At 40.8% G+C, this 121,174-nt stretch overlaps 5 protein-coding genes and 1 pseudogene across 10 annotated transcripts; 3 read left to right on the top strand and 3 right to left on the bottom strand.

Annotated features, from left to right (window-relative positions):
- Positions 1-20,625: 20,625 nt before the first annotated feature.
- On the top strand, positions 20,626-24,777 carry si:ch211-199f5.1 (protocadherin-8). 2 transcript variants are annotated; one of them, XM_050048836.1, is made up of 3 exons: positions 20,626-23,234; positions 23,337-23,535; positions 24,091-24,777. In XM_050048836.1, the coding sequence occupies exons 1-3, from the start codon at positions 20,769-20,771 to the stop codon at positions 24,402-24,404; spliced, it is 2,979 nt and encodes a 992-aa protein (XP_049904793.1). In that variant the 5' UTR covers positions 20,626-20,768; the 3' UTR covers positions 24,405-24,777. The 2 variants fall into 2 exon arrangements, with proteins under 2 accessions (XP_049904793.1, XP_049904792.1); XM_050048835.1 differs by having other exon boundaries at positions 23,334-23,535.
- Positions 24,778-25,810: 1,033 nt separating this feature from the next.
- Positions 25,811-30,836, top strand: LOC126393080 (leukocyte cell-derived chemotaxin 1-like). Its single transcript, XM_050048935.1, has 7 exons — positions 25,811-25,929; positions 26,091-26,228; positions 26,779-26,919; positions 27,037-27,150; positions 27,288-27,441; positions 27,895-28,082; positions 28,619-30,836. The coding sequence occupies exons 1-7, from the start codon at positions 25,858-25,860 to the stop codon at positions 28,844-28,846; spliced, it is 1,035 nt and encodes a 344-aa protein (XP_049904892.1). The 5' UTR covers positions 25,811-25,857; the 3' UTR covers positions 28,847-30,836.
- Positions 30,837-39,448: 8,612 nt separating this feature from the next.
- LOC126393490 (endothelin receptor type B-like) lies at positions 39,449-43,077 on the bottom strand. The gene is made up of 7 exons (XM_050049677.1): positions 42,661-43,077; positions 42,377-42,489; positions 41,983-42,187; positions 41,531-41,671; positions 40,634-40,767; positions 40,435-40,543; positions 39,449-39,598 (listed from the first exon to the last, which is right to left on the bottom strand). The coding sequence occupies exons 1-7, from the start codon at positions 43,075-43,077 to the stop codon at positions 39,449-39,451; spliced, it is 1,269 nt and encodes a 422-aa protein (XP_049905634.1).
- Positions 43,078-46,908: 3,831 nt separating this feature from the next.
- Positions 46,909-68,185, top strand: LOC126393489 (uncharacterized; annotated as a pseudogene).
- A 248-nt stretch (positions 68,186-68,433) lies between these two features.
- On the bottom strand, positions 68,434-83,076 carry cog3 (component of oligomeric golgi complex 3). Its single transcript, XM_050048542.1, has 23 exons — positions 82,866-83,076; positions 82,433-82,579; positions 82,271-82,332; positions 81,049-81,214; positions 80,383-80,457; positions 79,893-79,985; positions 79,554-79,679; positions 78,252-78,332; positions 78,123-78,166; positions 77,887-78,013; positions 77,125-77,216; positions 76,629-76,768; positions 74,960-75,120; positions 74,510-74,618; positions 74,276-74,394; positions 74,069-74,158; positions 73,317-73,437; positions 72,939-73,027; positions 72,660-72,794; positions 72,086-72,161; positions 71,815-71,942; positions 71,066-71,164; positions 68,434-70,893 (listed from the first exon to the last, which is right to left on the bottom strand). Exons 1-23 carry the CDS (start codon positions 83,031-83,033, stop codon positions 70,864-70,866), a joined length of 2,478 nt encoding a protein of 825 aa, XP_049904499.1. The 5' UTR covers positions 83,034-83,076; the 3' UTR covers positions 68,434-70,863.
- A 3,477-nt stretch (positions 83,077-86,553) lies between these two features.
- mid1 (midline 1) lies at positions 86,554-120,862 on the bottom strand. Of its 5 annotated transcripts, none has more exons than XM_050048544.1 (11): positions 120,646-120,862; positions 107,133-107,854; positions 104,245-104,307; positions 97,877-97,972; positions 97,196-97,303; positions 94,156-94,304; positions 93,945-94,072; positions 90,488-90,631; positions 89,727-89,888; positions 89,430-89,637; positions 86,554-87,638 (listed from the first exon to the last, which is right to left on the bottom strand). In XM_050048544.1, the coding sequence occupies exons 2-11, from the start codon at positions 107,796-107,798 to the stop codon at positions 87,290-87,292; spliced, it is 2,073 nt and encodes a 690-aa protein (XP_049904501.1). In that variant the 5' UTR covers positions 107,799-107,854; positions 120,646-120,862; the 3' UTR covers positions 86,554-87,289. The 5 variants fall into 5 exon arrangements, with proteins under 5 accessions (XP_049904501.1, XP_049904502.1, XP_049904500.1 ...); XM_050048545.1 differs by lacking the exon at positions 120,646-120,862 and adding an exon at positions 118,030-118,488; XM_050048543.1 differs by lacking the exon at positions 120,646-120,862 and adding an exon at positions 116,295-116,683.
- Positions 120,863-121,174: the final 312 nt, after the last annotated feature.

The following is a 121,174-nucleotide window of genomic DNA, read 5'->3' as shown; positions in this document are numbered from 1 at the left end:
TTGACATTAAATTTGTTTGGGATGTCCTTATAATGACAATTTGACATGAACCAGGATGACATTACCAGAAGATGTCTATGTCATAACAACTTGGCATTAACAAGAAATGCACCTCTTTTTGTGTTTATGACAAGTAGACATAATGATTATTATTGTCATGACAACGACATCTTCTGGTAATGTCATCCTGGGTAATGTCAAGTTGTCATTATAAGGACATCCCAAACAAATTTAATGTCAACTTGTCATGACAAAGACAGCTTCTGGTAATGTCACTTTGATTAATGTCAAGTTGTCATAATCAAGACAACCCAAACAATGTCAACTTGTCATTACAAAAACCAAATGACACTTAATGACAGCAGTCATAAACGTTTATGACATGTACATAATGTTTATGACAAGTTCATGATTATGACCGTGTCATGTCATAGTTATAACAGTGTCATGTCACCCTTATGTAGATACCTTCAAGTAAAGTGTTACCACATCTCCCTTAACACAGCGAGCCCCCTTCACAATTGCTTCAAGTTCACGAAATGAGGTCTACTTCATCCTAACCTTGCCTTTTACTTGTATGACTGGCCACAACATATAATTAACATATCATTTTCATATGTGCCAATAGTGGTGTTCAGTCAGGCAGATGGTTTTGAGTTTTTCTGGACAGGTGTATACATTAGCCAGATTTACATAGGCACTGTCTATGTGTCTATTACACTGTCTCTGGAAAGACATTAGAAAAGAAATACAGAGACAAAGAATTTGGAAATAATTTTTCATAATGTGATTTTTCAGCGATGTGAGCTCCACCAGGGAAAAAATGATCTCTATTTAATTAGTGTGGAGGCAGAGATTTCAGCGATGGATGTCTCCAAACTTTGGCAAATGAAACCAAATCTGTCTAGACTGGCAATCAAACACTAATTCTGGTGGTAATATGTATACATTTTTTACAAGCCACGGCAACGTTATGACAGCAGTTTCATCATGGCAAAATGTGGCACCCAATACGTGTCTCCAGGACCCAATCTTTGCCTTGTCAGTCTATCTGTGGACAGATTTTGCCACTGCGATAGCATCACAATGGTGCAAGATGCAGTCATGAAACTTTACAGTTGACATCGAAATAAAGGCTGAGTTTGAAGATGGTTGTGGTCCAAACATGGGGCCGGAAGTTTTCACAGGAAATGTACAGTTTCCGCTCATCAAATACATGCAGTCTCCTCGAAATAAACTTAGAACATTGGTAAAAAAAAAACAACAACTTTGGTTCAGCCTAAAATACATGTTTGTAATTGACCTGCCCAAGACACAGGCTAGCCAAACGAGCCGACTCAGACCAGGGTCCGACAACAACACAGCTGTGCTCCAATGACTCTAATGCAGTCGTTTCAGATTTCCTTCATTTTCAGGCTGGTTTTGAGGATTTGGAGCTAAATGTTGTGTCTGGGGCACGTCGTTTATTAATGATACTCGTTACCTGTAGAGGTTGGAAAAAGATATACGTTTCTTCCCTGTTCCAAAACCAAAATCAGACCCTGAAAAGTGTACGGTTAGCTAGCTAGCTACTGAAGATATAGCCTACTGAATGTATACACATGCTGCTTTTGCTCTTTAATGATTATAACAGTGAAAAAAAGACCGACCCTGCTGTACAGGAACCAGTGAAGGGAAGCAGGGAAACTTTGCTGATATTCAACCAGCTGTGTGTCATCACATTGTGCACAGAAGAACGTTGGAGATCCCTGCTGTCCACCGTTCATCTGCACACACTGTGATGCCACACAGCTGGTTCAATATCAGAAAAGTTTCCCTTTATATTCATTGTCTTGTGTGGCGATCAGCAGTGATGTGGTGGTTCACTTTTCGACTGTGATCTGTAGCCTATAGTTCGGCTTTAGCTTCTAACCTGTGATCTGTAGCCTATAGTTCGGCTTTAGCTTCTAACTATCTTTGTTTTTTTAACCTGCTGAGTCAGTTTGACATCCTGGATATATCCTTCAAACACAGACTGTAGACCCCTCTGTCTGCTTCTCTCTGGAATCACTGTTTCATTTGTCCATATTTCTTCAGGGAATGCAGTTAGTTACAGTGTGGGCTCCGTGCTTACTCTGACAGCTTGTTGGACCAAAAAAAAGGGGCGGGGCTTAGTGAAAGGTCAATTAGCGTAATGTAACATCATGTGACATACATCACATATTTCACATGGCAAAGGTCACTAGCATAGTATGCCACACATACTGGCACACTACGTTATTATTAAAATGACTTCATTGACTTCACATGGGACACGACCAGTGGTCTTTTATACATTAATTTTGAATCATTGCTACATTGCCCTAAATATTTGCAAGTGTACCAAAGCTGTGAATGTAAATAGTCCCCAACAAATCTACACTGTATTGTGGTTTATATGAGGTTTGCCAAAAACTACATTGTCCAGTTGTTTAGGTAAATTATTTGGCTATAATGTTGACCTGTTTATGAAGATTTCTGTGCTCTGGGCTGAGCACTGCAGACACAGCTGAAAGAAGGACTAAAGCCCTGTTGGTTTTGGTCTTTTCATGGGATATCTTGACAAAGAAAGTTTTTCTTTCATGATTTCTGGTGAAGTAATCCCTTACAGTGCCACACAATCCTTTCAGTTCATGTATGGCAACAAGTATTCTTTGTAAGAATACTCAAGGCAGATTTCTCTACTGTTGTTCCCTACCTGAGCACTGTCACAGTCTGTCACCGCAAAAATCAAGCAGAGAACTCTCTTGTCAGCCTAAATCACTTTCTCTGATGCTCCCTCATGTTCAGCGTCTCTCTCTCTCTCTCTTGGCTCCATGTTTCCATACAAACTGCTGTGCACAGCTAGATACCATGGAATCTGTGTGGTTTGCTTAGGCTATGTGGACACACTGTCAGAAGTGTTGTGTTGAATCAAACTGACAATTCAGACTTACAAAAAAATACCCCAAGATTTTGTGGATAAAGGACTGATCGTCCTCAAATACTAGTTGGTGTAAGTGTTGATAAAGCACTCTAACCAGGCTGGAGGAATGGTTGTATAAACTCATATCTCCGTGCCCTCCAATGTTTTCCCTCATAGCTTTTTGAAGAGCACGCAAATCTTCTCAACACCACAAGACATTTCAAATAAATTCTTCATTGGCCTGTCAAAATGCTTTTCCTCTCCCTTCAACACCAGCAAGAGACTACCGTGATCTACTATGAAATGGCCTCATTGTGCAGGGCATCAAGGATTTCTACGGCTCCATCTCCGGGTGTGCTCTGAACTGTGAATTTCAGATTCAGACAGCCCAAGGCCCAAGGCCATGAGCCGCTAGCGCTGCTGAAGCACTCTGTTGCTTCACACATCTGAAATTGGCTGACATGTTTAAGTTTGCCGCACCTTTGCTCAATCTTTGTGTGATTGCTCTCTGGAAACCATGCAAAGCCAAGTGACTCAAGACCTACATGTGTCAGGGCAATGAACTTCTCCCTTCTCTAATTTTAGTCTGCATTTCCAGAACTGCCATATACGCACATTTTGATGAGATTTATGGTACATACAGAAGGGCTGTTAGACACATCAGCATGTAACGTGGTAATCTGAGGGAGGATATTTGACAGATAGTTTTCCATTCGCTCTCAGTATCCCATGGTGCTTTAATCCCTTAATATCTTACCAATAACTATTAAGGATTTAATGTCACTCGTACTCTGTCGGGGTCTGACTTGATTCTCTCTCAGTTTTCCTGAACCCAGGACACAGCTGAGACTGACTGAGCCCATAAAATCTTTAAAGTCTCCACTCATGGGTCACAGAATCAGCCTTGCAGAGACAGGATGTTCAGAGGCTGTATAACAGGAAGTCAAGGTGACCGTTTTGACACATCCATGTCAAGTTGGCCTCTTTTGACTTGCTTCTGTGTGAATATGAGAATAAGACAAGAGGTAATATTCAACTGTCACATATTAAAGTACAGTAGAAGGGGACTCAGAGAGAGCAGACCTCTACCAAAGCCAATAGTCCAGTTTTCTATGATATGAAAATCTGCAAGCGCAACCGCTATATGTCCAGATATATTTCCAAGACTATTAGAATTTTGTCAGACAAGTCCTTGAAGTTCATGACTGCTTTCTGTATGAAGGTGGCTTATTGACCAGTTGTATATCAATTACTCACAGCGTGTTACTTTGAATTTGTTGAGAAAGCTTCTTTGTTTTTCTCCCGTGTCACAGTAAGGTGAATATTTTTCATGAATTAAAGTAAACAGGGTCTACGTTTAACAACAGCTATATCAAAACATCAATTTACAAACTCTCATACAACTTATGCAGTATAATCCAAGTCTGATTTATCCAGGCGTATGGATAAATGGCTCAGTACTTCCCAAACACAAGTATTTTCACTAAAACGTTAAAGCAATACTATGTAGTATTTTCACCTTAAAATATCAGTTTCAAAATCTATCTATTGGTGTGCTGGATTATTACAGAGAGAATGGCACCTCTCGCATTCCCACAGAGCGGCCCCGGTGGCCTGCATTTAGACTATGTAACTTTTGGCACCGGGACGCGGCTCTCTCGCGAGAAGTACGTTCTGCTTTACAGCACACACGGAGCTTTTGGATAAAGAGAAGCCGGCTAGCCCGGCTAGTTAGTGTTTAGAAAGATGGCTGAGGCGCAAGAGGACGATGTCGGAGGATGCCAGGAATCAAAAAAGAGAGAGTGACCGAGCACGGAACAAAACCAGAGTTAATATAGGACGGGCCTTTTCACACTGGAGAGAGCTAATGGAAAAAGAGGGCTGCAAGTCTGACGCCGAGATGGCTATGTTGCTGATTGAGAGGTGAGTTATATTGTATGCTCGTTTTCATGCCTTTTTTAATTTGTCACACATTGTTTTTGTTGGCTCTGTTATCGTGTGTAGTGACAGTCACTATATATAGTTACCAAAACGTCATTGTTTCAACCATAACCCCATTCAGACATCAAGCCAGCATTTTGTTTACATACTAACATGCTCCACATGCAAACATTATGCTAATAACAGGCTAAAAAGGCTAGGAAAGTCATATTTGTGCCAAAATCCAGTAATATTACTGTACCTTGTCGGTCGACATTGCTCCTCTTTGTATTTAGAGCTTCGTAAGTCTCAGGTTGCAAACAAATACACGGTGTTTCTGAGTGGGAGGCGACGTCTCAGCCGGCAACAGCACTCTGTGTGTTTTACGACAGTGGTGTTTTACGACAGTGGTGTTGCACTTGTACTTGCTCTAGTGGCCTTTAGTGGCCGCTAAAGCGCACGGAACTGGATTTCTACATAATGGGGCTTTAAGATTTAAAACACTTCCGCCAACAAGTAGCACACCCTGAGCGTGGCTATGTGCGTCGCTGTGTTGCCTAAACCAAAAAAAGTAAACCTAAAAATATATTTTTGTTTTTACCAGCGTTCTAAGTTTATTTTGAAAAAACACAGTGCATGTAAAAAGCCTAATATTACACGTCGTCCTTGAGGGTCATAAACTGACGCAAGGGGGGTACCTAGTAGGGCCACTCGGCTTTGGTGTTTATCGAGTTGGGAGTGAGAACTTATTGATTCAATGTATTGATATACAAATGGTCATTTTGTGGGAGAAGCAGAAGTACAAACTTCACATGTTAGGAAGTCACTTGCGGTCCATTCAGAATGGACCCACAACCCACTTTTGGGCCGCAACCCACCACTTGGGAACCATTGCCTTAAAGCTACTACATGTGTAGGCTACCCCAGAGGATTACTGGTACCTGTGAATGTGCATTGTGAAATGGAGTCAACATATTTCTACAATTGGCTGTTTTATCATTATTAAAGTTTACTACCATCTGGATTTAATTTCCAAGGACAAAAGACCTATCTCGCAGCATTAACAAAAGTAAAAAAAATAATAATAATGTGTATCTGCCCTGTGATTTGGATCCGCTCCAAAATTTAATGGGTTCTTCATTGGCCCATGCTACACTTTTCCACCAAGTTTCATGAAAATCGTGCCAGTACTTTTTCCAAAATCAACAAACAGACCGAACTGAAAACATAGCCTCCCTGGTGGAGGTAATGAAAGAAAAGAAATGACCTTAATATCGTCTGGAATAAAGAGTTTCAAAATTCACTTTGTTAGAGTTGCCACTGAATGAAGCTCTGTCATCCAAATTGTTTGTCTTCCAGCTCAGACTAAAGCCAGCCACACTGTGAAAAAATGTAGATCACACCGGCTGAGATAGATGGAAAAAAATAAAAACTCCACATTTTAGGTCTCCTCAAAAATCCTGCAGTTAATTTTTCATGGCCGTACCTTTTAAGAGACATGTCAGTTTGATTTAATGTTCAGCTGACAGTTATTGGTTTTTGGTGTTTACCTCTTATCACTTCAGAAACTGGGGAGGCCAATTTATACTCTGGATGCACATAAAGCGGCATCAAAAATTAAGATCTTGACGCCCTGGAAACATTATAAAAGCTTTCTATAATGCAGCTGTGTGTGTAATTGTGTTGTGCTCTTTGTGTGTGTGTGTGTGTGTGTGTGTGCTGAAAGGATGGCAGGCGTTTGAAATTTTATCAGTATTTCCTGTATTCTGTGTTTAGACTGACATATCCCCACATACTGTAGAGACATTTCTAATGCTCCCCCTTTTTCTCTTCCCACCGCCTCATCTTCAGCTCCACTCTCTCACACGCTGGACAGTTTGCAGCCAAGTGATGGAAGCACAGGCGGGATGTTGTTGTTTTTTATTCTCCCATTACTGATGCCCAGAGTTTGCCTTTGTCAAGTTTGAATTTTGCTTAATAAACAACCAAGCTGCAATAAGTGTTCATTGACACATATGCTGGCGCGTTTGATAAAGAAAATCTTTAAAGGGGGGTTTACAGTGAAGAAATTGTCTCAAGTGGTTGAAAGGATTTGAAGTGGAAGAAGAGAGGATTGATGTTTGCGCTGCAAGCCCCTGAGTAGAACTGGCCCAAGGTCTAATCAAAGACCAACAACGCACCCCTCCCCAGCCTCCGCCCCTCCCTCCACGCAGCCATAGGATTTTCTCTCACTATTCAGGGGCTGATAGATGAGCCTCTCTTTGTATTTCAGCCATGCACTTTCTTAAATCTGAAAAGCCAATTCATCTTGGGCAAACGCAAGAGGAGGAGGGGAGTAAACGAAAAACTTCAAAAGTCATTTTTTCACTCCTTGCCAGCGCTCAAGTGTCATTCACGAGCTCTCTAAGCACTTTGTCTCTCCTTCATTAATTGTCCCAGCTCTGCGCCCACGTCACGTGCCTTGACTACAACCGAAAGCCGAGGAGATCTTAACTCGGCTATTCCCCTCTGTCTTGTTCTCCATGTTGATAAGTTGACAATAGATACGGAGCAGTCTGCATGGACTGTTTCATTGGGGGAAAGATATCACACAAAAAGGAGGGATTGTGTTTATGTTTCCTGATGGACTGGATTAATCTTTGCTTTTCAGGTACAGTGCTTTTCAGACATTTGGGCAAAGTAGTTTATCTACGCTTGCTGTCAAATAGAATTCAAGCATTTAGTGGGGCAGACAAATAACCAGTGTAATAAATCATCCTTTTTGTGTAGTAGGGCATCAGAAGGCTGCTGTGCGGACAGGCTGTTTGAAGTTTAGGCACTTTCATTACACACATGTCAACAACATGTACAAAGTTTAATGGTCCTGTAGTGAACTCTGGGGCAATTTTTTTTTTTACACTTCCAGTGGCAGAATGAAAGCCTATTTTTCCAAGAAGATTATTTTTCAGGCAGCAACACAATGTACACCACAGTATTTCTTTTTTAAATCCCACAGTGTTTCACTGAGCCCATGTGTTGAGAGAGAAACGGTGTCATGTTTAATTAGCAAATTCTCACAGTGAATGTGGACACCTTGTTGACACATCCATTCCACATGAGCTATTGCTGATTCCTTTGAATGCAATTTACATAATTATACCTCATCCAGTCCTGCCGAGCACATGCCTCAAACACCATGTTGCTCGCAGCAAAACAGCACGGGGAGAAACAGCCATATTAACGCTTGTGGCAAGAAAACATAAATGTTGAAGCTGCCGCCGCCTCCTCCATCTGCATTGTATGAGACATGATGGTCTCGCTGCATTTACAGATATGACCCCCAACCCCCCATATGTGCACACACAAACACACACTCGCAGACAAACACAACACCGCCTCCTCTTAAAACATACACACAAAGAAAGAAAATCTCACTGGCTGAGAAAGATGACCTACATTTCTACAACGCTTTGCACTTACTGTACATATTTAAGTTGATCTGCCTCCAATATGCAAAACCCATAGTGTACCACCTCATTCCAAAACATAAATTCTAATTTACATGCACAATATTGCAAAACGAGACTCACCACCAGTGAGTCCATAAGCTCTATGGTAACATTCAAAGTCAAACAACACCCATCTTCCCCAAAGAACAATGAAGCATGACAGTCTGAATTGCCAGAACGTACTGTCAGAGGGCTCCTCCAAAGCTCTCAGCATTGAATTTCCCTCTGAATCTTGTCTTGCTCATCTAATAACTTTGTTTATGTCTGCTGTGGGACATGTCTGGAGAGACACCTTGAACACTGGGATACAGCTCTCAGTCCAAACATAAAGAGAGAAATGAAATATTCACCCGCCTGATTGTCTCCAAACTCCAGGAGAAGAATCAATAAAACATAACATTGGCTTCTCTCTGAGTTTAAGACTTCCGATGGGGTTTGAAACCCCCATGTGACATCGGAGGCTTTACTCTCGCATATAAAAACACCAGAGTTTTATTTTGATGTTTGAATTAATCAGCAGAGAGCATCTACAGAACAAAAAGATCTGATGTTGCCTGTGGGATCTGCGGCCATCTGAGATTTCACAGTCTGTATTTAAAAGCATGTTTTGAAGAATGCATTTCAACAGCCCATAATAAGCTAAGACGATCCATAGTGCCTCTCGTATCTGGTCTACAAAACTCAGCCAATCTTTTTCTCCTTATGTACCACATATTTTTAATGTCCTGATCTATCGCCTTGGTGAGTAAAACTGACTTCAAAGACGCGTGTTGAGAATGAGTGTTGACTCGATAAACTCCCTGCATATTGTGTTTAAAACCCACTTTCATGTGAAGGTTAAGCCCCTGTGAAGTGTGTCACTTGTGCCAATACAATGGGGCAATTATGCGGACCGGGTCAACATATGTACCAATGGAACACAAAGGACACAGCTAAATAGGAGGGGACTGTGACCCCATTACTGTGTTATCTCAGAGGTAAAAGAAATCCTTTCAGCCCCAACTCTATAAATAACAGTTTAACAAAGACAGAAGACAACAACACTCTGGCTTTGTTCACACAGGCGTTAGCTGCATAAATAGCTACTGTGAAATGTCTTGATATCTTTTCTGTTAAAGGGATCGTTTGGGACTTTGGAAATGACTTGCTTTATTGCTGAGAGTTAGATAAAAAAGATCAATACCACTCTTAAATGTACACTAAATAAGAAGCTACAGCCAGGAGCCGCTTAGCTTAGCTTAGCATTTAAGACTAGAAACAGGGGGAAACAGCTAGCATGGCTCTGTCCAGAGGTAACTAAATTCAACCCACCAGCCCCTCTAAAGACCATCATGTCTTATCTTGTTTGTTTAATCCTTACAAAAACTAAAGGCTAGCTGGTTCCCCCTGTTTTCAGTCTTCATGCTATGCTAAGCTAAGCTAAGCTAAGCTAAGCAGCTGCTGGTAGTGGCTTCATATTTAGTATACAGGTTTGACAGTGGTATCTTATCATCTGACTCTCTGCAAGAAAGTTAGTAGGTAACGTTATTTCCCAAAATGTCAAACTATCCCCTTAAAGCTACTCTTACCTTTCTTGCATTTCACACAGCCCCATCCCCCTCTTCCTGCAACTCCACCTCCCTCCAAAGGCCTACTCCCCTCTCTTCCATTATGTCCTTGTTATAGACATAGGCGTTGGCAAGGTAACGTGAGATACACGGAAGAGGAGAGCGAGGGTAACGTTACAACCAAGACAGTCAAACAAAACCTCGGAGTTTTAAAACTCAACAGGAGTCAGTGATGACTGATGAGTTTTAGCATACAGTGCTAACGTTAGATAGTAGTGTTAACGTTTCTAGTAAGTGCAAATGCACAAGGAAGATAACGTTAATGTTTCAGAGGCTAACTACAGTAGGCTAACGTTAGCCATTAGCAACTGGATGCTGTGTTGTCATATATAACGTTATATGTTATATTAGAAACAAACTAAACATAACGTTAACTGTCCTGCACAGTCAAACGCAACCCATGGGTTTTGAAACTTATCCGGAGTCAGTGATGCCTGATGAGTTTAACGTAAACGCTAACGTTAGATAGTACTGGTGACCTGCAACAAACAAGACAGTAGGCTAACCGTTAGCAACTGGATGTTGTGTTGTCATAGATAACGTTATAGCCTGTGTTACATTAGAGGCAAACTAAAAATACCTGTCCAGCAGAAACTCTGCGACCATCTCGTCCCTTTTTAGCTCAGGATGAAGCTGATGTTACGCAAGCAGTTACGTCAGTCCGAGGCCTCTACGAGGGGAAGACAGACAGGACGCTCGACCGAATGCAATGATTGGTTTTTCTTAGAACCATATGAGAATGGTATAATTATGAGGGGTTTTTTTATCTTTGGTGGAATTCACTTACATTTTAGTGTGCCATTAGCTTATTAATAGCATTTTAACCTAAACAAAGAAAAGCATAACATTTCCAGAAAGGTAAGTGTCGCTTTAACATAAAGTAATCAAAGCATTTTAAAGTAAAATTTAGCTTCCTCTGCAATATGTAACATTACATGCTGGGGTGTAGTGCTCTTTGTCTGCACACTTGAGCACACCTATAAGGCACACTCATGCATGCACAGGCTCATTTTGAAGGTTATGTAACCACTGTTCCGACAGAGGCAAGCTTCTATACATTATACAACTATAAGTATGAAATAAAAGGATGCTGCCTTGTCATCTAGACGAGTTAGCAGTTGACAACTAGTCTGGGAACAAATGATTTAATTCACTGTGCTGTTCAAAGGCTACCACCTGCAGCTACTGGCAACTTTTAAGGTGGAATTCTTTCTTGCATGTTCCTTTGTGTCATTCGTTTTATAGGTTCTCTTGCATGACATACACTGTAGTGATGATCGGATCTCCAAAGGCTTAAAAAATGTAGGCCTGTATGAATTTCAACCGGATTATGTGAACTGTGAATATTTTATTTCCTCTTATGGAGAAAAAAAAAAGATAAAGCATTGTTCTGGTGCGCTCCTGCAGCACTACATCCTCTGTTATATGTGAGCAAAGCCTGAGAATTGTTGCGCTCTCTCCAATAGCTGATCTTCCTATAGGTAATGTAGGGCAACCTGCTAGGGCAACACCCTGAGGGGGGTGCCACATTAGGTAAAAATGTTCCAAAGATCTAATGCCAACAGCTGGTCTGTATAAGGGACACCACATCTAGTCCAGGCAATGCAGTCCACCTTTATGTCTTCATTACATCAGGGGCTGCTGTGGTTCAGTGGAAGAGCGCGTTGTCCCCTAATTGGAAGATTGGCATTTTGATCCCTGGCTGCTTCAGTCTGCATGCCGAAGTACAATAGCACGGCCACCAGTGTGTGCGTATGTATGTGTGAATGGGTGAACGTGACAGGTAGTGTTAAAGTGCTTTGAGTGGTTGGAAGACTAGAGAGGGGCTATACAAGTGCAGTCCATTTACCATCAGTAAGTGATCATCTAAGTCACAACGTGCAAGAGCATTGATGGGTAGAGTGGAGTGGACTGTATGTGGACAGCATTAGAGTGAGAAAGTGAAAAGGTGAGAGCCATCTAGGACGCAGTACCAAAAGGAAAAAGAAGATTTCTTTTTAATTTGCACATACCATATTCTTTATTGTTTATTTATTAATATTGTCCATTAGCTAAGTTTGTACTTATTTCCCATTAGCTCTTTATATATTAAAGATAATAATTATAATGCATGGGGGTTGGGGTGTGTGGGGGTGCCCAGGGCCCCAAATGTGCTAGATCCAGCACTGTCCAGCACAATTACCTTGAAGAAAAAACAAAAATCAAAATCAACACAAAATTACCACAAAAAGAAACAAAATGACCAAAATTGACACAAAATTACCACAAAATGACCAAAATCAACACAAAATTACCACAATCAGAAACAAAATGACCAAAATTGACACAAAATTACCACAAAAAGAGACAAAATGACCAAAATCGACACAAAATTACCACAAAAAGAAGCAAAATGACCAAAATTGACGCAAAATTACCACAAAAAGAGACAAAATGACCAAAATCGACACAAAATTACCACAAAAAGAAACAAAATGACCAAAATTTACACAAAATTACAACAAAAAGAGACAAAATGACCAAAATCGACACAAAATTACCACAAAAAGAAGCAAAATGACCAAAATTGACGCAAAATTACCACAAAAAGAGACAAAATGACCAAAATCGACACAAAATTACCACAAAAAGAAACAAAATGACCAAAATTTACACAAAATTACAACAAAAAGAGACAAAATGACCAAAATCGACACAAAATTACCACAAAAAGAAGCAAAATGACAAAAATTGACGCAAAATTACCACAAAAAGAGACAAAATGACCAAAATCGACACAAAATTACCACAAAAAGAAACAAAATGACCAAAATTTACACAAAATTACAACAAAAAGAGACAAAATGACCAAAATCGACACAAAATTACCACAAAAAGAGACAAAATGACAAAAATTGACACAAAATTAACACAAAAAGAAACAAAACAACCAAAATTGACACAAAATTACCTCAAAGAGAAACAAAACGACCAAATGTGCTAAGCCTAGCACTGATTCAGTCCTTGTTAAAGTGTTAATTTTATCTTTCAGCAAATAAACACATTTCCCAAAATGTCAAACCATGCCTTTAACAGTTCCTCCTAAGCAGAAAGTACACTTTATTGATCTGTAACGTACAATTAAGTATACAATTTGCTTACGTAAAAGTATGCACTAATAGCTTTTGCTGATGTGTCAGAAAGCCCACTTCAACTAAAATGTAACTTGAATGCCACATTTTAAGGTCAACTTGAACATGCATAGAAACACAAAGAGTGTGAAAGAGAGAGGGAGACAGACATACAGAGACGGAGGAGAGTCTGGCTTCTCAGAGACATAGAATATTGAGTTCTTTAAGGCAAGCGATCTCCCACTAGAGCAATATTCGGCTGAGCTGAGCTGTACCACAGTATAATTTGCCTCTGATTTCTAATCTTTGTAAAAGAATGCGAGGCTAAGTGCCTTCCACAAATGCAGACTATCATGGCATTTCTTCAGGCACATTATGGACCAGAGTGATTAGAGAACTTAAAATGCAAAGGCATCCCTTGAAACTGAATGCATTTACAATCCCATTAAATATGGAATTGTGTCTGTGGGCCAACAGTAAATTTGAAATATCTTTCCCTGCAACAGTTTTTTTTTCCTCTCATACATTTTCCGTTTGCCGCTTGCTTCCTTCGCTCTGTTGGCGAATCTGTTTGAGGCTGTGAATAATTTGCCAGTAACTTTCATGGAAATAGCGACACTCGACACAATTATATAACATTAATCATGAAAATGCTATCACGATTTTCCATCAGCATCATGCAGACATTTTTTATGACTGATGGGTTTGACAGTTGGTTGCTTTCACCCTGAATAAAAAACAGATACAGAAATTGCTACAAAGATATAAAATCAAATATTAATACGAAATGCAGCTTGAATTCAGAGCCTGGGATGCAGCATTGTGGAAGTGACCTTGAGCTCATGTATTAGAATATAGTTTGGGTTGCTTTTTTTAAAGTATCAAATTCTGCTCTCTGCTATTTTCATTTTTAACACTAGAGCACTGCCTATCTGAAAGTCAGACATGCACACAGCTTGAATCTCTGACAGGTCATAATGAGCAGAAAATCCATCGCTGCGAAAACATTCAATATATTTTATGTTTCTCGATCGCAACACAATACAATTGAATGTAATATGCAAATAGAGCTACTGCCAACTGTGGAATTTGCACACCACAATGAAAGCAACCATCTGCTAAATAACCTTCTCAACCATAAACAACCATTTACTTATCATAAATTCACATAAACTCCTCCGCGTCCCAGTTCAAACTAACGCTGCATTGTAGTATAATAATCCATCTATCACAACAGCCATTTGACCTGGTTTAATGTAATCCCAAAGAGAATCGCCCACACTGAATCTATGATCACCTCTGTTCTCATTAAAGTAAAAATCAGCCTACGTAACATGTGGCTGTAAATTACGCTGAAAGAAAAAAAACAAGTGTTTATCAAACTGTTTAATGAACCGTCCTCAATGGTTTCCACTCATTTCTTTTCTGCATTAGAAATACATTATGCTCCTGTTTTGCCACTTCAGCACTGGGTCTCATCTACACTATCAGCTGTATTAATTTGTCTGGGCATGACTAGACCTTGGTGTGTTATCATAGATATGCAAAAATATCTTCTATATTCATTATTTCGATAAAGATAATGGTAAACCAACTCTCTGCTGCAATGTAAATGCAAAATAAAGTCAATAGGAGAGCTGAGGTTATCTTTTTTTTTACTTGGGCTGCGTAAAAAACTGAAAACACAACAATGACATATTATCACCTCACAAAGCTGATTACATATTAGCAAACACTTGCCTGGATGGATTACTGAACAGGCTTACCAGGCACCAGCCTAGTGCTAGGGTCCCCCCTGACCTTCACCTGTAAAATGACACTCAAATTAACACGTACTGATCAGCAAGCCTTAAAATGACTACAAACAGACACAAACAGACCACAAAGAGAAAGAAAATAACTACAAAGAAACACAAAAAGACCACAGAGAGATGCAAAGGAACTGCAAAGAGACACAAAATAACTACAAAAAGGGGCCAAACAACCAATAAAGACACAAAGTTATGATGAAGAGACACAAAATAACGACAAAGAGAAACAAATTGCCTTCAAGGAGATACAAAATGACTGCATAGAGACACTATTACCTCGAAGAGAAACAAAACAGCCAAAATCAACATAAAATTATCTCGAAGAGGTATATAATGACCAAAATTGACACAAAATTACCTCGAAGACAAACTAAATGACCAAAATTGACACAAAATTACATCGAAGAGAAACAAAATGACCAAATTTGACACAAAATGACCTTGAAGACAAACAAAACGACCAAAATCTACACAAAACAACCAAAATCGTCACAAAATTACCTCGAAGAGAAACAAAATGGCCAAAATCTACACAAAATTATCTCAAAGAGAAACAAAATGGCCAAAATTGCCACAGAATTACCTCAAAGAGATGCAAAACAACCTAAAGAGAATTACCTCAAGAGGCACTGACCTGACTAGGGACTCAAAACAACAACAGAAAAGAGGCAAAACCACCACAGAGTCTGTTTTTCTTGCTGCTATGTAGAAGAGGTGGTGGGGCCTCTGCACGTCTGTCCCCAGGAGCCCAATATCTCATAATCCGCCCATGCCTACTTACAGTACACATCCAGCAGATATGCAGCAGCTTTAGCCTTCATTTTGAGTCATGTTTGTGTCCACCTGATGAATGTAAACAATATTCACTTCCCTTTCAGCTCTGTTTTGGTCTCCACCATCTCCCAAAGAGAATATCTGTAACTTAAGCTGTTAAATGCTCCGCCATGTTCACCAGCTTATTGCTAACTGTGTCTCTCTGCTGTTTGCTTTTGCTCTAAATAGCCACCTGCTGCTGCTGGAAACAACAAAACACTGCATAAAGCTGATGGGACTGAAGAGTCAGCTGATACATTCCCTGTCTTGTCACTACACGCAACACCTTCTACATTGCACATGGTCATTTGATTCATTGTTACTATTAAAATACTGATATATGCAGCTTTTGTTGAAAGCAGTATTCTCATGAAATCCCCCTGAGTGTGCAGTTCACTCTGCCATTTTTCCTCAATTTAATCCTCAGTGGAGCACCTCCAAATTTAGCCTCCTAATGACAGCATAAGTTAAGGAAAACATCACACATGGACCCTGGTGAGAACTGGGACCCTCACAGAAACACAAAGCCAGTGACAGGAAGAATGAATATTTTAACTCCAGACTGACTGTATTATATGCTGGGCGCTTAAAAATATACCTAGCGCTATGCGGCATTGGAAGAAACTGATTTGAGGATGAGACAAAAACAGGTGACAGCAAATTTCATGCATTTCAGTCGCAGGCCTGAATGAATGTACTGTACATTTCTCGAGTTTTTTTTTTTCAAATATGAAGTTGCTAGACTCAAGCTTGTAGGAAGTTTCACATTCCCTGTCAACATATTTTAACCTCTGCACGCTAGTTACACAGCACTCCAGTGAAAATGCAGAACATATATGCAAATAATTCATTTTAAAATCAGGCAGCTTGCTTAGGTCCATTTTTTCAGTGAATAATTTCACTATATGTTTCAAGAAATGTTGGCAGCCTTGGTGTAAATCTGATTAAATGGTGAGAAAAATCAATCATTGTATGTATGTAGAGCAATTTTAATATATTGCCTTTTTCCAACACAAGGTCTAAATAGAGTTGCCTTGCAAATGTGATAGTCTCTGCTTCAAGAAACAATCTGTCACAGTTGTGCTGTCCATTAGTTGGAAAGCTCGCACTGTAAAATTGCCCACCTACCTTTGTTGTTAACTGCAGCCCTTTTCTCTTTCAATGTGTCTCTGCGGGCTTTTCACAATGTTTCAGATCATTATTGCTATATTGTTAGCGTTGTCTTTCGGATTATTGTTAGTGCTTCAACCGCGGCACGCTGTGGACTCAATGGCTGACTAACAAATCGTTCCGAGCAAAATACACACAAACTGTCAACTCCTCCACGCCACATTAAGATATACGGTAGATGGAGGAGTTGGAAGTAAATAGTGACTTTGATCCAGATGCTGGGTGAGTAGAACAGTTATACTCCGGGTGTCTTGATAATCCTATGTAGTCTCCACAGCAGCACAACAAAGAAGTGCAAAAACATATAATTATACTGGAGGGGAAAAAAATCACTCTATCAAATCTGATAAGCTCCACTAGAGGTTGGACAGAACATCTGAAAAGAAGGGATGGGCATGCACACAGATTTGGTGGAAACTAAGTCAGATCCTTGGCAAAGATTTATTTTCAGTATCAGTGCTTAGATTTAGTTCACACCACAAATTCCAGGTAGCAGTTTTGAATTTATTGTTGACATGCACCAGTGCCTAGATACAACAAAATGGGAACATGTGTTGTATTCCAAAACAGTAGTCCAATGAGTCAGAGAAGCACTGATTCGGTACAGTGGTGGTCCAGCTTTGCCACATAAGAACATGTAAGTCCATAGAGTTCACTACATGGCCAAAAGTATGTGGACATGATGAGATTTTGGAACCTGGCTGCAGAGATTTGCTCCTTCTCAGCCACAGGAGCCTTTTCCCTTTGGTTTTATGTGTATCATGTCATGTAATGTGATTGTATGTTATGTTTTAAGTGCTTGTGCTGATTGTCTATTAAACACTGTTTTGTATTAATTGCCTGCTTTTTCCATGCCCCACTTTGCACGATGCAGCCCCACTCCTCTAAGCTTTTTATCCTGTTTTTCTGTTCATGTTTTGCTTTCTCTGGTTCTTTTATATACTTGTTTTCATGGCCAATTGAACATCAGGCCAGGGGGCAACAGTTGAATATTAGCCTTTTGGCTAACACTGGCACATTTACAGTGATGTTGACCAATGTGAGCTGTCCCTGAGAATAAATGAAGGAATAGATAAATAAATTAGTGAGTTCCAACACTGATGTTGTGTGATAAGACTTTGCTAGCAGTTGTCATCCAATGTAACCTAGAGCTTTTGGATGGGGCTGAGTTCAGGGATCCTTATTAAACTCTGAAAACCATTTCTGTATGGACTTTGTCACGTTGAAACAGGAAGTCTCTGTCAGAAAGTTGGAAGCACACTATAGTATTGAATATTGTTGTATGATGTGTCATTGTATGTTAAAGGGGAACTACGCCCATTTTCAGACTTCATGCATGTCACTCTTGTGGTCTAAGACAGTCCAACAATATTAGCAAACATGAAAAACTTTCCCAAATCCAAAAACTAGACTGCTAAAACTCAAATTTGTGATGTCATCAAGTATAACATCTGGAACTGCCCCATAGACAATGACTAGACCGAATCACAATGTTACAATAACTTCCGAGTAGAAAGTTCTTGCGTCGTCAACATAAAATCAAACAGCATGGAGCAAACACTGCCTCAGCTAGTGAGATATTAACCACCTAAAAAGGCCCACCAAAAAAAAAAAAAAATCAGTATCATTATAACTGTATGCTATAGTTTGAATATTTTCACCGCTTTACCTTGCTGTCAGACAGCATTTTTCACAGGGAATTGAAGTCGTTATATCAAAGCCACCAGACTCAGATTTAGCAGAGCTGCTGGTCTACCGCTGCCATGATTGGTTCGTGAGTAAGGTAAGCAGAGCAAATATTCTAATATAGCATACACATACACCAATATTGATTTTATAGGTGGCTAAAATACGTTTTGCTGCAGCCCCATCCACAGCTGTACATTGCTTAGCATCTGTGCCGATAGTTTTGGTTTGTCAAAGATGCTAGCAAAGCAAAAACGTATGTAAAATGAGCACAGTAGACACATCAGATAGGTCAGACCACTGTGTTTAACTTTATATCTTTAAACGTTATAGGTAAGGCTGAAAATGACAGCAGATATCAACAAGTTTTCCAATTTTACGTATCTCCATAATGGTAATCAACTGCAGGCTCCCATTCACTGTCTATGGAGCAGCTCCAGACTTTTGGTGTGTCTCATATCACATCCGTTAGAGTACTTCTATGTAGTATACTGTGTGCACTGTGTACTCATTGGCATAGTGCGCAGATTTCAACAGGGTAGTGTTGTCTCAAACCAAACACAGCCGTTGTGCACTTACCGGAAATGACGACCGCAAATTAGCTAGTTAGCAAACTAGCATTAGCATTCTCGTTATCGTTCGCGGTACCAAATCATTACAGACTGCTAAATTAACCCAATAAACATACTGCTGGCTTATACCCGACAACAGTATAGTGGTGCTTAGTGCACAAAACATGTATTTGTACAATGCAGCAACGTTCACGGTCGCACAGTCCTCAGCCGCCATTTCCAGTTTGAAAAGTGGTCCCTCCCCTTCCGCTACGTAGCCAAGATGGCGACCATTGAGGGCGAGAAGTGTCCATAGTTCCACACTCAACTTCTTGACCGTTTTGAGTGCGCCATCTGGGTACTCACAGTGCACTGCATTTTTCCATACTTCTCAGTGTGAACGCACTTATGCACTCAAAATATTAAGTGTAAGTACAGAAGTACGCGATTTGAGACACAGCATTTATACTTGATGACATCCCAAGTTTGGGACTTACTTCTCTGGTTTCTGCCTTTGAGAGTGAGTAGGTCATGTTCACAAATATTGATTGAACCTTCCTGGGCCGTGGAAATAACATATCAGAATTCTCAATAAAGGTGGTGTTCTCCTTTAAGATTCCCCTCACCTGGAACTGAAGAGCCAAAATAGCCCTGAATCCAAAGTGCACAAAACTACAACACATAGACAGGGCTGTCCACATACCTGTAGTGTTCCTGCTAACGTGTAAAGGTGCGAAACTAAATCCTCATCACAGCGTTCAGAATCTAATGTGATTTGAAATTCAAAGCAGTTGGACATTATGTTTTCAGAGTGGGAGGTTTTATAGTCAAAACCCAGGAGATAAGCCTGCATAAGTAGCTTACAAATCCCATAAACCAGGAGAGAGGAAAGATGTATGGTCTAAAGTGTGATTGAAAAGATAAACAACCTCTTGATCTCATATAGGAGAACATTTTCTCAGGGAGACTCTTGACAGCATCCCTTTATTTATTAGTTGTTTTTACATGCAGGCTACAAAGTGAGATAATACAGACCATGTTTTTAAGTAAAATCAACTATTGCTGTATCAAGTGATCGATGTGGCATCACTGCTTCTTTGGAGGGGATGTGGATGCTTTCAGTAATCAAGCTGCACCCTCCCTGAACAAAACATTGCTCAGCTCACCAAAAAAACAACAAAAAAACAATTGAGCTGGCCTTTGCAGTGCACGCGCGCACACACCTACTCGTGCCAATAGACAATGGAGTAAACATCAAAAGAAGAAGAAATAGGCTTTTGCTAAATAAAACCATCAGTCTGTAATGGCTGTAAAAAGACGATAAACAGAGCAGGGACTATCTCCAAGCATTGCCATATCTGTGTGCCCTTTTCTTCTATTTTGCAACTTCCCTCAGTGTACACTCTCCAAAACAGGCTTAGAGCTTCTCCTCTTTTTTTTCATAAGGGGGTATTTTTAATTCTAAAGCGAGGGATTGGTCACACTTCGTCTCATTAGCATGAGGAGCTGTATAAACCCCGCCACTGCAGAATTTTGAGCTGTGTTGAAGGCGAGGCAACAAGCGTATCTGACTGGCTGCGCGCGCGGAGCGAGTAACTTTCACTTCCAGCACAGTTCAGTTCATAAAAGCGGGAGGCTGTATGGAGAGCTCACTCCAGAGGTGAACTGGTCTCATCTGTTCAGCACACAATGAGGCTGCTTACCGAGGGAAAGATTACTACGAAGATGATACGGGGCAAATGTCTAACTTATTGGCACCGGTGGATTTTAATATTCTCCATCCATCAGTTTTTATTTGCCTCACTGGCTCAGTCCGAGGGAAATACTATTCGATACCAGACCAATGAGGAGGACGCACCAGGTACAGTCATCGGAAACCTTGCCAAGGACATGTCCTTGAGTCTGTCTCATTCCTCCAAGACCAATTTCAGGATGATGAAACAATTCAATGATTCATTCATCAGGGTGAGAGAAAGCGACGGGGAACTCACTGTCGGGGAACGAATTGACAGGGAGAGAATCTGCAGACACACTCTACAGTGTCTCATCACTTTTGACGTGGTAAATTTCTCTAAAGACCGCTACAAATTGATTCACGCCGAGGTGGAAATAAAGGACATTAATGACAACTCTCCGGAGTTTCCAAACAAGGAATCTATAGTGGAGATCTCCGAGAACGCAGCAGTGGGCTCCCGCATCCCTTTGGACCCGGCTGCAGACGCAGATGTGGGGTCAAACTACATCCAAAGCTATCAAATTTCTGTCAACAGTCACTTCACCATTGATGTGCTCCTGAGAGCCGATGGGGTTAAATATGCGGAATTGGTGCTAATGAAAGAGCTAGACAGGGAGACTCAGTCATCATACACTGTGGAGCTGGTCGCCACAGACGGAGGGAACCCTTACAGATCAGGGTCAACAAAAATAACTATTAAAGTGACTGACTTTAATGATAATAGTCCTGTTTTTGACCAGAATAGTTTCTCAGTCAGTTTGCCAGAGGACGCACCGGTGGGCGCTGTGATACTGGACTTAAACGCAGTTGATGCTGATGAGGGTCTGAACGGAGAGGTCGTCTACGGGTTCGGGAAACAGGTTTCTCATGAGATCCGAGAACTTTTCCAAGTGGATAATAAATCAGGTCGCCTGACGCTCAGGAGCCCTGTGGATTTTGAGGACAAAAGCACATATGAGCTAGATGTGCAGGCGACCGATCTGGGACCCAACCCGACCCCCTCCGTGTGCAAAATCATAATTCACGTCACAGACATTAATGACAATGCCCCAGAAATTAGCATCACCCCGATGACCTCCATCACGACGGGCATTGCATACATCAGCGAGGCGGCAGACAAGGACAGTCTGGTGGCGCTGATCAGCACCTTGGACAGAGACTCGGGTGTGAACAGCCAGGTCCACTGCACACTGTACGGCCACGACCACTTTAAACTCCGGCAGGCTTACGAGGACAGCTACATGATAGTTACAGCTGCGGTCCTAGACAGAGAGAGGATTAGTGAGTATAACTTGACGGTTATGGCTGAGGATTTTGGGTCACCTCCGCTGAGAAAGATCACCCAGTACACCATTAGACTCAGCGACGAGAACGACAACGCCCCTCACTTTACCAAAGCTGTCTATGAAGTTTCAGTGGTGGAAAACAACGCCCCGGGCGCTTACATCACCACAGTTGAGGCCAGCGACGCGGATCTGGGCATAAATGGCAAAATCACTTACAGACTTGTGGACAGTGTTATCATGGGCTCCCCAGTGAACACCTTTGTGTCTCTCAATGCAGTGTCTGGCTCCATATATGCACTGAGGAGTTTTAATTATGAAGTGATGAAACTGCTAGACATACACATCCAAGCGAGTGACGGGGGGTCACCACAGCTGCAGAGCACAGCTGTCATCAGACTAAAAATAGTTGATCAGAATGACAACCAACCTTCTATCACCGAGCCACCCCTTTACAAAGGATCTGCTGAGGTTTTCCTGCCCAAAGATGCACCTGCAGGTTATGTGGTAACCCAGATAAAGGCCACAGATGCTGATGAAGGCATAAATGCACAGCTGTCCTATAAAATCACCGAGGGGGGACACCTGGGTTTCTCTATCAACAAAGACACAGGGAAGGTGCACGTGAGCAGACAGCTGACGTATGATCTCACAGACAATGTCAAAGTCACAGTGTCGGTCAGTGACAATGGATCCCCTGCGCTCACATCCACAGCCATTATACACTTCAGCTTCATAGAAGGAACTCTACCCAGTATGCCTTCTTTGGCTCAAAATGGCAGCGAGGAGCTCTTTGAATGGGACATGTCCATTGCCATAATCATTGTCCTGGCAGGGAGCTGCTCTCTCCTCCTGCTGGCTATCATTCTCATCACAACCATTTGCAGCCGCCGGAAAAAAGAGACAAGGGAGGGAGGGTATGATGAAAAAGAAGACATACCAGATGTGGAGAAAGTGGAAAGTGGTCATGTTGATTCATTGATTGCCAACCACAAAGGGAAAGTGTTTGATGCCCATCCATTTCCAGAGAAACCTCCGTTGGCCAGCAGCAACACAACAGAGACCGGCTGTGAGGATGGCAGGCAGACAGCAGGCATCTTTGAGTCAAACAGCAGGGTGATGGAGGGTAAATTGAAGGTAAGTCATTATTTTGTAGAGATGTTGAAAGTTTGCGCCGACTTTGTTCGCCTTTTGAATCTTGACTCACAATCTGTGTTGAACGTGTTTGTGTCCTAGCAGGGTTACTCCACGCTGCCGGGATATGGGAAAGAGACTGTCAGACCAATAACAATATGGAAGGGTAATTCATTCACGACCATCTCAGCGAGAGATCCTCACATCAGCGGCAAGGACAGTGGCAAAGGGGACAGCGACTTCAATGACAGTGATTCTGACATAAGTGGAGATGTGCACAAAAAGGAATCGCCGCCAACAAACAGTGAGTGTCAGAAAAACACTAGGAAATAATAATAAACAGGGCCAGACCTAGCACTTCTGGGGCCCTGGGCCAGCTCCTAGTGGTCCCCCCTCCCCCCTCTCTTTATTTTTGGTACTGCACCTTGGATGGCTTTGATCTTCTGAGGATGTAATCAGATCTTACAGTAGATCTTTAGATCATTATTTGCTTATGTTCAATTTGTTTGACTGAAAAAATAAATAAGAAATTAGGTGGGGGGTGGGTTTTGGCCTCCCACCTCTGGGTGAAATTTCAGTTCAGTTCAATGACAGGATGCAAATTAAATCAAATGAGAGGATGTAAAGGTGAAATCGAAGCAGTGTTGTGACATGTATTCCCTTTTCCTTCGTATATATTTCAATCTAAGCCATGTACCAGACTGTGCCCAGTTACAGCAATGTGGTTTCTGCTACACTGGACACATGATGATAGATGTTACCTCGGCTCACTGAGGTCTTTCAACACCAAAACACCCTCAACTGGGTAAGCCAGCAAATTCATCGTATTACACTCTGACAGCACTGCATTTTTCCACAGGTCTCTGGGCATGTACAAGCGAGTGCAAAGTGCTGGGACACTCGGACCGATGCTGGAGCCCTTCGGCTACAAGGCCCAACACGAGCATGGCCTGCGGACCGCATCTGTCGACATTCAACAAGACAGCTTCACTTCCCCGGAACACCGGAAGGGAAAACTACTACCCAGCTCTCTTACCCAAAACCAACGGTCTGCAAAGCGTGTACGAAAAAGTCCAACATCAGGAATTTGATTACATACTTGTCGGCCCTCCGACGCCGGCCAGAATACAGGAAACAGACGAGGTGTCAATTCCAGAGTACACAAACTCTTAAAGATCACAAAAAAAAGTCACCAAAAGGGATCCTGTCTTTATACTGTACAGTGCTTTTATCTTAATTGACTCTATGTTGGATTGTTGCAGTGTTTTGTAGTATGTCATGTGTCTTTTGGCTCATATACGACTGTTCATTGTATCATGTGTAATATGCAAGATTTTGTACATTAATAATATATTTTTCATAATGATTCAATGTAAAAAAGACTTTTATTATGAATTTTCAAGAGCATGTGTTACTATTTAAGGGGCATGACCTATGGACATTTGGGCTGAAAGGGGCCTTTCTGCTGTGGAAAACAATCAATATGAAAGATTACCATGTTTGTGGTAGATTTTGTCACATTGTTGCACAAATAAAACAGTTAAAAGCTAAATTGTTTTGCTGTTGTAAGACAGTATGAGCTATATCTGGTCTTACAGGACTCCAGTGTAATCTTATAGGAAGAGTACAACCTATTGTCCCGAGGAAATATTCAGAAAAGCACACAGAATAACCTCAATTAGTCAACTGAATGCATTTCATTTGCCTTCAGGGCTTATAAGCTGCAATAAATAAAATGTGGTCCTCCAACGATCACAGTTAAATTGAGAGAAAGCATAAGCCAATGTCATATTCTTTTCATAGAACATAATGCAGTTACTGGGCTGCCTCAATTTGCATGTAAATACTGCATTGCTGATCAAATGCTCCCACAATTACATATTTTTTCGAAGGTCAAAGAATCTCCTCACCTTTTCTGATTGCCTCCCAGCTTACCAATTATCCAAAAATGTGGTTCAATCTGTTTCCAAGCAACAGCAGCACTGCACATTTGAATCTCTTTTCTTACTGTGTGTCTTCTTTTCAAGTTGTGATAAGGAGCGAGTAACCTTGACCACAAAACTACCTTTCTCCCATTGTCAGAATCTGAAAATTAATAATTAAGCAAAGGTTACGTCTGCGTGTGTGCCTCTGATTGTGCGTGGCATTGCAAGTCAGTGCTGTCTTGTAGCATAATGTAGGAATATAAAGACCTAAGAGGACTCGCTTCTGCATACAAGTTTGACTACAGGGAGTGCAATCTGTGCTTTACACACCTGTAACCAGAGAGAAAGTGGAGCAGATTTGTAGTATTTAAATACATTTGCAGCATAATTGAAAGAGGTGGGTGATTAAATGAAAGGCCTTCAGTGTAACTCACTTATTTGTAAGCATGTTGACAGAGCAGTTAACAGTCTTTCTACCACCTATTACATCAATGCCTGTATTTAATTTGGTACCACAGGATCGCCACTTTGCTTTAGGCGAACTGGACCCTACAGGTAACATTCAGACGAAGAATTTAGCTCAAAGAATTTATATTGACTGTGCGTCATTCACACTCAAATGTCAGAAAGCCTCCTGGTGGATAACCTGATCCTCCAAAGAGAAGCATCAGTATTAGAGAGGGGGAATTATAGAGGACATCATGAGAGAGACTGTGGAAAAAATCCAAAATACCACTCATGGATCTGGCTGTTTTGAACACTGCACGCCTCCGGTAAGACAGGCTTAATAATAACTTTTTGATTAGAAATATAATTGACATCCATGACATGTAAATAAAACTCCAGACTCCGCAAACTCTTAAGGTTTCCAGGAGCATTAGTTGTTGTTGTTTAGTGTCATTTACTGACTTTGCATCTTCTGAACTCCGTGAAGGAGCAAAGCAGCACGCCGGTCTGTGCTGCGGGCAGTCGCCTCCTGAGATTTGGAGCCGTGGCTCTTATTGTTGGTGCAGTGTTGATGTTGTGTGCATCCGTGGCTGCTCTCTACCTGTGGAAAGTCAGCGATAAAAACGTAAGTGTCGACTGAGGATTATGCTGTAGTTATTACAGTGCTCCTTCAATCACAGATAGCGAATGCAAGGATGCTTTGGGATGCTTTTAGTGGGAAATGGATCCAAAGTAGATCCTCTGATGATACAAATGTTTCTATCATAGGCATTATTGTACAAAAGGTATTTATGGTAATGACTGAGATACCCTATCAGTAATCATCAGTGCAAGACTGCGCAGTTGCATCTTTAATTTACTTACAAACAACATGAATTGTTCCTGTTGCTCTACTCCATCTTATATAAAATAGCATAATGTTCATGTGTCCTATTGAGCTCACCTGTAGTGCAAACATTCCCATCAAGGTCTGTAACAGCATCTCCTGTGGTGCTTTGCTCAGCTCTCCCTGTGCTTAAAATACACGGGATTTCTGTAAGAGAAGCAACACATATAATTACTGTGCAGGGGGATTGCATGAAGCTTGTTTTTCTGCGTCTATTGTGTTTGCTACAGTGTGATTTACATAACTTGACTAATCAGTCACTTTAACGTTCCACCTTGAATGTTGCCAGGTTTATAATGTTCGTTACAGCATGAACATCAATGGGGAGGTGAGGCAGGGCTCCGTGGAAATTGATTCAGACAACAACCTGCAGAGATTTAAAACCGGGAGTGGAGCTGAGGAAGCTGTGGAGATTCATGACTTTCAAATTGTGAGTGAGTTTGTCCTTGTTCTCTCTTCCTGAGGTAGTTCAGCTGAGACTTTCTGTGTGCTTAGCAAAGTAGCAAAGCTGTGAGTGTAAACATGGCATCTCTGTGATTTGGTGCAGGGAATAACCGGAATCCGCTTCTTTGGAGGAGACAAGTGCTATATAAAATCCCAAATCAAAGCCAGCCTTCCCCACATGGGAGCTCACAACAAAGAGTCGCTGATGTTTGACCTGGTATATGCACACTACTTGATACAGAACGTTGCAAATTGGAAAGAGAAAACGAAATGACTTTAAAGCAAGCGTCGCTTCTGCTCATTTCTTTTACAATCTTTAGTAATTCAAGGGCATTATCTTTTTCTTCTTGCCAGACAGATGAAGACATTCCAGTGAGGTTTGATGAGAGGTTCGTCATATGGGTTTCTGCGGAGCAGCCGATGAAGGACACCAGCTTTCTGAGTGATAAAATTCTGGGTCTTTGCGGGGAACTTCCCATTTACTGGCTCCAACCAATCTATCCTAAAGGTTACTCTCTTTCTCTTCTTTCTATCTATTGCTGTAAGCACTGATTCCCTCCATCCCTCCAAGTCTATAAAACCGGCCTGTTATCACAGAGAATGGTCTATCCCATTTGGATTATTGTACATTCTTTTCACAGTTTATTCAAAGCATGGTTGCGAGTGCCCTGCTTTTCTGCTGACACACTTGTAAAATGCACAGCCTTGTCTCAGAAGTTGGTGAAGCACTTGAAACATCTCGAACATAGTCTACATTTAGAGTACACCAAAAAAGGCTCCGGTCTTGTATTAAAAAAGAATGATCTTGAAATATGCAAGACTGCTTGAAATCACTGCTGCTAATTTAATTATTCAGGACAACTGAGACAGCTCCAGCTATGTAGGATTGAGCTCTGAGGACATGTATGGCGTCTTGTGGATGTTGACCCAATACTCTTGCCTCTCGTGGCTGCTGGAACAGATGGGGAGAGGAGAAAGAGAGACGCACAGCGAGCCAAACGGCAGTTTAACATAGAGGAGTTTGAGGCAGCTGCAGAGGAGAAGGACCCGGTGAGTCACGCAGAAGACGACACCTCCAGAGTCGTGGAGGAAGAGGAGGGGGCGCAGTCTGCTGCGGGGTCAGCATACAATCCCGAAAACCCCTATCATGTGAGTAGCAACTTCATCAACAACACTGTTTATGATAAACAAGATTCCAGAGCTGGTGAATTTTTGATTAACTATCAAGAGGCACATGCTGAGCCCCGGAGCAACCCTTAAAGTAACATTAGGAACTGAAGTTTCTCTGTTTTGTCAACACTTTTTCAGATGACTGCACTACAGCAGGCACAAGATGCCAGCCTTGTTAAAAAATGTATTTTCACAGAAATAGAAGTGCATAGTGTGGGAATGTGTTAACCTGGATTAAGTGCCTCTGCCAGCTGATATACTGCCGCTGCTGTTGAGTAGGTATCATATTAGTGGCTATGATTACAGGTCACTGGGGTAACAGCTGCAATTCCAAGTTGATGAACTTTTGAACTGAAGTGAAAATTCCCATCGGTTATAAAAATTCATGCCGCCTAAGAGAAGTGAAGTCACATGATCAGGGGGATGGGAAGTTTTTGAAAACATCTGAATTGCAAATGAGTATAGATTAAAAAAAAAAGATTGCTCTTCATATTAACATTGCTTCAAAACTGCAGCGCAGCGGAGCGGCCGGAGAGGAAGGAGCCCTGACCTTTGACACCATGTTAGACCACCAGGGGATCTGCTGCTCAGAATGCCAACGCAGCTACACTCACTGTCAGAGAATATGCGAGCCTCTGCGTGGCTACTGGCCCTGGCCCTACAACTACAGAGGATGCCAGGTAGCTTGCAGAGTCATTATGCCCTGTCGCTGGTGGGTGGCACGCATTTTAGGTGTCGTGTAAGAAATCACGCTACACTTGTGAGATAACATATCCTCTTCTGTTTTTTCCCCAAAGACCCCTGAGGTCTCTAAACTTTCTGCTTCTACGCAGTTATTCATGCAGATATTTATTTCCTGAGTTTGACTGCAAATACATTCAGAAAGCTGTTAGCATGAAATGCAGATCATGATGTGTGATTATCTATACTATAATACCTACACTATACTATAGGGCTGCATGTATCATGATACAGGGGTTACGATTCAATATACTGCAACATATAAATCTGTGTAAATCTGTTTTTTGTAAAACATAGTATAAAAAACAGACCACCATATGAACAGTGGGATCTGCACTTGCATTTATCAGTCCCTGCAACATTCAACATCATAGCACTACTTTTTGTGGAATCAGAGCAAAAGAATTTCAACCAGCTTTGTATCATAACAATGTGGGAACTGAGTGTCTGAGTATCTTACCAGTGCCCAGATAGCAAATTTGCGAATCCTAGGATGGTGAAGGAATGACCTGCCCTACTCTCCCTATGACTGGCTAGTACTTGTTGCCTTTGGTGGTTGGATTTGTTACATTTAGGCAATAGAAGTGGGATTGGTAAAGGTTAGGGGAAGAATGTCAGGGTAAGGCAGAGTAAGGTGGGCCATTCCTTCACCATCTTATTCGCAAATTCGCACCCAGATCTCCGTGCTCCTCTCCACGTTGCTAGCTGGAACCAAAATAATACAGATTGTACTTCCGTTTTTGGGAGTTTTATATGCCAGTGAATACATCCATGGCCACCACAGACACAAAGAGTATAGAAGTGGATCAAGAGAGACACCCACTTGTTACTCTGAAACTCAGACCAAATGGTAAAACTAAGCAGCAAATATCAACCAAAATTCAGTTGCTGTGTTGTCTATTTTTCGCTTAAAATATCCTCAGAAACATCTTTCAGTGGAATGTTTGGCTGTTATGTAAGAATATGTGATCAGGAAGTGGCCACCATACTGTTTCCTGTATTGATCAAACAGTAAAACTAAGCAGTGTTGATAAAATATGAACCAAGATTCGGTTACTGTGTTGCCTATTTCTCAGCTAAAATGTTTTCAGAAACATATTTAACCTACTGTTTAACTGATATTTGAGATTATTTGTTCCCTGCTGCCCACCATATCGTTTCCTAGGGAAAAACATCACCCACCAGCGGTAGCAATTATAGAGAGTCTGCCAGGAATGAGTCCTAAAACCCAGAAATGAGTTCGCAGTATACTACTCCTAGTTCCCTGCTCTCAAAGTTATTTTTTGTGTATGGGTTTTTGGTTGGATGCTCGATAGGGAACCAATGCAATGCTCACTTCCGCATCAGCCTACAGAAAAACATCATCCCTGGTGGACTCTATTTGTCGCCCGTGGGTGCAGTGCATTCTGGTAATCATAGGTTTTCTACCTCTTGAGCAAAAGCAAATGCCATATTCCTTTTCCTCAGTTTTCTCTGGTCGCACGCACCAATTTCAAAGGAACTTGCATCTTTCTACTGCATAGAAAGCCTTTTTTTTTAAAAGACCGTCTTTCCAGTAGTAAAATATTGCTTTAACATTTGCCTACATTAGTAAAATATAAATAAATGAATGTATTAAAGTGCTTGCAGGATGCTTAAGCTAAAGATATTAAGGAACTAAAAAACTGTAGCAATTAAAAATTGATAGTGTTTTTCAGATGTGATATACAGTAGTATTTCAAAATATAATGTCCTGATATTCAAGTTTATCAATATTTTCTTACACCCCTAGTATACTATGGATATTATACTATAATTCTCATCCAGATGAAATATTTAACAGGTTATTTCCCTTTGTAGGATACTTCTTTACATACAGTAGACCTGGAATACATAAATGCCATTTTCCTATTTGCAGCAACAGACTCACAAATGAGCACATTCATTTTTGCATCATGTAATACCAAAGCTTAATGCGCTGTACTATGTTTAATGGAAGGTATGGGACTGAATCCAGAGGCTCAGCAGATCATGTACCTTTTCTGACTGAGTAGGCTTCAATAAATTCTAATTACAGTATATGCTGGCTTTGATGTCGATGTTTTTTTGTGTCACATCTTGTTTCCATGGTTCCACTGGGTGCTTTTCTGATAAAACTGAAGTGACAGCAATGGTTGCCATAACTTCCATTCACAGCTCAGAATCAGTTTGAGGGCAATGCAATTTGTGCACACTGACATCTGCATTGGTGTGAACTAATGTGAGATGAGTGTCATGGCAATGATGGAAAATATTTCCATAAAAGTGACGTTTTTATTAAATAAATAAATAAATCTATATTTTATTTTTTTCTGTGAAAAGAGAGGAGTGTGGATGCTAAGCTACCAAATAACATGATCATAGAGACAGGCTTTTTTGCACAGCTGTTATTGGGGCTTGTGGTGTAGGCTATTCTGAATACCTCAAAATCAAAAGAAATCAGATTACGATCTCTAAAGCCATATGCCAACTTTCTAAATAATTGAAAGGAGCCATGTTGCGATCAAGACGATTTCACAGAGGGTGATCCAGGCACATCAAATTACAACAGATGTGAAATTGCACCATATCTGCCACTAAAGCCGCATTGAAACTCTGAAGCAGTGTGAGCAAACAACACAAAGAGATGCTTGTCTCTTTGCTTGGAGATCTTTCCTGGTTTTCATGGGGGTAGAGGTGCTTATCACATCTGCAGTGCTGATAAGACGGCCTCTGTGCTTCCGTAGGCTATATAATATTAATCCCTCTCCCACGTCTGCAGATGCACTTAAAGGAAGGTGACAAGCATGACATATCCAGGACCTCCTGATGGCTCGTGCTCTGGAGTGCAGCCGCTAAAAGAGCCCCAAGTACCCTCAAGTGATGTAAATTTGCAGGGGGAGTCCAATTTCCATCACAGCACTGTCACTGCCATGGTCATTAAACTAAATCATCCCGCTGTGTGTCACACAGCTCCCATTTTAAAGTCCCCTCAATAATGGAGTTATACTTGGACTGCAGATTGCAGCACAACAGTGAATGTCTGACCTGACAGCAGCTGTAAAAGCACCCTGCACAATATTTCATCTTTAGAAATCACAGACAGACAGTGCATATGTGGACGTAAGAGATACCTTGAAATTATGAATTCATTGAGGTGCCTTTTTTTTTTTTTGTATCTTCGCCGCACCGTCTGTGGTTCAACGGGACTCTGCTGTAATCTCCAAAGTTAGTAACTGCAGCTGAAATTTAAATACGATGTGTTATGTGCCTGTTGCTGTCGGCGGTTTCCTTGGGTTTCACTCAGAATTTGTTGATACAGCAACACAAGACAAAGAGCTCTGAGTCTAAGCTAGACAAAAGGAGATGAAAAACACAAAGCAAAAAAGCAAAAAAAGCAACAAAAAAAAAAACATATCACCACAAGCAACAACTCAAAATGGCATTTAAACTGAGAAAAAATACATAGCTCAGAACAACAGCAGTTTTGTTATCCTCAGGCCCTGTTTTTTTTAAAAAAAAAAAAACTTGTTTCCTTTTGCCATTCCTCTCCTAAGAAGAGAAATGTACCCCCATTGAGTAGAAAAGGCGAATGTGTTGGAGAGCAGCTTCAGTGTGTGAGACAGTGGTGTCTTTTTGTTTGTCTCCCCTCTGGAGCCAAGCTTACCCTGGGAGCCCTGCAGGCCAGGGAACAAACAGAGCTTTGTGAGCACTGACCCACTGTGCCCAGCAGCCAGACTGCAAACCTCCACTCTTGTGCTAATAGGAAACCACAGAAGAGGAGTCCGCCGCGGCCGAGGGAGGGGAGCTTTCTCGCATCCACCTGTGCTTTCATCATTGCCCATCAAAACAAGCACAGTCAGGCAGGGGTCTGTGGTACTCCGGTGACCACTGAATCAAAAGCTTTTTTCACCAACATCCTCTTGGCACCAACACTCAGCACAACACATTTGGGGTACCTTAGCTGCTGTTTTATTTTGCGGCATGGATTTGTGCTAATCAAGCTCATGCACTCACTAGAGCTGTCCATAAATACGTCAATAGCCTGTCATAAATTTGCCCGTTGTTGCCCAAGAGGCATTAGAAGTGTGAATAGAAGTGTGAAGTGAACCACTCTGGTAAACGTGTCCTACATTTGATTGCATGTTTTTCCATTACATCCAGACATGAATGAAATAAACAGTAGTGACAGTCCATTTTGCACCTTAACCAGAACACAGAAACCCTTTTAGGCTAGCTCATTATGTTTTTCTGCAAGAAAGCACTGCAATACGTTTATAGATGCTGGCGTCGTGAAGAACCTGTAACCCCGCAGTTTTGCACCGGCAATAACAACCCAGGCACCCAACATTTGTCTTTTCTTTTCTCCTGAATGGCCAGAAATAACATGGCTGGGTGAGGAGAAGGAGGAGGAGGTGCTGGTACAAGGCTTAAATGCTTTTTAATCCCATGGTTGAGTGACCACTTGCAGCTCTGCCCAGTAGTCTGACTCTGCCTGCCATTTGCAGGTCTCTCTGAAGTTTCCTTGCCATTGGCTGGAGTGTCCGCTTGACTCCCTCTCCCTCTCTCTGTATCTCCCTCTCTGTATCTCTCTCTCACCCTCCTGCTTAGTATGCAAGCCCCTAATGGCCATTAATTAAATGCCTGCTGCTATTGTGTAAGGAAGTCTGTCTTGTTTATTTCGCCGAGTTAAGACTGTAAATATTGTCTATAGACGTACCTGCATTCCTTGAATAACACTTTATGAAACATTATAGCAATTCTCCCGGGTGACTCAATTACTCTGCACACACTGCAGGGATTTTTTTTCCCTGTGTATTGCACTTGGTTGCATGGTGTCCTTGTTACACTCAAATAGAGAACCTGTAGTGTGGTGTAGGTCTAAATTGGACACAGTGCTGGAATTTGCACCATTGTTTTCTTGGGGACACACTGTATATGTGACAGTTAGTGCGGTGGAGGCATCCAGCCTGGAGTGAATGTCAAGAGTTCCTCACGAGAGGTGGACAGTTATCTTTACAACACAGCAGGCATGGGCTCCCTCAGAGGACGCTGTATAACCAACAATGTAAATTACACTTCCTGACCCATATCAGCATGTGTTTTTTTTTTTACTCTGACGGTTAAATTTAATTTAAAAAGCCATGCCATGCCTGATGGGATCAATATTAAAAGAAATTCTATCAAAATACGGCATTTGTGAAGACTTCAGTCACCGTAGGATGTACCCCAGAACGTACACGTCCTCTGGTGGGGTGCTTAAAAAGAGCTATAGATAGCTCAAAGCAGAATCAAATCAAGACTTCACATCTACAAACTGTAAGGGGAAAAAAAATAAATAAAAAACGGCTCCTCCACAAAGCAATGTCAAGAGGCTTGCCACATGAAAGCAGAAGTTGTCCAAAGAGTTGTGGGAAGTACTGACAAAGTTTATGAGGAAAAAAAGTAAATGTGTTTTTAATCCTCAGCAGCACGTGCAACAATGAGGGAGCCTGAGCCCTTAGATATGCCACCCCGGGGGCAGGCTCTATACTTAAGGCTTACAACAGCCTCATTATCTCCCTCAACTCACATCAGATCCTAGCAGCAGTTTGTCACAGGCAGGCTCCTCTCTGCCAGTAGGCATCAGACCAATCCTCCTGCAACACTACTGTACATAATTGCCATATGGACAGCATTTTGAGCCAGACTGAAGACTAAAAAGCCCTCCAGGCAGATTCCCCAGATAACTAAATGAATATTTTATCTCATTTCCATCTAATTTGCACCACATTATTATACAGAACTGAAATTTTTAATTAATTGATAGAACAGATCAAACACAGGTTTACACTTTGATTTTCGGGAGCTGTTATTTTGATAATTTGCATGACTTTTTTCCCATGCCAAGCTTTTTAATCTCCCAGAATTTCAGCATCTCTATATAGAAACACTATAATAAAACATACTGCAAATTAATAACTGTCAGCGCACATGAAATGCTTGTCTTGGTTGTGTGAGCAGTTCCAGTGAGAAGTCCTTTTACCTGCCACCCCACTGATTAATTAATTTCACACTGTTTAATTAAATCCACAGTCTGGGGAGTCTGGGCAGCACCGTGGGGAGCCCTATCTGAGCCTTGTGTGTACAGAGATTACTAAAGAAGGTCTCAGACACCCCGCTCTCTCGCCGATGTTGACACTGACGTCACCCTTCTCTGGATACCGGAGCATGATTGTGTCAGTGTCATCTGGCAGTTGTGAGCTTTTACTGCTGGGGATATGATAGCGCAGCACCATTTGTTGATTATCTGCTGGCATTTACATTAACTAAGGAGACTGGAGCATTTGACAGCATTTGACTCAAATTAGTATTTGACAGAGGCGTCTGATGAAGTCTGCTGCTGCGGTATGCAAACCTTGGATTTCCATTAAGTCATTTAACTGTACAAATAAAATTAAAGCCATCTAACGTGCTGTAAAAAAATAATGGACATTTTTTTTAAAAAAGAGTCTAAAAGAAACACAAAATGAGAAGAATAGGTGGACCAAACTGGACAAATTCAAAAATATGTACATACATATACATAAATGGACCCTGTTGTGCGAGATCAAACAAAAGTGCAAATTGGCGTTAGCACAAATGAGCATATTGAACTCCCATATCCTGTCCAACAAAGCTGTATCCAACAGTCAAAGCCTGAGAGACACAGAGACACTGTCTCTCTTATGTCAGAACAGAGAGAGGTGCACAAGTGTGCGGCGCAGCAGGCAATATGACTGTGTGGGCTGGAAAGCACGCATGTTACTCTCTCTGTTCTCTTGAAACATATTTTTGGCATCTCTAATCACAAACACATTCCGAGTCAGATGGCTCAAATTTGCCTTTACAGTACAACTTTGAAATGATTTGATTCGTGGCTAAATATACAGTTTTGATATATGTACACACGAATATTTGAAAGGATTACATTAATTCTTGCTAATCTGTCATAATAACAAACCCTAAACCTGATTCTTACTGTCGTTTGCTCAATCTAGCGTTTGTGTGTGGAGGAAAGCAAAGATAATCGATTAGGTACATAAAGATGGCAGCCTGCTGGTGTGATGTGATGTGATGTGGAACCAGTGTTTCCTTGTGCTCTCTATTTGATGTGCCAAGAGCTATTAGAGCAGCAAACACTTTGCACAATGGTGCTCACATGAAAAAGTGTAGATAGAAAACCAAATTGCTATGATTGTATATGTGGTTTCATTTTAAATTATAAAAGTTTAACTGCATTTATCAAAATCCTTAATTGAAAAATGAAGGTATAAGGGTTTTTTTGTGATCAGTGTTTTATTGACACTATTCATTCAATACAGGTATATTAGCTACTGATACAGAGTAGCTATCAAATGGTGTGAACAGTCCCTCTCCCACCCACACCCACCCACATAACGCCCTCCCGACACCCCTTCAACCCCTTGCAGTCTCTATTCAAATTAAACACATCACACTTTGCTAGTGGAGCACTGATTCCTGAGGCACTGAGATTATTAAGGTTGGAAATCTATGATGCTGCATCTCTCCAAAAAAGCTGAGAGTTGAGGACTTTGCTTTGTTGATCTTTGCTGTGGATAGTTCAAGCAGCACTATATCACGAAAAGAAGCTAACCACTGACGAATGCTGAGCGAGTGAGGAGGGAGCCAGCGTCGGGCTATCGTTTTCTCGGTTGTGGTTAGGTCAGCAAGCCAGATTTTTCCCTCTGCCTTTCAAACAAGTTGAGTTTAGAATCATCATTTACTAACAGAACAGCTGGGTCTGTAGGGATTTCATGCCCAATCCTGTTGCTTTAACACAAAATTCATACACTTTTTCACATAGTGTAAGGAAGTTCTAATTTTTTCAGGCTGGCAGAAAGAGCAAGAAGGGTGAAGAGTAGCTTCAGTGATGTATTCCTCTGAGGGGTCTAATATGTCTTATGCCATATGCTGAAATGGATTGACTGAAGGTTTGGGTTCTTTGAACTTTTAAAAAATATTGTTTCAAACTGCATCCCAATCAATTGTGTTTTCCTCAGAGGTTCAAAATTTCTCCCATTTTCTAACTATTGGAAGTACAAATGCATCTGTTGGATTGGCATAGATCCCAGACACCACTCTTCAGAGGGGGGGAATCACAGATCCAATTAATGACTGGGTGTGCCTCAAGACCTTTTCCCAATGGGGCTCCGTAACATTTAAAGGTTCTGTATGTAACTTTCAGAAAGTCCTTGGTAGTGACACCTCTCTGAGGCTGTTAAGGGAACTGCAGTCAGCATCCTCCGTAGCCATGACCTGCTTCAGCCACAATGGTGACACACACAAGATTGATATAGGCTACTTTATGCTCCCAGATTTCATTTGGACCATTAATTTCATGATAGTAACTAGCTTGTCATTTGCAAATTACTTTATCAGCTGACATTACAAAGCAACCAACAGATCCTTGCAGCATAGCTTTACATCTAGCTAGGCTAACCCCAGCTTACAGTTGTTAGCCGCCCAGTTAGCTGTAACTTAGCTTAGCTGCATGGATCTGGTGTTAGTTGCTTCATAGCCGCATGAAGTCAATTGCAAACCAGGCCCGGGAGGCTGGATGAATTAGAAATAGAAATATTATTGTGCTTCATTTGCTAACTAGCCATTTGCCTGCATAAGGCAAGCCAACGAACGCTAACATTAGCCTGCTAAATCTGCAATATCACAATATATTTCACGTCAGTGTTTCCTCAGGGATTTTTTTAGCACCATGGGCTCTGAGTTTATGATATGAGGCACTAAATTTGATGAATTCGCTGTTTATCAGACCACAAATGAGACGAGAATCAGCTAGCAAACCCTGTGGTACTTCCCCATCACTCGCCGCCACTTGCAGCCGAACGCTGATGGCAGCTCCGGAGATGGACCCTCAGTCAGCTGATGTAACAACTCAAATTCAGCGAAGTGAAGGCCCATCTCTGAGCTGCCTCTGCAAAATGCATAACGGAAACACAGCATTTGTGGAGTGCCAGTCGTTCATTGACGCCGGTGGACACCTTTGCTAAGCTAACTTTAGCTACTGTTGTACACTGTAGCACTGTAGCAGAGCTGAAGAAAGATGCAGCAAGCTGTTGGGAGAAGTTTGTCTTGAGGGCTTTCTGCCAGAAAAGGATTTCTTATTGAAGATTTATCACATCCTTTGGATTGTCCAAGAAAGTCCTTCAAGAAAGTCGAGGTAGGTCTCAGTTTTTAAGTTATGTTACAATCTGTTCCCTCATTTTCGATTAAAAAAACAATTAATACATGTAAAGAAAACCCACATACAGAACCTTTAAGAGCAGAGCGATAACATAGAAAAAAGAAAAACGAGGTCACTGGGATGTTAACAGGCTCTTAAGTGATCGAAGGCTAAAAGACCTTTTGAGTTGTACGTGCAGTAAATAAGATATTTTTTAATGTCACATGTGCTTGAAAAAATATTTGTTACCATAATTACACCCAGTACTTTTTGAAAAGTTTAATTAGCTTTAGAAAATATCACAAGGTCTTGTTCCTATTACACGTCTTTGTAAGCATCACAAATCATCCCAAGCATTCACATGCTTTTATTCAAACAAACAACTGAATCTTCAAACAGTTGAGGGCTGTGCTCTTTACTTAGACAAGATAAACTTTTAATAGGCATTCCGGCGCTGGGTAGGAAGACAGTTTTGCAGACTGATACAGCATTAGCTGGGAGAACAGCGCTCTATTTGTGCTTGCCTTGTCCTGTGACAGGAAGACCTATCAGGTGCTCATCTCTACCCCCCCACCCGCCCCCCCAACACCCCCCTCCCATCCCTCTCTCCTCCTGACCTCATTCTGTCATCTTCGTTTTCCTTCTTCCCCACTCTCAGGTCTTTTATAAAGTGTCTCCATGCATTACACATTTAACAATGCATTAAAAATAGGCCACCATCAATCAGTCATTCAGTGGCAGAGACAGAATCTACTTGTGGCACCAATTTGATTTGTTTCTCAAGGTTCAAGAACGAAAGCAGCGCTATAAACTCTTTGTGTACAAGAAACTTAACAGAGATGAAAACATGCATTTTATGTGCTAATAATACACCGTACCCCATAAAACCCCAGCGTAATAATTCTGAATTCCCATTTGCTTGATTTCATATGGCACAGTGTCTTTCCAGAATCCAGAAACAGAATCAGAATAATACATATGCAGGCGGTAAGCTGTGACAAGATTTCTGTTGATGGCTGCCAGGTTAACATCGTGCCCAAAACAGTGATTTGAGAACGGTGATGCATGATACAGGATAGGTACTAGGTAAAATCTGATGTAATGGTTGGGAGTGAGTCAAGCCCCGAGGGCAAATAGTCTGAACAGTCTGACTCCAGGTTGCTCATACCAAAGCAGATGTTCAACTGACGACAGCAGTACAAAAGACAGCGCTTCATGTTATTCACAAGGTATTTTATATCATTAGGACGACGTGTCATGGTTGCTGAGCTACCGATACAGCTGCTTTGGTATCAGCTTTGATAGCCATATATATATTTAATAAAGCAAGACTAAAGAACTCACAAAGTATTTTCACCGAGTTTTGTTAACACAGTGAGGTGTTCTCCTACTCAGGTGGAGGTGTGGAAGTCTGCTTGTGAGCTTTGATGTTGCTGCTCTGCTCTGAGACTTGATCCTGCGTTCTGGACTTCAAAACAGACTGCACCTCGTCATGGGTAACAGCTTGAAGAGGTAGACACCAACTGCACAGACATGCCTGACGGACCACACGCACACACAAAAGACATTTGGTCAGAGAACAACAAACATTTACCATCAGCTTTACGTGATGAAAACGGCACATTATGAGGTTTATCTGTGTGTGGAGTGTAATCTGAGTGGGATGCATTTGTATGTCTTTGAATAATGACCTACAGTAAAAGCCTTGTTGCTTCAGTGCCGAATTCAGAGAGGGTATAACAGAAAGCTGTTCTGCTTTATTTCTCTGTGTAGAGACATTTGTTGAGAGCAATCTCGAGTCTGGATTGTCTTTTAATTAAAGAAGGGATATATTAAAAAGGGAAAATGCATTCAATAAAGTGTAAAATAAATAAATAAATGCGATATAAAGACATTATTGCAGGGGGAGAGTAGTTCTTCATGTGCTGTGGTGCACACAAACTCAGTGACAGCCCAAACAAATCAAAGTATGTTTTAGACATGTCCTTCTGAGCTAGTAATACAATAAAGGCTTTTTAAGAAATTTTCCCTTGAAAATTGCCTTGAAGCCATGTTTTCTTCTTCCTCATAACACATCGCTCTGATTCAGTGACAAACTGTCTGGTAGATTGCCAAGTGTCTTTTTTTTTTCGTCTTCTTCTTCAAACGATGTTTTTCCAGACCATTTTCACTTATTACCCCCTCGGGTCATTGCTCGCTCCGGTCTGGCCATTTTACAGACATGACTCCATATGTCCTTGATGACACATATGATAGCTCATCCAATGAGAATCACAATGCGTTCACCCCCACTAGATTTGTCTAAAAGTGAATTGTGCCCTACTTAGGAAAAACTAGGGGGAAAAAAACAAAGAGTGCATGACAGTGTCTTACCTTGAAACATTTTTTAAATCTCTTGCTGACGATGTACAAAGCAATGGGGTTGATGCACGAGTTGAGTGATGCCATATTAATGCCAAAATAGTCCAGGACAAGAAAGACACTGGGAAAGGATGATAGATATTTGTGAGACAAAGGGCACAAACCAGGTGCTAAACAATGAAAGAAAGGGTGCTAAATTCTTAATGCTCACCTCAGTAGCTGACACCTATTCGGGTCTTTTTCATCATATATGGTTAATTTCAAGATTCGGCTCAGGTAGAGTGGCAACCAGCAAAGAGCAAACACAATCACCAGGCAGAAGACGGTCTTTGCGACTTCTCGTCTCTTAAAAAGAAGAGATTTGATCAATGTTAGAGATGATGTTGCACCAGAATATGAGAAAGGTGCAAAAAAAGTTGTGCTTCAAGTAACAAAATGATCATTTGTATGCCTGTATTACATTGAATTCAATTAGAAAACAGTTTTTCTTGCATGCCTTAACAGTGAACAAAGAATCCAGAAACTTCTTAACGAATATAACAGAAGTAAAACTATGCCAAAACATCCATTTACAAACTCTCACACAACTCCTGCAGTATAATCCAAGCCCCATTTCCCCAACACTATAGCTAACATCTTACTATTCAAAACACCTATGCATCAGAGCTGCATGCCTGGGCTAGCGCGTGCAATTACACTCCGCTCAGTCATTCCACCGTGCAGAGTCAAAATGCACGTGCTCTCCCAGGTGTGCTACTGATTCATATGTGTGCCTGTTGATGCATAAGCGTTTTAAATAGTGAGGTTTTAGTGAAAATGCATGTGTTTGGGGAGTGCTCAGCATACAACTAGATAAATGAGACTTGGGTGATAGTGCACGAGATGTGTAAGAGTTTCTAAGACAATGTTTTGATGTAGTTTTGCTGTGTATAAACGTGGCCCCTTCTACTGAAATTCATCAAGAATTTTCTGTTTTGGGATTCTTTGTTCACCGTAGAGGCATGCAAGAAAAACTAACTTTTCCTCACAAATTCAGCATAACACAGGCTGACTAATTGATACACAAATTATCATTTTGTGGGTGAAGTATTCCTTTAAAACCAATTACCTGCTTGGTGTAGTCGCTTAATGTATTCTCAGTGTTTCGCAGCATTTTCCTGGTCATCAGCGTGTAAAAGACGGCGGTCCAAGCCAGTGGCATGCAAAAGTAGAATCCAAAGAGCCACCAGTCCTTTACTGATTTATAAAACTGTTGATTAAACATGACAGAAGCCCACAGTCAGTCGGTGCAGCGGATGACACGATGATGCCCGGTTGCCACGTTACGGCATGTACAAAACAATATCTGACAGACACATCTATAGGTTTACACGGACGTCTACAAGAATGTGTGGGCATCTGTTGGATGAAGTTTTGAGTAATAACACGAGAGCAGTTATTCATTTCATTGGCTGCCAACGCTTAGAACTATTGCTATATGTTAGGTATTAAAAGAGAAATCAAACACATGTTGATCTGTTTGTTTTATCCTGTTGCATTGGCCGGTGACTATTACAGTACCTGCATGAATGACGAGGTTTGCATGGGATGAAGCAGACATATTCTCAGATGCTTGTCTTTATAGTCCATTGTTATCATATCAAAGCCGACAACTTCAGGCACAGCCAGCAGGATAGAAATAACCCATATCAGAGTTATTTCGATTGCAGTCCACAATGAAACCCCAATGCCTTTGATTCGATTCCAGGATACTACAGCCCGGTATCTGCAAAATCAATGGGAAAATGTTATGGCTTGGGGGACTTTTTGTCTGAAATAATAATACTTTTTTTTCAGTTAAAGAACATTTCAAGGGCTAATACTAAACAAATCTATCTGCATGATGAAATACAGATAGCAGCCAGCAAACAGTGTTTTCTTGTAGGGCACAGGACAGTGCTGCTTATCTCCGTACCTGTCAACACTCAAAGCACATAAGCTCAACACAGTAATTCCGACAGAGGTTTTCTGTATGAAGGGGACGAGTTTGCACAGCACCAAACCGAACGGCCAATCTTCTGCCATGAGCTGAAGGGAAAAAAACAACAGAACATTTTCAGTGAGAAAGAAAAAACCCACCCACAATCAATTCAAGGTGAGATTGAAGTTTTAAAAATGGATAAAAGAGCAGAGAACAGGATAGGGTGCAACAGTGTTTTCTCATTGTAATTGTAACACAGCGCGAGGTGAACAACTCACCCTGTATGCGTTGATTGGAATGTCTATCACAATGTGGATTAGATCCCCCAGAGCAAGACTCGCAATGAGAATGTTTGGGCCACTTCTCATGCATTTGTTTACATATATGATTTTCAGTAAGGCCGAATTTCCCAGTATTCCAACGACAAAAACAACAACAGACACCACCGTATGGACATATTTGAAGGCAACTCTGATTCCAGCTGACTCCAGGCACATAGGAGGGTGTGGGGTTTTCGGTCTGGCTACTTGGGGTGGATGAATTGAGCTGTTGGATTTCTGTTTTTCCAGTATTAAAAGACCAGGGGAGGCCGTTTGAGAGAGTTCAATTACAGGGAACAGCTCTGAATGCTGATCACTGGCCTCTCCTCCGATGAGAATATTTCCCAAACAAAGAACGAGAGCAACGGTCCACATTGTTGATGATTTCCTCAAAAGGCCCTGAAATGTTTTCGCCGGCACTGGAGTGAAAATGAGAGTGAAAATAATTAGCGCAGCATCTCAGCCTTGAGATTTGCATCAAAGCATTTAGGTGAGGTAAAGGATTCATTTAATTCACTGATCAAAAGGCAACAATAAAAAAAGAAAACAGCACTGATACAATATGATACACTGAATTATGCCAGCTTACCTTCAGATGCATGCACGTAAACTCTGCATGAAATGAGTCTCTAATACCTGAAGAATGGGCTGTATATTCAACACAAAGCACTGCTATACTACTACTGTGTTGCGGCGCCTGCTATAAATGTAAAAACCCTGCAGAGGGAAATCAGGGTTTTATAGACTAAGGTATTGTTGTCAGCATTAGTCATCGATCTGTCAGTAGTGACTGTAATTACTTCCCTTGATGCATCATCCTCAATGAAAGGATGGCATTGAAGTGTACTGTCTGTTATCACAGAGTGAGATCATTTTATAGGCTTCAGGAGGGATATTATGTTACCGTTGTTTCCCACTCTAAAAAGTTGGTCGTTATCTTGTTTGACATAAAACTTCCACACATAATATTAACGACCCAACTGCCAGAAAGAATGTTGGCACTGTACGTCTCTGCAAGCCACAGATATGTTTAATTTGTAGCTACTTTCATATATGTTGAAACTTTATGTTTCTTTTTTTACATTTCAATTTTCAATTTTATGCTGTGGTAATGTGTGGTTTTGTTTAGGCTAGGAAACATTATGTTTTGGCTTAAAATTCCCAATTGGGTTGCCTTGTTTTACCTTTGTTTGTCCAGCTTTGTTGTCCTTGTTCCTAAAGTGTCATGCCATTGTTCACACAACCCAAAAATTCCAAAGCCCCTGGACTGAAAGCATTTCAGCCCGTTACAGCCCATTATCCCCCCCAACACAAAACAAAACAAAACAAAAAAAAAAAAACGCCCATTGCTCCCAAGTCCCATTTATTCAAAAATACACATTCTCTACAATTAGTTTCTGTTTCCTGGCAGCATTTGAGCCACTGATCACAGTCGTTTGTACCAACCCATTGCAGTGTTTCCCAGTGGTGTTTGAGCCACCGAACCTGGGTATTTTCCACCAGCCCATTCCTGCTTTTCCAGCGGCTTTTGTGCTACTAAAGTGCCATGCCATTGTTCCCACAGCCCAAAATTCCAGAGCCCCTGAAAAATGCCCCATTGGACTGAAAGCCCATTTCAGCCCGTTACAGCCCATTATTTCAAAAACAAATGCCCATTGTAGAGCTTAGATTCTCTGCCCGAGCCTGAGCCCGACCCGACCCGGCCTGCAGGCCCAAGCCGGGTCGGGCCGGGAGCCCCCCTCCCTCTGACGGGCCCAGGCCGGTCGGGCCGGGAGCCCCCCTCCCTCTGACGGGCCCAGGCCGGGCCCGGTCAGATATGACGTTTTTGGTTTTTTTTAAAGCTATGATTTGATAATGTTATAGGCTATGTATTGTAGCGACCCTGCAGTAAATGTTCTGTTATAATGTCAATGTTCTGTGAGTTAATGGCATGTTTGGGATTGAATGAGGTGCGGGGTGCGAGTGTGACGGGGATGAGGAGAGCTGTGTGAGTGCGCGTGCTGGTGTGTGTATGAGTGAGCTGGAGGAGAGAGCAGGAGTGCACAGATGGAGTTACAGCTAAGTTGTTGTTTGTTGGTTGTTTTGGCGTGGTTACGGCCAACAGTAACCTGTACTGTTCAGTAATAAACGGTGGTTTAATTGCTGAATAACTGCGTCATCCTTTCCACACGTCCAATGTTGCAACATTGTGCGCGCACAGCCCTTCACCACCTGGATCCTAAAATAAACACCTGTTTTATTACATAATCATGCTTCCGTGTTGCGCCATTCATTAAGATCCTATATTTCTGTCATTCAAATAACAAGAATTGTGGTTTAATACTCTTAATTATAACAGCCAACTTATTGAAAAATGTCGGGTTTAAATTGGGCTCGGGCCCATAATTACAGTTAATTGGACGGGACGGCCGGTCCCGGACATAACGTGCACGGGCTCAGGCCGGGTCGGACTGGATTTTTTGGGCCCGATCTAAGCTCTAGCCCATTGCTCCGAAGACCAGTTTATTCAAAAATACACATTCTTTGCAGTTAGTTTTTGTTTCGCAGAAGCATTTGAGCCACCAAATACGAATGTTTATATTGACCCATTGTGGTTTCTTCCCAGTCATGTTTGAGCCACTGAACCTGGGTGTTTTCCACCAACCCATCCCTGCTTTTCCAGCGGCTTTTGTGTTACCAAACATGGGTGTTTTACACCAAAACGTGACCTTTTCTGAACCATAACCAAGTGTTTTTTGCGTACATCTAAGCACACCATCACCACAGTATTGTTGAGAAACAATAAGTTACTTTCATATATGTTGAAACTTTACATTTCTTTCTTACATTTCAATTTTCAGTTTTCTGCTGTAACAACACTGTGGTTTTTGTTTCCTTGCCCACTTGGTTCGGCAAGGAAAACATTATGTTTTGGCTAAAAATACCCAGTTTTGGTTGCCTGTTTTACCTTTATTTGTCCAGCTTTGTTATCCTTGCTCCTAAAGTGCCTTGCCATTGTTCCCACAGCCCAAAATTCCAAAGCCCCTGAAAAATGCCCCACTGGACTGAAAGCCCATTTCAGCCTGTTACAGCCCATTATCCCAAAGACAAACGCCCGTTGCTCCGAAGTCCCGTTTATTCAAAAATATACATTCTTTGCAGTTAGTTTTTGTTTCCCAGAAACATTTGAGCCACCAATAATGGACCAACCCATTGTGTTTATTCCCAGTGGTGTTTAAGCCACCGAACCTGGGTGTGTTTCACCAACCCGTCCCTGCTTTTCCAGTGGCTTTTGTGCTACCAAACAACGGTGTTTTATGCCAAAACATGACCTTTTCGAGTGTTTTTTGTGCCTAAATCTAACCACGCCATCACCACAGTATTGTTGAGAAACAAAAAGTTGCAACATAGCTGCTACAAAATAATGTACAAATGTACATATCCATGGTTTACAGAGACGAACAATGCAAACATTTTTTCTAGGGATGGGTTGTCTAATTGTCAGGAGTGTGTATTTTTCAAAGAAATGGGACTTCAGTGCAATGAGCAGCTGCTGGAGAAATGAGCGCGGGTCAAATTCCTTGTATGTGCACACATCTTTGCCCAGCAAAGGTGAGTCTTATTCACAAACGCGGCTGGAAATGTCCAGACATCTCATTAAAAAATATAGTGTTGTTGCCACAAACATGGCTGCAAATGTCACTGCTCTCGAACATTGCTCTGTAGCATGGCAGCCGTCATGCCAAGTCTCACACCTCTCACCATCCCATCCTCTTCCTGATAGGAAACTCAGCTTATATATACATGTGATCTGAACTACACCACTTTAGGAATGTTGATATGATACGCATGAAACTTACAAATGTATCATATCCCTGGTTTGCAGAAACATATTATGCCAACATTTTATTCTGGCGACTGGGCTGATCTAAATGTAAAATGTCTATTTTAGTGAAGAAAGGGGACTTTTTTGTTTCACTTGAAGCCACAGAGACTCTATCACTAAACTTAGAAGTCATCATTAGTGAATGTGATGGGAACAGAAAAACTGTCTACTGCGACTATATGACATTTTGGATGTACATGAGTTTGATGCAAAACTACTGCCGGGCAACTGCACTTGAACAAAAACAAAAAATGATACAAATGAAACCGTGCAATATTCAGAGAGGGTCCTCTAGAGATTTTCCTTCAGATGACATATCACGTTCTTTGTTTTTTTAAAATATGAGTCAGTCTCCATCCTACCAGAGAGATTCTGCCTCTGCATCTCCTGAGTCCCAAAGAAGGTGACTTCTCCCCTCGACAGCTTTATGACAACCTGAAGAGCCTGGAGGAGCATGAGACATGTGACGACCAGAAAGATCCTGTTGTTAACATCATACCCGACAACTACTCCAGCTCCCTTTTGAACGCTCAAATCTGTGCTCTGCTAGCGGCAAATGACCTTGGGAAACTTTGTGCTGGCATGCTTCCACAAGAACAACCGATTAAGAAAAGTGAGTTGGATTTGAAAAAAGTATGACAACTGTTCGCAGCCAGGCTGTATATGTACTCTATGTTTTTACAGCTGTCTTTTCCACATAGGCCATCGGAGAGAAGGAAGATGCTTCGGCACATCATCGCCTATAAAAAAGGAGCTGTAAGGAACATTTTTAATTTACAGCACACAACAATAACATTCATATAAAACTCCCTTAAGGATTTAGTGTCTTTTTTAGTGACCCTATCATTGACCTGCATTGTTACACTTACATCTCCTGTGGTATTTTTGTTACTTTTTGATTCGATATGCTGTAAAATTGATCAGAAACCACTTTGTGATGCTTAACCGTTGCTCCACTATGCTGTCCTTTTATGGTCATATAATGACATTTTACTGGTCAGGCTGGTCAGAGTGGTTAAAAAGCTTTTCAGCCTGCAAAAAAAAAACGAGTAAAGCACTGCCACTGCTATCTGATGCATGTGTAGTGCTCCCTAAAGCCACCATTACTACGTCGGCATGGATGTGAGTGCAGTTTCTTTTGAATACATGGATGGTTGGGTTTATTACAGTTGGATAAAGGTGGACTAAGATGTGGATATCATTCAGTCTCAAAAAACTGAGGATGGGTTATGACGTTGACAAAAATTGCAACCCATAATTTCTATCCCTGCATGCATTAGGTGAGTGGTACACTCCCAGAGCTGGCTACCAGTTTATGGAAATGTTTGATATATGTTTTTACTTATACTGTTTTTATACCTATATATTTGGTCATAACCATTTTATTGTCTTTACCTCCTCTATGTTCATGTCCTTTGGCCTTAGTCCCTCATTTTATCTGCCTCATCTGGTTTTATTTTCTTCTGTAAAGCACTTTGTAACATTGTTAAGAAAAGTGCTACATAAATCAAGTTTATTATTATTATATTATTATATCAGGGTGACAGTGAGGTCTTAAAGGTGCTCTAAATGTATCTCCCTCAGCTATAGTCTCTCAGACAGGCAGCTACACCCACGGATGGATTACTGAACGGGTCCACCAGGCACAGCAGGGGCCCTGAGTGTCAGGGGGCTCCTGGTGATCACTTGCAAAATGTCAAATTAACATATACCAACTAGGAGGAGACTCAAAGTGAACACAGTGAGATGAAATAGGACAGAAAAGATAGAAAAATTACCCCAAAGAGACACAAAACCACCACAATGTCTGTTTTTCTTCCTCCTATGTTGGTAAGGTGGTGGGGCCCTTTGCATATCTGTGCCCAGGGGCCCATGGCTATACCAAACACTGTATGCTACCAAGCCAGCACCAAATGAAGCTGGTGAAAATGGTCAACAAATACCAGCTAGATTTTTTCTTAAGAGCTGAAAGGAGCACAGCAGAACTGAAAGGATATTGGACTTACATTCATCATTTTGCCAGAAATATCACTTCAAATGACTCAAAATTGTTGCTAATGTTGCCCCATGTCTGCTGAATGCATAGAGAAGCAACTGGCAAAACAACTTTATGAGATGATAATATGTCAGATGTGTCTTTCTGTAGCTTGTTGAGGGGTTCCTCTGCCCTCAAGAGGACAAAAATCAATTACTGTAGCTCTAAGATGAATAGAGTTGTCGTGGTGAAGCATCCTTAGTCTTCTGTCTCTGTTCTTCTGTGCAGCCTGGTCTCACCAGAGTTCATGGAGGTACTCGCGCTGGATGGAAGATTCATTACTTTGGCGAGCGCTCAGACCCAGACAGATTGGGAGTGGGTGGAGCAGAGCCTCTCTTTCAGCTGTCAAGGTAAGCCATGTCATCAGTTTGGGTGCGAAGGGGTCACCTGTTCCTGCCCCCTCTTGCCTCTCATGACTCAGACATCTGTCAAATTCCCAATTATTTCTCTCTTGTGCAGTTCAAAAGGAAACTGAAGATCCCCAGTTGTTGCAGACAGAGGTGGTGAGCGTGGACACTGTTGCTGATTATTCAGAGGTAACCTGCTCTTGCCAAAACGTGGGCTTAGTCATAGCTTTGCATAGTCAAGTGAAGTCACTTTTGTTTATACGGCACAAAATGTGGTCGCAGAAGTACTGAACTAAAATTTAATTTTGAAGCACTTGTACTTTACTGTAGTAATTCCATTGTATGCTACTTTATACTTAAAAACATTGTGCAAATATTACATTTCACTCCTAGATATTTATTTAAAGGCTTTAATTACAAGTCACTTTGTAGATTCAGATTATTAATACATAATATAATCAAGGAACAAATGATGTATTATTAAAGATTGAGGTACCCGGCAGAATACAATCAGAAAATTAGTTCAAATTAACATTAGAGTGATGCTTATAAATGGATCCATCATCATCATACACATTGTTCTGAAATGAGCCATTCTGCATAATGAGTACTTTTAGTTTTGGTACTTTAGATATATTCCAGTGGTAATACTTTGGTAGGGTACTTTATAAAAATTTTAATATTTCTATTTTTCCACTGTGGCATTACTACTTTTAGTCAAGGATGGAAAGACACTCTGAGTTACTGCACATTTTCATTCATTGAGACGGCACTTTGCAACCTACGCATATACAACTGATCATCAATTAAAAGTATACATCTTCCTTTCTCAGTGAGGCCTCACTTGACTAAATGACTGACAATAAATAAAAAGAGCCATGGACACTGTACAACAAGCATTATTAGGCCACAGCCATTAAATAGCCCTCTTGTAGAATCAATAGCGAACAAAAAGGTCTAGGTATCATCTCTCCGTCCCACTGCGCTCCTCTGAGTTTTCAGATATGTTAAAGGGATAGTGCACTCAAAAATGAAAATTCACCCATTATCTACTCACCCATATGCTGAGGGAGGCTCAGGTGAAGTTTAAGAGTCCTCACATCACTTGCGGAGATCCAAGGGGGAGAGGGGGTAGCAACACAACTCCACCTAATGGAGGCTTACAGCGCCCCAGATTCAAACGTCCAAAAACACATAACTGAAACCACAAAATATCTTTATTTAGCATGGTAGCCACAACTAGCCTGCACGTGTCAGTGACGTAGCACATGTGTGTGTTTGATTTGGATCCTGCTCGCCAGTCGGTTTCACTGAATCAGTGATTATTCAAGGTAACTTTTGCTGAATAATGATAATGCTAACCATACCCCATGGTCACATGATCCACATGATTCATTTTATTTCAGGCTGCAGCTAACGATTATGTTCAGGCTAGCAGTTAATCTAGGCCCTATACCTGGATTATTTTCTCAATTAATCACTTGGTCTACAAAACATTAGAAAACACCAAAACAAAGGCTGTTACAATATGCTATGGCCTTGTTTTGTCCTTGAACCAACATTTACACACCCCAAAATATTAAATTTATTATAGTGTAGGCTACATCCAAGAAAAGCAGCGCATTCTAAAACCTGTTAATATCACATTTTTTGGGGCATTTTTGATTTTAAAAGATGACTTAAACCATCAATTGATTATCAGGATAGTAGCCTTTTAATTTTCAGTCAGTTGATTAATCGTTGCAGTTTTAATTCTATTAAATAGTTGTGCATTTATGTAGGATAACTGTTAGCCCCAGCTGGGTGCAGCTTCTATACTGCAACCCCGCACATCCTCTGATACTTGGATAATAAATGAACACAATGAACACTTTTTCTCTGCTTTCCTTTCAACTTTTAGGTTTGCTGCGAAGCTGCTCAAAATGTTCCTGACAATGAGCATAAACATTTTGAAGTACTTTAACTGTACATTTAAAGTACAGGGACAGTCAGCTCAAATGATATTGTAACACCTTGAACATGCCTTCATTTTTAAAGTCTTATAAAGTGAATAAGTACATGTTTTTTCATCAGAGGTTTGCTGGAATTTTCAATGTAGTCCTGTTCAGAATGGCCATGACTCTTGGACTTTTGAAGGAAGTTAAAGGAAAATCTCCTGAAAATACATTGTAACACAAAATTGTTGTTGTTGGTAGTAGTAGTAGAAGTATATTTGTTGTATTGAAGAACAAGAGCTAATATGAATATATATAATATGAATATCAGTCCTGTTCAGGATGACACCGACTATAACCCTTGAACATCTTTAGTAATTTTATCATCTCACTCCAAACTGAATTGAAAAGTTGGCAGCCTTGATACAACAAAACGACTTTTCTACAATAACAAGAGTGAATATCGTTCGTAACCCCTGCTTTTGAGTAAAAGATCAGAGTACTTCTACGACCACCTCAAAATAAAAAATGTATCTCTACAAGGGCATCACAATATGTGCAACATACAGATTGAAAAGCTCCTCAAGACAAATTTGCAAGGCTGTATCAAGCTTGCACCCAGCAGTCTGTTCAAGTCTTGGTTTCTTGTATTCACATCAGGAGCCAGAGGATGTAAAGATGCCAGAGACGGAGCATAAAATACTTTGTGTGGGACCGCCGCGTCTCGTAGCATACAAACCAGAGCCAAAACAAACTCCTCATGTTGAAAAGGTACCGTTGACTGTAGTCCTGTATCTCTATATTGCCCATAGTGCCTGGAAATGACAGTGATGGCCTTTTTCATTTTCCCACAGTAATAGCAGCGAGTGGAGGCTATAATATCAGAGGTGGAGAGGTGATTGTGAGTGTGTTTTTTGCTGCACCGTAGGTTCCAGAGGTTGAATCTAAACAGGATGTGCTTCTTGCTCAGTGCGACTATTGCCAGCAGCTCTGTCAGCCTTTCGTGCACAGTGAACTGCTGGAAAATGAAACAGACTTTGAGAGGGTGAGTGTAGCTGGTTTACCTCCGACGGCAAATTGAAAATAAATTCATCAGAAATAATGATGAATAATGTTAAGATAACCTTGACAAAATCATCTCCATTTGTGGTGGGAACAGGTTCACAGCCGAGGAACACTGCAAGTAAGAAGAAAAAGAAATGTGTATTGTTGGAAATTTTCTTTTTATTCAGCGTCTTTGTTGCGAGCAAGCTAAACAAATGAGGGAGCTTATAATGGGAGAGAAAGAGAAATTGGCACAGAAGGAGTCAGATAGGAAGATTGATGTGAACCCGCATGCCCCCGCCATGAGTGAGGAGGAGAGGGAGGCTGTTAAAGAGAGGGTGAGGGAGAGGTGAGTAACATGCCCTGTTGCCTTCTGCATTAATTCTATATGTTTGCGTGGAAGGCTGCCAAGAACATACATGTAACTGAATTGTGTTGCATATATGTTGATATTGATTGTGCTATATTGCATGCTACAAAAGAGCTCCATTTCTCTTAGCAGCCTGAAATATGAGGTGTCATCTGAGTTTGTATCTCATGCCCTTCAGGCTCTGGCATTGTATAGTACATTTCTCCCACTTGGGCGAAAAATAATTTCAATTTCTAATGTAGGTTGAGACTTTTGCAGCTCAAGAGAAAACCCAAAAAAGACAACTTGAATATGGAATTAGGTAAGTATGCAACCCGGGGCCTTGGTCTAGACAAATTAGTACAAATGATGAAGATATGAGGTGCGCAGTCTTTCATGCTCCTCATTGAGAAAATATCAGTAAATGGATATTCTCCTTTTTCTGCTCAGGTTGTATTGAGATCAAACATAAGACCACCTACAGGCTGTCAGAAGAGATTCCCTGCATCAGTGATGAGCCTAACATCCCTCAGATAGATATCAAAAATACGACTGACTTGTTTATTCTACAAGAAGAGACAGACGGTGAGCCAAAGGTATGTTTGAATGTAGCATGCTCTCAAAATGACATTGCTGCTACGGTGACATTCCCTAAGCCACAATTAGTGTTTCATTACCTAAATGTAATAAATAACTTGACTATTTTGCCTCACAGCTCAAGAAAATCGTTCAAAAGTTCTACAAAGGTGGGAAAAGTTTCCTCACCTTATGTCCAGATGGAACGGGTAATGTTTTGTATCTTTTTTAAGAAGTGCACGAAGTGGAAGATCAAGGACTAGGTCGGAGAACTTAATGAGAGGGCACACATTTGTTCCCTTTGATAAAAGGTTTGCACAGTGTTAATGTTCCTTAACAGACAAAGTTATCCTTCTGGGAAAGCAGCAATTATAATATCCTCCTCAGAAGCTGCTGACTTCACTTACATAATCTTGGAGTACAAGGACATGGCGCCAAGCATCAAAGGCTTTTTCACAAATAAAGGCCACGCCACATGCTATCATCCCAGTGGAATGATGTGGTAATTGTTACGCTGTAATAACTGCTATTAAAATCATTTAAACAATGCTCTTACTAAAATAAGGCCTTAAAAGAATGGCTCCACAATTTGGGAAATATGCTTCTACGCTTACTGGCAGAGAGTTTAATGAGAAGACTGATACCACTCTGGAATCTGCACAGTGTATACAAAGGTACAACCAGGAGCTGGTTAGCTTAGCATAAAGACTGGAAACGTGTGAAAGTAGCTAAATTTGCCTGCCAGCACTTCAATAGTAACATCTTGTTTGTGCAATCCTTAGAAAAACCAAAGTGTATTAAACTAATTTATACAACAGTTAGTTCCGGCCCTGCAATCTGATTGGTCGAGAGACAGTAAAACCGTGATAATATTGGAGTACAACATCACGGTTATTTCACTGTGTATGTATCACTCCGCCTCACAGCTGATTGCAATCAACAATCAAATCAACACTGACGGTTAGTGTCAGTTAGGTCAGCAGTTGCGTTGTAGGCTAATTAATTCATCCACTGTCAAACAGCCAAAAATATGGATTTATTTCCTAAAAAAAGTTTTGAATTGAACTATGAATGGTCATCAGAGGAAGATGAGGGAGAGGAGAAGCTGAATCCATCTGAGCACACATCCAGGTTTGTCAGTGTTTCATCAGCGGAGCTCAGTGACTTGGAGAAAAGCAACATACTGTCAGATCAGAAGGCAGAGTCGGCTGTGCCTGTGAAGCGACAGTCCACCATGCAGTCACCAGAGACTTATTTCACCGGCTGCACAATTAATGGAAACGTGCAGATAAATGTGTATAAAGAGTAAGTGCCTGGCGCACCATGTCTGCGTTACATAGCAACGGTGACAGCGGAGTCCTGAGGGAACTATTTTTGTTGGCGGAAGACAAATAAAATGCTTAAATGATCTATTTTGTCCTCATTTTTCAACATTTCTTAATCAGCCTTGCTTATTTAACTGTTGAACTGTTGTATAAAAGCAATATCACACTCGAGCTCGTGATGTTGTACTGTGATATCGTCACAGCTGTGATTGTCTTCGGCAATCGGCCTGCGGCCTCGTGCCTACGACCGAATCACAGCCGTGACGATATCACAGTACAACATCACTCCCTCTCGTGTGATATTGCTTAAGTATATAGCCACCATGGCATCACCCATTCTTGAGTTTCGGCCATCGCCATCTTGGAAAATTGGAGCTAGAAATGATCATGTTTGGACAGCCGGTGGAGCTGTGGAGGAGTGAGAATTGGATCTGACAGAAAGGCCCAGACACACCAGACTGACATCAAAGAACTAGTGGCGAGGCCTACTGTTGTGTCACCTCACGTCGCCCATGTCTTGGCCAAACAGTTGCACTTGAACACTCCAAAAAGACTACAGCCAACAACCAACTTGCACATCCATTCCAAGTCCATGTGAGAGGAAATAACTCTCCATACCAGCAGGCCGTGATAGTCTGCATTCATCGTTCAAAAAAGGAAAACCAGGCAACCAACAGGACGGATTCAAGACGCTAGTTAGCCAGTTAACACAATACCAACACACACTGAAAGAACAAAGATTTTACCAGTGTGCTAGTGAACAATATTACAATTATGAACCATTTCTGCTGAAGACCTCAATGGCTAAAACAACAACAAAAAATCTTACCTGATTGAACAAGCTTGTTTTGATCCTACTTCATCTTGACTTTAGCTGTTTGTTTACGTTCCTCACTTCCGTTTCTTTTCTTGTGCACTCAGCTGAACTGCCAATCCGAGTGATGTCATTCACAGACGGGCCCTGCCTTCTGCAACGGAGGTTCCACATGCTGACACAGCCAAAAAAAGCCGACTAGTGTTAACTGTGCAGGACACACTGCTAATACCAGGGTGGCAGACATTCACCGACAGCCAGACAGCCAGACAGCCCCAAGAAAACTCTCCCTTTATAAAGCTATAAAGACCCAAACCATTTTTTTTTACCAGGCTGTAAAGAATGTTTATTTCAGCTGTAAATTTGGGGCATTTTAACATGGGGTTCGGTGTGTATTGACTCACTTTGGGAGCCAGACCCAAGTGGCCATTTAAGGAACTGCAGTTTCTGGCACTTCTGCATTGGCTTCATTTTTCAGCTCCAGAGGTTTGTGGCTTGGTAAAAACGTGAAATTGGGGGAGGTTATGTGGCAGACTATTTCTGCCAGGGTATCAGAGAAACCAGGAAGTTATTAGTCCTGGGGAAAAAAAAAGATCTGGCACATAACCCCGATAAAACATCAAATTGCCATTTTTAGGTTCTGTTTTTTGTCCTTATTAATCAAACAACATGCAGCATGTTAATTAGTGAGTTTGAGGAGGTGCTGGTAGGTGTATTGTCACGTTCAGAGCTTTAGGCACAGGCTAGCTGTTTCCCACTGTTTCCAGTCTTTAGGCTAGCGAAGCTAACTGGCTTCCGGCTGCATAGTATATTTAATGGACAAATATGAAAGTGGTAGTGTATTCCTAAAACGTCAAACTATAATATTAATTTGTTCAGTCAATAGGAATCAAATATAAATATAATTAGATGACCCAGTCTCCTCCAACTCCATCTTTTGTATCCTGGACACCAAACAGTTAAGACCTCTTCGGTTTCTTAAATTACTTTTTGACCAGAAATACTTTTTTGATTAACCTGCTGCCCTCATACTACAGGTCAGGATGTGTGTATTGCTAATCTCTGTGGTGTGTCTGAAGGTTGAATCTGACCCCTGTTGGAGGTCTCCTCTTCAGTGAGACAGGAGCTTTGAGGAGGCGCTGGAATTGGTTGTATCGTGACCCGCATGTACGTAACCTTCCCTTCAAGCCTCTAACCTTTGCCCTGGGCCCACACATCAGTGTGCGCATACACTCACAAGAATGCATGTACATCACCTTTGCACACCGGCAAAACAACGTGCACTTCAATGTGGGGTCAAAGCTGAAGGTAAGTCATGATAATCGCACTATAAATGCCCATACAGTGATGTACTGTCTTTCTATCTTAACTTACACATGAAAAATATAGGAGCCTCCATGTCAAAATCTATGCAGCCAATAAACAGTTATCAGTGATTTGTAATGTCTGCACAGTTTATGTTTCTTTTTTGTTTCTTTTTAAAGGGGACAACTTGTTATTTTTCTTTTAATGCAGCTCATTTATCCAGAGAGCCGTGACAAGCCGGGGCAAGACGTTCTGGAGAGATATATCCAAACGAAGAGCTCAGAGATTTACTCTCTCCTTGGCCGGATGCAGACCTGCATGTCCCACCGCTCTGCAAGCCTGAGCAACATTAAGCCACATTACCGTTTCATTGCCCAGACGCAGCGGCTTAGCAGACAAATGGAAAAGAAGAAGTCACCCGAAAAGATAAAGGCCGATGTAAATTAAGAGAGAAATACAGAATTGGCAAAAGCTGATATCATTTATGGTGGTGTTACAGTTTATAGGCTTTTATTATTTAGAACCTCTTGAGTATCTGGTGATTATATTCACTCACGGTTACATTCAGACTTTAAAGCTTGAGCTCTATAGACAAAGATTTGTAGAAGATTGAGTCAGTTGGTTTGGAGAGAATAAAAACTCTTAAGGGAAGATGCCAAGGTTGTTTAGTGAAAGAGAATAGCTATGCCAAATCCAATTAAATGTCTCTCTTAACAGCAAGACCAAGATCTTCAACACTGGAGGAAACCAAAATTTCCAAAACTGACTTCTTTTTGCAGAGGTTCTTGACCTTGATTTTCCAAATAGAAAAATGCAATCTGTACTGTCTTAAGTGCACAAACCGGTCAGCAACAACAGGAAACAGACAATAAACCACAAACACATATATTTTTACATTTAACCCTCTCCTCCTTGTCTCCATCCTCCAAGTTGAAAAACCACTTTTCATCGCATCTAACTAACGTTTCCTCAGCATTTACTGAATCCAGCTACCAAATAAGTGTTCATCTGCATGCCTGCATGTTATGTTACTGTCTTTTAAATGTTCAGTCAGACATGTTCCGAATACCAAACCTAATAGAGTACTGCAAGAATGAGCCCTAAAACTCGGATATGACTTAGCATTTTAGCACTTCCAGTTCCCTTGTCTCGAAATCATTAGTTTTTTTGAATGGGTTTTTGGTTAGATGCCCGAAACTAGGTCTGTGTTTAATGCAAGCTTAAGAGACTTTCATGTTTTTGCATACAACATAAAAAACATCAGTAAATATCCCACACATAAATATTGAAGACTTGACGTTCTTAAAAAAAGACGGTTACTAACGAGGGGCTAGACTACAGAACATCATCACGCCCAACATGGTTTTACAGCCTTGTTGTGGTGGCGATGTTTAAGTCATGTGATCGTGGTACAGTTTATTTATAGCCTAACATTAGCTTTTTACTTCTGGTGAATATATTTACATCTGCTGAACAAAATGTGTAAGTATCATAAACATTTTGTTTGCCACAGAGCTTATTTTCTGCAATAAAAACAAAATCCAATGGAAAAGTCCTACTGGCTTTTTGTCGAGGGAACCAGGGCAACTTCTATGTTGGCCTACACATAGACATCATCCCTACAGCACTCTATATGATGTCCCCACATATACATACTGTAAGCACTGCAAGTTTTTTCAAGCATAATGAAAGGCTTTCTTTGGATCCCTTGAGTAAAACGGATTTTTAAACTTCATGTTCAGATTCTGTATATTATATTTGAATTTTTTTTTAAGAAAGTAAACACAGCATAATGTATTTATAACTGGTAAATCACTTGTATTAAACAACAATGCTTTATGATGTAAATCTTCCCAATTCACCAACCCGGTCTCACTCCGAAGTCGTCAAAATCTGGCACTTACGCAATGACTTGCAGTGTCAGACACTGACGAAAAAGCCATCCTTTACCATCGGCACGATAAGCGTTTAATGGCGTTTGTCAGCATCAACATGACAGAGCATGAACGAAAGTTAAAGTGACAAAAGTCTGAGTAGGGAGGGTGGAAGGGTTGGTGGATGGGTTCAACAAACATAGACTTTCACCCAGAAGAGTCGTGTTTGTGTCCCATAAGACTCTAAAGCCAAACCCTGTTCTTTTTTCCTAAACCTAACCGCGTGCTTTAGTTGTTGAAGGCAAAAAATAAATAAATTTGCAGTTAATTTTGAAAGAGACTGTATGTAAACGGTAAATTTCCTGTGAAAACGGAGGTGTAATTTAAAAGAAAAAAATGCATGTAACAGGCAGAACATGACACGGTGTCTCAGAACATTAACATCCAACGCACCCAGGGTACCTTTCATGTCGTATCTGGACCTTTAACAGTCTATGATCTGGACGTGGAAAGTCCATGACCAAACATGATATGTGAAGAGGTCGGAGTGAGAATGTGTTGAATGTACAGATTTTAAGGGGTGCTATTCTTTCCATATATTGTAATATCTTTTTATATTGTATGCATATTTTAATAAATGTAATAATTCTCTGAACAACCCAAATACCTGATAGACTTTTTTTCTCTTCTAGGGCTGGCATGATATCAAAATTTCATGACACAATTATCTTGGCCAAAAGACTTGCGGATAACCATATTAACACTGATATCTTTAGAAAATGTATGAATAATAACAATAATAATAATAATAATAATAAATGATCATTTGGGGCTTTTATGGTGTCATTTAGTAAACAATCAAGACGATGTAAAGGCTGTAAGAGACAGAGAGATATGACCCCAGGATTGTGATAAATAAACCATGTTTGTAGCATCTCTTATTAAAATGTAACAGACACATCATGGTGTACATCACACAGGCTTTTAACTCACCATATTCATGCCATGTCAAAAGTTACCTACAGTGCATGTACAATGAAAAGCAGCACATCAATGTTTTAACATGCATTTTTGATTCACTTATACCTGATGATAACATTCTTTGAATCTACTGTAACTAGTCTAGCGTTCTGGCTCAATTGCAGACTACTGTAATGATTTATTTCCATTATCTAGTGGCTATATATGGCCCACTGAAGACTGTTAATTAGTGTTATTCCCAGACCTCTAAATTATTGAGCTCATATGGCAACTGGATGTGGATACGTGGCTGATTTACACTTAAGATTTGTACAGCAATAGCAGATGGTGAACACGCCCCAGAGATATTAATATTCGTGCGTTCTCTCCTTTTCTCCTACTTTGTCTCAAAGTCAGATTTATTTACACTTGCGTCAGTGCGATAATTCAGTATGATAGTTAATCAGCATGATAATAATTTCTTTTCAAGACATAAAAAAAGAAATTGTAAGCCCATTATTAGTGTATGATAGAAGTGATCCTTAAAAACATTAAAAACATAAGCAGTGTAATGTTATGAAAACAGACAATCACACCACAATGTCACTTCACTTGATACAGTGTTGCATTATTAGTTTAAGTGCAACAGTGGTTGTGGGGACTGTATACAGCTGGCCTTGTTATTTTGAGCTGCGCTTATATAGTTTCTGTTCTAATTTTTATTTGATAGACTTCTAATTAGCCTATTTATTTTTCTCTATTCAACTGTACTTATGTCTGACCTTGAACTCCTGGAGCACCTGAATCTCTATAAAAGGCTTATCTTATCTTGAACAACTGAATGTTTGGGTGACGGTGAGAACTGTAAAAGAAAAGAGATCAAATAAAAGAAGAGGCGTATTTTGAAGAACCTCAGTGCAGTTTTCTCTCCTTTTCTCTCCCATTTCTGTTAATGATTCTACCCTAGAAACAGTTGCTTATTGTTCTGCGGTTGCTATGGCACACTAGCAACAAACATTTCTGTATCTGATTCACGATGCTTTTTTTCCCCTTTAATTCATTTATTTGTGGTTTGTCTGCTCACCTGTGTTTCACAGCGAGTCAAGGATATCAAGGGGACGCGGATTCAAACAGTTGACTCTCCAGGCAAATCAACAGAGATGGATTCGGCAACAAACCCTGGACTCGTAAACAAACAGAGGTTTGGAATGAAATGCCACAAATTGACTTTAGTCACAGCATCATTAACGGCTAAGCAGCAGCAGCAACCAATGGAGAGCCGGGACAGAAAACAGAAGTCTTGCTTACATGTGATACTGTCTCACCTTTTTAAGTATGATGAAAGAAATGTTGTATATGTATCCACTTCAGGCCTGCTTCAAACGTAAAGATAAATCAGCAACTATCTGATTCAATCTGGAAAAAGAAAACATCATGCTTCCCATACAGTAGTTAGTTTCATTGCAAGGTGGTTGTATTGGGTTGTTTTATATTGTGTAGGTGCTTGAGCTATTGCATCCACCTCCTCAGCTCATAATAAAGAACTGGGGCATTATTAGGCTACAGAAAAATATCCTTACTGCAAGGAAATCTTTGTATTGCAGAAGCAATTCCTAAACTTGTGGCAGAGTCCTATCCTATCTCAGACCTCCTATCTTATCTTAAGAAATCCGAACTATAGCTGTAAATTTGATTCTTCAACCGGCACCCGTCCTGTCATGACTCTATCTAGAGTGCACACAGACAGCCTGTATCTTTAATGAGATTAATGAGAATGAGTAGGATACTCAAGATGGACAAGCCATAACATTGACAATTCTCATTTGCCACTGGCTACCTAACTTGCTGGAATAAACATAAAAGACAGGGGTTCATTTTTTAGCTCTGAGTAGGTGAGAGTTGTTTTATTCTTATACACATGGATGGATATACATAGTATGAGTGGATATTATATATTGCTCTCTTTTCATCTGTGATAGATTAATAGCTAGATGTATGTAGATACCAGGGGTGATTGCTCTAAAACAAGGGAGGCTGAACTTCCCCTAAAATTTCATAGAAGAAATGGTCAAATATGCGCTATTGAATTTACATTAAAATAAGAATTTACATTGCATTAAACGTGCGCTAGGATGTGGTTAACATCATGACTATGATGTTCAAACGTCAGCTGTTTATCACCAGTTTTCAAACACAACTTCCCTGTCATACATTCTCTCCATCTACATCAGGGGAAGGATAGGTATCCATCCATCTGATAGTCTATCATCGATACTCAGTGGTTGGACTGATAGATGTACATAGATTAGGTAACCTTGAACCACATGTCAAAATATGAGTATTAGATTTATGAATATTGATAAGACTGTGAAAGTGTGTGTCACTAAGATACCTGGCAAATTAAAAATACAAAGTATATCTCATTTAATTAAGGACAGTAGTTCAAACTGTCATTGCCATACAAACCCAACAACAGTGTTGCTCCCATTTTTGGCAGTTGAATTTAGGACAGGGTCTATGCCATCCTCATTAATCGTTCTTTCATACTGTACAATATAATGATTTAGGAGAGTTAATGTTCTATGAAATGACTCATTTAAACCCTGACATGTTCTCGTGTTCAGGCGACCAAAAGCTAGACTGGTTGTTTGATTGTGATGTTTTTAAGTTTGCCAATACTGTCACAAAAACCTGGAAAATGAAGCAAGAAAGTTTGTTTAAACCGCATTTATTTTGATTTCTCAACACAGAAAATGCCTTTGTGAGTAATCCTTGAACTTGATCTGTAGGATGCTTTTATTGCTTTGCTCCATTTTGCATTTTCTTTCTTTTTAATGTTTGAAAATATATATGCTGGACTCTGATCCCGGCTTGTTTTGATTTTGTCGTGTCTTCTAAGCCTATGCGGGCTGAGCATAATTGTTTGTATAACACAATAATAAAAAAAATCAGTTAAACTCATCTCCTAAAATGAGATTTTTTTTTCTAAATACAGTAAGGAAACATGTTTCTGTGGTATCAAAAAATCCTAGATGTCATCCTAAACTGAGATAAGATAGGATTTCAGACCTAGAAAGTTTCTGTAATGAGGCTCCTGCATGGTTCCAGTGTAGGCTCACCTGAATATCTGACGATCCATGCGTTTGACGGGAGAGTTGTCACCAGAATCAGCCTTGGCACACAGACTGACTGGAGACACGAGGGAGAGCGCAGTCAAGGTAGAGTTTCTTCACACTCTTCATGCTAATTATGAGTTTCTGACCTTGGTTGGTAAATGGGCAGGAACATCTGAGATGTTTTATTTTCTTTTTTCGTTTGCAGACTATAAATACTCAAACCGAGAAATATCAAAAGATCCTTACGAGAATCTGGGGTTGACATCTGAGCGGATGAGTGTGTTAAGGTGGGGTAAATACCCAGGAGATGGTCGACGAACTCACAATGAGGTACTCTTGCTTTAAACCCCGCTCTTGCAGCTGTAGTGATGATGTCCTTGACAAAGTAAAAGCTTTGCTAGGACACTCAGTAGTAGAGATTTCTCTGAACTTGACTCTTTATGTCATTAAACTAACATTTGAAATGCACTTTGTAGAGAGACCTCAGACAAATGGTGAATAGATGCAGTTAGCATATGAGGTCTTTTTTGTGTGTTTTAGATTTAATTTTACTGTTGCCAAAGACATACTGAAGTTTCCATAGCCTTGTCTATCCTTGTCACAGTGTAAGTTTTATCTTGTGAAAGATGATATGACATGGTATCCAGAGATATGGTTTTGATTTATTCATGAAGCGCAAGTTAAAGACCTCAAAGAAGTTAATAAATTATGAAGTGTCTTTGTTTTTTCTCCTCAGAGCGTTCCTAAAAACATGAAGTCTGAGTTGGAGATATCCCCAGATAATGAAGTGTTGGATTCGCTCAGCGAGGAAACTCCCCAAACTCCCGCAGCCTGCCAAGGAGAAACTGAGGAGTCTTTAACTAATCTGGACAAGGTATGGAGGAAAATGCCACTTTTAAACTGCTCCTTTTCCCCTTCTCGTATAAATATGAATTCATTTATGGAACATGCAATTAGTCTGTGTTTGTCTCGTATCAAAACTTGCCTGTCACTGCTGCGGCTTGTTTCAAAACATGCCAGAATGCTACATGCTTTTTGAGTACCTCATTAACTGGAATATTTGGATACTATGTATTTGTGACAGTGTCTTTTTGGGAAAGAAAATATGTTTAAAAAAAAAAAAAAGTGTCTACGCCAACACTGTTTTCAGATCTCATCCTCAAGTGGATCAGACTCATCAGAGGAGTCGCTACAGACTGTGTTGAACATTTGCTGCGAGCGCTGCCAGCAGCTGAAGAAACCCCCAGTGACCGCTGATCAGATAGCCAACAGTGTTGACCGAGAAAAGGTGAGAAAGCGAGTGTGCAGCTAACACGGCTGTTGATATGGTGACACGCTTGTGTTAAATAAAAACTGATGGAACGGAAAAAAGTGTGACTTTGCTCATTTTGCTAAGTGAGGAGTTACACTAAAGTGTCAGCGTGTGTAGCTTGGACTTGAGAGGATTATGGAAGCAAGTAACATAGTCATGATAATTTGAATCTTATAAGCAAAGTGGAGCATTGAAAGGTATATAATGCAGGATTTAGACTCGTGACAGTCAAAACCAACCCCAGATTCACTCTTGTTTGGTGTTTTGCCTCCCTATATTTGCATTTTTTCAGCGCTGTATCTCTTGAGTGCGTGCTGCTTACAGTCTGGAACATGCTTGCCACCTTTTTAAAGCCCCAAACCTCACCTGAGTGCTGTGGGGGTCCATACCCATAAACCACTCGGGCGCAGAAAACAAGAAAATCCAAGGAAACCATAAAATGTGTCTTTTATAGTTTCCTTAAGAAAACCCAGGCAAAGGGCAGAGTCTCTGCAGACAGATACGCCGCCACACACTGAGAGTGGGTCATTAGCGAGGGTTGAAAGGGAATACGACTGTATGAGTCCATATATTGTGTCTTCAGAAAATCCTACATATTAGGTCGTTAACTGTTGTGCAACAAAGACAATCAGAATTTAAGTGGGCTGAATTTCCATCTCTGACATTTCTAGGTGGTAATTTTAAGCCGCGCTAACAGCATGACTCAAGGGATAGCGACTTTGGTTTGGACTGCATGCACAAGAAGTTTACCTTCAGGGCGTTCCAACAGAAAGACCTTAATGGCAGTTATCTTCTCAGTTTAACCCAAACCATGATCTTTTTCCTAAACTTAACCTAGAAGAGGCTTTCTAGGAGAAGGCTTCCTGATGTTAGCATTTAGCTCCAAACACAGCTGGGCCTGAGTATCGGCCCAGCTGTGTTTGGAGATACTAGCATGGCTGTCGACTGAAGATGTCCAATCAGCGGCTCAAGTTAGAGGATTAGTAATCAAGCCTGAATGGATCAGATGTTCAGTAAGGGGTGGGCGATAACACAAAATCTGCTTTTGATCTGACACCAAGTCATACAGGGCCGGAATTGCTGATATCGATACTGAAACTCATACTTTTTATTATTAAAAGTAGCTCATGTGCTTTTATGTAGTGAAGAACTTGAATAACTTTGTGAATTTGTGAACTTTCATGTAGCGGAGAGCACTGTGTCATGACTTATGAGATTAATACTCTGCTAAAGTAACAGCTAATGATGACCAATTTCAATTTTAAAATCTAACATTAACCATTGCTGAGGATCAAATTTGACTGAAATGTTAATTTCTCTACAATATACACGGATATTTATTGCCTGAGCTTCTCTGAAACAACTTTGCCAGTGAACTCTGTCTCTGTGTCAGGCGCCTGGAAGCGGAGGCATCTCCCTCCACCTCCCTTCCTCTCTGCTGCAGCTCCATGTTCTCTTTCTTGTGTTTTTTTCCTCTTTTGTTCTGCCGTGACTGTGATTATTTGTCGGATTAAACCAGTCAGGTTGTGCTCTGCAAGTGCGTGATTCATAAGTTGCTTATGCATGTTGTTGTAAGGTACACAACACGACAACAGCAGTGGAGAAGCAAAGAGTACATGCACTAGATGTGTTCAAGACAACGGCAAAATGTTTACACACTGTTTTACTCTTGAAATACAAATGGGTACAACATACAAGAGAGAAACTGAGCCTTATTGATCCTGGTAGTGCTTGAATTGATCTTCAAAACAAAAACTTTGTATCTGTAGTATCAATATTTTTGGTATCAATCAGCCCGACCCTACTCTCAGTTGTACTGTGTGATCTGAGCATCGGACTTGCCTATAAGACGCAGGAAGAAAAGTCTCCTTAGCAGTACTTTAAAGTGATTTTTATTTAACTTGTGTGTATTTTTGTGTCTGGAATTTTTGTCTCCAATTGAGCAACCTGATTATTTGACTTAATTTAGATTGTTAGATCACAACTTGACTCATTCAGCAACTTGAAGAACTTTCTGTCTGAATTTGTGAACTTCATGTTTGAGGTTTCTGCCTCTTGAAAGAAAGTTTTTCCTCACCACCACCACCAAATGCTTGCTCATGGGAGAATTGTTGGGTCTCGGCAGTATTAAATCAAAGGGTATGGTACTGTGTCCTGATGATTCGGCACTATATAAATAAAATAGACTTAATAAAATCCGTTTTTTTCAAGAATCACTTGACATGACCTACCTTTAAAAACAAAATATTTCAGTGCGTATAAAATCATGTGGTAATTAATTGTTTACATTTAGTATTCAGTATAGATTGATTTTTTTTATTAGGCTATTATTTGGTTCCATAGATAAAAGTAAAAGGAATATGAATTTCGAATTTTGTAGCATTTCTACATTCACACGAGCTTTTTTTCCCTCTCTTTGTGTCAGTTTTTCTGCTGCGAGAAGGCATGGAATTCATCAGAGATGTTGCTGAAGGGTGCAGCGGTTATCACTAAAGAAACCGTGACTGATAGGGACCCGGCGATGCGGAGAGATCAAAGGTCAGGATCGCTCTTGTCCATTATAGGCTTCCACCATTAAATGGTTTTCAAATTAAATTTCTATGCCACTGAATCTCTGATGCTACATTTTCCTTGATACACCACAGGTTGAAAGGTTGGGAATTTGACAGCGCCGAATGTCAGACCCCGAAAGCAGAATACACACACTACACACACACACACACACACACACACACACACACACACACATACCGTCTACCACAGACAGATATTTCACGCAGATTCAATTTACTTATCTGTCCCTCTTGTTCATCCATGGCATAACACCTTTAACTACGTTACAGGACACGGACAAGTTTCTCACACCCCACACAATCGACTCCTGGACGATGCTTGGACTTGCTGCACAGAAGGCATTATCATATGTTGAAACCACTGTTCAATCCCCTACTATGACTACAGCTGAGAGCATTGAAGCTTACACAAATGAATACATCTGTTTGGCTCAACAGAGGATGACACCACTTGTCAACCACTACAACAATGGTAAACATTTACTGTGGTTTTCCCAGATGGAACCGGGCAGGTGTGGTATCCTTTACAGTGAATCTGACTGACAATTTACTTAAATTATATCATACATACTTCTTCTTCTTAACCCTTTTAGATCACATCCCCAGTCATACTGTGCACCTATTAATTAATATGACAAAAATACAAACAAAATCCATTTCTTTGTATCTTATATCAAAATTCAATCATGTTTTCTTCCTGTAAAACAAAACGGAGTGCTGCAGAAATCACACTTTTTATAGGCCAACCTGGATGTTAGCGTTGCCCTGGTTTCCTTGACAAAAAGCCAATTAAATCGTCCCATTGGATTTTAGATAATTGCAGAAAATAAGCTCTTTGGCAAACAGAAGTTTATGATACTTGCATGTTTTGTTCAGCAAGATAATCTTCACAAATGAACACTACTTTTATGATTGTTGAAGCCTAAATTCAATTGCCAGAAGTAAATGTAACGTTATAGGCTGTAAGCAAACTACACTGTTAGTGCACTACCGGTCTGATTTAGCCACTTGTTAGCAACCGCCCTTTTTAAGACATGTAAAATCTTCGAGATTCACAAGTGAGGTATTTGCTGACGTATTTTATGCCATGGTGCAAAATGTGAAACTCTCTTAAGCTTATTTTAACCGCAGACCTTAAAAACCCCTTGACGTGGCGGACAGTGCCTCTTTAATATTTGATTGTTCACCTTAATCATGTTTAAAAGCTATCCATCAGGAAGGCTTGCAGTTCTTGTGTGTGCTGCACAGTCAGCAGACTGGTGCTGTGTGATGGTCCTGGAGGACAAACATCTGCAGCCTCAGATTCAGGCAGTTTTCACCAGCAGAGGACAGAGTACCTGTTATCACAACAATAGCTGTATTTGGTATGATTAGTTATTTCGTGTTTTTAATATCTCATTTCATAAATATAACTAAGACAAAATTAGCATTATACCGTGGAAATGAAATCGGGTTTCATTATCTACAGCTCTCTGCAGAAGCAATTCAAGTTTATTTTAGTTATTGGCAAATTTGGCAGCAGACAGAAATGACCTGTCTGGGTGAGAGAATAAATCCCCTTAAGGGCTTATTGTTCACATGCTGCTCGTCTTTATTAGGGTGAATCTGACTCCATGGGGAGGCACCTACTGCAATGGCACAGGAGAATTGAAGAAACACTGGAGCTGGCCGGGAAATAGGAATCACACTCATGCTCCGCCCCACCAGCCCCTCAGCCTGACACTGAGCCCTAACCCTTAACATCCACATCCAATCCCAGGAGCACATCTGCCTCACTTTCAACTCTGGTGAGTGCTGTGTACGGCTTAATGTAGGGGCCAAACTGAAAGTAAGTTATTGTGGCTTGTGGTATTAATATTGTAGCAAAAACAGAAATACAAGGGATGGGAAAGTGGATCCAATTTGAGGCCAAATAATTCATTCTGCTTTATTTTATATTTCCTTGCTGTCGCAGCCGAATCAAGGCAAAAGCCTAACGCTGCCGGGGCCTGACATGCTTCAGAGCTATGTGCAGCAGAAGAGTGCAGAGATCAATGTCCTGCTCCAGAACATCCAGTCCCTCATCACCTATCAAAAGACTGTCAGTCCACGGAAGGTCAAGCCCCAGCAAAGGCTCATCACACAGATGGAAAGACGGCGGCTGCCAATGAAACAGCAACGGTCTGCCAAGAAGACCCCCTAAAGCCGACGATGTCCTTGAGTGGCAGTTTCTCATTTCTGTGAAGTGACTCATGCTGTGACGTCCGGAGAATTTGAATTCAATGACAAAGTGCTTTCTCACAATAAAAAACAAAGAACGTCATTGACTTCTTTTTTTTTAATCAGAATGTTCATAAATAGCTTAACTGTACACATCATTTTACATGAGACACATCAAAGCAAATGTCACATTGCCGGTGTCCTGTTACTTTTGTTACTCTGCGACAGACCACTAAAAAACACACCCATAAATCATACAGCATACAGTGCAAAACTGCCAAGGTCGACGGTCCATTATTTTGCCAGAGTAAAAGCATATTAGTTGCAATCAACCTATGTATAAAAGGAAAAGTATAAAACATAAGATTTCATTGTATTGTTTTTACATATTTGCAAGAGAATAACAAAAATATTCACGAGAAGAATGTGGAAGAATCTTTAAGAAAACATCTGGCAAGTTAAGAACAGCTGAGTGGATTTTTGCTATGATCAGAGCTGAAACCTGTTGGACCTAGGGCTGGGTATCAATACCTCAATATCAATACCAATCAATACCAAAACTATAGACTGAAATAACCCAGTACCAAGTGGTACCTGCATTTGATCCTTTTTGTACCAAGATGTAACAAGACTACTTGTATGGTTTTGTAGGTTTCGTAGCCACCAACTTATTTGAAAGTATGGCTGTAAATATATATTTTAATAATTTTAAGACTTTCAAAATGTATTTGTGTACAAATTACATGAATTAGGGATGCACAGACTGAAATTCTGGACTGACAGCAATGTTTAAAATAACAATTTGACCAACAGCCGATACTAATACTGATGCTTTTTTTGTTGCTTTTGTTCATTTTATTTTTGTTGTTATTTATTCCTCCTTTTGTTCTGGGGAAACAAAGAAATCTTCATTACAGAAAAATAACTGAACTGTTTTAGAATCTTTCAGCCCTTCATTGCACTGTCTTTAACTGAGCACGAAATCAATCGTACAAATGTATGAAACAACCTTTAATATAACCTTTAACATTATCAAACTATAGGCTATTATTTTATATATAATTCACTCTCTAATATCTATTTCAGATTGCTGTGAAAACATCAACAAATTACTCATTCCAACAACTGTATTTATTCAAGTTTGTAGCCAAAATATACATTTTATAAGGCTGCACTGAACACATCATGACAACTTCATAATTTACCTTCGCCCAATACTCATTCTTACTGTATGACCTTGAATGCATCATAGTGTGACTCAAGTCAACCACCATTGGCGGTTAGTTCCGGCAAACGAGGTTAACTAGTTGTGCTTTCACTGATTTCAAGATGAACTTGTTCACTATGTGGCATTAGAGTGCATCCCGTGACACTTCGAGAGTGAGTTAACTACGTTCTTTCGTCCTAATGGCGTCCCTGGGAAGATCTCAGTTCGTCCCCAACACGTTTTCCATTGTTCCAAGTCGCTGTTAGCCATTGAGCGCTGCTTTTTAGCCTTCGCAAAATCGATGTGACACAACAGAGAAACATCGGCTACTGCCATCAGTGAATGTCATCTTATTTGCCAAGAAGTCGATGGGAGTCAACAAGACGAACGTCGGCTGATGACGATGTTTGGCCAATTCATTGGTGCATCCCTAATGTGGATGGGGAGGAGTGGTGGTGGCACTTTTTGCAGTTGAATGCCTCCATTCACAAGATGGGCATCGAATGAAGTAAAAAAAGGTATCAGATGAGGGTATCGGTATAGCTTTAAGGGTACTGGTATTGGTGTTGTAATTCTTTTTAATGATACCCAGCCCTAATTGGACCTGAGCATCCTGCAGCACATCAGGCCACCATAGAGTTCTACTGAATGTTACAAAGGCTGTTACATTTTTAAAATAGAGGAATAGAATATTTTGCAGCATTTTCTTCTCTTATTATCCTTCCAAACCCATCGAGGGATTCTAGTCATCTGAATGCAAGCCCCTTACTGGCCATTAGCTACCTGGCTGATGAACAACCCTTTAGTGCCTCTATTTGCACACCCAAAAGTGTCCTTGTCTGCACACTCTTAATACAATTCACCCGCCGCCCCCGCCCTCACATAGTGTGCAAATTATTTTTATTCAAAACAATTTGGTGTTAAGAGAGATGCAACTGTGATCACAAATCCACCCTTGTCAAAATGGATTTCTCCTACATGAAAACAACCCTAACCACGACACCACCTTCAATTTAAGTCAAACAACGTGATCAAGTCAGTACCCAAAATAATACCCTCCTCTTCCCAGTTTGTTACGGACTTCAAGATGAATACCTGAACCTCAACATACTTGTAGCTACTTGAGCCTCCGTTGGAGAATCTTTGGCCTTGTGCAGGATTTCTTTACTTCGCGGTCAGTTCAGCGCTCCCGGTCAAGCTTGCAGCTCAGGTGCAGCCGGTCATCTCGCATACTCAGCCTCGCAGCTCCTGGTCATGGTCGGAGTTGCAACATCCCATTACTATCCAGAGGGTGTTTCACAAGCACTGCCACACTGAACTTGGACATTACTTATTCACAGACAGCAGCAGGTTAATCTGAAAGAGAGCCGTAAAAAAAGATGAGTGCTCACCGTGACTTAGCTTGGCATACGTTATCTTACGTTTCTCCACTTGAGTTGTTGCTCTCAGCAATTTTTGGATGTTGCAGCCATATTATAAAAAACTATGTCAGGCGCCTTCGGGCAGTGCTAATTCCACAGAACTTTACCTGCTCCATCGATGGACACGCGATGATTTGAAGGTCTTCTCCGCTGTATTCCTCCTGAAGCAAGGCATGCAGTCTTTGGAATACCTGCTGGATGTTATTCTGTGGGAAAAAAAGCCATCCTATTACTGAGTGCTGGAGGGAAATTAATACTACATTTCCATCTGGCCTATGTCCCCTCACTATCTTGTTTCCATGTCAACCGCAGAATTTTGTTTCCCTCTTATTCAGCTTCACCTGGCACCTTGATGAACAGTACACAGGCAGCACAAAGATTTCTCTGTTAGAGTTCAATCACACTGATAATTTATAGTTAAAGGCACAATTTCAGAGGCAAATTTAAACAAGGAGGTCAGCCCGAGACTATATTTGAACACAGGTTGATATCTATACCTCTCCAAAAACTGACTGACAAGCTTTTTACTACAGTGACTAAGCGCTGCTAATGAATAAATCTAAGTCATTAATGATCTCTGATGCTGGGAGAGCTTTGTTTACATGGTTATGCAGGCACACACTGCTGCACAATAAACCTATAATTTCAGAGGAACAGATATGCACTCCTCAGTGATACATGTGACTAACCTCTAATTTGTATTGTTACAGAAAATTACTGATTTGACCTTTGAGTGCAAATGTATGGTATCCCCGCTTTGTAAACACTGTGGGAAAGAATTCTTGCTTTAACAATGGCTTGCGAAGAAACCTGACTCATGCAGCACATGCTACTTCCTCGCATTTCTGCCACCCACCCGGACAGGCTTGAAAAGGATGAACTCCGTGTCTCTATTGGCTAAGTACAAGGACATGCTCTGTAAAGTGCTTGGCAGCTTGCTCTTCATCACCCGGTAGGTAGCCATCACTATATCGTTGATCTTTGCTGAAAAGAGAAAAAAAAAAAAGAACTGAGAAAAAGCTAAAAAAAAAAACAAAAAAAACATTGACATGCCCTCTAGCATGCGCTATACAAGTTTTGATGAATTACAGTGTGATGCCAGTGGCGTTTCCTGAGACAAATCTTACCTGGCTGCGCCCAAGGTTGCTGAGACAGGCTGTACGTGGGACCACCTTGGATAGCCATAGTTTTAAGAGCTGCGACCTGAGTGCGGACGCAGTCAAAACATTAGAGTTTGAAAAGACTTCATTTGAGCTGGTGTTACTATAAGCCGTACAAACAAACACAAAGATGCTGTGATGCAAAATTGGTCAATTCAACCCAGTCCTGAATTAGACAAAGAGTAGTACTTACTTAAATTATAATCGAAAAACTGAGTGAGGCGGGTGGAAAAAACAAGACTGGCAGCAAATTATTGCAGCACAATTGCATTGCAATGAAAGATTTCAGAACACAATGAAATAACAAAACACATGCATATACACCCGCACTAATGTCTCACAATAGAATTAAATACCCCAGATGAAAAACATCCATTTTATCTTCAGTTGTCGGTAACGTACCGAGACCTTCGGTGATCAGTGAATAAGCAATTGATTTTTAAAAAAAAAGGTTTTTAAAAGCTGGAAAAAAAAAATGAAGGTCAGGATGAGCCGTCGCTGCCTGAGGCGAAGTCTGCCTTCTAACTGCTCTAACAGTTACCTTGGTGAGAAACTCCTCAAGGTTCCCCACAAAGATCTGAGTCTGCTGCTGGATGAACTGCTCACAGCTGAACTTCAGGTGTCGGTCCACATCCTTCTTAGAGTCAATGTAGTGCTCCTTTATCTCTGGTGTTCCCTGGGGGCCACAGAGACGAAGGGTTTAGCACTATCAAGTGGCGCTTCCCTTAGGCAGGGTTCTATCAAAGTGCATAAAGTGTATGGTAGGTTTAATAAAACAGGCACAAAAAAATAAAAAATAAAAAAAATAAAAAAACACTACCTCCAACAGGAATTCAAGTATGGCGTTGTGACTGTTAAGTCGGAAGAATTTGGGAACAGCCTTAGGGTTCAGGATTTTGAAGGCAGCATCTTCACACAAAGCAGAGAGATTAAATCTGAGCTGGTGTAGAATTAGAGTGCCCTCTAGTGCTATAAATTTAATATGACCTTGACTGAGATGATGGCGATAGGAGGAGCGAATCTGCCCTGTGAGCCATCGGTTAATGTACATTATGGTGTTGGATTACACTGTAATTTCCACATTAATTGTTGCCACCGGTGCATGTGATAGGCACAAGTTGCTTAATGAGCATGAGAATGTAATGACTGGCTTTATGGAGCTGAACACCAATGTTCCCTCCACCTTTAATTATCTTACCTCGCGTTTTCTTCAGGTCCAGTGAGATTTCCTTGATGGCAAAATCGGTGTGAAATGGGGCAATCTGTTCACGCACTATCAGCAGGTGCTTGATCAGGAAAAGTTGCCCGTCTATTTGCGTCTACGGAAAGTGATAGCACACTGTTAAATCCACACTGCAGGCTGCCAACACAAAAGGGCATCTGCTGACTACCCAAGCTACAGAGAACATAAAAAGCACAAGCTTGGAGACGATAAGGGAATATGTCTAATTGATAACTGCTGATTAACCATAGCTGGAAAGGGACGTATAACTGTGACAAAAAAAGGCAGCTGAAACCATTTATTGCTCAGCTAGCGACTAAAACATTGGAAAAAGACATCATCAACACGGGGTGCGAACACGTCCTCTGAGATTGATGCTGCTGCTTTAATTTGAAGTGTTAGGTTGAAACGGGCCAGTTAGCACAGATAGACAGCAAATTTGAAGGTGAGAGAAGCCCATAAATAAAGGATGGTCTGCTGAACACTCTGTGGAGCATAATAAAGCACCCATTAAAATAAACTTTAAATTACATCCCAGCTGCTTTAGTTAAGGATCCTGTAGCCGGAAGGAATTTGAATAACAGAGCACATTTTATCTCAGAGGGAACTGATCTTATTTACTATGTCAAAAGAAAGGCACATTTCCAGCTATTTTTAAAATAATAAAAAACCTGAAAAGTTCAGTCAAGACACAAAACCATACTCTGCTCTTAACCATGTGTGCCAACCTTGTTTTTAAGGATGATATCTGAAGCTTTAAGCAGGGACTGGATGCAGGCAGATAAGGCTTCTTGAGATAAACCCTGGAAGACTGCTCTCTGGAAAAGGACCAAGTCACAGTGAGAATCGCAAGAGTAGGAAAAACTACATATCACACATCCTGCCATATTTTAGAAGAGTATAAATTAGCGACAAATAAAAAACAGAAGGCTCACATCTATGCATCTGTAGAGCTTGGACAGACAAACCAGCGTTCGTCTGACAGTAGGGTACCACATGCCGTGCAGATCAGCAGGAGAGACCGATGTCTGTAGGCGTGATGCTTCTACATTCCCTGCATGAATTGTACAAAGGAAGAAGAGCCATCAGGCAACAACAACACCAAAAGTTGTAAAAAAAAATAAATAAATAAATAAAAAAAGCTAATGTCACAATCTGGGAACACAGACCAGCATTACTGTTTCTTCTACCATCAGGATCCTCAAGCTGAACATCAGAAAACATGGACTCTTGAGACATCTGCTTCATCTGCTCCTCCTTCAAGCTCTGAGCAATCCTCTATTGGCAAGAGTTAAAAGATGGAAAGTGTTAGATTCTTCTCTTTTGCAATTTGCTTCAACAACAGGTTTTTCAAGGCTGAATTAACAGAAAATTAAACTTGCAAAACTTCCTTTGCTTCAATGGGAAGTATGCTGGGAGGAAACAGTGAACACACAGCACATTAAAAAGCTCTAAAACATTAGTGAAGTCTCAAAGGCATATTTAAAATACATGTGCAGACATTCACAAGCCAGAGGACTTTACAGTGCTTACAATGCTTACGTTTACTTTAATTCAGAGAAGAAGTAGAAGCTAAACTGATTACAATTGGTTGAGGGTAAAAAGCACACAAGATTTACCTCCATCATCTCCAGTTTTTCGGGATAAGCCAGATCCCCCGGAGCTGGCTTGTAGCCTGTGATGTCAGTCTGGATGTAAATGTGAGTCCTGTAGACCAGCCTCTCCTGGACATCCTCCAGCATCTGCTTCACCACTGCATCAAAGGCCCCCAGCTGAGAAGCTTCACAAAAGATCAGAGGTCAGTTAACAGCTGAATCTAGATCAAAATCACAACAGTCCTATGAAGTTTTAAAATGGAAACAGACACATTTTCAACTTTTCCTCCACTAGTTATGCCACCACTGTCGTAAAAACAACTGGATCGTTTTCTGTTTTCCTTACAGCCTAGCATCTACCACGGTTTCCAAAGTTACTTCAGTTGTTCCAGTGTTCGCCATTACTGGGATAGTGACTGAAGAGAAATTACATTAACACGGGGGGAAATCAAAAGTGCTATATTCTTCCTGTTTTGGATGCACAACAGTTGACGCATTTCCTTTGTCCTGCAAATTGAGCCTTCATTTTCCCGGGAGACTGTACCGTAGTGCGTAGTGAAAGCGAGGCTTATTGAGAACTGATGTGAATGCTGATGGTGCCATTATACTATAGCTATAACATTGTGCAATCAACATTTCTGTAAATATTAGATAAGCTAAAAAAAAAAAACGTGTCTATTTCCACCTTAGGTATAAAGTTGTATATAGACGATGATGTATTCTGAATTGGAAATCAGAACGGGTGAATGAGAGGTGAAAGCAGAAAGTAATGTACCGTACCAGGAAGTCTTTATGTTTCAAACACTGGAGTTTTTGTTCTCAAATACCAACCCACTAAAGTGGATTATCTCAGATAGAGAGACTTTGATGAGAAAATTGCTACCGTTCTCAAGTCTGTACGGTAAATATGTAGCTAGTGCCAGCAGCTGGCTAATTCAGCTTAGCACAAAGACTGAAAACAGGGTTCTACCAGCACCTGTAAAACTCACTAATTAAAGGTCTAGTATGTAGGATTTAGTGGCATCTAGTGGTAAGGATGCAGAAGTCAAACTTCTACTATGTGCCAAGCGTGAAGGAGAACAACAGAGGCTGAAGCAAAACCGCAAAAACATGAATGGTCCAATCTAGAGGCAGTGTTTTATTCTACTATTCTTGACTATGGGGAAATTAACGGCTCATTCTAAGGTAACAAAAACACATTTCTTAGTTCCGGAGTTATAAAACTTTTATGCCATTTTACCAATAGCTGCCTCTAAATCCTACACACACTGCACCTTTAACATGTTGCATCTCATTTGTTTAATCCATACAAAAACTTAAAAGTCAAAACTACAAATCGCTGTTTTCCTGAGAGTTCTGCCAGACTATTTCTTGGGAGCAGTAACCTCCTGGAGTCTCCACTTGCTGCAGGGCAACTGGTCCCTAGACCAAGAGGTAGTCTGGTACGTGACCCCTGTTAAACACTTGGGTTTTTGTGAGTGTTTTACACATGCAGTGATTTCAGGCAAAGAATTCAGATGAGTTTAATCCAAAGAGCACTTCAACAACCTCTGCAAAAAGTTGAAATGTCCAAACTTTTCTAGGATATTATATTACTTTCAAAACTCCAGCTGAGCTGTATCTTTGTAACTCAACATTTAACACCCCATGTGACAAGTGAGAGGCTTTGAGGAGAACAAAAGCATCAACCTACCATTGTTATGAACATGGTCCTCCAGCATCTCGTTCTTGAGGATGCTGCAGAGCTCAGACAGGGTTTCCAGGTGGATGATGTGGATGATTAGAGGCCGGAGGACATCATACAGGGACAAACATAACTTCTCCAGCAGCTCGCTGTCAGAAATTAAACACCATTTAATAGCTTTGTACAACTGAGAGAAGTCTAAAATTACACTTCAAGTTCATTTCAAATGTTGACTTTTTCCTTCAAGTTAAGGAATAAAGTGATGACTAAAAATAATTATGCAAACTGTTAAAACATTTCTGCTCTTAAATAGTCATACAAAGTGTCTACCCATGCTGTGTAAATTGGTATTTCAAACACTGAAAAATGTCAAGCAAAACTCGTTGCATTTTGAAGCGTCATGCCTTAAACAAACACTTCCTGCCTGCGTGTGTGTGTGTGCTACATGACACTGGCTCTCTGTGTGTTCATCAATCACGTTACCAACAAGGCAGGTGCTACTCACTCTAGTTTAGGCATCGGTTTAGAGAAGAACTCTTTGTACAGTTGGTGTTCATCCTGGCAGACGTGTACCATAAAGGCACAGCCGCTGCGAACCTGCACAAAGACACACATAACGATCACCCGCTGCAGTGCCTTCCAATACTTTGCTTTGGCTCCACTTCAAATAAGCAAACACATCCTCCCACATAAATGATCCAGGCACCTATTACAGCAATCATTAACAAGATGCATAACCTTTCAAGTTTCATTAAAAGAAAAATCTCGGACAGGTGGCGCGGCTGTTATGACGTTTGTTGTATGAAATTCTGACCTTTAATTATAGCTTCCCCATCAAGCCAATTAGTGAAGTGTTTTTAAATGCCACAACAGCGTCAAAATACATAGTCTGTCCGGGTGCCAAAATGATCTCTTAAGTATCAAATTAGAATTAAAATATTTTACCCGTGAATTATTGCGCCAACCTTAAGGTCAGTTAAATTTTTAAACAGTAGAGGAATGCAGCGCAACAGTCGCTGCTTTATAGATGAGCTAACACAGAGTATACAAACAACACTCTGCACAGTAATTCACTTGTGAAACAAAACAAGAGTAAGCTTTGGACGCCTGCTGTGCACAGTCTCATTCATCATGTGCACAGCTTTGTGTCTGCACCACACACTCCAGAAAATATCCCAGAGGGACCATACTGTGCATTCTTTGCAAGCTCAAATGTCACCTTACTCTATCTAAAGGGCAGTTCTGCTTTGAACAAGTCATGCCTTACCAGAGCACAGTGGTCTTTGCTGTTTTGGTTGGTCAGGTCAGTAATGGTGGATGTGATGCTGGGACTGAGGAGCAGCTCTCTCTGGTCAAGGTAGCACTGATGGATCTCGTCTAGGAGCTGATGGTATCTGCTCGTATCCGTATAAGAAGAGAGAATTTAATTTAGCACGAGAACTGTAGAAAACAACTATATAGGAAAGTGCTGTTGCTTTATTTAGGAGAAATGCTAATACTCACTCTGGAATCTTCTCTGCCCGCTGTTCTATCTGTTCAATCATTGACTGAGAGAAGAAGAGGATGTCTTTTTTTTATTACAGGAGATGATCCATGCATAATGTCGGTGGGTAATAAAAACATGATACTCACTCTGACTTTAGGTGCAGCAGCTCTGTACTTAACATAGTAAAGTGTAAAGGCATTGTCTGCGTTGGTCAGGCCCATTGGATCCTGGGGGAGACATGAAATTTTCAATCAAGTATTTAAGGGACAAACCTCCTGTGCTACCAGCCCTGGCTAAAGCAGAGTCTAGGCTGAAAGTAACAGGTTTTAGGGTGGCACCCAGGCTTATTCTACACAACCAGAAGAGCCCAGAAAGACCAGAGTTTACAGGGTGACCTTCACTCGTGACAGAGACTGCTGCCTTATATGATCGTGAGGGAAAATAACGTCCTGAGCAAAAGAAGATGAAAGTGCGTCTTCTTCTGTATAATTCTGTATAACACCTCTCCAGAAAACCTCAACAGGTTTACGCAGGTCTGTGAACGCAGCACAGACGCGACTCTTCATCAGTTATTTTTATTCCTATGCAGCAGTTTGTTGAGTTTTTGTCGAGGGACAGATATTTGAGCAGAGCTGAGCTGATCAAATCAGATCGATGGGTGAGAGGAGCAGCTACTGCAGAGGCAAGTGAATGCAGACTTTTAGACCCAGTGCAAGGAAGAGTTAAGTTTCACTTTCTCTGCACCAGGCGTTCTGCTGCTCCGCCTGAGCCCAGACTATGCTCTTTGCTCCAAGAGTGTGATGCAATGAATAACTGGAATATATATATACCATATACCGTTCAGGATATATATTCCAACTGTGCTCCTGTTGAACAATCCAGCTCCAAAAATAGAAAATAAATAAGTGGTAGGCTAGCAGATGCTGTTATCATTGCGAGGCACCACCAATAAATGAATGCGTGGGAAACCCTGCATCTAGCAGTGAGGCTACAGACTGCAACCAACAGAAACTTGTCCCGTGTGCCAATTGTGTACAACTATGGTGGCCGACACAATAACACAGAAACACAAATGGCCCTATCCAGTGTTTGATTTGTCCGTTCTGGGCTACTGTAGAGCAACATGGTGGACTCCATGGAGGAGGACCTGCTCCATATGTAGATATAAATGGCTGTTTCTAAGTTGATGAAAACACAAAGGTTCTGATTTTCAAGAAATAGATGCCAATAGGTGCCCCCACCCGCCCTTTAGGTTTGTTTTTTACCTTGATTGGCTGTGAATCATCTTATATCACATATGCATCATCTGTATCTTTATATTAAGTAATTATGATTAAATAAAGCAAATTAACATGACAAAGAAATTAAGTATTGATACTGGGCTAGGCACATGCCTCTATACATCATTGTTGACTATGTAGGAGTAAAACAATGTGACTTTTCCTTACCCTTTTTGTTAGCTGGCTTGTGAGATTCTGCATAGTGTTCACGATGTGGATCTTCATGAAATGCATAGCTTTAGAAAGACATTGTTTAAACTTGGCCAAATAAACTGGATAGTCCTTGAAATTGGGCTGCAACAGACAGAGATGAGCGAGTGTTAGACGGCTTTAACTGTGATCACATATCATATGCCGCAATGCATCAATCATACAGTTAAAACAAGTCAAGATTACACTGTGAATGTCTTGGTTTAAAATATACCACTGGTGTAAATATGCACATATTCTAGTCAAATGAGATCTGCACACAGAGCTGAAATTTTGTGGAGAGCGCGAGCTACTTACATGTGAAGAAACATATTCAATGCAGTCATCCAATTTTGACAGCATTGGAATAAAGCCTTCACTATTTACAGACAAGGTTGGTGAGTTCAGTTTCTGCAAAGACAAAGAAAAGCAAGGTTTGGAGTAATTCCAAACATAAACAATCATAATCTCTTTAGCATTACACTCAAACCTTTTTTTTTTCATTTGGCAAAGTCATCGCTGCCAGAAATGTGTTGTTTTTACTTTGGAACGAGGCCAAAGCGAAATCTCTAAAACCAGTTTAACAGATTTTACTTCAATATTCAAAACGGTTTAGGAGATTATACTAAATTTAATGAGCACATTTTATCAAACTTTTTAGGAATAATTAAGTAGGAAATGTAGCTGACATCCAAGGTCTTTTAATCTGGGATGTAACTGCTGATCTTTAATAATAATTAGGTTAAAATCTAATCAGCAATTAATTAATGAGCACATTATCAAATGACTGAAGATATAGAAAACCTACCGTGTTAATGTTTTCTAACTCATTGAAGTACGACAGTTTCTGCTGTATGCTCTCCGCCAGGTCAACAAGCTCCGACTGCAAAGAGAGAAAACAACAAACCCCAGTTGACACAATGCGACATGACAGTTTAATTTCAGTTCAGTTCAAGTTCAGTTCAGCTCAACTTCCTCGAATGGTCCAATCTACATATATTTGTGAACATAAGCAGCTATCTGCGAGGGGGAAAAAAGAACAAAACGGCAGCGCTAAGATATTAAATATGCCACAGAAAGGAAGAGCAGCAGACTGATTTTTTTTTTGTTTCTTGACCTGCAGGATGTTTGCTAGCAATCTTATTTTCTGACAACCTTTTATTTATGTGATGCTGTTCTGAACAAGACAGTGTGCGGTATTTGCAGTCATCTCCGCTGACACCTCAGGGTGTTACTACAGTTGCTTTTATACAATTCAGAACAGCTCCAGATTTCAGATCATACAGACAGCTGACTCTGCAGTTTCTGGGTCTGGGAGTGACGTTCATGTTTGCAAATACCGAATACTCAGCATGTCCAGGACTGTAGAAAATATATATTCAGTGACATTATAACTTAAACACACTCTACTGATTAAGTCTCAGTGATCCACTTATCACATGGCTTGAGTTAATTGACGGATAAAACAGCTTACCTGCTCTTTCAGCAGCTGTTCACAGGCCTCGTGCAGGGTGCCAGTCTTATTGGACACAAACAGATACTGTTTCTGAAGGGAGTCCAGGTGCTCCAGAGCCGCACTGACATCTTTCAGGATAGCATCGCATTGCTCCTGGTAGCAGTTTAGATCATTTCTGGTTTTCCTGAAGGAGAAAGCAGACATATTATCTAATGTGTGTGCTCACCCAAAGACAACACGATGCAGTAAGGCTACCCACTGGTTTGCAGAGCAATTGGGCAATGTTTTCACACTGAGCAGAAAATTGATGTGTTCTTGTTGCACTTCTGACCAAATCTTTAACAGAGATGTCACAGCAGGTGCGTGCCAAAGGGGCTGCTCTTAGTATCAACAAAACGTCGCAAAAAGTTTATTTAAACGGACACAGTGGTGCGTTAACACCCTGTTGTGTTTATACAGTGGTGCTTAACTCAGTTTAATTCAAAGGGGCTTTATTGGCATTGGAAATATACACTTATATTGCCAAGCAAGAGTAAAGAAAAAACAAAAAGGGAGTGTATAATAAGTAAAGCTCTATGCTAACTGGACAACCACCAAACAAGAGAAAAAACCTCAACCCACTGGACACCTTTTTGAGTAAACATGTCATTCAACCTTGAAAATGCAGCTTAACACTGCACTCTGTTTTCGGACTGAATGTTCCCCAGGTGTCAAAGGCAAAACACCAGCTGTAGCATCACTAATTGGGGTGTGGCCACAAAAAGTTTAACCCGTAGAGAAGCACATCAACAGATTTCTGCTTTGCTTTTGTTAATTTTGGGTCTGAGATCTGTCATAACTTGGGCAACTTGAAAAGCAAACATCAAACTTTTCTGTTGGCTCAAGATTAGTCGCTGTATGTCTGTGTCTGTGGTGTATTACCTAGCCTGACAATCAGACTGAATTACAAGAAGTCATCAGAGATACAAGCACAATTGAGAGACTGAGACAAGGCTAATTTGTGATATGTGGATTGGATGTGAGTTTTTGGATGTGTGTGATGATAAAGCATTAAAATGTAAAGAACACTGAGTTCATGAAATGTTGCTATCACCTGCAAATAACAATGATTTGACTTGTATAAGTGGTTTGTTTCTTATTAACCCTCATAGGCAGCATTACTCTCAGCCTGCCCTCCTCTTAACAAGCATAAAGCTAACACATTCAGTATGACACCACAGTGTAGGTGAAGCACTTTTACCTGTATTTTGCACTCTCATCCTGGTCCATGTTTCCCTGTAACTTGGCAAACCAGGCAAAAAACTGCGACACAAAATGGCAGTGTGTTAATACCACGCATCTCTTTATAATAAAGCATGACTGACTGGCTACAGTGGTGTTTACTGCTGGCAGAGACTGTCACCTGCTGTGCTGTTTCTATCCTGTCATTCTCCATGTCAAGCATCTGGAAACCCTTCAGCAGGACGTCCTCTGTAGACTCGGGCACAGTCGCTGTGAAGGGGGACTGCAAGGACCGCGACGAAAGGCTGCACAAGTCCTCAATGGGCAGCTGCAAAACAAAGCAAGGCTCTCAGGTTCAAAACATACCCACCAAGCCTCTATATGAAGCTAGCTGGACGACCTGACGTGGCGGAGTGCAAGTGCAGCCTGCTAGTTAGCCTACAAGCTAACATTCACTGATATAAGGGCTTTAATATTATGTTTATGCGACAGACAGACGAGCTAAGTTCATAAAAAAGGCAACTTCAGGTGTTAGTTAACCGAACTGACGTTTAGAAAGTAAGTTAGCATCCTTGTTAGCTAGCTAGCTGGCTGGCTCCGGAGTCACAGCTCACCTCTGACGGGATAGCGAGCGTCTCAGCCGCGGCTCGGATCTCTAGCACGGCGTCCATTTGTTTCTCCGTGAGAGGAGCCGTAGCGTCGGTGCGACGATCCCATAACGATAGTTTCTCCCTGGTTTCTTTATCTGTAATGTCCAGGAGGGACTGGTCGGTGGACGCCATCGTCACTTAGCACAGCACCAACGTCAGCAACAGCAACACGGAGGTACTTCCTGTTCCGGGAGCGTGGGCGGGGCTTAGGGAAGTGGCTGATATGTCACGTCTCAAAAATAGGTTCACTTACTTATGGATATTTTAATATGAATATCTTTATTAGTAGTCTTTGTCTGGCCCAAAACATGACAGAGACTGCTGAACGTTTTGTTTTGTTTTTACTCTGGAGTCTACAGTTTTTGCTACAGTTTGTTTTGTTTTCCAACTATTTGTATTTTACTTTATTTTATCTAATTTTATTTTTATTTTATTTCATCTTATTTTATTTTTTTTATTTTGTTTTGTTTTATTTAATTTTGTCTTATTTCATGTTTTATTTTGTTTTAATTAGAATTTTTATTTAATTTTATCTTGTTTTTTTCAAATTTTATTTTATCTTATTTTATTTCATTTCATTTTATTTTATCTTATTTTATATTTTGTTTTTATATGCTCAAGTCATGTTGGGTTGAGTAATGTGTGTCTGTTATTTTCATTTCTTTTCTATGATTATTATTACTGTTAATTATGTTGGTTGTAGCACATTCAAATCAAATTCACTTCAGTCATTTTGTAATAAACAATACATGAATAAATACATTTAGCTAGTTTAAACTGTAATAAATAAATAAAAGATAGATACACATTGGAACTAAATAGTTTTATTATGTTTTATCTTTATTCATTATGACTTTGTATAATAGGATCTTGGTAAGTTATTCACTTCACATAAATATAATTTGATTGGTCCAGAAAAAGTTTCTAATTATTCTGTATTTCCTTGAGGTAAAATTGCCTCAGGTAGGTGAGACCAGGTATGGTTGTAACACTTTTTATCAGCACCTATAAGTGGCATTTTTTATTTATTTGTTTATTTTATTTTTTTAAATTATTTATCTGTTTTCATGTATTTATTTATTGTTACAGCTCTCAAATTTTGACACAAAGTACCCTTATTTGTCTGCTACAAATACTAGTGTTCTAACTTCTCCAACTATAACACAGAATTCATTAAATCATGTCAGATATAAGGAGTTCCACTGTCACAACCTGCCCCACTGCCAGAGGTCAGTTTTGTAACAATAACAGTAAAAAAAAATGTAATATTACACAATTCTGTAAATACACATAAAGCTAGGTAAATAAGTAAGATAAGAGTATTCTTTGTGGACAGACCTCACTATCTTTCCCTGCCTCACCTCATGTAATGCTGACTTTAATATGTCTGCACGCAAGCCCCTGTCATTTTTCTCACCTCCTCTCCTGGCATGCCAAAAAAAGGAGTGAGACTGATTAAGAAAATGTGTTAAGTTGTCATTCAGGTCAGTTGTAACACCTTTAAAACATCCTGCCAGCCAGTGTTTAGCTAGCTGTAACAGCCTTGTGATTTGAAATGAGCTGAGATGAATTTACCTTAGACACTACCCTCTGATTTAAAAAATATTTCTAATTTCAACAGTGTCAGCATGAATCAAAGTGCAGACTTGGTCCAAAAAATAGCTTTCATGCCTTAAAATCAATGCTTTGGCTGTTAAATCTGCACATTTCTCACGGCTATGAAATTTCACATGCAAGGTCAGGAGGGAAGCGGTCATACAATAAATGTATTAAACGACTCACAAGTCATCTCCTCTTGGTGAAAGTGGTGCTGTTACAACCATCCAGTTGTTACAACTATACCCGGTCTCCCCTGTCACCTGGGCTGGATGACAGAATGTTGCATCACTTTAGTCCTTTTCTTCTGCAGCAGGGACCATGGAAACACAGTCTCGTTCCTCTATGTCAGTGGTTCTCAAACTTTTTCTGTCATGCCCCCCCTTCAGGTGCTGAAAAAAAGATCATGGCCCCCTAGCCCCACAATTTTTTATCAGTCCCTAACAGGAGGCAGCCAATAAAAAAGGACCCTTGTTGAATTTTAATGAAATAAAGTCAGCATGATAGCATCAGCAAACTCTTGTTTATTTCCCCTACAGTAATTCATACTCATCCAACTTTGTTTCACTCCATTTTTTGCCTCTGGTTATTCATGCCCCACCTGCAGCGGCTCGATGCCCCCCCAAAGGGGGCCCGCGGCACAGTTTGAGAACCACCGCTCTAGGTACTGCACTGTGCTGTATACAGATAAATGAGTATAAAGTCTCTCATATCTCTTATTTTATCTTATCTGAAGCCCACTATATCATTATTACAGAGCTAACACCACAAAAGCAAAAAGACCAACGTGATAGATGGACTTTCTGGGTGGGACAGATATGGCCTCTAGCAGCACAACCATTTATCACAGAAAATACAAATCCAGCAGGTGGAGCCCCGGGGCACATTTTTAATCCTTCAAATTGAGATTTTTCAGACCTTGTTCATTATGTCTGCAAATTGGTTTCTTTTCTCCAAGCACTCATTCAGAGAGAAGCACTTGATCAGACTTTTTGTAAGTGTTGCAGTCGCACGTGCAAAGACGGTTTGTCTTATCCCCCCACATACAAAAGCCTTAACTTTACTGTCTGCCAACTCTACCATGCTTGTCTTTGTTTAGGCATGTAGAAGACAAAGCACGGAAAAACAATGCCTATATTTAGATATGTTCTTAACCACAGGTTTTTTGCTATCTCAGAAAAAGCAGACACTGGGTTTGTTTTTTTGTTTGTTTGAGGATACTGAGTGATGAAATCATTGCAAACACCTCACATCATTGGTTCATTGTCTTGAGAAAAACATTTTTATTCAGTGTCTTTTCTACACAATTCTCTGTATGTGATAAACTGGTACCAAATAGGTTTGTAATTTTGTTTGTCACTATGATGCTGTGGTCTTGAGGCATTTTTAATCAACTTGGCTTTAAATTAATTTATGCACACAAACTTTTAATCTTTTTACAAAATATTTTCTTTAAGTAACTGACAAATTTGTAATTTAAATCATTCTGAAAATAAGTTTTTCTCACTTTAAGAGCTAAAACTGTTGACAAACCAGAACTATGCAGCGATCAATTGTGATTATACAAATGGCTTCAGGTATTTCTTAACAAACAAAAATATACACATCTCAAAATATAACCAAATCCTGACATGGAGGAGGGAGTGTTCACGTATTACAGCTTTGTCTGCAGGGTGTCTCATGGGGAGGTCACGCAGAGTTCAGATTTTTTTTTTTTTCTTTTTTCCTCCTGTCTACTTTAGTTGAAAGGGGATGCTGCAGAATTCAAGCCACGCTACTCCAGAACAAAAAGCGATGTCAGAGCATATCTTGTCAAAAGTTGTATTTTGGCTCAGTGTGGATCGCAGTGCGTCCTGTAAAGCAAGACTGACACTTTTCTCTCGGGTAGCGGTGGTGTTTTCTTTTCTCTGGGGTGTTGTGGGAACTTGTTCGAGCTTTAATGAGAGATCAAGTACAAATGAGTGTAAACAACAAGCGTAAACAATTAAATTATCATCATACCGAGACACATATTTTAGCGCGCGGCAAAATGTGGAGGACAAATCACACACGTAATACAGTTAAGTCACTTTTATTATGTCTTGTCAAACTTAAATGTGAAAATTGTGATGAATGATCTCATAATGCTTAACTGCACTCGCACATCTGCAGATAATAAATATTTGAAAGTTGCCGAAATGACTGATTTTCACATTAGCGTGAAACTGTTGTTAATTTTTGTTATCTGATCTATTTAAGTGCTTTGTTCCTGACAGAACCATGACAAGGAGACATTGCATTAGGGTACAGGTGGCTTAGAAATACATTTTATAGTGACAACTTCTCAAAGTGCTATGGTTTAAAACATCTTTCAAAAACATGACATTTAAAAAAGCCAGTTATACAACCTTCCAGAAACATTACAGTCAGACAGTCTGCTTTTCACTTGCACCTAAAGGTTTATCATCATCCTGAACACATAAATGTAAAAGTATGTAATATGAATTTTAAAAAAACGGAAGCCTATTTGAAAATGAATTTCAAACTGTAAGCAAACCCTTAAAACCATCCAGCAGTGTAATGTACATATGTGCAAAGCAAAGAAATACATCTACAGATGCTTATAAATCTTAAATAATTCCAATTAATTTCAACAAAGGCTTGATTAGGAAAGTACACCTGTGCTATCAAGTGCATCTCGTTGGGTTACTGATTTTACTTCGTCAACAGTGTGCGGGCATCACAGTCAATGAGGCGCAGGCAGCCTGGTCTCTTTTTGGGTACACAAAGGAAATCCAGCAAGACAGGTTTTGTCAGTTGTTGTAGTCCGTCCCCTCTAAGTGATCTGGGATAGGCAGTCCTGTGAGGACCGTTAAACACCTGTTCCACACGTTGAACACGGGGCAGACTGGCTGAGCGAAGGCAATATCGAATGTGTACAAGTGCTGAGAGCCGACGGCGTCGTAGAAAGACAGAGACCCGGAGTCATAGTCCAACAATACTCCGAGACGACGCAGGTGGGGGGAGGGCTCGATGGGCATCTCCTTGCTGTTGTGACGCACCACCCAAGAGTTATTGCATCGGGACAGTACCCAGGAGGCAGAGTTCTTTCCAACCCACTCGTGTTTTGGTGCTGACTTGTATGCGATGCCCACTGCAAACCTGTATGCCCATTGGAAAATAGCACAGTGAGATTTCATACAAACAACAATTTCTAGCATTGTAAAGCCGAAACATTAGCTGCAAACTCATTCTAGTACAATGGTCACATAGGGCCCAATTTGATCTCAAGTAGGCCGGACCAGTAAAACCATTGCAAAATAACAAAACCTCCCAATTTTTCCCATTCTTCTAGCATATATAGGTACATTCTGAAAATGTTAATCCATTTACAAGACAGACAATGGACAGCCTGAGATGTCTGAAGAAAAATAAGTGCACTTTATTCCACATTCAGTCAGTCTACTACTCACTGTCATTACATGCACATTTTCCCATACATTTCCACTCGTGTGCAGTAAGGCTGGCATCACCACTCCAGACTAAAATGGAAACTACTGAGAACGTAGGTTAAGTTAACATCTGCCTTACAAACTATTTACAAATCTCAAATTTTGGGAGTGACTTAGCATTAGAGTTCAACCAGCATTGTTTTAAAACAGAAGTCTGATATGGATTGTTTTGTACTGAAGCTGCTGATTGACATAATTTTGCACTGTATTCAATATCTTTAAATGTGACCACAATAAGTATTGATTGTTTTTCAGAGAGCTGTATTCTAGTCAGGGTGGAAAATATCCAAAGCAGCATTTTAAATGAACCTGACACCTCTTGTGTCTTCACAAGTGCATCAGTATTAGGTGTGCAAAGTCATCCAGTGGTAAAAGGACTGTTTTATGGGCCGGCTCTGGCCCATGGGCCGCGTGTTTGATACCCCTGAGCTAAATGCTATGGTCAGCATGTTAAAGTAGTCACAAAGCAAACGTTAATATACCAATGTTTAGCAGGTGTGATGTTTACAATGTTTACCATCTTAGTTTAGCACATAGACTGTATAGTAAAGATGGACAACATGACAGCTCTCGAAAAGTGAGGCCAAATATCTCGATCGCCCCCTGGTGGCTGGCTGCAGTAAAGGTCATAAACCCCGCCCCCTCTATGTTAGCAGATGGGACATTAGCCAAACTAAAAACAAAACAAAAAACACGTCAAATAAATAACAATACTAAAGATGGTTTCCATCATTTTAGGTAGTTCTTATCACACTAATGTATGTTCATGTTTTTTTTTTTTGTAAGTTTGGTCATAATTACTTATTTGAGGATATAAAAATGGGGTCTGACATCATGATTAACAGCTGTGTGTGCCAACTGGTATGCTTGTGACTGCTCGGACGGGTGTGTGGCTTGAAAACTCGATATTGAGTAGATCGCTGCTGCACAGACTCTAGCACTCAGTGACATCAACAATGACATCAAGATGGCAGCGGCTGTATCCAAGATATTTTGGCTCCATTTTTGCACAGTGGGAGGAAGTGGAGACGTGTTGTCTATCTTTATATACAGTCTATGATTAAGCATGTGTAAGCATGTCAACATTTGCAAATTTGCCCTAAACACACTGAGTACATCTGAGGCTGATGGAAATGTCATTATTTTTGCAGGTATTTGGTCATAAATCAGACATATGAGACAAATTTAGATTTTAGTTCAAGGGATCCCCCAAGTTGCTGAAATTCATTCTGTGGGGAAAATAAATGTCTGACTTTGAACCAAATTTCAGAGAAATACTTCAGATACTGAGACATTTCACCCAGATCTACAAATGTGGTAGCACTAGGGAGTCAGAGAGTTACAAAAGTCATCATCCTCTGGGATCCATGAATATCTGTACAAAATTGAGTGGAGTAAAAGTTCTCCTCTACCATGGCTGAAAACAGTTAAATGTGTTTACCATGTGCTTCCTCCAATCAGAGCTTCCCAGTAATGGCGACCGCTGTCGATGTAGACATTTCCTGTGACACCGTAGCTGCTGTGGCTGGAGAAGCGGTCCTGGCTGTGGCTCTTCTTGGACGACGTTTCGTCCCTCTCCACTGTCAAGTTGTCATGGGAAATCCTCAGCTTCCGGTGAGCTGACTTTGAGTCCAGCTTGAATGGTTGACCTTAAAGAAAAGGGGGAAAAAAATGCTAGTTTGCGGCATGCATTACAACTCTCATGGAAAATGAATTATAGAAAACATTCTCGACATACTGTTGGTTTTGAGTTTCCCTGGTTCGCTGCTGCGGTTTCCAGCCTGGTTTATGGCCTTCACTATAAAGATGTACTTGGTGCCACACTGGAGCCCGTGCACGGTGTAGTGATTCTGCTTAATGTTTGGTACAATCATCCAGCTGTCAGCAGAGTTACACAAACCTGCAGCCCAGAGAAACAGAGAATCACTGACAAAGAACAAAGCAATTCATCAGGAAAACTGCTGTTGAGCTGTTGCCTCATTCAGTGTTTGAAATCAGTTGGACAGTACATGCCGTGTTTCAAGCTATAGCTGCTATTTTTACTCATCATATGTAGTTGCATTACCACTCATCCAAGTGTGCTTGAGCACTGAGGCAGATGAGAATAAATTGCTTGATTGAGCATGTTGTGACCTTGTTAGAGCAATCAATTCAAACAGTCTGCTGCTCATTTCAACCTAAGATAACATCTAGCTTATGATGTGCATCTGGATGTAAATCCAGTCTGACTGAGCTGTTATTTTTTTCCCCCAAAATCCTTCCTAGAAACTGCAAAAATTACAGTATATTTTGGTAACATCTCATTACCCATAAGAGCCAGGACAGCTCTCCTCTCCTGCTGCTACAATACAATACAATATTATGTTTGGATATTGTAACGTAGCCCCCAAACAATTTCAAGTCCTTGAGTAAAATCCCTTTTAAATCCCTCCATCATTGTCATGTTTCCACCACAGACATTATACTGCATTCCCACCAGAGAGCTGCGTATAAACTTACTGACAACATTAGATTGGCTGGTGAAGATGGCGTACTGAAGTTCATACGATACAACAGAGAATTCATCATCTGATGTCCAGTGAACTGTGATCGTGTCGTACGACGCTGTACATAATTCCTCGCGGATTACTGGTGGATTTGGTGCTGCAATCAGAAAACAAAAAGACAAAATGCTTTTCTGAGACAGTAATGGAAGCTGAGTGGACTCCATTCTGCACACAACAACATTAAAAACAGCCCTCGGAATATGATGGCAGAGACCAGTGGTGGTAAATAGCACTATCCATTTGTGTCTTTTTATTCTGACAAGTGTAATTAAGCTGGGCTGCAGTTCTCCCAGCTATTACAGCGCCAGCCCCCATGCAGAGTTAAATTTACGCTGCACAACGGGCGCGGAGCATAAACAATCAAACCTGTTCCATTTCGGCAGAAAATAAACCCCAACTGTAGCCTAACATTTGGGAGCTTTTCCTTTTTCTGTCACTAAAAGGGACACAGTTGAAATATAAGTCCCAGCTTCTATCCATGCCAAAGCCTTTAAACTGTATAAATCTATAATTGAAGGATAAGGTGAGGGTAGTTTTAAATCCACTGTTTGCATAAAAGAAACCCAACAAATCATCTAGTTTCTGTGTGAGTGAAACCGCCCAATCACTGAAATGTCACTAAACTCATCTGGCAGGGTGTGCACACATCCAGCGACTGCTTTGTGCCATCTTGTGGTGCCAACGTTACCGCTGTGGCAAGTTGCAGTGTCTGCTGCTGCCTGCTGACAGCGACAGCAGGAGAGGTTGTCGTTTTTGTAAATTATCTACACTAATTGATGACAAACTTTGGCATATAATGTCAACATTAAAAATTTTCCATGGTTAAAAATAATCACTTCTACTACACACAGAGCTGCCAGTGATTCAGTTTAACAGTCATGCCAGGGTGACCCCAGACATTTGTTTTACAGGGGTGGCCAGATGGGGCCACTGGAAATCTTGGGGTGGCACACCAAAACCAAAAGCTGAATTTCAGCCATTCACATTCACGCTTTGGAGCATTATTCAGCCCCTCTCCCAGCAAGCTATGCTTAAAGATGGAGCGTGCCACATCCTCTTAAAAACAGTCGGCTTCCAACTATTTTTGCAATTTATAGGTGGTAAAATTTTACAGTGTTTTGTGATGTTCATGTTTTGCCCTTTATTTTAAGCTGTGTTGGCTTTGCTGACAAACAGTGCGTAAACCTTAGATGTATTAAAGGGAAATTTTGGTTTATTTCAACCTGTCTCCTATCGTCCTAAATTTGTTTCAAGTGACTAGTGACATAAAAATAATAGTTAGCAAGTTAGCCATTAGCCTAGATACAGCCGGGGCGCATAGTAGCGTCAGACCTGTTAAAACTTAAGTGAACGGGCATACTTCAAGTGCAATTTAGTCCACTAAACAAGCTTTTTTTTCCACAAAGACCTCCTCATATCGTTAGGATAAATGTCAGAGAACGTAAACGATCGAGCGATCTCATACCGTGCCTGAAATCTCGCCAGAACAAGCAGCAACAGCTGGAAGACAGAACCGGACAGTAGCCTGAAAAGTTCATTCATTTATTTTATGAAAGATTTATAGAATAATGGCTGACAGCGATCTCATACAGTGCCTGAAGTCTTGCGAGCTCTAGATAAAGCCCAGCTGGATACTACTCCAGGTGGAGGTGTCTCGTCCTCGGTCACATCCAGACCTTGAAAATAAGGCTGCAACCGGTCCCATTCCTTGCAACAGAGGCATTCCTCTTCTGTGGGCACTGGGGCACAGCATTCACAGGTACACCACCAATCTCCAGAGCTACGCAGCCTTGCAGCAGCCATTCCTCCTCTCTCGTCCTCTACCTGTTGCGCCTCTCTCTCTCTCCTCCTCCGTTCTTCAATTTCACGAAGCTCTTCGTCAGTGTATTCTGGCTCAAATAAATAAGGGCGGCCATCAAACTCTGCAAAATCAAATTCCTCCTCCACAAAGTCGAAGTCTGGCAAAAAGTCAGCCATTATTCTATAAATCTTTCATAAAAAAAATGCCAGCCATTATTCTATAAATCTTTCATAAAATAAATGAATGAACTTTTCAGGCTACTGACGGTTCTGCCTTCCAGCTGTTGCTGCTTGTTCTGGCAAGATTTCAGGCACGGTATGAGATCGCTGCATGTTCTCGCGATATTTCGGCCGCACTTTGGAAAGCAGAGCTAAATGGTAAACAAACATGGCACCACACCGGTAAGGTAAGACAACACGTTTACACGTCGTTTTCTATATGTTCTCTGACATTTATCTTAACGATATGAGGCGGTCTTTGTGGGAAAGAAAGCTTGTTTAGTGGACTAACTTTGCACTTGAAGGTTGCCCGTTCACTTACGTTTTAGCAGGTCTGACGCTACTATGCGCCCCGGCTGTATCTAGGCTAACGGCTAACACGCTAACTATTATTTTTATGTCACTAGTCACTTGAAACAAATTTAGGACGATAGGAGACAGGTTGAAATAAACCGAAATTTCCCTTTACGAGACCTGGATACAGCATTGTTGGTGGGGTCCCATATATTCCTATTAAAAGTGGTCAGTTGTGCATGAAGCCAGAAAAAGCTCCATTTCAGCAGGCTGATTTCCGGTTTGGTGCTCCACTAACTTGAATGGGAATAAAATACTTTAATCTTATTGTTATTAATCTTGCTATCAGACCAAATGGATTAAATCTTGACAGTGGAATTAGTCATTTTGCAGGGGTTGTGACGCACAAAAAAAATTGTATCCACTAATTCATAGACATCTTTTTCCCAATGTAAGTCTATGGGATAAAGTCTTTTTGGGCTTAATGGCATCAGGTGACGGACTCTAGAAATTGCAGTACCACTGTTTGGCCACTAGGCAAATTGGCTTCAAAGCCCAGCGCACTTCCTGGATACTGGATAGCTAACATTAGCCTTGGCCGCTCTGTGTCGCACACCACCCAGGTCAGGTGGGAGCCGCTTACTTACCTGGGCGACCGAAGGGGAAACCAGAGGGTGGCTAGCATGTTTCCATAGCAAAGCTGTTGGGTCTGGACGGTGTTACTTGTGGTAATCGCCAAATGAGTGACACTGCTAGCTAGCTCCCGTCAGACCCAGCTGTTGTGCAATACAGTAAACTGACGAGTAACAAATGAACCAAAACAGACTGACATGCATAACCGGTCAATAACTCTCGGCAGTTAACCAATTAACTGTTGACCATTGACAACCCTGATAGAAAATAAAGGTAAAAGTTGAAGATGTAAGGACAGCTTGCATTCAAACATGCACAAATTAGTTAGACGCCACCACAGTGAGGAGCGCTTGTTTGCTCTCTGTACTTCCCTGGACTCTTCATAATAGCTATAACATTAATTTGGTTTTGCCCCCCCCCCCCAAAAAAAAATGTATAACGTGTGCTTACTTGACCCCACTCACCTGTGAGGTAATCCAAGCTTTCTAGCATTTTCTTCTCCCTTGTGAAGTCCAAAGCAAAAGTATCAAAGGTGTCATTCAGGTTAATTTCCGGTAACAGGATCTGAGAGGAAGCCGTTGCCATGGAAACTCTGTAACAAAAAGTACATTATTCACAGTTCAATACGCCATATATATGATCTGTTAATAATGTGGGCTGTCCTTGCTATCTCACCTATCGCAGGTGCTTTTTGCCGTCTGGAGGAAGCGAGCGTGGTCCGTCTCCTTCAGAGTTTGGTCGGCCTGAGCGATGAGGGAGGAGGACCGCTCGATGCACTGCTTGCAGCTGGCTATCTGCTGGGCTAGTTTCCTCAGCCGCACAGTCTGGGCAGAAAAAAAGGACATGTTGATCAATGAAAAGGATGTTAAATAACCCACCACTGTACCACTTCCTGTATGAGGCACCAACCTGCCAGATGCTAGATTTGATTTTACATCGCCAATTAAAAAGCCCTACAGGAGAAAATCTGATTTACACCCGTGACAACTTGATTTTTCAGTTGTGTAAAACCCACAAGACTTTGAGCTCCAACCTGTTTTACAAGCTACCCTGGCACGAGAAGTGCATTTACAAAACATCCCCCATACCACTGCCATAGCAACAACACCCTCCTATCCCACATCTATGCCTCTTTGGCTTAGTGGTAGAAAGCGTCCTCAGAACCTGACACGAGGCACGGGGTGAGGAAGGAAAGAGTCCTCCTCCAGAGAGGGCCATCACAGGAAGCAGGGCTCATCTTACTTTGACACTGAGCATGGCACAGCATGCCACTGCCTCTCAAATGGCATCTAACATGGGAAAAGGAAGGGAAACGATTCAAGAGGCACAGCATAAGCATATTAAATGTATGGACTCTGTGCCAGAAATACTCCAGAGCTGAGGGCTGGAGCTGAAGACAAAATACAGCATTAACTCTGCAGTCTGGGGAGCATCTCAGTTCAAGTACCTTGTTATAAGTATACAAAGCACATAAAAGAATTTATCAAAATAGATCTGAGGACATGTTACCCTGTCTGAGCTTTAAGGTCAAGAAGAGGAAGAGCGATTTTAAATAAGCTGAGATGTCAGAAAGCTTTCTCTGAAATTTCATGCTTAGGTTACCAAGGGTAACAAAGGCAGGAAGAAATAACCAAAAAGCACAAACACCTTCAGAACAGCAGTGAGTGTCATTACATGAGCTGTGTGTTTCAAAGACCTCCAGGTATTTATCTTGAGGGAAATTGGATGCTTAGCTCTGTGACTCGAATATACATGAGAGGCACAAAGCAGGGCTAATAGGGGACACAGTAAAATGTAGTGTATCAGTAGCACAAGTAGGGAAGAGGAATGAAGTTAGTGAAATGACCTCAGTGATGTCAGTTACAGTGTGCACAGAAGTTTGCTAACATTAACGACCGTAATAAGCAGCTGTTCATATCAGACGAAGTAGGCTGCAACAGCAAAACTCTTAAAGGGACAGTTCACCCCAAAATCAAAAGTACATATTTTTGCTTATCTCAGTCCCTCCAGGATCTCGCGGCCAATTTTGTCAAAAATCTTTAAGTGATCTTTTGCGGGAAATTGCGGCAAATGACGAAAGGAGAAAAAAAATGTGATTTTTTTTTTAAACTACTACCTACAAAAAATAAGTCATGTACACACTTGCTATAATAATCATACTGAATACTACAAAAATAGCTGCAATTTTTTTTTATAGTTCTCTTCTTTAGTTTTATTTAATTAGTTTCACAACATGGACTCCAATAATGTTGCAAAAAATCCTGAGTGAATATTGTAGCTCTCCAACCACACAATGTGACTGTAAAACAACATGTAAGCTACATCTTCTGTAAACATCACATTTTAGTACATTCAACACATATTGTATGCATTTAAACAGTGCAAATTCTTATGTCAATACAGAGCGTTTCTGCACACTGCAATGCCATTAGCGCAATTTGATGACGAGTCTGATGACGTTTCAAATGATGCTGCATGAGCGATGACTTCTGGTCAGCCGGAAAATGCAGAAAAACGCGGAAAAATCACGGGACTTTTGAAAAATTCTCTTTCCCCGTAAATACTGCAGATTTTCGTTGAATTTGCGTTAATCATTGCAATTGCAAGTCCGCGATGTTCTGGAGGGACTGTTATCTGTAGTGCTGTATATCAGTCTAGATCAGTGGTTCCCAACTGGTGGGTTGTGGCCCAAAAGTGGGTCACAGGTCCATTATGAATGGACCACAGGAGACTCGCAAACGTGTCAAGTTTGTAAAAAACACACTTTATTTTCAAGTACGGTGAATTTCCAGCACAGAGCTTTTACTTTGAAGTGCATTTCCTGCTGTGGAGTGAGTGACTAATGGACGGCTGCTTGACAGAGACAGCAAAATAGCTCAACGACATGGTCGAACACAAGTATGACACTAAACTGTATGGACCTTGAACTAATGACTAAGGAGAAATCTGGACCCTCTAGCTTGACCAACTGGGAACCACTGGTCTAGATTGTTTTGGTGTGAGTTGCCAACTGTTGGAGATATCGGCCATATGGGTAAAGGAAGCATGCATCTACTGCTAGCTCACCTGGCACCACTGAGCTAGTGAATGTTACAGCTGAGCCAAGCAGGACGGCATTGATATTTGCATTTACATAGTTCGGTAGAAAGGAAATAGTTCCTACGTGAAACTGCTCACAACAAGGTCTGTGGATTATCTTGAGTGACCGGGTCATGATTTCTGGAAAGAGACATTGCTGTCAAGTTTTTAAAATGTATTTTTTTTGTGCTTTGAGTGCCACAAGTTGAGTGGCATCTAGTTACATCATATTCAAGATAAGGCAGCCATCTCCACAACAATTACACAACTCACACCAAAACGATGTAGAATAATAGAAACCATTAAAGGTAAGAGCAAAAATATGTATGTTTGATTTTGGGGTGAATCGTCCCTTTAAGGTACTCAACTTTATTTATTGCTTTTGGATTAAACATTTTATTTGTAAGAAGAAAAACGTGTCACTGATTCTTTCAAAAGTGACCGTTTCCAATTGAAAATAACACCTTGAAGAGTGTTTACCCAACAACAGTGATTTGTTGTTGCTGTAGTCTAATAAAGAACATGTTGAGTCGTAAGCTAGCTTGTCAGCCATGTGGGGAGGCAAGGTTATCACCACGCACAAGGTGATAAACACACCAACAAAGGTTATCGAGACACAAAAGGTGATAAACAGTACCTTTCCCTCCTTTATCTTGGTCGCAATGACTTGTCTTCGCTGCTGTATGATATTAATCAGCAGGTCACACTCCTCCAGCAGCTTGTTCTCTTGTCGCGTTGCATTTACCTAAACGGGACAGGAGCGCAGATAAGAGACAGCCAATAGCGGAAGCCTATTTGTAATTCATTTGCTCTGACAAAATGTTTTGCTGCACAACTGCATTTGATTAAATCATTTTTAAATACATTATTAACAGGACGATTCATTTTAGGCGAGGCCCATGTGACAGGGAAACCACATTATGTTGGGCAAGACAAAGTGTGCAGTTTATCTTTTTATCCCAAACACATGCATGATCACAGCTATTGTACTTAACATGTACACAACACAATAAACCATGCCCATGCTTTATTTTGAGGACACATATGATATCGACTTTATATGTTAATTTCCTAACCCTTGCATACATATTTGGCCTACACTCGCTCTGAAAATACTCAATCTGCAGCAAGGGGCATGCACATTACAGAAATTATTGATCTATACACTAATGAGCACTTAATCTTGTTGACATGATGGAAAGCCACTCTCAGATACAGTACTTCATCACTGTGCTAATAATTTAATGAGTTGCTGCCCATGATGTGCCACAGAAGCAAGGCGCCCGCACCTGAAAGCGAACCGATAAACAACCCTCACCTCCACATGTTGGCAGGTTTGGATAAGTTTGCCCATCAGACTTTCCAACTCACTGGTCCTCTTGATTAGACTGCTGAGGTTGGAATCCAAAGCTTGCTGCAAAACAAAATTGAAAATGAGTATTTCATTACACACTGTCCCCCTCATCAAACTGTAAGCAGCTGAATAAATCTTGGAGGAGAGTTAGGTGAATGGGAACATAAGGACTGTATCTGGCTGGGGTGTAATGGACACAGGAGGGGACACACAAGGCTGCCGCTGGATACGACTGGCCACATTTGGGCTCCGATCAGCGTACAGCCCCGCAGTCCTCCCTGTGTGCCAGAGATCCCATCATACTGCCTGCTGAGGCCACGGAGCTTAGCGGAGCATCTGCCAGTGATTTGGACAACTAAACCCCGGCTGTGTTAATCACTGACTCAGATCAAAGGCTTATGTTTCAAGCTTAATCTCTTACTGTAATTGGGTAGCATGATGACTGTGTACTGTGGTAGAAGTAAAAAACATCTTCAGAAGGAAAGTATTATTCCTCTTAAATGGAAGATTAATGCGTATTTACATTGTGCTGTCAATGAGTGTAATAAAGACAACAGTGTAGTCCCACCAAAATCCAAAAACAGAGGTGTGGAAAATGCTGCAACTTAAAAATTGACTGACAGGAGTCAATAACAAAGTCTCAAGTGTTAGTCTTGTTTGACACTGTAGGAAGCTTGTGTCAATCTTCTAGCCAGAATGAATTGTTGGCATTGTACATTTCCTCAAACCTAGGATATGTTACATTTGTACATTTCAGGCGTATCATATCAACATTTCTAAACTGATGTAGCTCAGATTGCATGAATATGAGCTGAGTTCATCAGGATGAGGCAGGGATGGTAGACAGCGCCAAGCAGCAGACACCAGCAAACCATTGTTCGGGACCAACAAACAAAAGCAGGTGGTTTTCATGAGATCTCGGGACATCTCCAGCTGTGACTGTGGCGGCAAAACCAAGCATTTTTTAATTAGATGCTGAGACATTTTCAGCCTTTTTTTGTGGTGACATTCTCAGTATTTTTTAACGTGACATTGGGACATTTCCAGCTGTGATTGTGGCTTTAAAACCAGGTATTTTTTAACTTGACATTGGGACATTTCCAGCTGTGATTGTGGTAACAAAACCAGGTATTTTTTAACAAGATGCTGGGACAATTCCAACCATTTTCGTGGTGACGTGCCCGCTATTTTTTAATCAGATGTTTGGACATTTCTGACTGGATTTGTGGCGACAAACCCCAGTATATTCTAACAAGATGTCAGGACATTTCCAGCCATGTTTGAGGCGACAAAACCAGGTATTTTTTTACATGACACTGGGACATTTCCAGACATTTTTGTGGTGACAAAACCTGGTAGTTCAACAAGACAGGATATTTGCAGTCATGTTTATGGCAAGAAATTGTATTCTTTAACAGGATGTAAGGACATTTCCAGCCATGTTGGTGGCAACAAAACCAGGTATATTTTATGGAGACATTGAGGCATTTCCAGCCATGTTTATGGCGACAAAACTAGGTATTTTTTTTAACGTGCCGTTGGGATATTTCCAGATATTTTTGTGGTGACATAACCTGGTATTTTAACAAGATGTCAGGACATTTCCAGCCATGTTTATGGCAAAGAGACTGGAATTTTTTTAGCGATATGTCAGGACATTTCTAGATATGTTGGTGGCAACAAAACCAGGTATATTTTATGGAGACATTGAGGCATTTCCAGCCATGTTTATGGCGACAAAACCAGGTATTTTAGGAGAAATTGGGACATTTCCAGCTGTGTTTGTGGTGACATAACCTGGTATTTTTTAATGAGACGTTGGGACATTTCCAGACGTTTTTGTAGTGACAAAACCTGGTAGTTTAACAAGATGTCAGGACATTTCCAGCTATGTTTATGGCAACAAAACAAGGTATATTTTACGGAGACATTGGGGCATTTCCAGCCATGTTTGTGGTGACATAATCTGGTATTTTTTTAGTGAGATGTTGGGACATTTCCAGACGTTTTTGTAGGGACAAAACCTGGTATTTTAACAAGATGTCAGGACATTTCCAGCCATGTTTATGGCAAAAAAAAAAAAGCTTTCTTTTTTTTTTTTTTTTTTTGCGATATGTCAGGACATTTCTAGCCATGTTTATGGTAAAGAGACTGGAATTTTTTTAGCGATATGTCAGGACATTTCTAGATATGTTGGTGGCAACCGAACCAGGTATTTTAGGAGAAATTGGGACATTTCCAGCTGCGTTTGTGGTGACATAACCTGGTATTTTTTAATGAGACGTTGGGACATTTCCAGACGTTTTTGTAGATGTCAGGACATTTCCAGCCATGTTTATGGCAAAAAAAAAGCGGGTATTTTTTAATGTGATGTTGGGACATTTCCAGCTGGTATTGTGGTGACAAAACCCAATAGTTTAACAAGATGTTAGGACATTTCCAGCCATGTTTATGGCAAAGAGACTGGTATTTTTTTAAGCGATATGTCAGGACATTTCTAGCCATGTTGGTGGCAACCGAACCAGGTATTTTAGGAGAAATTGGGACATCTCCAGTCATGTTTGTGGCATGAACCGGGTATTTTCTAACGAGACGTTGGGACATTGCCAGCTTGTATTGTGTTGACAAAACCTGGTAGGTTAAAGCATAGGGATATTTTCAGCCATGTTTGTGATGTAAAAACCAAGATTTTTTCACAAGACATCAAGACATTTCCAGCTGTGTTTGTGGAGGCCAAACCTGGTAAATTAGGCTAAAACATCCTAACCCTAACCTTTGGTTTTTGTGCCTAAACGAAACCACAAGCTAACCACAGTGTTGTCACTACTAATAAAATTGAAAACTAAAACCTATCAACATGTAGAGTTTCAACTGATACATATGAAACGTACAAATGTATCATATCCATGGCTTGCAGAAATGTACAATGCCAACATTCATTCTGGGGACTGGGTTGCAGCCTTTAATCTACTATTTAAAGTCTTGAAAATCACTAAACTGTTGTCTGTGAAATTTACATTGTAAATGGTAAAGAGTCCAACATGGATTTAGTATTTAATCAATCAGCAAAGGTTTCATATGTGAGCATCATGCTTGATTTCCCTTGATGAAAAACAACATAATGCAAATACTCAAAAGCAGAGAAGAAACTTTCAAGAAAGGAGCAAATCGTGAGTAGACCTCTTTCAGGTCAGAAGACGTCTCACATTGTGATTTCATAAGGTGGGTGCGTCACCGTGTACTAAAATAGCAGCAGCTTTATTTTACCACTCTCAAAACTATGATTTATTTACATGAAAGAGAAGGTGATGAAAGCCTTTCCAGATGCTGAGCTGATGGTACAGGTGAGTTCAAACTTTTAAAATGGACGCATGAAACATAACATATTAATCAAACTGCTGTTGAATATAGCCGAATGTATACACTTAAAACTCTCCCCCAACAATTTTGCTGTGTATATGACAAGTTCTCACATGAAGCCAAACAGAGAGAGGGAGAGCAAATGGAAAAGGCGGAAAAGTGCGAGAGACATTTCGGTGTACTGTATTTCTCAAAAATACGGCTTCTCCTGCAACATTAATACCCTTCATGTGTTTAGACAGCTCACTCTAATGGAGGTCTCTTTCCTAGAGTCATTTAAAGCTGATGAGAGGAAAGAATAGCAGCTTCCTCTTGTGTGTGAATGCTTCTGGTCCCACACCTTTACTTTGGCCAGTCTCTCTTCCTTCCTGTCAAAGTCCTGACAGGTCACTGACAGGACTCGGGGGTTTCATCCTGTGTCAACATTAGAAATTATATCCATTGTCAAAGTTTGTCACTTCATCCTGTGAACAGCAGCGGCCCCGTTATATCTGAGGTTTTTACTTTGTTGGAGGGCTGTTTAAGCTCTCATTGATTCAGAGGCACATAGGAGCATATACTAGTGTACACATTTACACTATTATCTAGTAACTGTTAACTTAGCACTACTAAATGCACTTCATTAGAGGCCCAATTAGTATTTTCTATGGAAAGAATATTATAGGGATATACTGGACACATAGGTGCACTTTGACTATCTGGAACCTATTCAACGAACTTAGACTTTGTTTGTGAACTTTGTTTAAAACACTCCTCAACATACTTTTACAGGAAGGCATTTTTCATTATCTAGTTTATATCCTTCCTTTATCAATTTTATCATTTATTTATTTTTGTTACACACTCTGATTTATCTGGTCATAGCCTATATTCAATGTTTGTTACGTTAGTTACTGGTGTTTTTATCTTCATGGTGTATACTATTTTATTTGTCTCATAAAGGACTTTATAACTGTGCTTTGAAAAGTGCTATACAAATAAAGTTTATTATTATTATTATCTAATGTGATCTAATACAACAATTCTGGCATGAATTCTATTTCTACAAAGGTTATACTTTTTCAGTTTTGTTCACACTGTCAGAAAGGTAATAACTGTATTTATCTTCATTTTTAAGGTGTTAAGGTGTTATACTGGACTGCATTATATTTAAAGGTGTTTCTCATATTCCGCCCCTCTCATGTGCGTAAATGGGTGGACATAAATATAAATGCATTGCTAAATATAATGCACTCCACTACAACCTCTTTAATGAAAGGCAGCTGTGACACAGAGGTAGAGCAGGTCGTCCGCCAATCGAAACATCTGCAGCTCGATCCCCAGCTCCTCCAGTCCACATGCCAAAGTATCCTTGGGTGAGATACTGAGCCCCAAATTGCTCCCGATGGCTGCTCCATCGGTGTGTGAGCGCATGTGAATGATCACTGAGTAGCAGGTGGCACCATGTGTGGTAGCCTCAGCCACCAGTGTGTGAATGTGTATCTGAATGGGTGAATGTAATGTAGTGTAAAAGCACTTCAGAGGACTAAAAAGGCGCTATACAAGTGCAGGTCCATTTGCCATTTAATATCGCTCTGACAGTGTCAATCAAAACTGAACATTTAACATATAATTATTATCTTTGTAAGGCAGAATTTATGGCGGAGTTGTTGCAATGGATCACATAGGATAGTACAAGTGTACCTAATGAAGTGGCTGGTGAGTAGGGATGGGATATACAGTGGATTTTGTCACAGATTGCAATATAAAACACACAATAAATTGATCTTGGTGAACTTCAATTATCAGTTTATTAGGTTCTCCTATTGTGTCACACCCTCACTTCTCACTGGGATATGGAGTCATCGTTAATATTATAAGTAACTCCTGTGTATTACCTACAATAACAAGTCAAAATGTTTGCTGTGAAAGGAGACTATTTAAAGCCTTGTAAGTCAAAGTGGAAGTGAAAGTGAAAGTGGGTTCCAAACCTGAATTTAGGTTGTGGTTCCCCATCTTTCAGTCACAATAAAATCAAAGACTGTGGTTAAATAACCATCATACTGTAATGTTTGTTTACTGTATGTTTCTTAATACCTCTTTATAAAGTGGCATACACACTATGCTATGAAATGTATAAATGTAACAGACAGCCTGAGGTTTTTCCTGAACATGCAGTGGCCAAACTATTCTCAATTTCCCCCACTGCATGTTGGGATATCCTCCAGCCACTCCTCTGACCCTAAGTAGGAATAAATTGACATAAACAATGTATGACGGACAGAAAATAACAGCAATAACACCAGACCTGGATCATGTCACATAATGCGAAAAACCAGACTGAAGGAATTACTGCATTATATATGCTTGCACACACATACACACACACTCACGCCAATGTAACAACATCCCTGGGAATTTCTGAGAAATGTGAGGCGCTGTGGCTGTAAACATGTGTTTGGGAGAACCAGCAACTATGAACAAGCTCAGCTGCACGGCACCTGGGTCCTGTCCCTGCGTGCCACGAGCAAAAAAAAAACAATCTCTCTCTAAGATGGGAATTGCTGTTTCCTCTTGTGTCACTGGAGGCTTCTAACAATGCGGCTGAGTGCATGTAATATGAGGTCAACAAGATACAAAGACAAATAAAATCATGAATTGGTAGGAATATAGCCCGTAATTACATCAAGCAGCTGGAGCAGAGAAAACAGATCATAGCCGGTAAGTCTTTAAGGAGATAAAGGATAAAGGACTCTACTTTAAATCCTAACACCCCACTGTATTTAACCACTTCTTCACTGAAAAATGAAAACACAAAATTTACTACAATTTTCACATAATAACCACCAAAGCTGCATTACTAAGTGGCTGACCAGTTGCGATTTTGTTGCTTTTCAAAGGATAAAGCCCCTTGAAAAGCAACACTCAAGAGTTTTTCCTCCATAAAATCAACCTGTCCCTGAATGTGGAATTAAAGAAATGATGCTGATCACCTGGTCTGCCTCCTGGTGTGAATGACCACGACCCACCACACTGAGAAAGCGGCCAGGCGATTTCTGCACAATGACAGCATGATCAGACAAAGGAGACAGGTTAAGACTGGTCCTTGTGACCTATGTTGCCAAAAAAATGTTGCAACGACTGCTTGCATCCCAGTTCCACTGAAACCAAGGCAAGCATTGTGAAAGAAAGGAACGGGCAGACAAAAGGGTTTCGAGTGTTACTTGTGTTACAGTAAAACCCCCCCCTTTTGTGAGTCATGCATGGGCACTGTGAGTGTTGGTGAAAACAAAGCAGACCCTCATTTTTATTTCATGCAGTGGATGCCATGCAATTCTCAGGATACACTCTAGGACGAACTCTGACAGGAGTGAAAGCTCAGTATGGTTGAGCTGAAGAGTCCTAAACTAAAACAGTAAATATTTCGATGATTTGAGAGAGTTCATCTTGCTTAAATTTAGTCACATACAGCAAGTCAAAGCTATGCTACTTCCATGTCAATTCACAATATATCCCTGCTGCATGATTGCCCTGTTGTGGACTATAAAATGATCCCCCGAGGTCACTGGAGACACGATAGAGACCAACACTGTGATGATAAAGCAGTGACCCGCTAAGCTAAATTCTCACTCTTATGATAGAAGCTGATTCATGTTCAAAATGAAAGGAATGCAGAGCCACCTTTTTATATGCTCCAGCTAACAGCATCTTCTCATGCCTTATTGATATCAGCCCATCTGCCTAAAGTGAGCTGTTCCACTTAACCTAAAAAACTGTGAAAGCAGTCTCTTGCACTGAGTGTAATTCAAGTTAAGACTGATCAAAAGAGGGACAACCTCCAACTTACTTCATCTATTTTTCTCAGGCTTATGATGCATTTGTCAAAGAATAGGGCTTGTAATATTTTGCTTTTTGTGAACAAATTCCATGAAAAGACCAAATCACGCCCCAAGCCCATACTGAATGAGTAAAGAACAAGTCATGAATAATATAGTTTCATTTTTAAAGAAGTCAAGATGCCCTTCTTAAAGGGTAACTGTGGTATTTTTCAACCTGGACCCTATTTTCCCTCGTTTTTGTGTCCAAGTGACTAATGGGAACAACAGTTTTTTAAATTGGTCCAGTATGAGTGACACAGCTGCAGCTGGCAGCAATGAAACAGGCTGCAATGTAACCACTCAGGGCACTGGTGCCCTCAGTTTACGTCCACTTAAAGTGCTTGTCTTTGCCACTGGCAGTGTCTCACAAAAGGAGAGGATCCCTACAAAGATAGACCTTTTTGTTAAAGAGTAAGATCCTTTTATTTCACCCGAAACAGCTCCAAAATCACTATCGCTAAATCCACCAGACTCCCTTTAAATAAACAGTAATTTTATCATCGTATAACAAACTTCCTTCGAAGTTAACAGAAACAAAATCAAATGTACAAAAACATCTTCATCTTTCCACTCTTCCAACAAACAGCAACTCTGGTTTGGGTGAAGTAAACATTTAATTCCTGTGAAAAGATGCTGACTGTATACACACTGTTTTTCCCCACTGCTTTTCCCCACTGCTTCTGATGTGCGACCTTCCTCTCATTCCTTTCTTATTATTTTCACGTCTAACTGTTGTCAGACACTTAGCATGCTAATCTGAGCCTGTCAGTGGCAAAAACAAGCACTTTTAATGGACCTAAACTGACAATGCGAACATGCCCTGTGTGGTTAGACTGCAGCCTGTTTCATGACAGCTGGCTGCAGCCCTCTCGCTCAATACTGGTCCAGTTTCAAAAATCGCTGTTCCCATTAGTCAATTAGACACAGAAACATGGGAAAATAGAGTCCAGACAAAAAAATAGTGCTTTCGTCTCCGCCACAGATCTGTTACACTAGTCCTGAGTATTAACGGCAGAGTGGACTGACCTAAAATAAAGTGCCCATGTTCATCATCATGAGGGAGCATGTCACACAGTGCAATGGTGTGGCTCTTTTTTGTGTTTTTGGCAAACAATGGAGGTCTATGGCACAGATGAATAAGCTATATCAGGCACAGGCTAGAAGGATCAATCATGGTTGGTTTTGGTCTTTTCATGGGATTTGTTGACAATAAGAAAAACTCAGAATATCATTGGGTGCACTCATTATTGTAAAGTCTAATTGCGTGAGAAAGCATGAGTTATTTCATATTGTTTATCGTAGAAAGTTTACAGTACACTATGTGTGAAGTGCCACTCAAGATCTGCTAAAAGATGACGTTTGCTTTACATTTGATTTACAGTTATTAACAGATGTGCATCTCACTTTCCGGAACATTATGCAGTATTAACTTACTTGTTGCAAGGAATAATACATTTATCAAATAGAAGATCATGTACATTATTCGGATATTTCATCTTGACGGAGAGGTGTGATTTAGTACATTTTAAACAAACTAATAGTTTGGGTTCGATCGCATTTTATCAAATCCAAATCCAGTATCAAATTAATTTGGACCGGATAAAAATGGAAACAGCAACTGAAACCCAATTCTACAAAATAATGGTTCAGCTAAGTTTCAGTACAAAGCAAATAATGACCAGTGTTACAGTTCAAGGTGTTTGTTTCCGCTAATATAACAAGTTAATACCAAAAACATAATAACTGCAACTTTTTGTAATTTGCTGATAAACACATTTATCTAGGTGTTTGTGCACATTTCGACATCACTAAAATCCATTCAATTGTTGGCTTTAAAATTCATATTGGCTTGTGTACGTGTCATACTGTAGAAGATAAAAAGAGATTTTGAGAAAAATATCAGACTCAGGTTGGAATTCTGTGGGACTACGATCAGTAGGGACAGTTTTCTTCAGTGCATCATAAATCTCAAAGCATTCCTCGAACTACAAATCATTTCTTACCTTGAGTTTGTCATACCGGTCACTGAGGGCCGCCACGTGATGGTCCCGGTGTCGGCCAACCAGCTTACACAATGCACAGATCAACTGTTCATCTGTCACACAGTACATGTTGACCTTTTCGTCCTCATGCTCCAGACACATGAGCCCACGCAGATGGGAGTCCAGTAAGGGCTCGATTAGACGGTGGCCCGTGAAAGGCTTCTTGTTAGGGTGGGTGGCCTTGAGACACTCATCGCAGTACGACACCTCACAGGTGACGCAGGTCTTCACTGCATCCTGCGGAGGGTCCTGCTCACAGAACTGGCACTGCACCCGGTCGCCGGGAGAAGTCATGGCTTTACTGTCGGGGGCGGCTCGCTCACGCCGAGTCTCGTTAGGAGAATTAGGTCCGCTTAGAGAAGCCTTCTGGTAGCGGTCAATGATATTCTGTAAGGTAACGTTGCGTTTGAGTCCCTCTAGGCCCCTCTGGTTGAGGGTGATGACATAGCGACAGGTTGGACACTGAAAGGCGCTGATGGACTGAATTGGCTCGCTGGGCGTGCAGTGTGAGACCAGGATGCGATGGGCACAGTTGAAACAAAGGCTGTGAGCACAGGGCAAGAGCAGCGGGTCCTCAAAGAGCTCCAGACAGATTGGGCAGGTCAGTTCCGACTCCAGTGTTTCCATCTTCAGGCGAAACTAAATGAGGTCGTCAGCGAAATCCAGGGAAGCTGATGAGCTATCTGTAAAGATGACACAGACGTGAATTAGAAAAGGGTGAAAGCTGTGAAAACAGTTACAATGTGGGAGGTTGGGAACACTCTTTGAATAGGAGTTAATGGGATGCCTTCAATCTGCAGCTATTATAATGATCAAGGTTATGTTTTTAAGAAAGAATACCAAACATTCTTTGGTTTCAGCTTGTCAGTTGTGAAGAGTTCCAACTTTAATTTATCTTTTGTGATAGTAAATTGAATTATTTTTTTTTTCATTTTTCAACTTTTACTGAGATTCTATGGGCCGAACGATTAATCAAAAAAATAATTAACAGATCATATGATAATGAAAATAATCCTTGAAAAATACATATAAAAACATATTCAAACATATTCTGTCTCTTGTTATTATAAGTACTTATGATAATAAGCACAAAATTATTCCGAATCTTGAGTTTTCCACTGCAAACTGAACATGAAAACATGAATATAAATATTGCTGTGTGCAAATATTTGTGAGAGATATCTGATTATGGAAATGAAGCAAACAATAAAACAAGCAAGCACTCCAACAGAAACATGTGTCTGCATGTTACACATATATCAGACCTCTGTATGGTCTATTTGGCTGAACTTACGACTTCAAGAATGCAGCAGCGGCTCATTTTAATTTGGCACAGGAATAGTCTAGCCTATCCCCATGTGTTCCTCTCTATACTGTAGTCCGCAGGCCAGCGGGCCAGCGAGGACTGACAGCTCAGCCAAGCAGAAGTGTATTGGCCTGCTTGCTGATGGCTGGGGCTCCACACTATCACAGACACTAAGCCTTTGTTCCCGGCCAGTCAGACACCCCAGCTGCGAGTGGACACACTGTGCTCACAGCGTCCCTCTCTATGTGAACTCTCTACCTCCACTCATTATGTGTGAAGAAGGCAAAAGCTCATTATCAGGACAGTCGGGCACAAGTAGCCTTTTGAAGTTGTGAGGATACAGCAATTACCTCTGAGCCACAGACCTGGGTTTGTTCTTTCCATTCTATTCAAATCTTCACAGACACGCAGCTATCCCGCTGCACTGTACAAAACAAGAGGCGATTGTTGCACTTGTCTCTTGTGACTGTGATGCATCTGTGGGCCTTTGTTTCTTTGCTATTTTGTTCTTTAAAGACAAAGCAGCGAATGCAGGTGTCTAGAAGTTAGAATCAAACACAACCTCTTCACTGTGCAAACCCTTCAGTCTTCAACAAAACATGCTAAACATCAAGCCTTTTGACACAGACATTGTTTGAAAGTTGGTGTTTTATCATTCATTGACATATTCTCTTTAAAAATTCAGACACTGTTTGCAGTCAATAATTAATTCATGCATTTATAAGGAGCTAAAACTGAACTAATGTCCGCAGAGTAAGCAAACTGTGGCACACAAAACTTCTGAAACACTTGTCCAATACTTTATCGATTTGTTTGACCTGCCTTTACTTGAACACACGAGACAACATCACAGCATTTTTAGCAGTTACTGTACTCGTCAAACAGGTTAAGTTGTTATTTCAACCAGGCTGTCCTCGATACAAAATGAATACAGAGCTTTGTATGGCAAACACAATGCAAAAAGCTAATCCTCTGATGTCATCGCTTGTGATATAAAATACCCTCAAGTTACAAAAAGCCTGTAAGACAACACTGTGGCAAAGAGCCACCGTAAACTGCATTACGGCCCCGAGTACATTACGCACTCCTGAAAGCTCTCCCATTCATACACAGTTTACTTTACCCACCGATGGATTTCGCCCCACTTTGCAATGCCGAGACATTTCTGCTGAAGGGAAACTTCTGATCTAAATCATAAAAACATATCTAAGACACCAAATGCACCGGAAATAAACCCCAGCATGCTGTAGAGACGGGCATCCGTACGGCACAAGTCTTCACAGCCCCAGTAATCCTGCAGCAGAGCTGTCATTAAGCAAGAGATTGAGCAAGAGGTAGAAAGCACAACAGGAAAAGTTGCCCGACAATTCCAGGAAAGCCAGCTCCACCTACAGCTGGAGCGCTGGCCAGCACTGGAAGAAGAGAGAGAGAGAGAGAGCAGACAACAGCAAGAGTGTGGGAGAGAGAGAGAGAAAGAGCGGAGGCACGGGGTTGTGCCGAGCCCCAGCCCATGCCCTCACAGGCAGGTTAGTGTCCTCTCAGCCCTGCCCATTCAGAAATTCAAAGCGTCAGGATCAGTTTCAGGTTTCCTTATGTGACCCTCCCCTCCAGCTTCTCACAGCACAATGCTGTGGATTGGAACTTTTCTTGGCTATGCCACCAGGGACTCAAAGAGAAAGGCTGAAGACACAAACACAACTGAGAGGCAGCCTGAGGGGCAGCAGGTATCATCAGTAACGTGGGACAGAGGTCTGCGACTCTCTCAGCGTCCCAAAAGCAAGATGACGTGGATTAAAAGCACTTCTGTGTCTCTGGTGGCTTGTTATATGTATTACGCTTCATGAGTGCCACAATCCAGAAAACCACATAGCTCTTTAGACGTTAAAATAACAGTAAAGTGAAACTACGTCTGCTTTATAAAATCACCGCTCAACTTCCTGACAGCAGCAAATGAAAGTCACTGAGCATCCTCTGTGACAGATAGGACTACAAATGAAGACAGACACTACGAAACATCATCTGCGACGTACGAGTCGGTCCCAGTTGGCCCTCATGTGGGAATCACCGAGGTACCATCTGCTTACCATGTGCCTGTATTGCCAGACACACCCCCGCTGTGCTCCATTTGAATTCTCCTGTCATTCAAAAGGAGTCCCCAGAGTGGCCATCCTCTCTGAGAGACAGATACACTGTAAATATTAAAGACAAGCTAAAGTTCAGACAAAGCGATGGGTGTGGAGCTACATTGCTCGGGAGATGCACATGGGAATGTGACAGGCATTCCCCAGGTTTCTTCTATAATATGGTCTCCAGCTGGGATGGAATTTAGTTTTGTAAGATCAGCAAGAGGACTTGAGGGGATCCAGATTTAAGAAGTTTGTTATTTAAAAACATAAAACTCCTGGTTTTTCTTCCCCTCCTCTGCTTGCTCGTCTTTTACATTTAAAGACAACGTACACACATAACCAGTGTATTAGGATGGCTGCTTCGAGTATACCTCAATACCGATAGACATTTTATTGATATACTGTGGCATATATGACTGTTCTTGCATTCAGAGGCCACAGTCACATTAGTGCAGAACTGTGACGCAGCCTTAAAGACAAGATGGTGCGGAGGATTGAACCCTTAATGTTTTGCTCTCAGTACTTTTTCTGTTTTTGTTTATTTGTTCAGCTTTTAGCTCTCACTTACTGGTCACATTCATCTTAGTTGTCCTTGCTCTTAGCTGATGTCTATTTCTGTGTAAGTACATAGACAGCAATGACAAAATGCCCTGTATATGTACACACACTTGGCCAGTAAAGGTGATTCTGATTCTTGAAAGTTACATTACAGTGTATATATTACCAAGAATCCCATATGAAAGATAGTCTCTAAAAAAACTCACTTACGACCATGTCGCGATGGGATCAATCAAGACATGATACAGCAATCAAAGACTTAAAACGAATGTGGTCCAGGGGCTTTCCAACTTCCTACCCCCTACTTCTGGCCTCCTTGCTTGAAGTACACTCATCTTTGAACTTGACCTTTATTTTGATCTCAACTACACATCTATCAAGTTTTCTGACTACAACTTGGACGAATGTGATGCTATCGTGTTGACCAAACCTATCTACAGACAGACAGACATATAAATAGTGCCTTCCATTAGCACTGGGAAGTCAAATTTCCGACTCAGAAAGTCTAAGAAACCTCACCAACCCCCACCTCAAAACCAATATAACTGCTCCATACATCAACAATAGTTAAAGTTGCAGTAATATACTGTTTATCAGCACTTCTGTCTGACTTGTGTCTCATTTAAACAGTCGTACACACAGTCCTGTTCAATCTCTATGTGAAAATGTTGCTTCTGTGTTTGTACAGTGTGCGCAAAATACAGCATAATGTAAAGTTATCGACTGGTATTGCTAACAATGGCTAAGTTGGCTAGAACTCGCATTGCTAACAACATCTTAGTTGACTTGTACTGGAACGCGGTCAACCCGGAAGTGAACTCATTCAAAGCTCCGACCTCCAACTTCCGAGGTAAATGGAACGTGGCAAAACACCTGGCAAAGTACTCAAAACCACTTCTGTGTTAGCGCCCACTGCAATTGGTGTCACCTGGACCACATTGGTGACGCCAGCTGCAACCTTAGAGGATGAAAATTGAAGCCAACACATAAGTGCCAAAAGTTGCAGTTCTTTGAACGGCCACTTGAGGCTAGCCCATAGTACCCTGGAAATCCAGAGTTCTCGCGAGAGCACAATTTGAATTTGCTCAGCAAGTCACTCTGGCAATCAGTAATGATGCTCATTATCTATGCCCATGAAACCGAGCTGCACCAATCACATCGGTGTATCTGATATAGGCGGGCCAGAGGCGAGCTAAACAGATGACGAAAGCGCTGCGATGACAAAGTCCGGAATCAGTCAGTAAACATTGCAAGATGGCTACGGATGAACACCAGCTGTTTGAAACGGCTTTGGCCGCTACAATGAACGAGTTAGACTTGGCTTTTTCTCTCAAAGAGGAACAGAAGACGGCGCTCGAGTCTCTCCTTTGCAAGAAGGACGTTTTTGCTGTTTTGCCAACCGGATACGGCAAGAGTCTAATCCACCAGTTAGCTCCATTGGTAGCTAAGCGCATACGTCACCTCATGTATTGTTCTGACTGGTCGTAGTGTTATCCAATTGCATGCAGTGGTATTTACAAATGCATGCTTGGTGCCGCCCCTCGAGTTGGGCCATTTTCATTACTCATAGCCAGACCCTAAATCTTTCTAGATTTGGGTCTGGATTTCCAGGCTATACCCATAGACCCCCATTTTAAAATGCCCAAATTTACAGCAGAAATAAACATGTTTACAGGCTGGCACAAAAAACGGTGTTGGTCTCTGTAGCTAATTTCCCCTTTCACAACAACTGCAAGTGGGCTGCGTTTTTTATAACTCACAAATTTACATTTTATTGAGGCTTGAAGTTACAAAAAATTGAGGGCGGACCACTTTGAGTGACAGGCTGTTTTCCGATAGCGTCCTCAGTTTCACAGTCAGATCCAACCTCTCATCCGAATATGGTCCCTTCTAGCTCCAAATAACCAAGATGGCAACAGGCAAAATGTCTAATTTGGGGATTTAAAACAGGAGTCCACAAACCCATGGGTAACGTCACAGTAGCTACATCCATTATTTATACAGTCTATGGGTGACACACAGAACCACAAGGTAAAAACACTACCAGCCAACACCTCATAAACCAATATGACACAGTATGTACTTACTTTAACAGCCATGGTTGCTATGGGCAAATAGTTAGAGGACTAATCTGTGTAAATGTCCTCCTTTTGGAATACAAATTGCATTTACATTCAACTGCAGTTTGTCGTAGTATTATGCTAAAAGATGCTTAATGCTCAATAGTGGCACATATGACAGGTGTGAGACATATGCTCCTAACTGTGTGGCGCTTTGTCAAATGATGAACTTGAGCACCGACTTAACATTTGGAGTTTTATTTGATTAGGAAGTAATGGCTCATTTAGAGATGAAACAATTACATCGTCTCAGATAGGAAGACAATTTCCTGCTCAAGCACTTTCTAATCCTTTTGGTTATGGTCTTTTATCACCTTTAATGATGGCTCTGAACCATGTAGCCTATTCAGCGACTGAGCGAGTGTGATTGCTCTTTGTCTTCTTTCCTGGGGCAGACACCTAACATATTTATCTGTAATCCTGTCTTCACAGCGTGGCTGTGACCAATGTGTGGCCTGTTGCTGCTCCCTAAAGCAGCCAACTCAGCAGCGGCCCACTCAGGCCTAATGTGATTTACAGCTGTGGCAGCAGAAGCCAGCTGATTAGACTGACAAATCTACCTGATCTGCAGCTGCACACATTACTGAGATTAGCTGCATGAAGTCTGGCCCTGACCAACATCCATTATCACCGATATTTGTGGAGGGCGAGTTAATTACAAAAACATTTAGGCTACTGTATTTAGAACTCATCTGTCAAACGCTGTCACATGTGCACTCATCTGGCAAACTGATGTTAGCAGACATAAAATTGTTATGAAAGTAAAAGATGACTCAAATCTACTTTCCATTAAGAGGCTCAAGCTGCCTCCACGAGTGAGCAGTGTGTTTTATAATGAAGCTCTAGTTGAGGAAATGGCACTAAAAATCTATAATGCACATAATGTTTGGAGCTAATGAGTTTCATACAGACTGAGAAGTTGAAATAGAGGTCTAAAGGTCGGCAGAACAAGTTCTATTTTCCCCTGTCTTTCATTTCTCTGTGTGCTCACTGTCTGTGCTGCTGCACAGGTCATCCTGGTCAGCATCACAAAGTTGCACCAAACCCTCATTTCCTCTCCGCGGCTTGGCAGGTGGCATCGGCGGGAAAACACTGTATCCTTTCCACAACCACAGGAACTTTACAGAATGTGACTTTCCAAGTATGCGTCTACAGCCTGCTGCTCACTGAGTCCAAACAGGAGAAATCTCTCACTGAGCGGAGAACTAAGGTGGGAAAGTAGTTCATTAACATCAAGACAACACAAACCAGCTCTTAGCAAAGTTATCCGTCTTACCTCGTGTGTGGAGAAGCGATTTGTAAACGACACACAGAAAGACGGATGTTTTGTTGCAGGGGAAGGCATTCAAAGAGCGACATCGTGTGGCTGATTTATAAATTACAACAAAAAATCTATTATTATCTTTCCTTACAAAGACATTTCTTACAATAAAAATATGCCTAAATTACATGGTGGCACTGTGCAGGTATAATAATAATAATAATAATAATGAACTATAATTAAAAAAAACTGCTATTTTTTTTATAAAAATCAAATTAGACTAATTATACCATGTTTATTTTTCTTCCAATTCTACAAGTATTATTATTATTGTTATTATTATTATTATTATACTATAAATTTTAAATATTATAAAAAATGCTTTTTATTAAGAATAATTTAGTCTAATTGCACTACACTGTGTTCATTTTTTATTTCCAATTCTATCAATTCTGCAAGCAAACTAGTTGCCACAATAATAATAATAACATAATAATATTTATTATTTAGAATTATTTATTATATTTATTTATTTTGGATTATTTATATATTTTTTTATAAATAATTATTCATTATTTATTGTTGTTTTATCATTTACAATCAATCATTCGGCCTATCTATTTGTCATATTATGCTTTTTTTTTACTGTTTACTTGTTACTATATTGCTTTCAGTGGGTGTTTTTTTGTTGTTGTTGTTGTTTCTTGGTTTGCACTATCCCCTTTGCTGCTGCAATGATGTGGGACTCATAAAGAATTATCTTATTGTATCATATCATATCTCATCTCATCTCCTCTTGACAACAACAATTATATCAACAGTAGTAACCATTAATATTCACAGAACTTCCCTTCAGTGAATCTTATCTCACCCTGCACTTAAACCAATGCAACTGCTGCTCATAAAGACCTCCACATGCGTTGCCATGGTGACAGCTTGATATCTATTTGTCACACTCGTGATCAAAGGCGGCGCACTCTGGTGGGAAGATGTCTAACATTCCTCCTCACAGGAACAAGATAAGTTACTAATTAATAAGGGAAACCACAGACCCAACAGCAATGCCCCAGTTTTACTCTTCATTAGCTTCGTGTAAAACGACTCCCATGCATGTAGGCCTGTCACAAACTGTGTCCAGATGTATCGCCAGAGCATATGTGCATGTAGCAGGGGGAGAAAAGTCAGTATCTTTTATCTTATCAGCGGAGTAAAAGGTATTCTGTAGGTCATGAGGCCACCAGATTATGGATGAAAGGCTGGGTTTATCTCCCTCGGTGCTGCTGAGGATCTCTCTGTTTGAGCAAAGGTAATAAAAAACTTTTGAGATGACTGAGAAAAGGAGAAGGCGTTCCAGAAATAATATTAAAAGGTACACTCAAGTAATTGCTCTTGCAAATTATATTAAGTTCTTTTAGATAGAGCCTGTGCAGACAAATATACTTAAAGAAAGTCTACACTGAATAGCTGCTTTGACACTGGAAACCTACTTCAGCTACTCCCACTCTCTTTGACGCTTTTTAATCACAAAATTCCCCTCGGCCTTCTCACTTAGTCATCTTATCCCTCAAGTATTATCCACAGTTCAAAACATGAAGGAATCTGTGAACACAACAAGGCCAAACAACCTCAGCAGTTGCACAGAGCTCTGCCCGGAGGCTTGGAAACATATGATGACTCAATGTTTTGGTAGCACAACACAGAGGCGCAGTAACATATAATGCAGACTGAGTTAAGAATGACCTTCTGACTTACCCGCCACATGATTACATCCAAGAGAGGAAAAAGCCACCTTTAAAGTCAGTCACTGTTGATATTTGGGCTCTGCCAAAGCTGATCCAGTGCAGCAGTGTGAACTTTGAGGAGAGTGACTCGTCTCTCCTGCGCTCTGTGAGTTTCTGACCCTCTAACCCTATCCTCTAAGCCCACAGAAACCCAGTAGGAGGATCGAAACTTTCCACCCTTTTCACTCCTCTCACTGAGGACTGTACCTATCCCATGTACACACAGTGGGCTGCAAATTGTTGCAATGGCCAATCACACAAAAGGGGCAGGACTTCTGCTGGTTTGGTCTATCACTGGAGGCTATCAGAGCATGGAGTGTTGCCATAACTCTCAACAAAGCTTTTTTTGTCATCCTCAACTAAACATCATCCAAATAGCTGAAGCTGCACAACACAAAAACAACATTCGGTGCATTAATAAGACACTGTCTCTTGATTTTTGCATAATCGGCATGATGACATTTACAAGTAATATCAACCGTGTTCAGGCAAAATCTGGACTGCCAGAGCTGGAAATGTGTTTCACGCTTAAGGCAAGATTCCATATTCAGCCAAATGAAATGGTGCAGAAGCAAACACAGTAATCAATGATGATTATACTTTCCAGGAAGGACAGTGACACTTTGTGTCCGAGTCCCAGTGCCAGCGCTAACATGGATGAGCAGTACATTAACAGACAATCGAGTGTTTTTCTCACACAGCCATATTCTGCTGGCAGTTGTCACGCTCATTAGCACAGATGGCGATCAAGCACACCACATTTAGTTGGGCACTACATTCATTTAGCGACCTTATTTCTTAAAGCAATCACAACCCTTTTGTTTCTCCATGTGAATACATTCACTGAAATGGAAACACGCAGGGATGTTTTGTGGTTTTGCAACAGTTGACTTAGGAGCTGTTGAAAGTCATCTCACATTGTTGGCATCTGTTAAGCGTTCTTTGGCTACGTCGAAAAGGTTCCCAACACAAACATGTGCTGACTGACACCCCTGGCGTCCAAACAGCATTGCTAATCACATAAAGTTTGATCAGTGTCTCAGTTCTGGATTTGAGCCCATGTTCACTGTTTAAACGTGAGGTTTGAGGTATTTAGTTAGAGGCCATTACCTCAAACGACCTTGTCAGCGACATCAAGTCAGTGTTTTTAATACAGTATCTCAGTGTAAAGCAAATGTTTATGCTATGTGGTAAAACCACATAGCATAAGGCATGGATTGATTTGGATTAGTTGAAACCCAAAGCCCCTGCCAGGACTCCTTGTGTTTCAGGATAGCCTGCAGGGTTCAATAAAGTATTAAAGAAACATGAGAACAATAAAATAAAACTGAGATTTGAAGGTATGTTGAGGCAGATAATGACTTGTAGTAACCTATTAACATCTTGTGAGACCCAATGCAAATGCTAAAGTTGCAACAGTATGTGCAATGAAGCCTAAAAAAATTCTTTAAATTTAGTTGCAGAGAAAATTCATTAGAAGCAACTGACTTTGGCTGCAGAATCACAACTGATATTTTGTTTTCATTGTGCTCTTTCTTTAAATCCAAGAATAATTTCAACAACCTACAGACAAAAACTTGCACAATACTGCAAAGCATGTTTATTTTAGCACACCAAAAGTTTCCCAAAGCCTCACTTTAAAGTCAGACAGAGACCTTAAGGGGACCTTTAAAGTGTCTCCCACTGAAATACAGATGATCCCTTACCTCGCAGTCTGTTAGTCAGTCAACCAGACAGTCCATAGTCCGGGTGACAGATGAATACAGAAATAAAGCCCAGGAAGAGATTTTTCTAAAAACACCGGCTTTCCTCAGAAGCCTCACTTTAGCTCCTACTCTCTGTCTGGGCTCTGCTGCTTCGTCTGTCTCACCGCTATCTCTGAAATTCTCCTCACACAACCCCTTCTTCTCTAATCCTCTCTAAAGGAAGCCGAAACTGCTCCAAATGGTTCAACCAGGCGCCGACTTCTCAGGCTTTTTCCTTCTTTGTATTATTTTGTTGGCTGGGATCATTAACTTAGTCCCATGAGAACATAAGGAGGTAAATAACCCCCCTCCTTCCTGTGGGAGGCTGTCAATCACAACTGATGATGAGGTGGCGAGGGGGGGGGCGCCTTTAGCAGCCAAGGAGGCACTCCTGATTGGCCACCGGGGAACAGAGGTGCCCTGCATGACAAATGGGAGCACTGGGATGGATGGGCCTCGGAGAGATGCTCAGCTGAGGTTGCGTGCACATTTATAATAGACTTTTTATGCGGCTCGCTCATTTACATGTCATTCAAAAGAAAATAAAGCTATGGAAAGAATGAGTAATCAAAGCTGACATAGGAAATGTCTATTTAACACAGCTGAATTAATGAAAGTGGCATTTATGTTGAACACGACTATCTATCTAAATGTTAGGGTTGACATGAAGAATCACGAGATCTTTAAATGACTCTTCGGTACAGTCTGGACACACACGGTAGGGGGACTGGGAGGAAAGCATAAAGCTTCCGTTGCCATGGCGGTGTGGCGAGAGCAACGATGCATCTTGGCGCCGGAGCCAAATGCCACTCTAATCTTTTCATTGGCAAACCTTCAGCTCTCTCTTCACAGCTTGTTTGTTTCTCAGTCAAGCCTACTGCTGTCTGTCACTCTTCAGTTCCTTCCAACATCCCATGCCAGTCTGAAGTCTGCTGCAGTTTGTAAGGAGGAGAAATGTGTAAAGACACTGTTAGCGGGCAAACAATACCTGAGAGGGGTCACTCTGCTCCCAGTGACCACCACTAAACTCTCAGTCTGGCAAGCAAGGAGAGACAATAGATAAATTGGGCATGACTTCCATTCATTCTGCACCCATTACCCACACACTAATGGATTTGTAAACAGCACAGCACACATCCATTTCCTATGTAAAACACAGACACGGCAATGCTGCATTATTCTCGCATCAGTCCTCAGATGAGCGCCAGCTCTCTTGTAATTTACAACAGCAAGAAAATCTACAAGACAGTGTTATTGCCACTGCCCAAGGCCACACACTGCTACGTATCCATAAATTGCCTGTGAAATAATGACTTCACTACATCCCGCTCTCACACTAAGATTCATTTCAGTGCAATAAAATGCCATAAAACTCATGACATTTACATGGACTGTGGAGTCCCACTGACATTTGAGGCCAGTGCTTTTTAAAGGTGAAAATGTTTTTTGTCACTCCAGGGTCAATCCAAAGTCACGCCCCCTTTCTGAACTGCAATAAACATTAAGTGGAAAAATGTCTGTTTCTGTTTTAACCATTCCAAAAAAGAAAGAGGAATTGTCTGGGCTGCGGTTTAAGCAACTGTTCCCACTTCACCCACTGGAAATTCAACCTGATCCATGATCCAGGCAAACACACACAGTTTCTGTGGCTTTCAGTGCGGAAACTGGACAGCAAAACATTTATTTTTGTGTATTTATGTGCCTCATTATCAATTTAACTTCCACAAATCAAAAGAAATGTGATATGTTGTTTAAAGGCAAACATGTTACATCTACTTTGTCATAATGTATCAACTTTGACAAAAGACAAATTGACTGTCCCATCTTAACCAATTCATAACACAGACACAATTTAATCCAGTCCAGAGGTCAGGAAGCTAACAATGACAATTATATTGTTTGTTTATGTACTTGTATAAGTGGCAATCAAGATGCGGATGTTCTTGGTGTAATCCTAGTAAAATTACTCCCAGAAAAATATGCTGAAATACGCTGTACATATATTTTCTTATCAATAAGTAACAGCACTGTCAGAATAATTATTCAAAACAAATGAATATTCATCCCCACTAAATAAGGCCATTTGCTGCCTGAGGCAGTTCTCTTGGTGGCGTTTGGCACATCAAGCTGTATTAATTGGACAAAGACCTGAAAAGGGCCAAAAAAAAAAAAAAGCCTTCCTGAAGGAGCAGATAAGAAGTTGGAACAAAATAGGCTGTGAAATCTGACGTTACGTAAACTTTGATGGGTAAAATAGAAACAGGATTTCTCTCAGGGAGGAGACATTTGTACGCTACGTCATCATGTTAGAAGGTTATGCTTCACCTTGGAGCTCAGCAGTGAGCAAGTGCAAACTCAATTTGCACTGAACAAAGAAACACTGGAAGCCTAAGATGTCTACACCTTTTACAGAAAAGAGAACATAAGGTAACACTTTCATGCTGCACAAGAGTCACATTTCATCAGCAGGAGGACAGTGGTCAAAACAACTCCAGCAAGATTGCTCAATAAAGCAAATCACCACAACTTGCCCATTCAATTCAGCAGCCAAAACAAAAGGCAGTTCGCTTGACTTACGTGCAATTGTCCAGTGTGATCCTCCAAAATGCAGCAAGAAGATGCAACTCCCTCTAGCAGCCCGGCATGCTGGTTCAGTAGCACATGGATGAGAGACTAAACAAAACATACAGTAGCATCCTGGCTTGTCTCTTTCCACACTCCCTCCCTCAATTGCTCCCCACCCTGCCCCAGCTCCAGCCGTATGCTCATGCGAGCGTAAAGCATGCCCAGGAAGCGTCACTTCCACTGGGTCATTTCATGGATATTGTCTCCATTAATGCTCGGGTCCATCAACCCCCCCTTTCCACTCTGGGGTTGAGCTCTTGCCCCTGGCTCCCCACCCTCTCAGCAAAAAGACAAAGATGTAGCAAATGGAGAGACAAAAGGGGGGGTTGCATGAACCTTTGGGGAGCACATTTTGATGAGTTTCTGACTACACCACCAGGCCCTGAACAGATGGGATCAGTCTCCAGGGCTCTGCTGCATGGTTGCATTTAATACACAGCTCCATACATCCTCACAATAAATGTTGTGTTGTGCCGCTCGC

The sequence above is a fragment of the Epinephelus moara genome, chromosome 7 (genome assembly GCF_006386435.1).
Source record: "Epinephelus moara isolate mb chromosome 7, YSFRI_EMoa_1.0, whole genome shotgun sequence".
NCBI lineage: Eukaryota > Metazoa > Chordata > Actinopteri > Perciformes > Serranidae > Epinephelus > Epinephelus moara.
Note: the sequence above shows the minus strand (reverse complement) of the source record. Positions and strands in the feature narration are given on the sequence as shown.

Coding starts and splice junctions, on each gene's coding strand:
- si:ch211-199f5.1 (XM_050048835.1), top strand. CDS start 20,769: ATGAGGCTGCTTACCGAGGGAAAGATTACTACGAAGATGATACGGGGC. Junction 23,235..23,333: donor TGATGGAGGGTAAATTGAAG/GTAAGTCATTAT, acceptor TTTGTGTCCTAG/CAGGGTTACTCCACGCTGCC. Junction 23,536..24,090: donor GGAATCGCCGCCAACAAACA/GTGAGTGTCAGA, acceptor ATTTTTCCACAG/GTCTCTGGGCATGTACAAGC.
- LOC126393080 (XM_050048935.1), top strand. CDS start 25,858: ATGAGAGAGACTGTGGAAAAAATCCAAAATACCACTCATGGATCTGGC. Junction 26,920..27,036: donor AGATTCATGACTTTCAAATT/GTGAGTGAGTTT, acceptor GATTTGGTGCAG/GGAATAACCGGAATCCGCTT. Junction 27,151..27,287: donor AGTCGCTGATGTTTGACCTG/GTATATGCACAC, acceptor TCTTCTTGCCAG/ACAGATGAAGACATTCCAGT.
- LOC126393490 (XM_050049677.1), bottom strand. CDS start 43,077: ATGTGGACCGTTGCTCTCGTTCTTTGTTTGGGAAATATTCTCATCGGA. Junction 42,490..42,660: donor TTCCAATCAACGCATACAGG/GTGAGTTGTTCA, acceptor TTTTCCCTTCAG/CTCATGGCAGAAGATTGGCC. Junction 39,599..40,434: donor GATTTAAAAAATGTTTCAAG/GTAAGACACTGT, acceptor GTGGTCCGTCAG/GCATGTCTGTGCAGTTGGTG.
- cog3 (XM_050048542.1), bottom strand. CDS start 83,033: ATGGCGTCCACCGACCAGTCCCTCCTGGACATTACAGATAAAGAAACC. Junction 76,769..77,124: donor AAACCGATGCCTAAACTAGA/GTGAGTAGCACC, acceptor AATTTCTGACAG/CGAGCTGCTGGAGAAGTTAT. Junction 71,943..72,085: donor GCAACCTTGGGCGCAGCCAG/GTAAGATTTGTC, acceptor TTCTCTTTTCAG/CAAAGATCAACGATATAGTG.
- mid1 (XM_050048544.1), bottom strand. CDS start 107,798: ATGGAAACACTGGAGTCGGAACTGACCTGCCCAATCTGTCTGGAGCTC. Junction 97,973..104,244: donor CACACCAGGAGGCAGACCAG/GTGATCAGCATC, acceptor TTTGTTTTGCAG/CAAGCTTTGGATTCCAACCT. Junction 89,638..89,726: donor AGGGAAACTCAAAACCAACA/GTATGTCGAGAA, acceptor CTTTTCTTTAAG/GTCAACCATTCAAGCTGGAC.